We start from the raw sequence: 144,179 nt of genomic DNA, 5'->3' as shown, positions 1-144,179 counted from the left end.
CTCTAAATAATTATTTTGCCCACAGTGGCCACAATGAGGCCAGCATGTGGCGATGGTGAGCATGTGGTGTCTGTTTATGTTTTGGTTGTCACTTCTTCTCACTTGCTTTCGTCACCCCTCCCTCACCAGTCCACACCACCAGGGTTGTGCTGCTGTGCTCTTTTCTCTATGAGCCTGTGTCCATGACAATTGTCTGTCATTACATGTTGGATTTCTTAGCTCGTTAGCACACTATTACATTCTGTTTTATTTTTGTTTGTTTCAATAAACACTTCAGTTGGAGACTCACATTTGCTTCCGTTTTTTTATTCTGCATGTAATTACTTTTTTTAAAGGCATTAATTAATTAATTGATTAATTAATTTTTTTAAAGGCATTTTAAAAAATTGAATTATTTACCTATTAATTTATTTTAGACAGAAACTAGGAGTGAACTCATCTTTGGTCTACATGTAGTGTGATGTAACCTGGGTGCTTTTTACATTTGCTGCTTAACTAGTTTAAAATAGAAGATTAGAAGAATGCTGTGTTTAATTTTATTATGACAAAGCTGAGAACCCTTCCACAAAAGCAAAGCCGCTCACTGGCCTATTTTTAATACACATGTACTCTCACCGGACACTTCACGGCAGGGCTGTCTTCTAGGTATGTTTTATAGTTGTGCAATTTATTGCTGAATTGTTTGTAGGTACTCGATCAACACCACAGTGCCAGAGTACTGAGTATTGTACTAGTATTGCACTGGTATGAGAGTGAGAGGTACAGCTAGAATTTATTTTACATATGTGCTAATATGTGTACTTACAAACATCCTATTGAAAAAGGAAGCAATCACGCCAAGTCTCAGGGGAAAAGGAGGGTTTAATGTATAACGTGCACAAACCAAAAACCCGTGACGCAATCTGAATTAAGGATATAATAACCAGCAGTCAACTGGTACAAAGACAAGACATATATAGACAGACAAGCGACCATCAAGTGAGGCGGATCATAGGCCCTGCCCACCTGAGGGACGAACACAACGCAACAACAAGACAACTGCTGCTGTGAACGGAGGCGGCCAGTAGGGGGCTCGCCGTACCGTGACATCTATATTTCAAGTCTGATTTTCCATGCAATATGTACAAAAAACCTAACCAAACCTACTGCTAGGCCTGTGTGTTTATAGTGGCATCCGAACCTACTGCTAGACCTGTATATTTATAGTGGTATCCAAACCTACTGCTAGACCTGTAGACCTTACCACTATACCTGTGTTTATTGTGTTATCCAAACCTACAGCCAGGTCTTTGTGTTTATAGTGGTATCCAAAAAGCAGCAAATTAATGAAATCCAAGCATTAAATTAACCAAACCAATCTACTGAGCCCTGAAAGAACCAGTCTTCTAGGCAGAGATGCCTCACCTAGAGCTACACCAAATTTTTTGCTGTGAATCTCTCTTGACAGTTTGATTTCGATTAAGACTATATTCAATATTTGTCTTAGATTTAACTGGGCACACACACATCCCTAATTCTCTGTGGTCCTCTCCACTCACTGACATTTTTCAAACGATCATAGGAAGCAATACATCTAAAAGTAAAGCCTGTCTCTGTGTCTGTCTCCCTCTGGTACATCTAACAGCAAAGCCCATCTCTGTGTCTGTCTTCCTCTGGTACATCTAACAGTAAAGCCGGTCTCTGTGTCTGTCTCCCTCTGGTACATCTAACAGCAAAGCCCATCTCTGTGTCTGTCTTCCTCTGGTACATCTAACAGCAAAGCCCGTCTCTGTGTCTGTCTCCCTCTGGTACATCTAACAGCAAAGCCCATCTCTGTGTCTGTCTTCCTCTGGTACATCTAACAGCAAAGCTCATCTCTGTGTCTGTCTTCCTCTGGTACATCTAACAGCAAAGCCAGTCTCTGTCTGTCTCCCTCTGGTACATGTCACAGCAAAGCCAGTCTCTGTGTCTGTCTCCCTCTGGTACATCTAAAAGTAAAACCAGTCTCTGTGTCTGTCTCCCTCTGGTACAACTGGTACAAATGACTAAACACCAAAGCACATGGACCATTCTGCTCAAGTCACTTTTACTGTCACATTAACATGACACACTTTTGAAAATTTTCACTTGCACTATACTCATTGTTTACATGCACATTACACAACACTGTACTTATAGTTTTCAGTGTTTTAGTTCTTGTTTATGGTGTGTATATTTATTTATTTTATGTGATGAATAAAGATTCTTGATTCTTGTTCTAGAAGCAAAGCCAGTCTCTATGTGTCTGTCTCCCTCCTATAGTTTGCTCCTCTAGCCTGTAACACACACACACACACACACACACACACCTGTGTCATGAGCATCACTTCAGAGAACGTCAAGGTCTCATTTCACACACATGTCATTTGGAAAACTCTCTGTAAGCATAAAAGACAAAAGAAAGAATTTGCTCACGGGTTTCTAAAGAAATTTCGCTAATGAGGTCCACATGGGAGAAGGCTGCAGCGGTTCTGAGACGTCACCAGCACTCTCCTTCCTGCCAGGAAGTTAATGGATGGCTTCCCCACAAAGCCAGACAGGGTTGCTAAACCTGGAGAGTAAATATTATTCCTGTTGTGGAGGTCTGACTGAGATTTATGGAAGCAGTGCAACCCTGACGCATAGCTCCTCACAGTGGCCTGACGCATAACTCCTCACAGTGCCCACAGCTCCTCGTTCATCAGCCTTTAGGCCATAGGACAGAGGGCAGTGCTGATGCCCACTGCTCTTCAGGCAAGCTGACGATTGTTATCAGAGAGCGTGTGAAGGTTCAGCCATTTAACTCCATCAAGTTGACCAAAGGTCTCGCACGCTCTGCATCCTGGGCCGAGACAGGTGATCAATAAGCCCTGTCTACGAAAAAAAGGAACAGGAACAACTCGGAATCAATGTTCACATCCACGTCTGACTGAGGGCGTGCTCGGAGTAGACATTTTAAGCAGGCTCATCCCAATTCTAATATGGTCTAAGCTGTATTTTTAGAGGCTTAGATTTTGTGGGTGGGGCGGGGCAGGAGGACAGAGACACGAACATGGCACCTGGCTCCATCCTCTGGGACGCCGCCCTCATGTCAGTCTACAGACGCACTACATCTTAGCATTCCTAGTGACCAAGCCATTATGAAAGTGAATTAAACTAATGCATCTGTCTCGTCTCTGCCCTTTCCGTTTGCAGCACTACTAACTGCTATGATCTACATCCGTATCTCTTGCAATGTCAGACGGCCATCAGTCCTCCTGCCTGCTGTGTTCTCCCCTCTTCCTCCCAAGGTTACTTGAGGTTACAGAATTAAATGGATCAGCCAACAGTGTGTCCTTCACGTGACTGGAGTAACACTCCCACTGGGTGCCCCACATTCCTGCTCTGTGCAGCAGCATTTTGAAACAAAATTACCTTTTAGCTATAGCCATTATCGTTTCTTGTCAGCGTAAGAAGCACTGAGCCATCTTTGTGATTTACTGGTAGACCAGATGTATTCACTTCTCTGTAATCATGGAGAACAGGCCATACTCATGCAGCGTACAGCTCCACCTCCAGCCTGGCAGTCTGAGCTGTGATGCCCTCCGGGGCCCCCAGGACGCCTGGCCCCAGTTCCACTACTGCTCGCTGGACCGGTGACGAGGCTCGCTAGTCTGCCTCAACCAGCCTTGGGCATATGTGGCACTGCGGTGAGCAGAAGAAGAGGATATTGGAGAAGGAATCCGATTGGCTACAGGAGTTTTCTGTGTTGTTCAGTTGCAAGCACATGCACATGAGGTCAGTTTGTCATTGGCAGAGGTCAGTTTGTCATGAACAGAGGTCAGTCTGCATCAGCAGGTCATGCCCCTTGAGTCCTAGAGTGGCCGATGTCTGGAAAGTGTGCACTGAAAAACAATAACGATAACAGTAATAAAGTAGACAAAGAATATGGAAGCTTTTGCCTGTGGTTACGGAAGAGAATTCCTTATCAATAAAGTGCAGAGTACAGATATCTTTAGATTTTTCTAAAAGTCACATGTGACCTGGGGCAGGCCTGGGCCGAAGTAGTGCTGAGACGCGTGAGGAAAAGAAAAGGCAGTTCTGAAGCTCCTCGTTAGTCAGGTGCCATTCTTTAGCCTTTACACTTCAACTGCATGCTGTATGTACTGCAAAAACATGCTAAGCGCTAATAACATTCTCATTCTCAAGCAATATATCGTGTTTGCAGCACAAAGCGTGAAAGGTAACAGATCAGCAGACCTTAGAGGAACAAAGTGCAGAAACCAGATCCAGTGCAATTACCACAATGGATTAAGAATTTTAAACGAAAACATGAGAGACCCAGAGTGGCCCTTTGATCTTGGACAGTCAGAAATCTCATTACGGTCACTATTGCTGGTTCAGGAGGAGCATGGCTTGATGAATATCTGTTTGGACAGGTGCATAGCATAGTCCCTGCCACCGCCGCTGGTAGGAAGAGCTGTTAGGCTGTTTTCTTTGTTTGCAAACAGCCGCAAACAAAGCAGAATCAGAGTTAAACCTTCGTGCATCAGATGCCTGGAGCAAGGGCACAGAAGGTCCAAAAAAAAGGTAGGTTGAGAATCTGGGCAGGGAGTTGGCAGGGGAGGGTCTGAGTGCCCAGGAGTTCATCCACAAAAAGCCAGGAAAGCCGATGAATGTTGCATCTTCCTCTGCCCACTTTTGTTGATTCATGGCATCTGTTAGCATATTTCCCACATTCACAAACTGCAACACTGCTGAAATAGAGAAAAATAAATGACAGCTTGCGCTGAAATGAGAATGTTTCATGCACATATTTTTTATACCTGCACATGTACACAACTCACCAGTTCATTAAAACAAAGCGTATTCCACCTCCTCGAATTACCCGACAGTACCCAGATGCATGGAGTCCTAAGAGCTGCAGGCTGGTCTGGAGCGTGGTCAGATGGCGTAGCTAGGTGCTCGCACCATGTGCCTCCGCTGTGATGGCACTGCTGCAGCCGGCCCGGGGCCCTGGCAGGATCCGGGGTGCGGTACGGCCCATTCTATCCATCACTGCCTAGGCTAAGCTGGCAAGAGTCCACAGCCAACCCCTACAGAGTGTCCCCACTCATTTTGTTGTTGTTTTTTCTGAAGGACAACCGAGGCAAACAGTCAACTGTTCTGACGCATGTCAGAGATTCCGTAATGAATAGGCCCGCCCTCAACCCAACCCCCCCCACCCACCCCAAGTCCAGTGTTGCTGCCAAGACAGACCTCCTGTGATGAGGTGTTTTAGCTCTGATTGATCAGACTAGAACAGTCTCCCTCAGTTGCCATAATTCATAAACAGAAGCAGTTCTTTTGTCATTTTGATTTTTTAAGTTTTGCTGGTCCTAAAATCAAGGGGACAGACCCACATAAGACAGCAAAGCCACACAAATTCAAGCTTAAGTTATGTCAGAAGCTTAAAGTAGTTCCAAAGCAGACAGTCTAGAAACAACCAGTGACTACTGTGCTTAAGCAATGTCTGCATTATATATGTATGAATGCAGGAAACTTACATCATCCTATCCCCATTCTCTCTCTCTCTCTCTCTCTCTCTCTCTCTCTCTCTCTCTCTCTCTCTCTCTCTCTATCTCTCTCTCTCTCTCTATCTCTCTCTCTCTGTCTGTCTGTCTGTCTCTCTCTTCCAATCACTAGAGAAGAATTCTAAGAACTTCAACCCAGGAATACCACACCACCGTTAACACATTGATTTGCTTTTCATTGTCTCTGATTTATGAATAATTACAAATCTGAGACCCATTCAAAACTCTGCCCTGGATCGCCTAAATCAAACTGACAGCCTCATTATTGGCTATGGCCAGCAGAGGATATCAGGAAGGGGGTACCTTATTACAGAGGGAGTTTTGAAGACAATGCTGCTCTATCTAATTTGGGGGGCTGGAATCGCTAGGTATATTTCCCAGACACTTCTCTTCCAAGTCCTCTGGCCTCTGGCTCCAAAACCTCCAATCTCATACTCACACAATCTCGATTTTTTTTAAGACGTCGATAATGTACTCTAAAGAAACAATTTCCTTGTCATTCCATGCACAGGTGCGTATGTTAGCAAGTTGCACATATTAGTTCATTCCTCTTATCGTGAGTTCATGACCAGCAGATATACACGAGGGTATTTTAATCAAACTGCTGTGCTGAACATAAGTTGAGGGCTGTGTTTACAGAAGCTCATCACTGCCATTTTCATGTAAGTCGAGCGTTTCATTCGCAATCTGCTAATCTCTCCTCGGAGCAGCGTAGCTTTCAGCGGCGACCTTGGAGTGATCTGAGCTCTCCGCTGCCAGGGCTTCGCTGCAGAAATGCAGAGAACATTAGGATTCCAGCAGCATTCTTGTGGCAGTTCTCCAGCCTTTTTGAAAGCCCACATATAAAAGAGCACCAGCGGCATCAAAGCGTGCTGAACAATGCAGAGAGGCAGCGGCATCGCTACCATTTTAGCTGAGTAGCAGAGACTTTACTCAGGGTAAAGTCCTGGGTAAAGAAAAGCAGAGGGAACAAATAAAAAGAGAAGGCATGCTGGATGCCTCAGTAGTATTACGCATAATACTCTATAGTGTAGTGCCAAGTGCAAATGTTGAAGCATTGCTTACAGTGCTAATGTTGAATGCTAACGTCATAATGTCTTATTTTGCATTATAGTAAAGTCCCATTTAAAACACATGTCCAAATGAGGACAGACCATTCTGTTAATTTTCTAGAGGACAAACCCATGGGAGGTTTGCAGCTGGTAAGCCATGAAGGTTGCAGGTTCATGCAGGTACATTTAGCCCTGAATATTCATGACTGAGCTCCTGGACAGATTTACAGGAATCAACTTGACCTACCGCACCCCCAAAAAACAAATTCAGCTCCAATTGCATGTATAGTTCACCAATATTTGCATTATTCTTCATCCATTATCCACCATTATTCCACATGACACCTCTTAACAATGTGAAGTCAAGACAGTTTGCTTTCACTGACTTCTCAAGACTTCTCAATGAAATAACCAGTGTGCTCTTCAGCCTGTATGATCAACAGGTTCATCTCACGACCATCTCTTAAGATGCAGCTATGAGATTTCTTTGATAATCTTCATGCAGACATTTTGTCTGGGTTCACTCAAAGCCCTGAAAAGCCCCTCCATCCTACAGTTCAAAAAAGGCACCTCATTAAGGGTGTGGAGCAACAGATTTATGCAACAAATAATGCAGGACTGATTCCATGTCATGCAACGTGGTACATAGTGATAAGCATCTTCATTATGCATGGATAATACAACATTAGACATGTGAAATTCAAAGCAGGAGAGTCTGGCTACATGATTCACCCTAACAATCCTATTTTTATCATGTTACAGTTGTGATCAAATTTATTCAACCCCCACTGAAATAAAGTGTTTTGGCCAGTTTGACATTGATTTTGATCATTTCAGTCATCTTATTTACAATTATATCAAAGAGGCACTTATAAATTAGACAAACATAACATAATATTTATGATGGAATAACCACAAATGTCTTTACTGTGCTCACATCATTATCAGTTTTATTCAACCCCCTAGTGACATTATTTTTTAGTACTTAGTACAACATCCTTTTCCAGTTATGACAGCTTTCAAGCGTGAAGCATAGCTTGACACAAGTGTCTTGCAGCGACCTATGGGTATCTTAGCCCATTCTTCATGGGCAAAAGCCTCCAGTTCAGTCACATTCTTAGGCTTGCGCACTGTAACTGCCTTCTTTAGGTCCCACCAGAGGTTCTCAATTGGATTTAAGTCTGGTGATTGCGATGGCCACTCTAGAATGTTCCAGCCTTTCATGTTCAACCATGCTCTAGTGGACTTGGATGTGTGCTTCGGATCATTGTCCTGTTGGAAGGTCCAACGTCTCCCAAGCCGCAGGTTTGTGACTGACTCCATCACATTTTCCTCCAAGATCTCCTGGTACTGAAGGGAATTCATGGTACCCTGCACACGTTGAAGCTTTCCTGTACCATTAGAAGCAAAACAGCCCCAAAGCATAATTGACCCCCCGCCATGCTTCACAGTAGGCAAGGTGTTCTTTTGTTCATAAGCCTGGTTCTTCCTTCTCCAAACATAGCGCTGGTCCATTGTCCCAAACAGTTCTAATTTAGTTTCATCTGACCACAGTACACTGTCCCAAAACCTTTGTGGCTTGTCCACATGACTTTTGGCATACTGCAGTCGACTTTTCTTGTTCTTTGGAGTCAGCAAGGGGGTGCATCTGGGCGTTCTGGCATGGAGGTCTTCGTTATGCAGTGCGCGCCTTATTGTCTGAGCTGAAACTTCAGTGCCCACATCTGACAGGTCTTTTTTCAGTTCCTTAGCAGTCACGCGGGGATTTTTCTCCACATTACGCTTCAGGTAGCGCACAGCAGTCGCGGTCAGGATCTTCTTTCTGCCACGACCAGGTAACGTTTCCACTGTGCCCTTTAACTTGAACTTGCGAATGATACTTCCGATAGTGTCTCTTGGAATATTTAACAACTTCGCAATCTTTTTATATCCATTGCCATTCTTGTGAAGAGCAATAACCTCTTCTCTTGTCTTCTGGGACCATTCTCTTGCCTTCACCATGCTTGGAAACACACCAGTAGATGTCTAGAAGGAGCTGAGTATCACAGTCCTTTTAAATCTGCCTAATTGGTGCTTATCATGCTTGATTGCTGCTCGTTGACATCCACAGATGTTTTCAATACCTGATGGAAAACACTGGAATGAACCTCTGTTCTTAGGAGTGGTAGTCGTAAAGGGGTTGAATAATTGTGTCAATGAAGAAATCACAAAAAGGCCATTTAATACTTTATGACAAAAAAAATTGATGCTATCTTAGTTGCATTTAGTTCTTTAACAAGTCCTTGTAAGATTTCATTATGAACACAATTACAAATGTGCACTGAATTCCATAAAACCCTTCGCAGCATTGGGGGTTGAATAAATTTGATCACAACTGTAAATAAAGTAATAGATGGAAATGCACACAAAAATAAAAAAAAAGTAAAAGTCACTGTCTATCTGAGGCAATTGCATGAAAACCATCAGTTCACGTTGAACTGCAAAACATATGCCATCTTGCACAGGGAGTGGTGCTATCTGCGATACTAGGCTCTTGTGATGTTAGTGTGGATGTTAGAGGTGTGTAGAGCATTTTGAGGCAGGACGCCAGTGCAACGTTACTCCATATGACTCCATAGTCAATGTGAACATCAAGGCAAAACACAGATAAACAAAACAAAGACAAGAAACGTAACAAAACGACAAGGGTGGAAACACTAGAAATACACAAAGAACAATCATGCACACAAGATGACAGGAAAGTGGTGGAACGAAGACGAAAATGGTTCATTGTTTATTCTAGATATTGTGTAGATGGTATTATAAAGCATCCAAAGTGCTTGTCTACTGACTGTACAGTTGATGAACTCATACCATCTGACACACTACAAGCCTTTTCAGGTACAAAATGTCTCAGATGCAAGACCCCAGGAAATAGAGGTACCACACAGGACCATGAAAGTATGTACTGCAGAAGTCCACAAAAGTGCTCAAGCGAGTGCTATTCAACTTTACACCACAGGTATTTATACTAACTTTAAACAGTGCATACCTTAATAGAATAGTATTGTAATGCCGCCGGTGAGGTGTGAAAAGAGGGTGGATACAAATGCTGAGAGGAGTGATATTTAACTGGGGCAAATCTAGAGTCATAATCATGGGATCATAAAGCCGGGTAATTCCAAGACAGAGACACAACTAACATGAACTACAGGCATATTTGTTACAAAACAAACTAAACAAACAGACACAGACCAAACATACGACACAAGCAAACAGTGCTCACAAATAAGAACACTCACACAAAAGGCACACAGCTGAATATACAAACACATAAACCACACAACCACTAACTAGAGAACGACAGACTGTAAGTTGAACAACACAATATAACCAGAGCCTGCATACAAAAACAAAGACACACACAAAACACACAGGGCTTAAATACACTGAGATAACAAGTGGCCCAAACAAGAAACAGGTGACAATGATTAACAAGGAGCGAGGTCACGAATAGACAGATGGGACTAACCAAAATGACACGAGCACATGAGAAACATAAACAGAAGCACATGGAACAAGGAAACCAGGGAACAAGAGACATGGCTGACAGGTGGGGGCAGGGCTAGATCTGACAAGTATACACTATTTAACTTTACACCAGAGGTATTTATAATAATTTAAAACAGTGCATACCTTAATAGAATAGTATACACTACTAAACTTTACACCTGAAATATTCATGCTAACCTTAAACAGTGCATACCCTAATAGAATAGTATACACTACTGAAATTTACACCAGAAGTATTTATGCTAACTTTAAATAGTGCATACCTTGATAGTATATACACTACTGAAGTATATGCAAGAAGCAACACAACAAATGAAAGGATGAATCCAGTTCAACGCTCAAGCAACCTGCAATATGTAATACAAATATACTTTACAAATACAATTCAAAGCTGATCTTACACAGAAACATAGAAGCTCATGTTTCACATTTACAAGGAAATAAAATGAAATGGGAATGGGCATTTTGACAGCCAAAATATACAGAATAAAAAGAAAACTGAATTTACTTAATTACAAGCTCCTTGATACTGTAAAGAATCCTCCAAAAGCCACACAGTTTTTAATAAGAAGCAACCCGAATTTTGCTTTGAGGCACATCACTGAGGTCGAAACTTTATCTTAACTCTCGTTAGAGCTGTTTTGAAAAAATGTAACGGTTTTATCTCACAGCAGCTGTGAGGAAAAGATACCAGTGCTCATTGAAATTCCAAAAAGCTCAAAACACCTGCCATCATGCGTAAACTGTGGAACTACCACAGGGTGCTCGAAAAACTGACATGATTTTGAGTCCAGGGCTCTAAAAGATTCTCCTGGATAACTAAGTTGTAATTAAGTCTGGCATCTCAAGGAAACACATACTCAATGAGTCTCTTTATACAGGTTATTTAGGATTGTTTCTGTTTCTGTTTGTTTTATTGTGGTAACATCAGACATGAACATCACATACCCTTTCTGCATGGATATACCAATCAATCAATCAAATTTTATTTATATAGCGCTTTTTACAACAGTTGTTGTCACAAAGCAGCTTTACAAGTGCCGAGTCCTAGCCCCCAGTGAGCAAGCCAAAGGCGACAGTGGCAAGGAAAAACTCCCTAGTTTTTTGCATGAGGAAGAAACCTTGAGAGGAACCAAGACTCAGGGGGGGAACCCATCCTCCTCTGGCCGACACCGGTCACCATGACAACAACAACAATATAGACAGAATGTATACGTGCTGTTCTATAGCTTATTGGACTCTTCATGCCCTCTGAACTTGCGTTTGCAAGTTTAATACAAACATCACAGTAGTAGAAATGTTGTGTGCAGCAACAGACAGGTTGAAACAGTCGTACCAACTACAAAGCACTCTTGTAACTTTTTATTTAATAATTTCATGAACAACAAATTCAGAATAATTACACTGGGTAACAAAACTTTGATAATTATAGTTCTAATACCTTACGCTAGTGTATATGGTTATTACCAGCGACAGAACTGGCAACCTTTAACCCTTAATTGGGTAGAGTGAGCCTACTCAAATTTAAGTCTACATGGCACTTTCAGAGCAGTATGAAATAACATGCATGAGCTACATTTATGAAGGACCACTATACCTAATGTGGCTTGTAAAAGTGTATGGAAATGATCATGGTTCATTGTTTATCAAAGTGTAGATGGTACTACAAGCCCACATGTGCTTGTCTACTGCTTTTTCAGACTATATATTTTGGGTTGAGGTTTGGGTTAAGATTAGGATTAGGTTGTAGATTGATGATAAGGTTAGTTGGGTTGGTTTGAGGTCTAATTGCTCATCTCATCTGATTCATTGATGATAATGTAAAAATCTCTTTGTTGACCATTCAGAGTGCCACCTCTACAATTAAAGCAACATGGCAGAGTCAAGAACATTTTGAGTAAAACCTTTTCCCCACTCCTTTTCCTACACTGGTATCCTCGTTGACATTTTTAGGTAAAATATTCCTTTAAATGTCATTGCTTGCATGCCTGTGAAGGTGTTCTGACATCACTCATTCTGTTTCATCTGAGTCATGGCTCTTTACTGCATTTTACCGCAGTGGCACAGTTCATAAATCACTGATATATCGGGAACCACAGAAAATGTGGCTGGCGCCTTTCGGTCCAGCCGAGATCAGACGCCTCCTTGGACACGACTTCTCTCCATGTACGCTTTCGATTCACACCGTGACATGCCATGGCAAGCCACGGGCGAAAATAAATAAGTAATTAAAGTCCCAGCCAGTGACTGATGTTTGGAAGCCCAGAGAGGGGGCAGAACAATATTGGTGACTGGTGTGTAGCAGAAGTCGTAGCATCTGTGTATGTTCATTTCCCCAAGTTAACCTCAGCGTAAGAGGTGAAGGAGATGAAGCCAACGGCCCGTCTTTAATACAGCCGGGCCCAGTGACAGCGGCCGCACTCAAATCCAATCGCTGGGACTATGATTGCTTTGAAAGGCGGCCCTGAAGTCATCCACTCCCTTAGCGTCTTCAGTGATCACTGAGCTAGCAATAATCAAATCATATGAAGAGAATGTACTCAGGGAGCCAGTGAGATGCTGGCTGCACAGCAGGACAACGGAACAGGGTCATGCATGCCAGAAATGAAGAAAGAAGGAAAGAAAGAAAGAAAGAAAGAAAGAAAGAAAGAAAGAAAGAAAGAAAGAGAAAGAAAGAAGAAGGGAGAGGAAAAGCTTATGGCACCAGGCTTGGCCCTAAAGTCTGGGACGTTTTGTTGCATGTTGCCCCACTCTTCTTCAAACAATGCCTGCACGTGTTGCTGTGCAGTGAGCCAATCGCACAGCCAGGTGCTGTGTGCAAAAGCCTCTAAACAAAATGCCCCTGGCAGCATGTGCACAAAAGGGGTAAGGCTGCCCGTGGCATGGGGGCCACAAATGGGTTTATGCATTTTAGTCAATGACACACGTTTATGAAGGTAATTACTCCAGCTGAATTTAAACCAGAGATCATGCTTTGTGTTGTGACGTCACTAATTCTACTGTGCATTTAAAGCACACTTGAATTCCAATCAGATTTTCAACTTACATTTGAAATATTCAGCCTCCCCGAGGTGGATTTATGGTTTTTGCAGTCACATGATTTACTGCTAATTAAACCAGAAACCTGTTGCATTTGTGATGCTTCTTGATACTTATTTTGATGCTCTAGTTTGCATTGCACTGAAATAGTTTTTATTTTTTGGAATGAAAAGTGGCCTCACCATCTCCATCCATTTATTAAGCAATTCCCCCTAATGACCCATCTGTGAGCCGAGCTGCTGCTTAGTTCTTACACAACACACCATGCTTCCCTGCTATGAGTCACACCCCCTGCTAATAATCCCCACCCCGTTACCAATCCCGCCTCCTGCTACCAGTCCCACCCCCTGCTGATAATCCCACCCCGTTACCAATCCCGCCTCCTACTACCAGTCCCACCCCCTGCTAATAATCCCACCCCGTTACCAGTCCCGCCCCCTGCAGCCAGTCCCGCCTCCTGTTGTTTGTTGTGGGAGGATTCCACCTGTCCTTCTCCCACGCAACTTCCTTTGAATACAAATAAGAACAGTGACTATACATCACTGTAAGAAGCTTCTCACGCATAAAGGAAAGTGTGTGAATGCTCAGTTAAGAGATTCGCATGCTCTGTGTGACGGCAGATGAATAGGTAATAGGTATGGGCTGAAGATGACAATTCAACGTCCATGTTTTCAATGTGCGCTTTCCAAGGTCCAATGTGTGGACTTCCCATTTTTCTCTTTCATGGACAAAACCAGAGTGGCAAACAGAAAAATATGAAGAACCAATGGATCCATTTATGCAGAATAAACCATCTGTGATGATTGTATTTCATGTGGATTGAGTGTAGGGCAGATGTGAGGAAATGTGGTTTTGTGGACACGGTGAAGAGAGGAGACCTGAGTGGACGCTCCTGGTTTTGATGTCTACACCTCTGCTCTTCACAGTGTGAAAAGCCTTTCAGAAGTCATCGTTTCCCAGCATGCTCCTCTCAGCTCTCCCAATCCCAGACCTCGTACTGCCTTTTCAGCACATGCCTTCAGACACCAAAAGACATCCTCCAAAACTAGAAGAGGAGTTCACTCAGGAGGAGTCCACTCACTGCAAACACTTCACCAATGATGAATTATACATTTACACTCAGTGGAGATGACCGAGAAAGAGAAGAAAGGCATTGTGGATTTTGTCAGTTGTTTAAATGCAGCCGAAACACAACTGCTGAGGCATCAGCTAGCTCAGGACACAGCATGGCTATCGTAATAAATTCCAAGGCTAAGCTACACACCAGAGAAGAGCAGGAATCCCATGTTCTTTAGCGTGATTAACACCCTCAATCCTGTAATTGCTGGTCCCATGCTGATGCCCTAAACAGGTATATCAGTCCACAGTCCCAGGGTTTGTTTGACCTATTTTAACTTTAAGGTCCTGCAATTTACACCTCGATGGTGTCAGTCAAACATTGCATGAAGGAGAGATAATACATAACATTTCCTATACTGTAGCCTCGTCATGTTTGGGACTTGAACTGCAGTGGAAGGTATTTCCATTATAATATGTATGGACCTCACTAATTGCAGGTTTTAAGGCGGCATCTAAAAGTCCTGAAAATTACAAGCATCCACAAATCACTTTAGAGACTTAACAACACCAGCCTCTAACCACAGATACAGATTAAATTAACTATGTATATTAAAACTGCAGAATTGTGGTGGTCGTGCCTGTGAAGGTTGAATAAATATACATGCTCTGATATGAGCTGAAAAAGGTGTGGGGGGATATTGCTTTTGGAATTCCATTTAAGGCAGTGATACAGTGATGTCTGGTCTAGTATATGGATTTGGACTGGACCACTCCTATGAAAGTCGACACTGTTTGATATATGGTGCAGGTTATTTGATTCCAAGGACATTACGCTGAACCATCTCCAGAAATATAAATGGATATAGTCACACAATCATATTTCTCCTGAGGAGAAGCATTCATTGCTGTATATGAGTTTGGTGTGTCAGTAAGAGACTTGTCTGCAGAGGTTGGTCCAGAGATCTCTATGGCCACCGATCTTCTGTGGTCATGGCATCATTTTCTAATCCATTGTAATCACCTTCACCTTTTTCCTATAATATTTTATTCATAAATAAATCTGCATTTACTGCATTTATGAACCATTTCCGAACATTTTAGTGACCCAGTGGTGCGGTTTGCTCATACGGCAGACCAGTGTTTAAAAAGGAGGAACCAAATATTGTCTAATTACCACATTATCACTCTGCCTCATTGTTATAGTCTGTGAACATAAATACAGGCCGATTAGTCACAAGTACTAATACAACCACTTATGATGTGCTACAGTGCTCTGAACCACAGCCTGGTTACATACAGTCCTTGGCAGTTACTAGCGGTTTTAGTACCGAAAAGTAAACTAGAAGCTGCTTCAAAAAAGTGCAAACAGCTTTCGCGTGCCCATTACATGATAAGGTACAAAGGTCAAATTACAGGTCAAATAAGGTACAAAGGTTGCAAGAGAGCGAGCACTGGATCACTCACAGCAGCTGTCTGAACAGGCCGTTCCATGTCAGAACAGGCATCGGGTCATTTCTGCCAGTTCTTGTTTTAACTGAGACCAAAATATCACGAACCACATAGCTCTTCGGGAAAAAAAAAACTATTTCTTACTGTGACTGTCCACTTTACAATTCCCTTTACGTTCCAGTGTGCATTTGTCGACTCAGTATTGTGCAGCATGGTTAGAGTATCTAGTGCTCTTGGCACTGTAACAAGTCAGAAACAGGCCCAGGCTTGTGGATGTGAATAGACATGGCTTTACTGTTACTGGGCAGAAGTCACAAGCAGAAAAAAACACCATGAGAGGTACAACAGAGCAAACCCAAAAAAATAGTGTGGACAGAACAAGGTTAAAAAATATTACCAGAAACTCACATAGGAGAAATTTTGAAAGTGCAGGTGGTTAAATTGGTTGAGAACATGCTTAAATACATGAATAAGTAATGATAACGTGGTAACAAATACATTTACATTTACATTTATGGCATTTGGCAGACGCCCTTATCCAGAGCGACTTACATTTTTTATCTAATTTTTACACAAGTGAGCAATTGAGGGTTAAGGGCCTTGCTCAGGGGCACCTCAGTCATGGCCCCAGATCTGGGAATAGAAGTTTGGGGATGATGATCAGAGCAGCCTTTTGGTAGAAACAGGCCATGTTTACTTTAATTGTCCACAAACAGGGATCATGGGAAATGGAGTTCTGAGATACAGGGTTGGGAGGAAGCATGATGCCAATATCTGACCCACCAATAGTCAGGGTTCAAGTTTTTCCATGAATCTGGCAATCGTATGTTCCATGTATGCAATATCTCACACTGGCAAGGTGATAGTGGGATGATCAGCATAGCTGGGTGGTTTAACATGTGAAAAGCTGCTTTAAATTGTTTGTATCCAAATTGAGATCTTTCTACAAACATGAAGAAAATGCAGATTTTTTTTATTGCAAAAGCCACATGCAGATTGATTAATAAAGCTATTTAATAAAAAACATTACAGAAAAGATTATCCTGCTCGATACATTGTGCATTCATATTACAGAGAGGTTTGCTAGATATGACTGATGTGTTGTTCTGAACAAAGCTGGTGAGGTAATGGCTGAGATACACAGACTGTAAGACAGCAAACTTAGAATTTAATTTGAGAAATATTTTGTAAATGCACTTTCACTCATTTATTTATGTTAGAGAAAAACAAATTGTCCCCAGACCCTTTAGTTCCATATGTGAGCACTTTATAGATCAGAGTGGAACACAGTTGCGACAATCTGTCTGGACTGTCATCTTCCTGTTTTGCTGCTTAATAAAAAGAATCTCAGTGAACCAAGTTGTAAGTCGTGGTTTATATCTACGCCCTGGGAGAAGGTGAGAAATCCCCTCCACACTAACTTCAAAATGATTGCAGTTACAGACTGTAAGTTAACAGTGACATCCGTAGGCTGTAGCCCAATTGTGCCATCTTCATGATCTCAACAGTTTGATCAGTCATGAGAAAAAGAGAGTGGATCCACTGGGAGTTTTTCTCTCATAAAATGACCAGTTCAGTTTCTCTGCACAGCTTCTAAGAAAATTTGCCAAAATTGAACAATGCCTTATTTTGCCTATTTCATCTGATAATTTGTACATTTGGGCCATGTAGAGGCTCATTGAGAAGTCAAACACCATGCTGTTTCAGACACATGTATAAGTAATCCGCTCTGCATGAACCAAATGAATTCATCAGGCAGGTCTCTGACACTCATTCCCACTGCACAATGGCAAATTCACTATATGAGTAGCAGAAAGGTAGAGGTTGTCATTAGATTACCTGACACTGGCCATTAATATTAAGGCTCTAGCTGCTAGGCTGAACGTATGATTATGTAGTAATCCTATATGGAAGAATTCATAGTCATGTTGAAAGTCTGTGGGAGAAAGAGGATTCCAGTCACTCAGCATGTGTGCATATGTGTATATGGAAAGACATACAGCATCGAACAGAAGTCTTAGGTCAAGTCAGGGAAGTGATGTTGAAAGCCATCTGGGTGTGAGGGTCCATAATTCATTCTTCTCTGCTTCCGCTTTGGAATTTGACTGCTTGTTCCTTTGTCTGACCATGGTGTGGGAACTGGATCAAGACGGAGTTAGACACATCATTGACCACATGGAGTCAAGCTTTGAGGAGATATTGAGGAACAAGACTTGTGTTCTTCAAGGCATCTCAGTATATATCAATAACCTAATGGAAAACATACACACAAACTTTTTTTTTATCATATTTATATGCATTACCGATTTATTGTGTTGGTGATTTTTAATGTGTTCTGTGGAGTTATACATGGAAATAAACACTATACAGATCATTTTCATGTTTGGAGTGTCTACAACTTTTGAACAATATTGGATATGTGGACAGAAGTTTTGTGTGAAAATTGTGTATGAAGCGTCTGCCCTGCAGTACACGTTAGCTTACACAATAAAACCCTAATGAATTAAATTACACCTAGTGAAGTCATAAGTGAAATTAAATTAGAATTTCAGTGTCATAGTCTAATAGTGAGCAATTTCCCTAATCCCCCATGTATTATGAAACTTACTAATCATAATGAATATAGACAATTACACAGTCAATTTCTAAACATATTTACCTGATTCATGTTATTTAAATATATATTTAAATATTGATGTTTTTATATATTAAAAATATTTTTAAATAATTATAAATTACATCAATGCAAAAAAAATGTACAGTGCTGACTATGAATACATTCACTCGGATGATTGTGAGTTATCTAGCTATAGTTTACTGCAATCTTTATGTTTCTCAGAGAATATGCCTTCAGTTGTTCTGACCTTAATCCAATAATCAGACTGAAGAATATTTATATGCTGATGTGTCCCAATAAACAGGTTTTATTTAGATGCCATCCCTCATTCACTTTCTAAACCATATACTGGACTCAGGAGGTAGGAATTTACATTCATTTACATGGACCAATGGTTAAAATCTCTTGTTGCTGTTGTTTTGAACACACCTTTTCAAAAGTCTTCTCACCACCTTTTCCCTCATTAAAATACATGTTTTCTTAAAAAAATAGCTACGAAAACAAAATAAGCAAACAACTAGACTGTGATGGTAAGATCGCCCATGTGTCATTTGCAGAGCCTCCTTCTCCCATCTAATGGGCTCAGGTTCAGGAATTATTCATTTATGAACTATTGGCAGGCAGAGAGAGTCACGGGTTCCCTGCTTGTGCATGAACGATGGTTTCGGCTGCAGCCAGCGGAACTACCTAGGCCAGCGCCCACGAAAGGGGGCGGGGTTAGCGCCACTGATCTGACAGCAGGGATAGAGAGGCTATGGGTTTGATTGGCAGGAGGAAGACCCAAGTTACCCACGGAGCCCACAGGTGAGGGCCAGGGGGAATTGTCATGCGGGTCAGGCAGCCTGCTTCATTTCCTCGCCTGTCAGCATGGACAAGCAGCAACAGCACACTTCTGACATCGCCATCTCCACCCGCCCCCCCTCCAGGCTGCTTGACGTGCTGAATAGGAAATCAGACGTAGGGTGGAGCCGCTGCCGTTAGGGCCCTGAGCCAGTCTTCCTTAGCTCCCTGTTATTTCTGAGACAAATAGTTAAAGAAACATGCCAGGTTTCCTTATTACTCAGAGCGTGAACAACGTCTCACGCTGGGCTCTGTTTGTCAGCGATCTAACCACTGCTAGTTTACTTCTCCAATTTGATGTCGCTCTTTCCGGACTTTGACCAAAGGCTGAACTCAATCTCAAAACCTAATCACCTTCCCCTGTTGTGATTTGGTGCAGGTGTCAGTGAACATGTGACGAGAAACCAGAAGAGCCGTGAAGATCTTCTCCAAGGTCGTTCAGCGCCAGGCTCAGCTGGATTCCCCGTAGTTCTCCTTGGACTTCTCTTGGCTATGAGCTCCATGCTGTGCTGGTGCTGTGACCTGCTGTACTCCATGAGTCCCTGCTGGAGGCATTAACTCTAATGAGCAAGTCACTCACCAGCGCCCCCGCTGGCAGGGGAGGGCAGATGAAGAAGATGATAAAAAGGAAGATAGTGTGCCTGGAATCCACAGAGCCAGATGCTTTCTGTATGGAGCTCACTGCATCTGACAGGTACAATAATGTTAGACAACTTCACTATACAGTAGCCAGAATGTCTGTTGAGAGCACAATATAGAAATCAAGACCAGCTGTACAAAGAAAGATTTAGAGCTATTTAATCCATTTAATACTCAGAAGTCATTAAAGGAGGTTTAAAACTGAAAAAGTTCTAAACTTTTAGATATTGCATCACTTATCTACAGAAGCCTAAAACGTCTTTTCCTAAAATGTTGCCATCTGTTTTAAAAACAGTATATTATTTTTTCCTGCCTTAAGCAGTAAAGTAGAATGTGTTAAGACCAAAATGAAACTTGCCTTACATAAAAACCCACTGTCACTCAGAACATGTCTTTAGGCATTACTGCTCCTTATTCAAATATGAAATCCAATCAAACGGTAAATCTTGATTTTACTGAGAATTTATTGTGGAGAAGTTATACCCTGACTCAAAATAGTCTCTTTCTCTCAATCTCTCATCCTGAAAATGTAAACAATGATTCACATATCCAGTTCTTTGCTCTTTTTTGGAAAGCATTGCTTGTGACTCAATAACAGATGCATTCTTTAAACTGAGAGCTTCAAACCAGCTGAGAAATTCCTACAGAATTCAATATGACACCAAAGAGCCACCATTGATGTCACCTCCCCTGTCACACTGCTGAAATCCCTTCAACAGAAACCTAGAGCACTTCCCAGGATAGTGGGTTAGTGGAGAGTGTCTTGAGAGAGCGTTTATGCCCAGGTCTACTGCTGGGACTGGTTCAGATATGTTGTTCACTCTCAGTCAGAACCATGGCATCTTTGGAGAAGCTTTTTCTATGGGAAATGGAGTTGAAACAAACATGCAGTATCACTGGGCCTGTCAGACAAAGTGTCATTTCTTTGCATAGGAATCTCCCAACTTTCTGCAGTGCCAGCACAGATAAAAGCATTAAATCAGAAGAGTATCAGCATTTCAGTACATTTTGCAACTGGATGGTGTGGAATATATATATGTAACTACCAGTCAGAATTTGCTCAAAGCTACTCTACATGTGTAGACGTGGCATGGGTCTGCTGACGGAGAGCAGTCGTCAGGGGTGAAGAACATGCAGGATTAAAGGACGAACGCAACGCAAGTGTCCAGCTACAAAGTTTAATGAAACCAGCTGAAGCAGAATTACGCAGAACTAAAGAAAGCCACGAAAGTGCTCACACAAACCAAAAGAACTTTAGAAGGAAAGAATACCATAATACACAGCGGAACTGAGACTCCGGTGAGATATCCACCACCTGGGGAAAGAAACCAAAACAGCCACTTGCTCTGTAACAGAAACAGCCACTTGCTCTGGGGTCCCATCGCAGTCATCCTGTTGTCATTATATATTTAGTGTTGTTTTTCATTATAGTTGTCTTTACACTTGACTGGAAGGCACCTGGAATTTCCTTGCAGGTATGCAGCATCGCAGGCAATAAAAAAGTATCATAGTATCGCACTATAGTGGGAAAACTGCTCAAATGTCAAATGTCCTGATCAAAATTCGTCCAAGCACCAAGCATTTGTCTCTCTAATAGACACTTGACCTTTATGTTAATGTAACTCTCAAATTCTTGATGTGCTGTCAAGAGCACCCTGGGTCAGCAAAGGTCAACCTGATTGTTTTTAACCCCATATGTCTATATAGCGTAGCTGAAACTCAGTAGATTATATCATCTAATTTTTCAAGGTGTTATTAGTTACCAATTTACACTGTGCAGTAGGGGTGTGATGAGATCTCGTGTCACAAGATCTCACGAGATGTAACTCAGCGAGATTTGTGATCCAGCAAGCAGCCAGAATGATGTCGGAAAATACAGGTATTACTATTGAAGATGCCTCCGCCACTTTCAAATCGTTTGTTTGGCAGCATTTTGGGTACCCGGCAGAAATGATAAATGGCAAGAGAGTGACTGATAAGACACAGACCATATGCAAACATTGGTTAACAACGGACCAGAGTTACGACCGACTTTTTTTTTTTCTGCGCGGTGCGTGGAGGAGCAGTGGCAGCACAGTGGAGTGGTGTGGAGTGTTGTGTACGATAAGCTGAGGCAGCGCAGCCCATCTAAGCAACAGGATCGCTCTTTCTCATGCTGTACGCACGAGAACATTGTTAATTTTTGTCTTTACTATATTTACAATTTAGCGTATCTAAATCTAGGGTCACGCTTAACGACGGTTCAGTCTCTAACCCCGTCTTAAGTGGGGACTCACTGTAATATTGTTTGCAATTGAAAAAAGGAGAAATATTTCATTTTATTTATTTTATTTTAACTTTTATGACATTTTATTTTAATTTCAATTTGTAGAGGAAGAAGTTTATTAAAAGTTCATGCTTACATCATGCATGTTAAGAGTTATAATAAAACATTTCAAAATGCACATGTAACTCAGTTTAAAAAAGTCTGTTCAGTCATATAATTTGTAGTGGTGGGACTTTAACGCGTTAATTTCGATTAATTAATTACAGGGAAATTAACGCACTAAAAAAATGAACGCATTTTAACGCATTTAATGCATGAGACACTTTCGCACCGTGGAATGTTTCTCAGTGCACAAGTTCCAGACACACAGATTACATGGACGCACAATAAGATCATGATGGAGATGACTGAAGAGGCTACGCTGGTGGATTGTTACGAATTGACCAGGCAGAGAGGGATCCAAATGCGGAAGAACACCGCTTTTATTGAAATGAGACGCTGGCACAGAAACAGGCAGGTGAATCACGAGTACTAGGATAAGTAACAGCGTGTTCTTGGCGTGGTCAGGACGGTCCAGGGTCATACCGGGGGAGCAGAAGTCAGGAGGGACTAGGCAGGAGACAAGGTCGGGGACGTAAGCGAGGGTCAGAACACAGGAGAGCAGACAGCTAATAGAACGGCTTGGTACGCGGCATGAGTCGGCAATACTTCGCGACTGAGACGTGCTGGGGAAGGTGTATATGTGTGACTGAAAGGGGGCGTGGTAATGAGGGGCAGGTGAGGCTGGTTAGGGAAGATCAGGTGGCATTCCTTACATGGATGGGAAATTTAAATATAAGAAACTTCCAGATGGAAGTACAAACACAAATAGTGTTATTTGCACTTTATGTAGGAAGGAGTTCGCTTATCACAGGAGCACTTCCACCCTTCGTTACCACCTCAACGCAAAACATGTTGGGGCTAATGCGCAGGTCAGTAATGATAACTTAGCTGATAAATGTTACTATATGGTCACCCTATTGTACTATATTATTAGTACAATAGGGTGACCAATCGACCATATTTCCCGGGACATGTCTGTATTTCACATCCTGTCCCGGGCGTCCCGGGTTTTTTTTAAAGTGAGGAAATGTCCTGGTTTTTTAATTACCTCCATTAAGACTGGATTAAACTTTCGCGAGTGGCCGTAGCGCGACTCCGCACGTGTTTATACATGACGCGTCACATTATTTGCAGTGTTGTTCGCTCTCTGTGGTCGAAGATAAAGGCTAATAAGCGCTGCACATTGCGTCAACTGATGCAAGTTACGAATTACCTTTCAGAAAGACAATGTCGAAGAAAATCCAGCAGCTGTATGACAAGGAAAGGGAAGCAAAGTAAAACAGGTTATTGTGAAGAGCGCCGCAAATGTGGCTCTGACTGGGGATCACTGGACCTCTGTTAGCAACAAGAATTATCTTGGTGTGACAGCTCATATTATAGATCAGGAGTGGCCAACCCACGGCATGCGGCTCTTTGCCTAGTTTCATGTGGCTCCCCAGCCGGTCCGCGGGCTCACCTGCACAAACGGGGCGACACACTGCTACATTTTCGTGGTGCACGGTTAGTTTACAAGCCTAGCGAGCCGCTAATACTTTTAAAACCGGCGTAGTGGAAAACACGCACTTGACTGTCTTCACAGCTAATAATTTATACTAGCCACCCCGCTCAACAAATTACATTTAGTCATGAATTTAGTTTTTTGGATTGAGTCAATGAAAAAAAATTCAGCCTTTCTCCACAGCCTCTCTGCACAGTCTCTCTCCACAGCCTCTCTGCACAGCCTCTCTACACAGCCTCTCTACACAACCTCTCTCCACACAGCCTCTCTACACAACCTCTCTCCACACAGCCTCTCTCCACAGCCTCTCTCCACAGCCTCTCTCCACACAGCCTCTCTCCACAGCCTGTCTACACAGCCTCTCTCCACACAGCCTCTCTCCACAGGCTGTCTACACAGCCTCTCTCCACACAGCCTCTCTCCACAGCCTCTCTGGACCGCCTCTCTCCACAGCCTCTCTCCTGTGTTGACTCTCTCCTCCTCCTTCTACTGTGAAGTCCTATATTCCTATTTCTTTTCATCCCACAAACTACAACAGCCAGAGATTTTAGTAATTTGTTATGCTGAATTCGAACCTGTTTTTGTTAATATATTTATATTTGTCATAGATTTTAATTGACATAGGACGTAAATTGGACTATAAGTAGATGTTACTTATTTACAAGAATGGCTGCTGTCACAAGTGAACAACATGCCGAAAACAGGAGAGAAACACACCGAGTCTCCAACTGCATTGTTTCACGAAAGTAACAAAAACAAATTCAAACATGAAAGTGCACCAACTACAATAAATGTTCTTCAGGAGTGTGAGAACATCTCCTACAAAACACAGTGCATGTTTTGGCAAAATAAGGAGTTGAATGAAGATACGCAAAAATGTGCAATGTATTAAAGCACTTTTACAATGTAATGGGAGAATGTATACAGTATGTAAAGAAGTCAAAGTACATTATTTTCCTCACCAGCCTTCTTGGATATGACTATAAAGTGGCTTCTTTTCAAGCAACTCATAAAAGCAAAAGTTACTTTAGTAATGTAATGGAGAAAAGGTAGTGAGTTATCACCCAGCTTTGGTTCCAGTCTACAGATAACTGGCCTCTGCTCTCTCCAGGAGGGCAGGCGGGAGCCTCACCGGGGAACAACTCATTCATCAAACAAGGCTAGCAGCTACCTAGCACATGCTATACCCTTTATCTTTGTTCAAAAAGTCAAAAAGCTAAAAGAATGGGCTACATATATATGTAGCCCATTCTTCAAACCTTTTGACTTTTTGAACAAAGACAAAAGGGTATAGCATTCATAGCATTTGCTAGATAGCTCTATATATATATATATATATATATATATATATATATATATATATATATATATATATACATATATATACATATATATATATATATATATATATATATATATATATATATGTCAGGTTTGTGCTATCAATTCCATTTACTTGGGAATTGTGTGAGGTGCCTGCAGACTACATGAGACATGAAATCAGAGCATGTGCAAAAGTAAATGAACCACAGCTGCGTTGGTAAAGTCAATTAGGTTAAAGACTCATGTGAAACACATGTGAGTGCTCAAGCAATCAATTAAGCAGACAAATCAAATGAGACATCCTTGGGAAAAGATTTGAGTCACACTGATTAAAAGGAAGAGGAAACCAACCAAATCACGGTCGTACCAAAATGTAAAGCACACAGATCAACAATGCAGAGACATCCAAGGACATCAGAAAGAAGGTTGTGACCATCCATCAGTATGGGGAAAGCTACAAGACCATCTCCCAAAGCTTCCAGCTCCATCCACCCACTGAAAGACAAATCATTTACAAATAGAGAGCATCACCGCAACTCTGCCCAGAAGTGGACGGCCATCAAAACATAGACCAAGAAGCACTAGAAATATAATAATCCAGGTAAAGGCCAACCCACACATCACGTCCAGAGAGCAGCAGACCTCTCTGGCAGCATCTAGGATAAATGTACATAAATCTACAATCAATAGACATGGCAATCATGGGAGAGTTGATAGAAAAAAGCCTCTGCTCTCAAAAAATAACAAAGTTGCTCATTTAAACTTTGCCAGAGAGCACTTGGACAAACCTGAGGCTTTCTGGATGTCCCTTCTCTGGACAGATGAGTCCAAATTGAACAATTTGGCCACAGGCACCATGTTTGGAGAAAAGTCAACACTGCATATAAAGAGAAGAGTTTCCTCCCAGCAGTGAAGCACTGTGGTGGCAGTGTGAGGTTTTGGACCTGCTTTTCTGCCTCCGGACCTGGACGACTCCATATTATCAAGTGAACCATTGATTCCCAGGCCTATCAATGAATTCTTGATCAATCTCCTGCCATCAGTCAGGGAGTTGAGGCTGGGACAGAAATTGATTATTCAACAATCCAGAGCAATCCAGCAAACTACCAAGGAATGGTGAGAAAACGGATTTGTACTCGGGATTGGCTCGGGCTGGACCTCAATATATTACATATATATTAAAATTGTAGTTAAGTACAGTTTCCAGATAAATCAAGTTTTGGACAGAGGTCGTTCATCAATTGTGCAAGTAAAAAGGTCTTCTGAAACATCTATATTTCTAGATATCCTACACTGCAGCTTCTTATATTATCTTCTTCAATTTTTTTACATTTGCCTGGAACTACAGGAATGTAAGATGTTATTCTATGACCATATTAAAGACAGTGTTAGCAATGTGAATTCTTCTCAATGCAAATTCCTCTCAAGACAGATGAGTCATCCAAGCAGACTAACACACAAAGACAGAGATCAAGAGTAATGGTGTTTTCGAATGTAACAACCCTAGCTGTGTAAAATTCAAGTCACGACCAAATTAGCAGAGATCCTTCGAGTCCCTGCAGGCCTTCTGCAGGTTTTGTGGCACCAGTGAAGAGATTTCAGCGATGCCACCGTCCATATGGGAGAACTGAAGCTGCTGAGAGGTTCAAAATAAACCAATCAGAATGCAATTAGCCTGCTGTCTTGGAGTTTTTCCCAGCAATCTGACAAAGCAGGAAACAGGCGCATTCAGCAGGAGCAACGGCAAGAATAACACAGGCAGCGCACGTGCACACGGGCAGCACACGTGCACCACAGTCAGTGCATGTGCATGCAAGCAAGTAAACAAAACAACAACAACAAAACACTAGGAGTGAGTTCCATTTGAATGGGGTGTATCTTTTACTGGACAAATTTGGGTTAGAGAATTCCAGAAGTTCAGACTTAGAGCTGTATTTCCAGCACCACCTTGCTTTTTAACTTGTTACTGTGTGATTCATTAAAGATCAATGCCTTTCTTTACCTGAGAAACATTTATCTTGGAGCTATTTTAACAGCATGGATTTTTGTCAAATACAATTTTCCTCCCAAGTTCTCTATAGATTTATATGTGCTTTTTCCAGATAATTTCTTTGGCGTGATGCTGGTGATTGAACACAAAGAGAGACCGCAGCTGGTCTGCTAATGGCAGCATGGGATGTCTCAGAGCATTACCAAGATGTCTGCAGGACATAGAAGTTCCCTTAAAAGCACTGAGAGCCTGCAGCACGCCCAAAAAGCCAGACGGACAGTAATCACCCCTCATCCGATGGTCTCGGCCCTCTCCCCATAGAACGGCCGTCCTCCTGAGGCAGCTCACACAGCAACGGACACCCAAGTTCAAGCTAGAGGAGAACACACACACACACACACACTAGGTGAAGATCAAGACATACTGTCACAGCCAGTCACAGCGGGAGTGGAGCTCTAACAGACCTGCTGATGCAGCCAGCCAGAAGGAGGGTGGGGGACGGACTCTAAAAGACTCTCCGCCCCAGCAACCTTTTTGGCTCTCAGGATGCTTCAGCATGATCTGTACGTGAAATTCAATTTGGAGGGCTGCATCTGGAATGGAAGCCCTGTGACACGCCAGGCTGAACACACCAGGCTGAACACGCCAGGTGGAACGCGACGGGCTGAACGCGACGGGCTGAACACGGCCGGGTTGTGAAGCTCTGGAACAGAGAAGAGCGTCTCCGTTCAGCCTCACACCATCTGGTGTGCAGCCTTCTCGCCTCCTCAAGCTCTCAGTCAGGAGGCCCACAAAGCCATTAGGCCAAAGTGAAGCCCTCCTCCTACATTCTGGGTGCAGGACAGTAGCGTGCACAGTGTTAGTCACACACCGCGTGTCATGTCGCACATATCGTGGATGTAACAATACTCAGAGAAGCCTAAATCTGGCCATGTAACATAAAGGTTTGTTTGCAAAAATATCCTCTGCATGCTCAATTATATTTGAACACAGTGCATCTGCAGGACTTCATGTCACATAGGATAATAGTTAATAGATAAAAGGAGAAAGCATATTTGAAAGGGGCCATCACTCCTGCTAGTGTGACCCAGTGCCCGAGCAAGGAGTGAGTCTCAGCCTCAGAGACGCTTGCGTCTCCTTGATTAAATTGTTTCCCATACGTCGCAGATCTGACCTGCCAGCTGATCTACACTCTCTCACTCACCAATAAAGCACCGAGCGTGTCAGTCGAGTGCCGTGCACCGAGCATGCCGTAATCTCGGAGGCACTACCAGGCCGCTGTAGAACCACACTCATCCCCTTCCCCATCCCCATGTCAAAACTCAGATTTATTTCACTCGGGCTTTGTTCCAGATCTCTGCATGAACCACAAACCAGCAACACCTGGGCAAGATTAAAGGTACTGTGCAGGGAACAGAGAATAGAGACAGACAGTGAAGGCATCTGCAAGGGCGTTATCTATAGCATTCCGCACACAGTTAACACATATTGCAACTACAAACCCATGAGAATTCCGCTTTTTCTGAATCCCTCATTCGCTTTCTGACTAATGAGAAATATGTCAGTGAGCAACCGCGTAATGTGTACTGGCAAGCGTGTTGCACTCCAACATTATTAGACGCTATTTTCCATGCTAATGTCTTCAGACATGTAGGTAATTTAAGAGCCCATTATGATGCCTAATGACAACTGCAAATTCGAAAGACAATTTAACGACTGGACAGCAGCAACACGTTGTGTGGGCTGATCGAAAGGAAACTCAATAGATGCCAGATTATGATGTTATCAAGGCTGCACATACCAGGTCTTATCTGATTAAAGGGATTTGACTAATAGCCCCTGGCAGCAAAGTTTGCTAAGGTGCCTTGGGCAGGGCACGATCCATTATTTTCCCATAATCCCTAAAGCCTGGACGGCAGGAGAAAAGGGTCATTAGACAGTTGTAGTAATAGCCTTATTCGCATTTGGTGGATTGCCACATGAGGTCCTTTTAATTGTGGATAAGCTTCACTGGTCTACACTCCTCTTCATATACTTCACATTCAAATAATGTAATTTTGCATTTAAATGCAATCTTTTCTTGTTCATGGCAAAAACAGCAAACAATTTAAATTGTAAAAGAAGTCAATAACAACCAATGGAACTATTTTCTCTGTCATCAGGGGTTAGAGGGTAATGAGACCTTCATAAACAGCAGATGGATTCTCACTCTCTCACTCTCTCAATCCTGCCATCGCTGGGAGAAGTTCTGGCATTTCTTAGAAATGTTACATAATCTGTTATTATTAAAGCAATGATCAGTTCTTCTGTTATGAGTTGCAAATCTTGCCCAACCTCCAACAAACAAGATTTTTTTAGACGCTCCATTAGTGATCTACAGATAATTCTGAACACATGCACTTCAGCCCACCCAATATGCTAAACTGGCTCTAGATTTTCTGCTGCTAAATAATATTACAAAATATTATACTATTGACAATATGACTGATGAGGCGTATTGCAATAGGGTAACATTCTTTTAATTCTGATTATCATTATTATGATGAGTATAAACATAAATATCGTTCGTTCTCTACGAGTGGCTCATCTTCTTCTGTGCCGTTCTTCTGATCTAGAGGTTCTTTATGTGATTGGGTCTAGACCACAGGGTCGTCCTGGCAAAGAAGGCAGTCACATGAACCGGACTTCCCTATTAACATGTTCATTTTCATTAGCTATATGTGTGCCCACAATAAAAAACATTTACAGATTCACTGATAGTGATTAACGAATGATCGCTGGTTTTCAAGGTCCACAGATGTACTGTGAACACATTGCTACACTACAGCATTATATTTCATTGTGAGTCTTTATTGGTTATGAGGGTTATTGAAATTTTGGCAACAGCAGAGAATTTCAAGAGTACTTATGAACATATCTTCAATCAGTCATCGCAACAGAAAAAGATTCCACATATAATAGCCTTCCCTTCTGTGTCAGAGGCCACTAATATGTGCATGATTGTCGGCAGCAAGCGGGGATTTAATCGGTGCTTAAGTTGTGTCTTTCTTTAGCTGTTTTGCAAAGAAAGCCCTGGAAACCATGTCACAATAAGACCCACTTCTAGACACACACAGCCCGGGGTTCAGTAAACCCCTCCGCATGAGTCGGAGACGAAATAGATTCAAGAGCAGTGAAGCAGACCGCAGTGATTGAGGCTCCAGTCATAACACAATTGTTCAATTTCAGAGAAAGACAGAGGGAGAAATGGAGAGGTACAGAAAAGGAGAGTGAGGGTGAGAGAAAGAAAGACAACATTCATATTTGTAGCAACTAAAGGCCTTGTTTTAAATGTAATGCCTGTCATCGTGTTTTTAGTGTCTGTCATGTTAGTGCCTGTCATGTAATGAAATCTAAATTGAGGTTTCATAAAGAAAATCAAGAAATACTCACATTTGTTTTAAAAGTTATGCCTCTAGCCAGGCAGTAAACAGAACTTATGTTCTGTGGCAAAAAGCTATACATAATTCACATTTTTTTTAAAAGTAAAACCATGTTGCTTAGAATTCGGCTTTGTGAGGGGCAGTAAAAAAAAGTGAAACAATTTCTGTTAAACATGAAGATTGATCTTTTAGCCATGGGTTGGTTCTCAGTAGACGAACATGAGCCACATGGTTAATGCACATGACAACTCCCTCCAGTGAGGGAGGATTTGGGAAGTTTGTCTCCTCTCATCAACCCAACGCTTAATATCTGACTGCACTACCTCTCTGGTTTTGCCCCATTGCTCCTCAGGATAGCTGAATTTCACAGAGGGAAACAAATATGGAATGAAGAAGAGGACTGAAGGTTTGCTGTGATTTCTGAACGTATGCGTGTCCCTGAAGTCCTCCTCCCAAAAACAACTGGAGGGTCAACAATGGGGCGACAGCCATTAACTGATTTTCAGCTAAAACCACAAACAGACAGATGCTCCACACTGACTCACCGTCATTAGCCTAATATGACACATTAGCATGAATTATGTGCCTGGTTTCCAGTCGTAACTAAGGCAGCCTTCATTAAAAGGAGCAAGGAGGTACCAAGCTACAAATTTTCATGTGTTTTTGGCAGGGGGGTGCAAGGTCATTTAATTAAGCGCATGATACCTCAGAAACTACGCTCCTCAAAACTGCTTCTGACAACACTTCTCCATCATTGAACACAGCGCAAACACACCTTGGCAGCCACACAGTGGTGTAAGCTACAGGTACAGGTACTTACCAGGTCTCAAAGTGACCTGCAACCATGCATGTAGTGTAGGGACTGTACTGTAGGGACTGTAGTGTAGGGACTTTAGTGTAGGGTCTGTAGTGTAGGGACTGTAATGTAGGGACTGTAATGTAGGGACTTTAGTGTAGGGACTGCTGTGTAGGGACTGTAATGTAGGGACTGTAGTGTAGGGGCTGTAATGTAGGGACTGTAATGTAGGGACTGTAGTGTAGGGACTGTAATGTAGGGACTGTTGTGTAGGGATTTTAGTGTAGGGACTGTTGTGTAGGGATTTTAGTGTAGGGACTGTAATTTAGGGACTGTAATGTAGGGACTGTCATGTAGGGACTGTAATGTAGGGACTGTAGTGTAGGGACTGTAATGTAGGGTCTGTTGTGTAGGGACTGCTGTGTAGGGACGTTAGTGTAGGGAGTGTAGTGTAGGGACTGTAATTTAGGGACTGTAATGTAGGGACTGTCATGTAGGGACTGTAATGTAGGGACTGTAGTGTAGGGACTGTAATGTAGGGTCTGTTGTGTAGGGACTGTTGTGTAGGGACGTTAGTGTAGGGACTGTAATGTAGGGACTGTAGTGTAGGGAATGTCATGTAGGGACTGCTGAGCAAATCATTCATGCAGCACAAACACGATTCATCATCCTCACGTTTGTTTTCCCATGTTGTCATATCTGGGAGCTGGGTTTAAAGGCACTACAGCCAATCAAGTGCCCAGACTGTCCATTTAATTACTGACAATTAGAAACTCCAAGATCGAATTCTTTGGTGCGATGCACCTCTGCAGTCCAAGGGAAAGTGACACTAATGGTAGACACTAGGACCCAGCAGCCAGAACACACTCAGGTCTTATCAGCATGAACAAAGAATCGCCTCCTGTTTGACTGTAAGATACGATCAGGCAGATACAGACTTTATCGAAATTAATTATTTATGGTGCAGATGTGCAGTGCGATGTAGTGATGAATATTGTTAATAATGTGATATCACCCTTAAGCTGTAATATCATGTACACACCATTTACATTAGTTTAAACACGCAGCTCGTTCCACTCTATCTGTTAAGCTTCGTCAAAATATAAGAAATGATAATGCTAATGCACTGAAGCCAGAAGCTTATGCCTACATTTATCAAACCTCTCAACGTAAGAGCAATGATCTCAAATCAACCCCCATCCACATAAGTCTATTCGGATGGACTCCTTGTAACACGCTGAGGCCTTTAATATATGGGCTATGGAAGAAGACCCGGGTCCAACGTGACTGAGCTCCAGAGAGAAGAACAGCGTAAACTCGGAGTACAGCACCTCCTCTCAGCTGCGACAGTGACCCAACATCACTAAAACTCACAAAGCATGAGGTTTTCCTTTCTCCACGCCATTGTCACCATGTAAAAACATGGACGTCTTCCGCTGACGCCACACCGTCACGACTTCCTGTCTCGCGTCGCTCTATGGTTCTGTCTCTATGGAGACGCCTTCCTGCGGTGTTGTTCTGGTTTCAGTTTTGCTCCTAGTCTCTCCTCTTGTTTGTGTCCTCCCTGTCCTTAGGTTGTTGCGTTTGTCTTTCGTTTCCCCTGATTTTCCCTTCTGCATTTCTCATAATCCTGCTCCGTGCTGGGCTTTGTTTCAATTTGGCTTTCTCATAGAGTCCAGTTGGGTTTCCACATGCGACTGTACTGGCTTCTTGACCTCAAACCGTGACGACAGTTCTGGATTCGCTCTGCTAAGCGTTTACATCCTTCTTCCCATCAGTCATTGCTACAGGGGAGCCATGACGACACAAGGGCAGGAAAACGTGTGTAAATGCTAAAAATTTCTGTTTGGTTACTGAGGTTAATGTTAATGTTAGAGTTAAGATTAGGCTTAGAAAAATAATATGATATATACAGGCCTATGTGACTCTATGCCCTGACAAGGTGTGTGTGTGTGTGTGTGTGTGTGTGTGTGTGTGTGTGTGTGTGTGTGTGTGTGTGTGTGTGTGTGTGTGTGTGTGTGTGTGTGTGTGTGTGTGTGTGTGTTTGTGTTCGTTTGGGGGGATTGGGGAGAGAGATAGGGAGAGCAAAAAAGAGAGACAGACAGAGAGAGAGCAGGAGAGGGTGAGATAGAGAATTGGTGTTAAACAGGAAAGAGGGTCAGAAAGGAAAGATGTGGGTCAGTGAACATGTTCCACTCCAAGTCTCATTAAAACCAGCCAGGTGCAATCCTGATTAGACATGGCTGCACTCCCCAACTTACACTGATCATGTTTTAACTGATGAACAGACACAATATGAGTACAAGTACGATAAGAGATTCACTAAGTGAAATAAGCAGAAAGTGAGACCTTACAAAAAAAAAACACTGATAGTGCAAACTGAAACATTAATAACCATGTTGACATGATTCGTCGCATGGTTGTGTCATGACCCAAGTCTCTGAAGGCTGCCTGTGACTCTATGAATCTGGTAACACATCTGTAGAGGATAAATGTCTGCTGTCACTAAATCACACACCTGTACATAACACTGTTCCACATGGCTGTAAAGTCTGATGGGGAACAGGTGACCTGAATGTACACAAAATCAGAGAATATTCAGGAATTATAAACATCTTTATCACACTGAAACTGTTGGTGACGTTTATAGTCAGACATATTGCCATACTTCCACTCTTCCTCTTGTAGCATACCATCTGAAGCCACAGTGACATGTCATGGCAGCCTCACTATAGCATCATTTCATCATTCTCTGGGAACATCATCTCTCTTCATCCCAGAATGTCATTTGCATTTATTAATTCACTCATTCCTTCATTCATTCATTGGTCTGTGTGGTCTGTAACCTGCTGAAAAAAAATTATTACAGGTTGTCATATTTGTAAATGACCTTTATGAAGCCTGTGATACAATTTGTGATTTCCAAAAGACATCGATATGTCATCAAATAAAAATCAAAGAGTCCAAAGACCAGTTCTGTTAGTGCCTCACATTATCATTAATGCCATGCTCCTCCCCTCGAAGGTCCTGATCCCAAACCAGCCGTCAAACTCACCAAACTACAGTTCTGTTATTGTCATCATTTTGTGCTTTTGTGAGTGAAGAATGGATAGAAGCATCACAGCATTTCACTCTATAATCGTGCAACGTTTTTCAGGCAGGCTGCGTCACAGTATCCACGGCAACCCCTTCCGACTGATCCATCTCTGACAGGTTTTAATGAGGTCGCTGGGCCTGCCTCGGCATGCAAAACATTGCTCGTTTTCGATTCGCTGGGCTCCACCATGCAGCCAGGAAAATCACATCCTGACTCCCGAGTACGACTCCATAAATTACGACTCCATATACTTGTCCCATTACTGGCATCAGTGGTCAGGGAGGATGATGGTGGATTATCCAGTAGAGGGCTTCCTGAAGAGGGTCCTCTCATCGAACTGCCCCTGCCTGACTTCCACATGAAAGAAATGAATCGATTAATCAGTCCCGAAGCAGACCTGTGCAAATTAGGTCTCGGCCAGCGTCTCCGTCCCACACAGGGAAGACGGTTTAATCAACACCCGCCAAAAGGCCTCCCAGCACAGCTTCCCCCAAGCACCTGCCTGCTTATTTTCTTCTATGACTTTCTGTTGTATATTTATCACCAGACTAAAGCCCGATGTTCATGGTATTCCCTCTGGGCAAAGGGCAACAGAACAGACCCAAGACAAGAACTCTGCACTTCTTTTCTTAATAAGCATAAAAAATAGGATCATGTAGTGATGCACGTGGACCAGGATGCTGGAGGATTTGAAGGTCCATACATCCTTGTGGCCTACGAGCAGAAGCTCGTCTACGGAGGCCTTACACTTCCCAGCCCCCTTGGCCTTCAGTCGGTGGTATTGGCTCTTTAACCTGCGGCCGCAATGGCAGTCGCCCTGTCAAAATGAGAACGTGAGTGGACGTCACGGCTCTTCTGCTTGAAGCTAACAAGAGTGAACCACAAACACCAACACCAAACACTAATACCAAACACAGATACCAATCACCAAACACCAATACCAAACACAGATACCAATCACCAAACACCAATACCAAACACAGATACCAAACACAGATACCAATCACCAAACACAAATACCAAACAGCAATCACCAATACCAAACACTAATCACCAATACCAAACACCAGCACCAAACACCAATAACAAACTCCAATACTAATACCAGGTACCAATACCAAACATCAATACATCTGGCTGGAAATAACAGGAAAGGCTCAACTGCACCACTGGAAACAGAACCTCAGGCAAAAAGCAGTACTGAAGATGTGTTATGAAGATGTTTCAACATTATTTTCATTTGTTATGAAATTTAGGGCAGTGTTCATGGCTGTATAACCCAAACCATCATTATCTAAGAGAGTCTCTGAGTAACTGCACATAACTACCGTGTGTGTGTAGAACCCTGTGGACTTGATCATCCAGCACGTGATTCAAAAACGTAATTGTGCCGCCATGTGAAAATGTCACTATACCACCAACTACAGTGTAATATACAAAGTAACAATATGTAACAACATATTGATACTCGATACCTACATAATAAAAAACCAGTGCATACAGATGGCAAAGAATTTGTGCAACGTTGCACATTAGTATCCAATATTTTACACTGTAATAAGTGAGTCACACCATAACCGTGGAGATGTAATGGAAAGAGTTACCAAGTACATTATATTGAAATGCATTGAAAATCTTCTGCTATTTTATATACTGTGTAATGTGCAGCAACGTGGTAATGTAGAGCCATCAAGGTGGTAGGTGATTAATTATTGGTGGCTTCTAGTAAATACTGATTTAGGTTCTACAACTTTAAGCTTTCTCTTTTGCAATGATGTCCTCATGCTGCAAGATCAGTAGAGGTTTGCACACAGAGAAAGGGAGTCTGATTAAGTGAACCTGAGTTTCATTAAGGGCACTGAACTCCTTCGTTCAGTCCCTTTGTGTGAGAAGCAGACACTTTAAAGCCACGAGGGCACTGGAGGAGAAGAAAGAAAGAGAGACAGTGAAGACCTTCCGACACAGCTCAATGGAAAATGGCTTGAATGAGTGCTGCACAATGTGTTGTTAGATTTTTTGGAGGTGGGGTGGGGTGGCATTGTGTCTTTAACTTGATGAATGTCCCTGTATGTTTTTTTCTGGATCAACACATTAATGTGATCCACCAAACCCAAATATTTGGGGTCAGAATAACACAGTCCAGTCTTCAACCAGGTAACACTGGGATTATCGAAGTTTAATATATTGCAAGGTGATGTGTAGCAGTCTAATCACAGTAAGACATGTCTGTACTGCTTCTACAGACAGAGAGTGTTCTGACTAATAACAGTCATAGTCTGCCTCTGATCCCCTGCAGAACACAATCCAAAGCAGTTTTGTACACACACACACACACACCCAAGTGGGTTGCCGTACTCTACAGGAGCCTTGCGCCTGAGAAAGGCCAGGGTCATGGGGTCAGAGCTGGGCCGCGGTCTAACCGTCTCAAAGCAGGAGCACAGACACAGCAGCGTGCGAGTGGAGTCACATCCATCCTCTGTGCTCAGCGCACACATCCTCCAGCCAGTTTTAGCAACATCAAATTTACACTATACGCCTTCACCAGACATTTTTCACATTGCAAACAAAAACACCAGTTTTAATCTGTGGGCTATAAGCTTTGCAGTTATAAACAAATCAGTGAATAAAATCAGTTAACGGTTTATGATCTTTGCACTCAGAGCTCGAAGTTCGTTATTTCTTTGTGGTTTTACAAAATGCATTTCTGTGTCTGCCACGATGCTGTTCTCATCCCCTAATAGCTTACACAGTAAATATGAGCACAGAGTCCAGAACATCACAGTGAAGCAAAGCACAATTAATAACACATGTGCTTATTTGAAATACCACACAGTATGTATGTGCGGCCATGTTGACAAGAATAATATTCCCAGAAAAAACACAAAGGCCACACTTAAATAATGAGGCAATTACAGAGAAATGGCACTCTTTAAAAAAATGTACTGATCCAATTATCTCCAGCACACAGGCTTGCAGCGTAATGGTCAGTAGGAACTCTGACATGGCTTCAGTAGCTTCCTGTAGCCACAGGATTCACTTAACCTTTTCTGGGCAGCATAATGTGTGAAATCAATTTGTCTACAGCAACGGCAAAAGCTCTGACGTGAAATTAGACTTGGAAGATATGTTCCTGAATTGTTGGAATGATGGAGGAATAAACAAATTCACCTCTGCATCTCACTGCCAGAGAGCCCCGTACCTCACCAGCAGGATCTGACCACTTGTCACACAGGACTGACTCGAGACTGCAGGAGGAATATAAATACAGTATTTTAAAAAGCTTGTATATATGAAAACATTAAAAAATATACAAGCCTTGTTTTTCCATTTTCTGCTAACATCTTTCTCTTCCAGCATAATTATTTTGAATCTCTTCCACCACGTAGGACTGAGTTGTCTTGTACTGTGTGAAGCTCCCATTGTCTCCCACCTGTGCCGTTCAGGGTCTGGAGTGACTGTGATCTGCTTTGACCAAATATAATGCTGAGAACTTGCAGGAAGTCTATTAATGTCGGCCTAATGGCGAACCCATTACAATGATATTAAAGTCTTCACTGTGAAATCCATTGCTGAAGGGGGGAAAGGAAAAAGGTCTATGGAAAATGTGCTGTTTCTCCATTAGCTAAGTGAATATGAATGGCTTCCGCATGTGTGTGTGTGTGTGGGGGGGGGGGGGGGTGTATTTGCTCACTTTGCTTTTATCAGCTGTTTCTACAAAGAGACAAAAGAGTCTATTTAGAACTCAGAAATACATATAGAGGTGCTCAAGTGGCAAATAAACACCTATACATCCCAGCGTGGGCCATCTGCTGTGTTTACGTGTGTTTAATGTGTGCTGCAGTGGGCATGTAGGCTGTGTACCTTAAGTAGAAAATTTCAGTTTTTAACAGTTAGGGTTAGGGTGAAAACACACACACACACACACACACACACACACACACACACACACACTCACACAAACACAGAGAAAAAGGCATCAGTGCTGCCACTGTAGTTTCTCTATTATTATTAACAGGCTGGACTGCAAGAGCACAATAAAAGATTGATGACCCTTAATTTTCACTGTCTCTCCTCAAGCTTTGGTAGGTTCCATAAGAACGGTCAGAGAGTGGCCATCCATAGAACACAACCATACTATTCAGGATCCAGCCCAAATAGGCAGGTGAAGGTGTCAAGGGGCTAGGGGCAGTCTCCTAGGGGCTAGGGGGAGTCTCCTAGGGGCTAGGGGTGTCACCTAGGGGCTATGGGCTGGCCACGTCCGTGCAGAACAGCTGTAGTGGCTCAAAAAGTCAAAGTGCACTTCTCCTACAAAATGAGGAAGAAACAGCATTTTATTTATTGTGTAAAATTGAAAAAATATTAAGCAGAACCTTTCAGCCATTATGTACAAATATTTACGGGTTTGTACCAAGAAGGAACTCTTCTACCTGGTTCCAAAGCCCTTCCTAAAGCCAGACCCAAATACAGCAACCTTCTCTATCTACCCATTTACACAATTTATGAAATATAAAGAGAATGAATCATTTCATTCAGGACCAGCAGTGATGTGGCCCAGGACGATGCTCTGCACCTGTGATGGACCCACACCTGTGCTGCGTGCAATCCAAGGGACCGAACACAAAAAGGGTTGGTGGACGCATGATGTAATTAGGAAGGCGGAGTCGTTAATTAGCATCTCCTCAGCCAATCGATTTGCTTGTCAAATACTTTTAAATGGCTGCATTAAAAGTAAAGACTAAACACCGAAACACAGCAGAAGCACAGCAGCACCAAAAACATTTCACACAGTACAAAATAGGGGTGTCGCAAGCCCAAGAAACGGTCGGGGACTGTGCTAACGTTTTTCAATTCACATTTTTCTTACATTGTTGGAGTTGGGGACAAACATTTCCAGAGCACAGAGGACCTTCATCCTCTAGAAGGTGTAGAAGGTCCTAGTTTTAGGCCTGTCCTTGAAAATACATGTTTGATCCTTAGAACATCTTTGATTCTTAATGAAATAGGAGCAACTTGCTGGACACTGCCACGTTCACATGGATCTTCCATTTCTTTGCGCCAGTCCTTCCGTACTTGTGTGCTGCACAGCAAAATGCACTTTGTGTGGACATGGAAATACCTGCACTTATAATGCGTCACCAATCTTTGTGCAGCCTAGAATGGTGTTGAAGCCCATACTGAAACCCATTAGAAAACTTTGCAGGCCATACAAGATTGTGCTGTGCTATTGTATTGCATTGTAACTACATGGTTGCTATTACAGGAAAACATGGGATCAGCAAAAACACTTCACAACACACTGTGAAACCCTAAGGTGCACTGTGTTTATTTATTGTAGTTTATTGTACTTCCTATAAACCATATAGAAGTCAAATATATCATATTAAGGCAAATAACCATTCAGTACTGTAAAAGGTGTGAGTTATATTACATAACATCATAACATAAGATATTTTGATAACTTATTTCTTGTCATATTATGATACGAAATCATTATACCACAATGTTAAAAAGTGGGCCATTAAATTTTTTTTTATATTATATGTGGCTGCTTTAAATAAAATTCATAGTAGCCTCAGGAAATCTTCTGGGCCAAAACATAATTAATTTCTTCTCCATAGAACGCCTAGCCAAATAAAATACAGTAAGTGAAACAGAGTCTGCTCCACTGTTAACCTGAAGTCATTAAACCATCGACTCTTTGCTTGGTTTCACTGACCATCTGCCACGGCTGGAAGAAGCAGTCGAAAAGATGCATTCTGCTTCCGGGTCATTGCTACAGCACCATGTCTGGGAGCTTAGCTGTCTGTCACGGTGGGAAAACTCCACCGAACCACAACACAATGTGCCCTGCTTACGAACGCCGGTCCACACCCCCGCATTATGACTCCATAATGAAGAGTGTGACCCACACCAAGCTTAAACCCGCCCCCGCGAAGGGGAAGAGGCCAATTAGAGCGCCACCCTTCGCGTTGCCTGACACAGGTCGAAAGAGAGGGTGAGGCAAACACAGGCCAATTACACAGCAGCAACGCCATCAACCCCAGTACTGATGTGGGTGATACTTAAAAGATGTGACTGTTGTGACCAGATCCTCTGTGTATACATGGAGCTTCAAACGTCAGCGTCTGCATGAGCCCTAACAGAGCCCACGACTTGATAAACACCTGCTCACCGACAGATGTCCATTAGTAAGCTAAGTAAGCTAGTTTATCACACCTAAAAGGTATAGACTACGCTATGCATTTTGGCATAAGGACGACGTATAACTTTCTAACAGTAGTGCATTAGCTCAGGGTATAATACGCAGACGCTATGTTCTCAGCACCCCCTCTCATTAGAAGCACCTCTTCTGTAGGTATAATATGCAGACGCACTCTGCAGATATAATATGCAGACGCACTCTGCAGGTGTATCTTCTTGGACTCAACAGCTCCTCGTTTTTTTATCCACAAAATTTATGATGGCCATCCTCCACCTCATTATAAATGGTAAGCTGTTAGCTGGATATGTTGGTGTGACGGATCACACTAACCCATGCAGTGTGTGTGCTTGAAAACCCACCAACACTGCTGTGTCAGTTCAACAACCACTACCACGTCAGAGATAGTGCTGTGTAGGGGCTGTTCTGTCCCCATAAAGATATTTAATAATGGTCCAGGGGTCAGAAGGTGACCAATGTTTAAGGGGCAGGGGGTGGACGCCTAAGAGATGTGCCACAATTGTATGCAAAAGAACTGCACCTATGAGATAGGGGGAGCTACTAAAGTTGTTGTAAAGGGAGTGGGGGTGCAGAGGACACGGCATCCAAATAAAAGGAGCTGAAGAGTATTGCCTCCATCTCAGGCATCCCGAGGCCCCGCCACACCCCTACACACTCCGGCACACCCATACACACCCATACACACCCCTACACACTCCGGCACACCCATACACACCCATACACACCCCTACACACCCCGCCACACCCCTACACACTCCGGCACACCCATACACACCCATACACACCCCTACACACTCCGGCACACCCCGCCACACCCCTACACACCCATACACACCCCTACACACTCCGGCACACCCATACACACCCATACACACCCCTACACACTCCGGCACACCCATACACACCCATACACACCCCTACACACTCCGGCACACCCCGCCACACCCCTACACACCCATACACACCCCTACACACTCCGGCACACCCCGCCACACCCATACACACCCATACACACCCCTACACACTCCGCCACACCCCTACACACCCCGCCACACCCATACACACCCCTACACACTCCGGCACACCCATACACACCCATACACAGCCCTACACACTCCGGCACACCCCTACACACTCCGGCACACCCATACACACCCATACACACCCCTACACACTCCGGCACACCCATACACACCCCTACACACTCCGGCACACCCATACACACCCCTACACACTCCGGCACACCCCTACACACTCCGGCACACCCATAAACACCCATACACACCCCTACACACTCCGGCACACCCATACACACCCATACACACCCCTACACACTCCGGCACACCCATACACACCCATACACACCCCTACACACTCCGGCACACCCATACACACCCATACACACCCCTACACACTCCGGCACACCCATACACACCCATACACACCCCTACACACTCCGGCACACCCATACACACCCATACACACCCCTACACACTCCGGCACACCCCGCCACACCCCTACACACCCATACACACCCCTACACACTCCGGCACACCCCGCCACACCCATACACACCCATACACACCCCTACACACTCCGCCACACCCCTACACACCCCGCCACACCCATACACACCCCTACACACTCCGGCACACCCATACACACCCATACACAGCCCTACACACTCCGGCACACCCCTACACACTCCGGCACACCCATACACACCCATACACACCCCTACACACTCCGGCACACCCATACACACCCCTACACACTCCGGCACACCCATACACACCCCTACACACTCCGGCACACCCCTACACACTCCGGCACACCCATAAACACCCATACACACCCCTACACACTCCGGCACACCCATACACACCCATACACACCCCTACACACTCCGGCACACCCATACACACCCATACACACCCCTACACACTCCGGCACACCCATACACACCCATACACACCCCTACACACTCCGGCACACCCATACACACCCATACACACTCCGGCACACCCATACACACCCATACACACCCCTACACACTCCGGCACACCCATACACACCCATACACACCCCTACACACTCCGGCACACCCATACACACCCATACACACCCCTACACACTCCGGCACACCCATACACACCCATACACACTCCGGCACACCCATACACACCCATACACACCCCTACACACTCCGGCACACCCCTACACACTCCGGCACACCCATACACACCCATACACACCCCTACACACTCCGGCACACCCCGCCACACCCCTACACACTCCGGCACACCCATACACACCCATACACACCCCTACACACTGCGGCACACCCATATACACCCCTACACACTCCGGCACACCCCGCCACACCCCTACACACTCCGGCACACCCCGGCACACCCCTACACACCCCTACATGTTTATTCAATTTGGAGCCGTACTCCAACAAAGGCCTGCGGAGCTTGTGGCTCATCTTTCATTGAGCGTGTGTCTGCTCTCTTGAAGCACGGTCTAATGTGTCTTCAGGGCCAGATCACCCCATGCTGAGGTCCCACATTAAAGAGTGAAGCTTGTCTCTTCACCTTGCAGATGCCTTTTATTGATTTTCCCATCTGCGTGAACGGCATGAGGTTCAGGTGGGCTGTCATTATCGTTTTGGGGGATTTACGCCATAATTTCAGTGCACTGGAGAGTGAAGCCCACTACACACACAGACGTGCATGCACACACACACACACACACACACACACACACACACACACACACACACCTGCTGATTCATACTCTCTTCAGAAGCTATCCAAGATGGCCCATAACCCGTTTCTATTGCTTTGTCAATATCTGTTTGGGCAATGTCATTGTTTGCTTGAGTTTGTTCGATGTCATTGTTTGTTTGGAATATTCTTGCTTCATGGATCTTTGAAACCCTATCTTCTAACCAGACAGAAAATTTGGTCATTAAACCAGCCCAAAGTGATCTTTCCATATGACCTCGTTTAAAAGCAGATATTTGTATGCTGCATGTTAGACAAAACTTTAGAAAATACATATGCTGAAACCATGTCATCCATATCATCATCAACTACTTTTCATGCAAGGATTATTCACCACTGCATAATGCATAGCTATGTGCACCATTATATTTTATTTTATTGTGTCGCGCACACACACACACACACACACACACACACACACACACATATACATATATATATATATATATATATATATATATATATATATATATATATATATATATATATATATATATATATATATAACACACACACACACACACACACACACACACACACACAACGCAATATCCTTTAAAGTATATGCTGTGAGCCTGACTCCAAACGCAGTGAAGTAGTGGCCCCTATGGGTTAGCCTCTGTAAATCAATGTCGCAAGGTTTCTTTGATTTTATTTGGAATTGCATAAATACGTGTACGATAAGTTTAAACCACAGTCCCATCCATCTCGATACTTTTACGCTATTTCTGTCATTTTGATCATTGCCATTGCTAGTGTTTGGCTGTTTTGAAAAGGAGGTGAGAGCCCTTCAAAGTTAATTTTTTGAAGATAAATGCTTAGATAAATCGTGTAAAAGTTGAAGTATACGTGGAAGGTCCGATGAATATCACAGTGCCCTGTTGCGTGGGTTGGCAATGTCGCAGACATGAGAGGAGAGATATTAAGATTCTCCACTGTCAGTCTACGTCGTTAGACTGCCGAGTGGACAGCGACAGTTCTGAAGCTAGCACTGTCCCTGGTTCTGAATTTACAGACACGAAGAGGAGAGATGAAACACTCCAGTGTTCGGATCTGATCTGCTCTTCTTTCTTCCCGCGCCATAGTCCGTAACACCCTAACTTATTAGCGCCGTGTCTGACGTTGGTCTTTTCTCTTCTTTGACTGAGCACCGGAGTGTGTGCGACGCCGAACATCTTCAGTGCACGTAAACTTATTCTTGCATAAGGGGAAACGCAATGACTTTGAATCCGTTGTCGCTTAATTTTGTAGTTTATGTGTTCGGAATCTTTACTCTGAATTCCCAGATTGTTGGATATGAAACCTAATGGCGTTTCTCATACACCTGCAGTATTTGGAACTTGATTGAAATTCCACTCAACGCCACGCGCGGATGACTAGGTAATCAGGCAATACCAGAAGGAAGTATCGTTTTTACACCTATTTTGGATATTTTCCCTTTTTGCACATAGCAAAACGAGCGGTCACTCAACTCCGATGACCGGGAAAGGATAAATATGTTCACGTATAATATATCTTTCTGGATATCTCATCGCCCAAGTCAATTTCAAAACCCTGGGGCAGGAGCATGACCGGTAATCTTTTTACATTTTAAATTCAAGATACTCGGATTATTTCGCCTTTGGAGTAAGAGAAATTTTCGACCAAGTTCTGCTGGAATTGTGATTTTTGTATTCACCATCACAAAGGTGCTCTGGGCTCGCTCGCTTCCGATTCCAACAAAGTGGAACCAGACATTTCAACGCGGTGAGTTGAAAGGTTCGGTGTTCCGTGCGTTGTCTATCATTTACGAATACAGCTAATGTATATGCATGCAAAAGTTATTTGCATGCCACCTTCCGCTCTAAATTGACTATTGTTCAAGTAAATCTATGACTCAATATCATTTGTTGTGTGTACATGTTTGTTATAAACGTTTATTGCTCAGTAGGACGGAGCCGAGACATTTCAGGTTATATACTGCAGCGTTTGCTTCGCGTGCCGTGAATCATCGTCGTGTAGCTTTTGCCTTTTGAGGTTCAGGGTTTTGAAGTCACTCCACGGTCGCGTGCCATTTCATGCTTAATCTCACGAACCCTCACGAGGGAAGAAGCATTTGGATCAGATCCCACTGTGCTCTCCTTAATGACTCAGAAAATATGGCAATTCCTCGAGGCCATCGGAGTTACTGAAGTTCATAGGGTGACGATGCCCACATAAATCCATTGCACCCCTAGTTACGTTGCGTTGGGGAATTAGCAGCAAACTGAGGGGCAACATGTTGCGTACATCAGTGATGTGTATTCCTGGAAGACATATCCTTCCGCCGTTAACACCTGCTCATTTTCAGTTTCAACTGTTCTGGTCAATTGTATGTTCTATACTTGTGCTAGTATGAGTCTTATCAAAAGCAAACGCAAGCTATTACCGGTCTTAATAGCTCAACCCCCACCCAACAAAAAACCCACCTCTCTCTCTCTCTCTCTCTCTCTCTCTCTCTCTCTCTCGACCACCTCTCAGTCCAGGGAGATATATCCATTTGCCATCACTTTATCAGTAGCTTCCCTTTTATTTCCCCATAAATTAAATGCTTACTGATGTTGTTGGGCTGATGCGATAGGCTAAAACGCGACCATTAATCCACAAAAGTTGCTTTACTATGTCGTGCTTGTTTCAAGCTTATGTGAAAAATAAAGCAATCGTATACAAAGAGCTTAATGTCGTTTTCAGTAAGAGCAGAATTAGATTCCTTCACGTCTGTGGAATTAATAACCCACGCGGACATCAGTCATGAATGTGATCGTGATGGATTCGACACTCGTCAAGTAAAATGAGCTATTAGCAGTACGATCACCTTATGTCTGTAAAGAAAGTATTACACTCTGCTTCAAATGCAACAGGACCGCCGCGGCGAAGGATGGGCCTCCTCTTCCCAGTGACCTGCGTCGTACTGCTCGCCCTCAACGCCGCTGTCTTACCAGCCTCTGTCAGTCCCGAGGACTACCCCGCGGACGAGGCCGAGCGAACGGCCAGCAATGACATCATTTTTGACGACTATCGGGGCAAAGGCTGCGTGGATGACACTGGCTTCGTGTACAAACTCGGGGAGCGTTTTTTCCCCGGTCATTCGAACTGCCCGTGCGTCTGCACAGAGGATGGCCCGGTGTGTGATCAACCCGAATGTCCAAAAATCCACCCGAAGTGCGCAAAGGTGGAACACAATGGATGTTGCCCAGAGTGCAAAGAGGTCAAGAACTTTTGTGACTACAGAGGAAAGACATACAAGATACTGGAGGAATTCAAGGTAAGATGCTTTAAATTCTTTACAGTCTTTACATTCTTTACATTGCATCAAGATGGGCAGCTGTAATGTGGTGATGCTATCAGACATTAAACTAATGTCAGTGCTATTTCAGTGCTAATTTCAAAGATTTCAGGTGTGCATTCAATGAAATTCCAATGCTGCCTAAATCACAAACAGGGATACATATGGTTTATAATAAACCTATTAAGGTAGCTGACGTGAATAACTCTGAACTTGACAGACCCCCTACCAATGACAACAGTGCTGTATACCAAATATATCAGATTTTAGTCCTACTGCAGTACCACACATTTATTTTTGCCTCAATGTACTGTATATATGTGCATCCTAAAGGGGTGTGAAAATAGTGATCAAAACAATTACTATGAAATTACAATCCATAAACAGGGTTTTGAGCAATGGCATACATAAATCTCCACATATATATTAAGCAAGCAATTTTCTGAATGCTGATAAAAGCCAGCTGTGGCCTTTTAAATGGAAACTTCAATTAACATTGCATATGATCTTCAAATGCCTTCCTAAAACTGTACACAGAGTACAGCCTATGAGATTAGGTGGAATGAATGTGACAACTTGGGTATTGAAGCTCAAGATCAAACACATATAGGATAAAAACACCAATCAAATAGAAAATTGATGTGTGTGTGTGTGTGTGTGTGTGTGTCTGTGTGTGACAAGTGTGTGTTAACTTTGAAGCCACTGGCTGCACCAAACTTATTACAGAATGTCGAATGTGTTTCAAGAGATCATGACGTCCATAACATTTGACACACATGCACACAGTATATCTTCCCATGGGAGAGTTATCACACTAAAACAGAAATCCATCACCACAGAAAAGCAGTTCTGTCATGCCTATGTCTACCTGACAAAGCAATCCATTTGATTCCTGTGTGCACCAGTGAGCATTTCTCTCCGTGCTTTAAATTTGGGATATTTATATTGATCGCTGAGACAGGCCAATCAATCATGCAAGGGGAGCACCAAAAGACCAGACCAAAAGAATATCTAAAAAGATCTGTCAGTCTAAAACAAATACACCAGCACTCAGTACCTCTGCTTCATCAACTGTTTCCTCACCTGCTAGACTCTTCACAAGCCCAAGTTTACTCACTAATGCCAATTTATGGACTGCCAGAACTGCAAAAAAAACAACTGAGGCACCGAGTTGGCTGGTTTGAGCAGGCCAGCTCTGGCGAATTAGTGAAGCAAATTTAAGGAAGGTGCAGCCCTAATTGTTGGGCTTGAAAACGAATGCACCAAGCTCAACCTTGCTCGTGTTTAACCGTGTGGTGCTAGCACAGTACGCCACCAAGTTTGAGTTCTGAGGTTATTTGCAGAGAAAAAAAAAACATACGTTACCCGGTTATGCAGATTATTCAGTGAAGTTCTTGTATTCTGTTGTATCATCACAAAACTGAACTGCTTGTAAAAGTGCCTCCAGATGAATTTCTCATGGGAAACGTATCATGGCATACATACAGAGTTATGGAAACTAGTCGAGGTACATGTTGAGTACTGCATTATTGGCTATGGTGGATGTTCCTCCCAGTCTGTCATCCAGAAGCATTCTAAGGCCCCTTGGTAGTCACAGACACTGGAGCACAGGTCTCCTCTCTGAAGAAGTTGGGCTTGCATCGGTTCCTTCAAGCTTGAATGTAATTGTCAATTATGTAACCACGTAGGTGTGGAAAATGAATGATTCATTCAGATGTTGGAAGGAACAAGGGGTAATCTGTACTATAAGTGGGATCCTACTGTATGAATACATCTCAACACATGTAAACACTCATCAGTACAGCGGAGTCTTTGTAGCCCCATACAGCGCCTCAAAGACGGGATGCCAGATCCTTCACATCACCCATAAATGTGTAGTATTGATTTTACCTTCACGATGTACTTTTGGGTTTTATTTGTCATGATATGAAAAATAAAATCAATTCACTAAAGAGCCATTCACCAAGGCCAGGTAGGCATTTGTCTTCTAAAGCAACTTTAATACATACTCTGACTCCAGAACCAAGGCTGGAGGGCAATGAATCCTATGATATCAGTAACATAAATGTCAGGTTTTTTTTTAGTTTTTTTTTAGTTTGTTTGGTTTTATATTGTTTTCCCCACCACAGAACGGCACAAAAGCTCACTGGTAAACAAACAGGAGAGTCAGATAATCACAAACAGGTTATAGTGCAGGACAGGCACCTCAAGAGTCATCCCTGGGAACTTCAGAATTCTCAAATTTTGCCTTATCTACATCTATGACCAGAATCTGGAGAAGTCCCTGTTTAAGGGTTGTGGGATTTAGCCTTGTCTCAATATATGAGCAGAACTTGAAGATTACCACACATTCTTTATTAATTCTGTCTTCATATACAAGTCTAAGTAATTTAGATCAGCACACTCTGCCTGCCGTGTGATTATGTTTGATGTGCATACATGTAGAAGGAACACAGACATTGGACCTTTCGTGCAAGAAATGTGCAAGATATGGTCTGATATGATATCAGATTAGAAAACGTCTTGCCAAAGTCTGAACAAGGGGACGTAAGATGAGAAGATACATGTCATGATAACTGCACACAGGACAATGACTTTGAGTGTCAAGATCATGAACATAACATTGACATAACTGAATTCTTATTGAAGGTTAGTTAGTCACTGTATATAAAACCAAATGGCATTATCATAGCAGCCTAACGCAGATAAGATGAATGTCACGATTTACACTGCTGAGAAAGAAGGGCAGAGTAAAACATGTATTCCAATGTCAAACCAAAAGATCGCAACATGATTATTCAGGAAGTTTCATTTTGGATTGAAACTCAAATTTCATTCAGCTGATGAAAATTATTAACTAATGTTCTTACAATCCAGATGTACAACCTTGCTTCATCTCTGGAATAGCTGCGTTTCACTTGTGGTCTGAACCAGACTGCGCATGTTTAGTTATTTGGCACCTTTCATACACAGTGGCTGTTAAAGTGAAATTCAGTAGCTCAGATTCTACATTCAGGGGTGAATGCACCAAGTCCTCTCAGATTGCCGTATCTATCGAAACGCCAGTTTAAGAATGAATTTGAGGTTTTACCTGAGGACAAAAATAATTGCTAGGGCATTACACAGGCACCTATGTATTATGAAGCAAGCCACACACTACACACTTTACTACCGTCAGACAGTTTAACAGCCCACAGAAATGTTGAATGAATATTTCATACTGCACTATTGTTGTACGAGTGCCTGATTTTTTTCTGTTGCTTTAATAGATTGTGGGATGTTGGATTTGAATCTACATCTCTGTCTAGAAGAAAAAAAGTAATGTATTTGTCTCTTTATACATACTGTAAAATTACCAAAGTTTAATACTTAGTACCCTCAAAAAGTAGACAATATCACAGAGCTGTACATTTGGCGCAGTGTTCTCAAGTCTCACGCATTGAGCGTGTGACACACGCATTTGACCGTCTTCACACGCCACACTTCCGATTTCTCACGCCGAAAAAAATGCTGTTTAGTTTATTTACCTCTGATCCATATCTATATCGCCCTCCACTGGCGATTGATCGCGATATACAACATACGTTCGCCTCATCTTCAGCCATTAGGGCTTTGCCCAACCCAAGGTCCTCATATTCAGCCATTAGGGCTTTGCCCAACCCAAGGTCCACATATTCAGCTATTAGGGCTTTGCCCAACCCAAGGTCCTCATATCCAGCTATTAGGGCTTTGCCCAACCCAAGGTCCTCATATCAAGCCATTAGGGCTTTGCCCAACCCAAGGTCCTCATATCCAGCTATTAGGGCTTTGCCCAACCCAAGGTCCTCAGATCAAGCCATTAGGGCTTTGCCCAACCCAAGGTCCTCATATCCAGCTAATTAGGGCTTTGCCCAACCCAAGGTCCTCATATTCATGCTGCTCCTCCACCATTCTACTGAGTGTGCGATGTCTACCAGATTACTATTTGTCAGCCTTAAATGTTACTAAATTCACCAAAGCACAAACCATTCCTTGGCTGATCAGCAACTTGGCAATCACTGACAAGATAGAACTTCTGCACTCCTTCAAGCATTTTTCTGTCATGCTAAATTATGTCCCAGCAATTTTTGCTTCTTTTAAAAGTAGCTCTGGCTTGCATCCTATAACTATAAGGTGCAGGCACAACTATAATGTTTCACTCCAGTTTTGAAAGACATTAGTGACCGAGGGGCAAAGGTCGCGAGGATTACTGCTTTACCGTTTTACCACGTAATCCTCAGAGATGTTTAATCAAGTCGAATAACTGAAAATCAAGTGGGTCTTCTTGGCTCATGTTTCTGTGTAACAGTCTCAGATTAGAAAGCATGGACCAAAGACTGATGCAGTGCGACACACATACAGATGACAAATCAAGCGCTCCATTTAGCCCAACATTTAACAAGGCCTTTAGCTGTCTGACATGAAGACTGCATTAGATGATTAGCACTGGAGGAAAGCGGCTAAGTTAAGCATCGTATTGCTAATTAGGGGCGCTGGGATCAACTCCTTTAATCTTATATTTAATCCCTCTCAGGTAGAGAATGGCTGGTGTGTGACATTAAACTGATTAGCTACGTGTTTAGATGTATGGACTTTTTTTTTTCAGCAGCTGTGTTTACTCATGTAAATGTTACAATCTCTCAAGCCCCCCCCCCCCAACCTTCGGTCCCAAGACAGGGACAATTCCCATCATCCTCGACACCATTCTTCTTGTATTATTGATTTCCCTCCAAAAGAAAAAAAAACAAGACGTAGTATCGAAAAATCTCACGTGCAAAGGGGACAGGGGCAATTAGCAGAACACGTGCGGCAGACGTGCATTTTTCATTCGTCTGTCAGGCAAGCTTGTTCATGGCATTAAAGAGGTAAGGTGTATCACGTCAGTGCTTGTGTCCGGAGAGGATTTCAATCGGTCCCTTTGAATTACAGAGAGCACGTTGAAGTCCAGCTGCGAGCAAGGAGTAAAGGGGCCGTCACGGCTCTAATTAAGGGAAGGTGACAGGGTAACCTTTGGTGCGGGCCACTCTGCCATTTCCCTAGGCGTGGGCACGGTGCTCTTTGCGTTTACTTGCCACTGCTGCCACGGTGATGCCCCGCAGAGATGTGACTCTTGCGGGTCCACGGAGGGCTCTCTTCTGAGGGAAAAACAGGACTCCAGGCTTTTGATATGTCAGTAATTGCAGCATATTACTGTAGCAAAGTGAAAATTCAATATAAAACCCAAAGTGTAATGTCGATGAGTCACATATGAATGTCTTTCTAACAGTTACATGCATGCATGGGCCAAGAGATTCAGTATTACATAAAGAAGAATATGCTATATCAATTTCCGTTTCAAACTGTGACAGAGGTTTGACCAGTATACCATTTGTCCTGACATAATAACAAGTGATTGCAAGAATGAGTGAAGTTTTGGGGTTCATGGGTCTAGCACTTGTAGTGATGGGTGATGGTTCCTTTTCTGTTGTTGGACAGTATTCTTCCGTGCCGTTCACCATGTCTAGGTGTTTCACCTCCAGGGCTCCAGCCAATCTGTGGCTCTTGCTCCTGTCCAGCAGCGAGCGAGTGGACTACAGATCCCAGAAAGCCGAGCGAGGGCCAGGACATAGACTCCCAACAATCCTGACCATGCCCCTGAGATCAGGGCAATATCGGAGGGAGAGAGGGGAGGGGTGAAAAGGGAGGGCATGGTTATGAAAAAATACACCATGGGGGTTGCAGGAGATTTGTATTTCATAGTGCAAAGATGCCCAGAAAATTAGATATGATCTTTTATAGAGCCACAGCTCAAGGGACGTTTGTGAGAATTCATTCTACCAAATCTTCCAATGTCTGAAGAAAACAATGCATTTTCAATCCCTGAAGTTCTTGTAGGAGGGGTGTTGCCCTATTTTCTAGTAAGCATAGGTAGCGTTATTTTGATGGATGATTTTTCAATCAAGGTGTGTCTGCATAAACATAGTCAGAACAATACAGCACCCATCACTGTCAAGGGACTGCAACTTCAGAAAAATCAATTTAGTCCTTAGAGCTGACAGAATTATACCGTACTAAAGTGACAGATTAATCATTTCTAAGTGAAGTGATAGATGAGTCTCTGCTTTGTGCAAATGTCAGTGTGGTCCACTCAGAAAAAGCATGCATAATCCGACACATAAACACCTACACCTCATGCCCCCCCCCCCACACACACACACACACACACATACAAACTCCTCCCTCTTTCTCTGTTGCTTGGACATGCTCACACATGCACACACAGCCTCCTCACACACGAGAGCAGAGAGTCACTAATTACTGCTCAGACACCTTCAAGACAAAAGGACTATAAAAAGTATCTGAAATTAATCACTCAAAATGATGTTCCAGTCCACTTGCCTGAAGAAATATAGCTATAGTTTTCATTTAAAACACTGATGAAAAGCAAACAAGTAGGCCAGCAAAATCTGGAGCTGTGAACTGGTTTGAAAAAGCTAAATCCCCAGTTACCTTTATGTATGAATGCATAAACGTCATAGACTAAATTAAATTATAAATGAGTTTATAAAGTTTTTCTCTCGAGTTTTTCTCACCTTCATAGGTTGTATTTCTTGTGTCTGGTAATGTGTCCAACTCTGCAGTGTTTTGCTGCCAGCCCCTTTATAGTCTTTATTAGTAGTGTTACACATGCCCCTGCACACTCTATATCTCTTTTGGACACTCTCACCACGTATTTTGGTTAATCTTGGAATGCCATCTGTCACATTCTTGCAATCTTATCTCAAACCTGGGTTACTGGAAATTGATTTTGAAATTGTATCTATTGATACATTTTTATTTTGTTTATTATTTTTTTCTTATATATCCAAAATTCTGTTGTACACTGTGCAAGCCTAAATGCAACGAAATTTCGTTCTGCGTACACCCATGTACAATGAATGACAATAAAGACTGTCTAAGTCTAAGTTGCCCACATGCCATGTGACTACATTACCCAAAAGGCTTTGCAATTTGTTCAATAAATATGAGATGTGCACACCTTAATAAAGCGATGAGATGTGCACTCCCTTATTTTACGCCGCAAGTGCAACGTGTGCCACATCTAAACATTTGTTGCTAGGGTGACCGCCATCCTCCGCCTAGCATCCACACTCACCACGTCTGGTGGACGGAGGTGCTCCACCTCTGCATTTCAGCTGCTTCATCCCTCCATCCCCACATCCTTTCACCTACGTAGAGTCAAACAGGCCATATGAACCCCAGCTGTTCCGCCCCAGGGTGCTGTCCGTTTTCCAGCAACGGATGAAGAGAGAAAAACGTGTGGACCTCAGTAATGGGGAATTAACCCACACTCACTTAAATAAGCTGTGTGGTGAGTTCCCAGCGTGACTGGTTTCCATCACAGGCACCGTAAGGTGTATTGTGACTGGTTCCATAACAGGCAACGTCATATGCATGGTGGCTGGTTTCCACCACAGGCACCGTCAGGTTTATGATCGTGTTGCCAGCACTTACCTGATGGCCACACGTGTGTCCAGATTCATGGAGGTAGCTCTCACACAGGGGGCAGAGTCAGGCACGTCATCACCTTATTACCCCCTTCAGGAATACATTATTTTGCATTATTAAGTCCTGCAGAGAGCACATCTGAGCCAGGTAATCAAGGGCTCGATGATTACTTGACAAATTGAGCCGGGACTGGCCAGCATAACAGCTCTAAGGGCAGGAGGGCTTGGCTATAAGCTGCTTTCCTCAGGATTTGAATGGAGCCAAAATTACTCACTGCTCAAAGACATGTAACGAGGTTTGGTGGTAACTCTGGCTTTTGCAATTATGATATTAAAACATTGATTACTCTGTTGATTTGCTGATTGCTTTCAGCTGGACAAGAGTATTTACATGAGCCATATAGTGTATTGTAAAAACACCCTTAAGAGATCTTAATGGTCACTAGTGATTAGTTCCATAGAAATGCTTGCTAAAGCATCGGCTCTGTGTGTCGATCAATGCCATATAGTAAAACTTCCATTAGTGTGAGCACGTTAAATATCAAGGTCTTCGTGTGGTTGCTGAACATACTTTCTTACTAAACGAATCTCAAACCTACTATTGGTGCTAAGCAGATGAATCACTATTTACTCGTGTGCAGGTCCTGACGTTACAGCACACTGCAGAACTGGCACATGCCCAACACTGACTCACCGACAGGGAAACTGTTGCTAGCAGCTTTGGGGCTTTGGATGCTGATATGAGATATGAGATCAGGCTGGGCTTTCAAAACCCAAATCACAGAAATTTCCTTTTTGTTAAATTAGACTGCAACAACGTTTGCTGTGTGAGTCACATCACACGGAGTAATTACCCTCTGCATGAAAAAATAATCTTGGTTCTCGTTGTGGCTAAACAACTGGGTGCATATTCATCTGGGAGTCTAGGCTAAACATCCAAGATTGTGAAGACTTTGGCACTCAGAACCCTCGCCAGATCAAGCTCAGTTGCTCATGAAACAGCAGGACACATGCCGCAAATCTGAATGGGAATAATGTTTATTAATCTTTTAATGAACTAAAGCATGACGTGCATAACAAATATGTAAGTACACAAGGGCCAGTCACAACAGGATTATAATTACACTGCATCTGAGAAATAGAGTTATGACAGCAAGACCCCTCCCTTAACAGTTTACTTGCTGGATCATGACTCTTAATGTACAAAATCATATTTAAGCCTTTTTCTTTTATAGATATTGAGCCGAGAGCTGTTAAGCTGTTAAAATATGCTAATAAAAATAAATAAATAAATAAAAACTGAGCTGTTAAAAAATGTTGAATATTAAACAAACTTTATTGTCTCCTGTCTTCAATGCTCAAAAATGACCCTTTCATCTGATTTACCAAATAATATAATAGGGACCAAATATTGTAGGGAAAATATTACCGACTAGGGAGAAGTAGACCTTGATCCAAAATGGCCTACAGGCTTCCTGGTAGCAGGTCATGTTCACATCTCTGCCTGTCGGGATGGACTGTCTTCCTGCCAGGGGGACGCTTTTACTGACTGATTATCAGGATTACAGTGTCCAACTGTCTGGCACTCTGGGTCTTGTGGAATTGCCCGTTGGACAATGCTTCATTCTGGTGACCTTTCACAAAGTGGTCTGTTTTACGTCTTTATTCTGTTTTTTATAGAGTGGAACTCTTTTTTTTTTGTTATCAAATGTTTTTTATTTTCCAAGAAATTATGTACAATACAGTGTTAACGAGAATCAGAGTTAAAGACAGGCAATAAAAGAATAAAGAATCCCATTAGCAATACTCGTACACTAACAATTTGTCCCTCTCCCACCCACCCCCATGGCGACCCCCACCCAACCCACTCAGGATCTCAGAGTAAAATAAAAACAATAAAAATAAATGGGAACTATTATTTGACAACATAGATTATCATATTGATACATTATGGCTGGTTGTCCTGCACTTTTCCTTTTACGAGAGAGTATGCTGCATCCCATGAATGAATTGTTCTTTTGCTGGCTCCGTGCATCCGGGCCACTGATCTCTCCATCATTACAATGTCCAGAAAAGTGTTTGCCCATTGCCGCCATGGCAAAGTATGAGGTGGCTGCCATCTCAGTGCCAGCATTTTCTTAGCTGCTGTAAGTCCTGCCCATAGTATGCGCCTTTGTTGCAAAGAAAAGGTAAAGGTGGAGTCATCATTGAGCAGGAGTAAAGATGGTGAACATGGGATGTCAGTCTCGAGCATATCGCTCAAGGTGGAAGAAATTAGTCTCCAGAATTCAGAGACCCTGGGGCACTCCCAATACATATGTAAAAAAGTCCCAACAGCATTCAAAGTACAAAAATCACAATCAGGAGAAGCGATAATTTTCATTGCATGCCGTTTCCTGGGAGTTAAATACATCCTATGGGTAAATTTAAAGTGTATGAGCTGGTGGTCAGGATTCTTGGAGGTGTTGTGTATATTTTCCCATACTGTGTCCCAACAAATGTCTTCCTCTACCATAGGAGTGAGGTCTCTAGCCCATAGAGTGGAACTCTTAAGAGTTCAAAGAATCATTTTGTGTGGAGAAGGGAGTAAAAAAAAAAGCAGTTCCTTGTTCCATTTCATCTGGGACGCATTTCAGTCAAATTTTCCATAGCGTTGATTTGTCTCTTCTCCATGAAAGTTGATTTCCATGGGCAAGTTCACGTGACCACATCCTGCTTCTGCCCCACTGGTCTGGTTGCCCTTATCGACGCCGGACAGAAGATTAGTAGCACTTGGCTTTCTCGCAGTGCCAATTACAGAGTGGGCCGAGAATAAAGGCCATGGCCACAGAGAGTAGAAGCTGCCAAAATCCCAGTCCGGTCCAGCCCGGTCCAGCCCAGTCCAGGCCTGTGACCTTCAAAACCCTTCTTCTGCTAACGGAGAGCTGCCCGGGCCTCCGAGCGTAAGCGTGGAGCCGCGTCCCGTTTGGGATAATTGGCTCGGCACGGGCGCGTCCAGAAGCGCGTCCAGAAGTGCGTCCAGAAGCGCGCTCCAACTTGGAAAGGTCAGACGATAGCGGCAGCATTTAACCTGAAAGAGTTCGCATGCTGTGATGTTCCCCCACAGAGAAGAGGACTTTATATATGAGCATGCTTAAGAGTCTAGGGGTGAGCTCAGCGTTCATGGCCAAAGCTGCACTGCACCCATCACACAATAATCCAGCAGTGTACAAGAGGCCCCCCCTGCCTGCCAAAAACCTTTCGATTCCTTGGGGGGGGGGGGGGGGGGGGGGGGGGGGGGGTTGTCCTGCGTTTGCATTAGTAATTATCTCTTAGATGCAGGCAAGTCAGTGGCCCTGTGAAGTGTAGTGTGAAAAAGTGTTTTACACCAGAGTATTACACACTGCATGTCAATAAACAACACGCCCTGTAAAACTGCACAGTGTGCAGATTTCACAGTGTTGCAGTTTGTGTAGGTACATGTTTACATCAATCAGTGGACAAGGGAAATCTGAAGAGTCCTGGAGTTTTATGAAGGCAATAAGAAAACAAATGCTGTGATGCTCCAGAGGAACGTGTCTGTGGAGGCCACTGAAGGCCCCACACCATCCCTCCTGAAGGCCTCACACCATCCCTCCTGAAGGCCCCACACCATCCCTACTGAAGGCCCCACACCATCCCTCCTGAAGGCCTCACACCATCCCCCCTGAAGGCCCCACACTATCCCCCCTGAAGGCCCCACACCATCCCTCCTGAAGGCCCCACACCATCCCCCCTGAAGGCCTCACACCATCCCTCCTGAAGGCCCCACACCATCCCTACTGAAGGCCCCACACCATCCCCCCTGAAGGCCTCACACCATCCCCCCTGAAGGCCCCACACCATCCCCCCTGAAGGCCCCACACTATCCCTCCTGAAGGCCTCACACCATCCCCCCTGAAGGCCTCACACCATCCCCCCTGAAGGCCCCACACCATCCCTCCTGCACAACTTTGTTTTGGCGCATGTCTTTCAGATGCTATAAAAATACTGATGTTGAAGTACACATTCACAATAGAAATTCACAAAATATCTTCATGTATTGTGCTACTTCCATTTCATAGTAGGACAATACAGTCATGTGCAGGTTTACTGATAAGCACTGAATTAGCATCATGTCAGACATTGTGAATCTTATTCATTGTTCTCCCAAAACTCCCAAAATGTATCACAATGCACTTAATGGGAATTTCTGTGATTTGTTATAGACCTAATTTGCACAGTGCATTACCCTGCAGACTAAACATAACTATTGAAAGTAATGGCAAGGAAAGGAAGTCTTTACGATCCATTACTTCCTAAAGCTCTTCAAGTTCATAATCCAGAGGCAATTTGGCTCTTCTTTTGTCTCTGATCAAGGCGAGTGTAGTGAATGTGCTTGACTCTGCTGGCACGTTCTCTGCAGTCAACCTGCGTGTGCAGCCACTGTCTCACGTGACTGTGTTTGTCTCTCTTCATCCCTCACCCTGCGTGTGCTGTCACTGCCTCACGTGACTATGTTTGTCTCTCTGCAGCCTTCACCCTGTGAATGGTGCCGCTGTGAGCCCAGCAGTGAGGTGCACTGCGTGGTGGCTGACTGTGCCGTCCCAGAGTGTGTCAATCCGGTGTATGAACCTGAGCAGTGCTGTCCCATATGTAAAAACGGTAAGGCCTCCTTTTATAGCCGACACACACACACACACACGCACACACACACACACACACACACACGCACACAATCACAAAAATGCTGCAGATACAAAATAGTGTGACTTGGATTCAGAGTATTCCCAAATACCTCATGAAATACTATACTGTATCACCATGCACTGAACCACCTGTGCAAACGTGTGTGGTTCAGTCCATGTTGATCAAATTCATGATCAAACTATTTTGGGGCGATAAAACCAATACAGTCCAGGTGGGGTAGTTTGGGGTAGGATGGCATAATGTGAATTTAGCTGTAGAAACTGCATAGGCTGCAATCAGCATGTAGGCCATTAGAGCTGATGAGAGTGCCCTCATTAGATTACTCGCAAACACATGCAAACAAGGACAGAGCACTGAAAGTCCAGTGTGTTCCCTGTCCTATTACTCTCTACATAGCGGTAGGTATTCCATTGTGTCAGATGAGCCTGTTTGGTATATTACATATGCACTCAGGATAACTAATTTGTCAGGTGTGTTACTTTCCATTTACCTTCCATTTAAATCTTGATTTGGATTCTGATCTGTATACATCTTCAATCATATTCAAATGTACCATAAATAAATCTACAAATGGCCACAATCGAATCTTTGTGCAGAGGTGTTGACAGCTGAAAAGTTGGAGGGTAATTAGCAACATGGCTTTGAACAGAGCAGATGTCACGTAAATTCACACTGCTGAACTCATGCCAGTGGAACAGATGTAGTTAATTCAGTCTAAACTTAATATATGTTGAATTATGGCAAGAATCATTGCTGCATTGATTGAGGTCATTCTGAGTGGGATTAATTAGTCTGTGGGGAGTGCTCCAGCTCTGATGTCCTTGTCAGCAAGACCCAAACACCAAAATTAGAATTATAGGATTCCAATGCATGGCATCATAGCAGAGACAGCAGCCCGGCGTGAGTCAGCCAAACGCAAGGGTCACGTGTCCATCAGGACAGGTCACATGTCCCGTACTTCAGGTCACGTGTCCCTCAGCTAAAGTACATTATCTGTGGCCTTGGACAGTGCAGTCAACTACACGGAAACTGGGTTACCCCAAGACAATGGGGGTAAAATCATACTCATCTGAGTGTGGGTAGCAAGCAGGCACAGTACCATCTGAGTTTTGCACACTGCAAAATGAAACGTTACGCTACAGTCCTCGAATGAAGCTAAAGAAACCCTCCATTTAAAATTATCCTGTTAATTAAGAATGAAAGCTGGTAAGCAATCTCCATGGCATTGACATGCCGCTAACCACATTAGCGGGGTTTGGATGAGTTTTTTTAAAGGTTGTAAAATTGTTACTTCTTTAAAGATTACTTGAACCCCTACAGATGACCCACTGAAGTCTGAAGGCCTCCCTGGTTCTGGAATATGAAATAAAGAAGTAAATTTTAAAAAAAGGACTGGGAAAAAATATTGTATGTCATCAGACCTTCAAAGCTTTTGACAGAGCCATTTAATTTCCAAGGCTACATTATGGTAAAATGTCTTTCATACAAAAATACCACTGTAATTAAATAAGTGCATTTTGTAAATATATAGTAAGATATCTCCAAGATATCTTCATTGGAATTTGAGCCTAAATAAAAAGCAAAATAACTTTTAAGTAAGCACAAGTGCTTGACTCAGAGGATAATGGGCATAACCCATGCCAATTAAAATTCTCCATTTTCTTGAAAACGGAGCATGGCATCTTGGATGGAGAGGAGACCACAGCAGGTTTCTGTCTTCAGTCCTGTTTTTGCTTCCTATTTCTAAAGAAATGCTGTTAAGTCGTATGATGGCCCCAGGAGATGTGTTGAAAATAGATGTCTGAGGAACCATCCTATTCCAGCTCTAATTGTAACTTTGAGATTTGTCAGGTTTCACCCTCAAGCTCACGCTGACCTACATTCAAGTTGTGCCTTAGTCATACATGTTGAGGTGTAGAAGATAAACAAAACCTTTGCCTGCACACGCAGGCACAGGAGCATACGCATACGCGGACGCACACGCAGACAGGCCCGCACGCACAGACACACCCATGTGTAAGGGCAGGGGCAGGCAGGCATTAGAGAGCAGCAGGTTCATGATGGGGGCATTTGAGGGAGACTGCAGTGGAGTGTGTGTCCTGGGCAGGCGGCCCGGCCCGCTCCACACATCCGCCCACCGCGCAGGACAGGCGGAGGGGAAAGCTAAACGCTGAAGTTCCTGTAACGGATAAGTTAGGGGGACTTTAGGTCTGACTACATTTTTACTTTTCAGCTAATTAATTTAAGATACAAAGCTACATGACATCGAAGAGAAACATTTTTAAAAGGTTCTAGGAAAAAAGCAACACCAGCCACTTCCTCTGTGGAGGAACTCTGACACAGGAAATGCTTGGACTCAGTCAAGGATTCAGACATGCCAGCATCTTCCCACTGTGTATCACCCTCTGCCTCAGACACAGACACACACGTGTGCATGCTTTCACACGCTCACATCCTCACACACTCACCCATACACACACCAAAAATCTGATTTCAGAGGGCAAGTGATAACCTTTCCTAGAGGACTGCACAGGAAAAGTAGTGGTTTAGAAAACAGCACTGTTAAACCGTTGATCGCTGTGAACGGAGCCCTCATTTCACCTCAAGACCTCAAGCTGCTGACGGAACAAGTGGTGAAAGTGTGCTGATGAAATATCAGTCAGGGTCACTCAAGCACAGGGCTTCTGCGCCCGTAAGCATGACACACACTGTTAACATTGAGCACTCGGTCTCTGTCCACCAGCCGAGCTGACGGGCGGTGAAAGCGCCGTCCTTGCCTCGGCGACAGTAGCGCTCGCCGAGCGGTGAGTAATCGTCCTCGGTGTCGGCAGCGGCGACAGGTCCCCACTTCCATCGTCTCCTGGCTTTGTGCCAAAAGTTGTTGCTAAAAAACATTTCCATGTACTTACGAATGGGAAAAGGACTCGTCATCTGGGAGCTGGATTCTGTTGATGTTACCCAAGTGCCCGTCAGTGTGTCTGACAGTTATCTGTGATTGGGAATGTTGTGGGATGGGATCTGTGAACGGGAATGCTGTGGGATGGGATCTGTGAACGGGAATGCCGTGGGATGGGATCTGTGAACGGGAATGCCTTGGGATGGGATCTGTGAACGGGAATGCTGTGGGATTGGATCTGTGAACATGAATGCTGTGGGATGGGATCTGTGAACAGGAATGCCTTGGGATTGGATCTGTGAACGGGAATGCTGTGGGATGGGATCTGTAAACAGGAATGCCGTGGGATGGGATCTGTGAACGGGAATGCCTTGGGATGGGATCTGTGAACGGGAATGCTGTGGGATTGGATCTGTGAACATGAATGCTGTGGGATGGGATCTGTGAACAGGAATGCCTTGGGATTGGATCTGTGAACGGGAATGCTGTGGGATGGGATCTGTGAACAGGAATGCCTTGGGATGGGATCTGTGAACGGGAATGCCTTGGGATTGGATCTGTGAACGGGAATGCTGTGGGATGGGATCTGTGAACAGGAATGCCTTGGGATGGGATCTGTGAACGGGAATGCCTTGGGATTGGATCTGTGAACGGGAATGCTGTGGGATGGGATCTGTGAACAGGAATGCCTTGGGATGGGATCTGTGAACGGGAATGCCTTGGGATGGGATCTGTGAACGGGAATGCCTTGGGATGGGATCTGTGATCGGGAATGCCTTGGGATGGGATCTGTGATCGGGAATGCCATGGATGTGTAGCTTCTGCAGAACACATTTGCTGCCAAAAAATGACTTTTGCAAGCCCAGACTAAAGAATGATCAGCTTTGTCCTGGAGTGCTGCTCTAAATGTTCTATTCAATTTGAATGCCACAAATATTAGGCTTTTCTGAATGTTCACTGACCTCTGTAATTTCACCACCTCAAACAGTGCATCCATGAGCAGATGAGGGTGAGAAAGAATATTATTCATTACATCTTCCTAAATTACACGGCAATCCAGTAGCATTGTGAGAAACGTTTACTAAGAAACCAACATTAAAAACCTGCAGTACGAACACTTGTTTAAGGGTTTAAAGGACATTTGCGCCACTAATTTACTACTCGAGCCACAGCAGCTGGGTACAGTGCACAGAGCACCATACAATAAAATATGCATATAAATAAAAGAAGGTCAGAATATGCATGGGCACTTAACCATTAATAAATTACCTGCAAATACCTCAGAAAGGAAAATCAAATCTCTGCAACCTAATTAACGTAATATGTTCTATTGATACAATGCTGAATCTTTTAAAAAGAAAAGGTATTCTTCCATCAAGTTATACTGGACCGTTAAACCACTGGGTGTTAGTTATGTGCGTTTTCATAGGGGTTTATTCGTTCATGGTAGCACAGATTGACTGCACTAATCCGATTTTCAGCAGGTTGCAGCTGTATTGCAGAGAACAGGCCTCCACACGTTTGCCTCTAAATGTGAACGCATATGACTCTCAGGCAGCTGAGGCCGCTATGCACACAAACACAGCACTGTTAGGTCACGCCTGGCTAACTCGGAACTTCCCAACTGTGGTCCTGGTGTGGCTCCGAGCCCAGAAGAATTTGGTTAGCTCCCTGCTCAAATACACCTGTTTCCACTCCTCACTTAATTATCACTCTTTTATTAGGATTTTATGTTAATTTGGCATAAACACACCCATTTAGATTTTGACACGCCATCACTAGCGCCCCCTATTGGTTAATGTCTTTGCCATCACGTGTTATCATATTGCTATGAGAATGTGACAGGCCATTATGTGCAATTACGTATTTTGTTTGACATTTGCTTCCCCTAATTGGATTTGTATTCTGTTTTGACAATATCCAGACAAACTGCAAAATCAGATCATATCTGACCATTTAACACAACCTTAATCCCTGAGGACACTACAGGATTGAAGCACTTCCTGACATGACTGACCATTATTTTGGGATCAACACTAACTCAAGCAGACCAGACCTGCAAAGTTAAATAACCTTGTTGAATTGATATTCCTTAAGCTACAGAGTGTCGCTGATTTATTTAAATAAGATTTATGTCAGGCAGACCACACGTTTCAACAGGGCCAGGCCTTTTTCTCCATAAATGAGCAATAATGAATTAGATTGTGCTTGCTTCAGATGACAGGCCTTGAATACAAGAGTGCTACTTAAAGACTGATTTATTAGAGCTCTCACTCATAACTGGTTAACCACACAACAGCGTGATGGTATAAATCGTATACCCCAAAAATCACAAAAAGTCATATTTTTCCAGATGGTAAAAATGTCTGTTAGTATACTGAAATATACTACTACTAATAATAATAACATCAATAATAAAAATATAAGAATAATAAGAATAAGAATGTAATAAGTCTATAACAGATAATTTGCAGATTATTTTAGTCTGGAGCCTAAGGACTTTGCAGCAGCAGCCATGAAACCTGTGCGAGCATGTGGGAAGAGACAGGAGGACAATTCTGAGTGAAGGTGGGAAAAAAAGACAAGTACAGCTTCAGTGTAGGGAAAGGGCCCACTGAGACAGAGTGGAGACAGAGTGGAGACTGTGGAGACAAAGTGGAGACAGTGGAGATGGAGTGAGACAGAGTGGAGACAGTGGAGATAGAGTGGATACAGTAGAGATGGAGTGGAGACAGAGTGGAGACAGTGGAGATAGAGTGGATACAGTAGAGATGGAGTGGAGACAGAGTGGAGACAGTGGAGATAGAGTGGATACAGTAGAGATGGAGTGGAGACAGAGTGGAGACAGTGGAGATAGAGTGGATACAGTAGAGATGGAGTGGAGACAGAGTGGAGACTGTGGAGATAGAGTGGAGACAGTGGAGATGGAGTGAGACAGAGTGGAGACAGTGGAGATAGAGTGGATACAGTAGAGATGGAGTGGAGACAGAGTGGAGACAATGGAGATAGAGTGGAGACAGTGGAGATGAAGTGAGACAGAGTGGAGACAGTGGAGATAGAGTGGATACAGTAGAGATGGAGTGGAGACAGAGTGGAGACAGTGCTCCGACCCTGTGAGCATGCAAACTCCAAAGCTTCAGACACATTAGAATGCAAAGGGTATTCACTGGAGGGAGAGTGAGAGAGAAATAGAATGAGAGTGAGAGAGGGTGTGACACAGTGAGTGAGAGATTAAGAGTAAGAGAGCGAGAGAGTGAGAGCGAGTGAGAGAGACAGGGTGCTGGTGGAGCTCAGCTAAAGATCTTCACTGTTCCATACACAAGCCCAACTGAGCGTGCCCAGAGATCTGTGTGTGTGTGTGTGTGTGTGTGTGTCGCCCTCTCATTACTGTGTCTCTCTGACCCCACCCCTCCATAACCCCACCCCTCTTCCCCCATCCGTCTCACACCGCAGGACCAAACTGCTACGCCGGAACCACGATCATCCCAGCCGGCATCGAAGTGAAGGTGGACGACTGCACCATCTGCCGTTGCCATAGCGGCGACTGGTGGAAGCCCGCACAGTGCCTGCGGCGGGAGTGCCTCGGCGGCCAGCCGTCGTCATAGAAACCCCTTCAGAGAGGAGAGGAGGGGCACACGTGAGTGACAGCGCTGTCCAGCAGAGGGACCGCCCACCTCTGGACACTGAAGGAGTAACTGGCAGGAGCACAATAAGGCTGGCAAACGGAGGCAGAGACAGAGACACGCAAACACACTTCATACCCCGGCTGCGCCCGCAGGCACCACTGGAGACGCTGCCTGTTAGTTTGTTTGTTTGTTTGTTTGTTTGCCTTTCTGAAATGGTTTCATCCCACGTTTATTTCTTGCCTGTGCTGCTTCAACACTAAGTTTCTATATTTCATGACTCATTGAGAGCTGATAGTTATTTGTTTGTCAAAGACAATATATCTTGTGCATTGTTACAACCACGTTTGAAACCAGGTTGCACCTCGGTTCTGATTTCATCTGTTATTCCTTCATACATGGCATGTAGGGATGAGTGTCAGTGTGCTTAGCTCCTAGAGCAGAACAGCTCAAACAGGGCCACCCACCTCCCAAACACTCCTGGAGGTGTGTACCTCCCAAACACTCCTGGAGGTGTGTACCTCCCAAACGGTCCTGGAGGTGTGTACCTCCCAAACACTCCTGGAGGTGTGTACCTCCCAAACACTCCTGGAGGTGTGTACCTCCCAAACACTCCTGGAGGTGTGTACCTCCCAAACACTCCTGGAGGTGTGTACCTCCCAAACACTCCTGGAGGTCTGTACCTCCCAAACGGTCCTGGAGGTGTGTACCTCCCAAACGGTCCTGGAGGTGTGTACCTCCCAGGTCCTGGAGGTGTGTACCTCCCAAACGGTCCTGGAGGTGTGTACCTCCCAGGTCCTGGAGGTTTGCTCCACTGGGTGTCTGCATAACCATCTTTCCGAGGAGCTCTTTAACCATGAACAAGGTTTCCAGACGCGTGGGCAACTTTTTTGTAAAACTAAATATTGCTGATTAATGATATGTTGCATTTTTTGGTGGAAGGAAGATCAAGGTTATATCAGTGGAAAAGAGAGAGTGCAGAGGACAGAGTGGACAGAGGAAGAGGAGGAAGAGGAAGCCAAAGACTGTCCATGTAAATGAGACACTGCTGCTGTTACATCACACCATTTGACTGTTAGGCCGTGTAAATCACACCAGGCTGTGAAGGTGGAACGTTTCATGATGTCTAAGTGTGCCACCTTAGACAGGAAGACAAACACTGTTCTGATTCCTGCTCATTACAGTAATTCTGATTACTACTACTACTGTTCCCCCCTCTAGCACAAAAACAAAAAACCAGAAGCAAATTAAAAAAAAAAAAGTTATCTAAGTAATTAAGTTTGATTTCCTTTATTCGGGCAATATTGGGTGATAAATTACCCGGGTTGGCTCTAAGTAGCTCAGCCTGCCAGACATGCAGGGCTGCTTTTCGGTCCCTATGTGCTGATTATACTGAACTACGTTAAGCATACGCACCAGTTCCAGAAGCCCTGAGCTACACCCGAGGCTAGTAGGCTGACTTTTCTGTGTTGCGATGCTTATGAATATCTGCACAGAGGTCTTCAGCGTAGTTATCCAAGCTAGTGTATTGCTTATAGATTCTCAGGTTCAGCTCCAGCTGACAGACCAACCGGATCAGAGCCAGGGCTTTCTCACCTTCTCTTCAGAGATGATGAATACCAGTCATTAATACAAATAATGCAAATTCCACCGAGCCCATGCGATCTATCACAGGTATTTCCTTCCCAGCAAGAATTCATCCCAGTTAACCTTTTCGACCCTGTTGCTCAACACTGATGGATGAACTCCCTAATCAAAGATCTATGGGCTTGGTAATGAGATGAAAACGAATGCAACAGCACGGCCCCTAGAATCACCCATGCCGAGGGTTTCATGCCATATTTGCCAGGGTGTCATGTGACTTTGACTCGAGGTCATGCTCCATGTCTTCCTGCATTTCTCTCCTTTGATTTGACAAGAGTTAACTGTGTCACTGGTAAAGCAGCGGTTGCCATGTGATATAGTTTTCTTAAATATTAGCTTTTGATGCCTCATCCTTCCAGTAGAAATGACAAGAAATTGCTTTTGTTATGCAACATTTACAGTGGATGGAAATATTCATCCATTCGTATTCTAACCTGTTTAATCCAATGCAGGGTCATGGAAGGGTGGAGCATATCCCAACAGCACAGGAACCTAGACAGGACACCAATCCATCACAACACACACACACACACACACACACACACACACACACACCACAGGAACCTAGACAGGACACCAATCCATCACAACACACACACACACACACACACACACACACACACACACACACACACACACACACACACCACAGGAACCTAGACAGGACACCAATCCATCACAACACACACACACACACACACACACACACACACACACACACACACACACACACCACAGGAACCTAGACAGGACACCAATCCATCACAAGACATGCACACACACACACACACACACACACACACACACACACACACCACAGGAACCTAGACAGGACACCAATCCATCACAAGACATGCACACACACACACACACACACACACACACCCCACAGAAACCAGCTCTGGACAGGACACACACACACACACACCACAGGAACCAGCACTAGACAGGACACTCACACATAACATAGGAACCAGCTCTGGACAGGACACACACACAACACAGGAAACAGCTCTGGACAGGAAACCAGTCCATCATAACACATGCACGCACAAGCACACTTTGCCAATTTAGAAATGCCAACTGACCTGACGTGCATATCTTTATGGCAGGAAACTGAAGTATCTGGAAACATCCCAGACAGACAGAGAGAAGGTGCCAACTCCACAGAGGTAGCAGCAGGGCTGAGAGTGGAACCCAGGTGACCCCAGCTGTGGAGCAGCAGTGCTAACCACTGTGTCCCCATGCCACCCTACAATGAAACAATTTAAACTCATCACCACTCATATGTCTCTTCCACAAACAAACTCGGCCCATGGCTGGTAGCTCTCAGACACGCGGATGGACTTCTGGGTTCCTGAGAACGCCCTTTCTACGGACACACAGCATAGACATGACAGCTTGGCAGGGTGTCAGTTGCAGTGTTCTGGGCCGATTCATCCAGTGTGTGGCCTTTGGAAAGTAATGCCAAGTCCCCATGTCCTCTAGGTTCATATGTAAGAGTCTTCAGAGCTCTGTGAGGGGACTTTGGTTTTGGAACTTCCTCAAATGTAGCCTGTGACCATCCCTGGCTGTCCAGCTGTGATCTCCTGACGCATCTCCCTTTGCTAAACACACACGGTCTCTACTGGTGCTCAAAGCCTCACACATCCATTGCACTGGAGTGTTTATTAGTTTATTCATTTTGTTTGACATTTGTGAAAATGCAGTACTGACTGTTTCCTTATTACTCCATCTTCAGTGGCATTACGCAGATGACATTCTTGGAATAATGTGTTGGTTTACACTGAGACCTGTGTGCGTGGAGGCCCAAGTGTTCATAAAATTGTGTTGATCGGTATCTTATATTACCTGTAATACAGGCACGACTCTTCATCTGTGCGCTTTCCGAAGAACCGTCTGTCGTCTGCTCTTTTTTGACAATCACGAAAGAAAAAGAGCGGGAAACAACGCTGAACTTATTTTGTTGTTTTCGAACTTTCGCCCCTGCTTTTCAACGAGCGACACGGAAAGACCGTCACCCACTGGAAGTGTCTGCGGAAACTATCCGAGAAACTGTGTGTAGAGACGTCGTGCTCACGGTGTCTGTGTCCAGCCCTCCCTCCTGCACGGTCAGTTCTGTAGAAATGAACCACGCCCATTTTTGAGACACTGACTAACTGTAGTAACGGAAGCTATAAACGATTGTGCTCTTTTTTTCTAAACAAAACTGTTATCTGAATTTGTGCCTGAAAACAAATTGTATCTATTATTAAACATACTGTTAAACAATCAGCTTTTATTACATATGGGCACTAAGGGTTAAGCAAACTAAGTTAGAATTTCTCATATAAATCGTTAAACATATATTAATGTTTATTGTTCCAGGAAAATATTATAATATTTAAATTCAGAACCAGATGAATCTCTAAGTATAACTAAAGATGAAGATCACAAAATCTTTTGCTGCGGAATAGCAGCAGAGCAAATGCTGATCTATTTCAGTGATATTCAAAGAAAACCTGTGATTTTCATCCAGATAAAACCAACCCAAGGTGCCCTTCATCATGTACAAATGTGTAAATATCTCCAGACATAGTGTGTATTCTGAATTCACAGGTTAAAAGTTGGGGGGAGGGGAGAAATGTGTATTATTTATGAAGACAAAAACTATTTTGTTAAATAGACTGAAAGTGTTATACAGCAAAAAAAAAGTGTGTGTGGATTTATTCTGAGAGCAAGGCGTGACGTGGTTAAGTCTTTGGGTACTGCTGCAGCCCGTGGGGACGGAGGTTCTGAGTACGGACACTACAAAGGCATATCTCTCCACTGGTGACAGCACCACACCATATGGGCCCAGGACACCAGGCCCCTTGTGCACAAGGTGGGAAAATAAAAGCGAGAGAGAGACACACACACAGACAGAACAACTCAAAGCCAGCTTGGAACCTTCATTTATTCTTGTCTGAGAGAACAAGAATACCACTGGGGTCAGTAGTTCTACAGTCTGCAGACAGGGAGCTGGGGTCAGTGGTTCTACAGTCTGGAGACAGGGAGCTGGGGTCAGTGGTTCTACAGTCTGGAGACAGGGAGCTGGGGTCAGTAGTTCTACAGTCTGCAGACAGGGAGCTGGGGTCAGTAGTTCTACAGTCTGCAGACAGGGAGCTGGGGTCAGTGGTTCTACAGTCTGCAGACAGGGAGCTGGGGTCAGTAGTTCTACAGTCTGCAGACAGGGAGCTGGGGTCAGTGGTTCTACAGTCTGCAGACAGGGAGCTGGGGTCAGTAGTTCTACAGTCTGCAGACAGGGAGCTGGGGTCAGTGGTTCTACAGTCTGCAGACAGGGAGCTGGGGTCAGTAGTTCTACAGTCTGCAGACAGGGAGCTGGGGTCAGTGGTTCTACAGTCTGCAGACAGGGAGCTGGGGTCAGTAGTTCTACAGTCTGCAGACAGGGAGCTGGGGTCAGTGGTTCTACAGTCTGCAGACAGGGAGCTGGGGTCAGTGGTTCTACAGTCTGCAGACAGGGAGCTGGGGTCAGTGGTTCTACAGTCTGGAGACAGGGAGCTGGGGTCAGTGGTTCTACAGTCTGGAGACAGGGAGCTGGGGTCAGTGGTTCTACAGTCTGCAGACAGGGAGCTGGGGTCAGTGGTTCTACAGTCAGCAGACAGGGAGCTGGGGTCAGTGGTTCTACAGTCAGCAGACAGGGAGCTGGGGTCAGTGGTTCTACAGTCTGCAGACAGGGAGCTGGGGTCAGTGGTTCTACAGTCTGCAGACAGGGAGCTGGGGTCAGTGGTTCTACAGTCTGCAGACAGGGAGCTGGGGTCAGTTGCCTTCATAACCACACAATTAGCAAATCAGATATTCCTGAATCACAGCATCAACTGAGTAATACCACAAAGTAACTGCACTGCCTTTAATGTGAAGGCAATTCATAAAAACCTAAATATATTTGATAGTAAACCAAATCATAAGTAGAGGCCTGCAGCAGATGTAGCGCACCGGCACAAAAACAACAATGACATTACAGCATCACCATTACAATGTTAGTTACAGAACTATAAATAGTGAGACACTTCAAAAGTCTAACACACTGAAATCAAACATTTGTCCAGAATGATGAAAACAGTATGTAAACATATGAAGCAGAATAGTACATCAGTGTGATGGCACCACCGTTATTAGTGTTTAAGATGAAATACTAGTGTAATATCACAACAGAAGCGCTGTGAAGCGGTAAAGTGCTCGTGCGGCGATATGAATATGTATAATGCAACTGCATGAAACAAAGCCTCACTGAGCCAAACAGCATAATCACAAATGCTGGCTTGTTTGAAAAGCTCAATGGAGCACGGGCCAAATCTCCAGAACCAGTTAAACAAAATTATGCAGCGAATTATAAAGGACGATGGCCTTGAAAACCCAAGACCGTATACTAGGAGGCTTGCCCAGCCTGCCCCTTCCCGAGCTCTTAGTGTAAAGTTTGTTGGGTGAGATGTCGTGGGTTGGGTGTACGACTGCCTCCATCAGCCCACAGGCTGGTCCCTGCTCACCTATTAATCAGGCTTCTGAAACCCTGTCCGCACCACTAATTGCCTCCTCCACCTCCTCGCTAGACGAGGGCAATTTAATGCAGCTCACAGCAATCAATAGCAATTAGGCATGTCCCAGAGTAATCCCACTGAAAGCTGCATTTTGGGACATGGCCAAAGAGGCCCTTCAGGATGGAGGGTCAGAAACTCCTCCCCCACATCCAGATACAGCGTAACCTTCTCCAAAGTGAAGGGCAAAAAACACACCGCCATCTTGGGTTGTGCCTTGCAGTGTGTGTTTCCTAAAGGAGCGGAGGCTGCATCATCTCTAGACATGGCCTCAAGGCTTACAGGAGTCTTATTTTTTGCATTTGATAAAGAAATGTGCTCACAGACCATCAGAAAAAAAAATTGAGGCTTAAATGTTTTAGCAACAGGGTTGTTTATTTTACAGTGACATTGCCAAGGTCTACTCTGGGTTTTATACAACTTGTATATTAAACATACAACACCACAACACACACTCCAAGACACAAGAGGTCTTCCTTTAAGATGCATCTTTTCAAATAGCAATAGAATTTGTCCACAAAAATGCGGACACAATAGCCTCTCCCAAAATCTTATTTAAAATAAAAAATTTAAAACAAACTTTCATTTCACCAGACAGAAACAATTAACACCTTTCGGTTGGTCTTTATTATTATTTAAGAAACTAGGTTCTTCCTCCACTAGTCGGGATAACATTGGGGTAAATATCCACAGAAGTAGTCACATTAACCAAAAGTCTTTCTGAGCTGGTGACATAAAAGGCACACATCACTGGCCAATGCTAATGCTCTTATTTGAAATTATTGTACAAAGCTCTTCTCAAACTTCTGCTGAGTCACTCAGGTGTGTCAGTCCTTGAGACCCTGTGTCCTGGTACATAAACACAGACATTTCTATGTTCTGTGAAATACTGCAGTCATAAGAGAACATTTATTTCTCCTTTTTAGACGAGGTTTGGTTTCCATAGTTATCAACGTCATGTCTTGCAAACAGCTTATGCACGGAGCAGATAGCTCTGCAGCCGAAGCTGAAGACGGCCATCACGGTCACCATGTCACACAGATTAGGGCTTAGACCTCACAGTCGTACACTTCAGGCTTTATCATGCAACTGTCAGGTTCATTAAGAAACCACTGTGATAACAGTATATATATTTTTCTGTCACACAAAGATGGCTTTCAAAGCTTGGAAGCGTTTATCACTACCCCAACAACACGATGCGCAGGACAAAGCCAACCTGGCTTACACGGACTCGTCCTAAGCCGTGGGACAAACCTCCTCCTGCCGTGACGGGTGTAGGAAACCGGTAGCCGGTTAGATCTCTGGCACGGGCAGGAGACTGAAGGCCAGGATGCATTCCAGCAGCCACGACGAGGGAGCGGACCACACCTTGCCCAGACGTACGCGGCCGGGCCGGTAGGTGCCCTGCGGGTCGTAGAGGATGTATTGCGTGCAGAGCGCCTGGTCCGAGCCCGGCTGGGCATGGTACGCCGCGGCACTCACGGTCTGGGTGACGTCGCTGTCCGGTTTGGGCTGCCTGGTGAGAGGCCGTCCCCCTCCCGTCTTCACCAGCTGCAGCAGCTCATCTTTAGGAGGCTTCCGGAAGGTTCCCAGGAGGTAGAAGAAGCATCCGTCAAACAGCTGTGGCAGCTAGCGAGAGGACGTGAGGAGGGGAGTAAACAAATACAAGAGATCATCTGCGGACGCCATTTAACGTTGGGCATTTTCTGTAATTATTTGAGGACAACGGTTGGTAACAGAATGGAATAGAGGAAGCATTTTAATCACCATCACTTCACTCCAAGTGCTACGGCTTCTCAGCGCATCTCCCTCGCTAGTCATGACTCGCCACCCTCCCCTAGCGGTTCCCATCCCGCGTCCTGCCACACCGCAGGGCCCTTAACTCTCCTCTCCAGCGGAGGGCACCATCTTGGCACTCCTGCATTCCCTCATTTTCACACGTGAAGACACGTTCCTCTCTGCGACTCCCTCTCCCGCACCACCTTCCCAACCACACTGTGAACCAAGGATCTCGTTAACGCCAAAAGTTTGTTCCTAAATTGCCCCGATGGGTCGCAGATCCTGTATGAACGATCAAGGACAACGAAGATGACGACTTCCAGCTCAAAAATGCAGCCTCCAACATGAGACACCCTACTTACACCGAGAGGAAACCTGCACGTGAAGCAAATCTGAAAATGCTAATCCTATTATAAATAAATAAAGCTGCAGACGCGTGTCTACAAAAATGCCAAAAGAGAATACCAGACAAGACAGCAACCGTCATAAACAAGCACACACTGGGATTTAACGGTTGGAACTGAAGGGTGCTGTCAATCAAAGAAGGGAGGTGGGGTCAGAGGGTTGGGAGGACCCAAAAAAGGTGAGATCCTATAAGATCCAAGCCGGAATCTACCCAAGTACAGTCACACTGCGTGTGTGTACATGTGTGTGTGTACAACGACTGCTCACACTCCAAGAGGTGCCGAGATGCTGCAGTTCAGTTCAATGAGCTTAGTCATCACAGCCTCAACAAAGCCAAGACAACTCACAACACCCACATGGTGTACAGCCACTTTGGACCCTTTTAGTGGGTTTTATGCTTAAAAGGTTAATGTTATCTTTGACCATAAGTGGGCTTTATACTGCTGTAAAAATGTAGTAGCAGTTAACTAGCACACCATGGCCCCTACACTAAACATCACATATGCCCCCCACACCCGCATCACAGTCGAGATTGGTAAAAGATGCATTAGCTGCTTACACCGTGTTGCTTCTCCACAGACGCTAAACAGCCGCTCTGCGCGGGAGTTCAGTGGGTGTGTCGATGACCTAAATTGCTCTGCAGCGCGAGCGGTCCTCTCGAGATCCGTGAAGGTTCAGCTCCTCAGCCTCCCCTACAGTCTTCCTTCCCCGGGGACGAGTGAAGCTTTCTAAATGAGCCTCCGTCAGTGCGACAGGCGGTAATAAAACCCCAGAAGGCAGCATGACCCACACCACACCAGGCACCATTCAGAACAGGAAACACAGGGCAGCAATCTTTGGCACTGGAAGTCTCTGCAGGCCACAGGCTAGCCAAGAGCAGTTTGCTGTCGCCAGCAGTTATCGGCTATATTAGCTTCACCATCACTCACCAGACTGTGTCTGTTGGCCCGGGCCCGCCGTGGACCCTCGCCGGCCTCGAACGCCTCCTCGTCCTCCCAGGCACCATGCTGGAGGCTGCGGGCCAGCCCTGTCAAACAGAAGGGGAGGGGGTATTCAGATGAATCTTCACTGCACCACAAATCAGGAGGTTAAATCTAAACAGCGTTCCGAGCAAACTGGTGTTCAGAAGATGCTGTGTTTGCATCCCGGTAGCGAGGCGAGGTTCTTGGCACAAAGACACACGACAGCAAAAACGAGGACGTCCAGATTCTTTTCGAACAAGGACAAAGGAGCCTCCCGCCCCCCATATCCCCGTCCCTTTCCCCCACCCCTCCCCTACCTACCCCCCCCCCCCGCCTGTCCTCTTTCATCCGCCCTGCTCACGTGCCTCATGGGTCACCCTCCATGGCTTCACCATTCTTCCCTTTTCTAATAGAGCACAATCTTTTTGTTGTTTCTGAAACCCACTAGTGACCCCTGTGACCATCGTCTATTGTTCTATTGTGCGTAGAGGCAGATAAAGGAGGAGAGGAACCAACGTGTCTGTGGTAAAGTCCTCTTCTAAAGGGACGCAGCGCTGTCAAGCCAGAGGTAGAGCGAAGCTGTTAGCTTAATCCCCGATTACACACCGGAGAGAAGCACTTTCTCTTCGCCTTTCAGCTGCCGTCCAACGGAGCCACGAGTGCAAATGGGCTTCAAATGAAAATCAAATCGGCAGGGTAACCAAGCCAGGCTGCCCACGTCTACCCACCATCTCTTTACCTAATGAGAAAACCCACTTTAGATTAGAGTCCTGCACGCTGCTGTGGATGCGACACTCAGCCATTAGTGAGAAAGCGCTGCTCGCATCCTTGTGGTCACAAGTGCTAGCTCCATCTGCGCTGCGGCCTGACACACCCATACACAAACGTAAGGCAACAGGACAAGTACACGTATACACTTCTATCCCACACTTTCGGGCACGCGCGCGCGCGCGCACACACACACACACACACACACACACACACACACACACACACACACACACACACACACACACACACCTCTACAATAATCATCAGCTGTAATTGCATTTCCTCTAGCTCTTTAATTACAGCTCTCATTTCCAGAAGCTGTATCGGGCCGGTGGCACCAGTACCAGATCCCGGGGTTAATCCGGCTCTCTCTCCGGACCAAAAGGCCGTCTCGTTAGCCCAGCAGCAAGGACCAATTACCATATCTGCTAATTTGATTCACGAAAATAAGCATTCAGTGTTTATGTATGTGTATGCACACGTGTGTGTGTGTGTGTGTGTGTGTGTGTGTGAGAGAGAGAGAGAGAGAGAGAGAGAGAGCGCAGTGGCTCAGGAGATCGAGGTTCACAGTGCAACTGATGCATCCATAGCAGCGAATCGAGACACTCACAGAAGACAAGAACAGCATCATATAGTAATGCAGACAGGTGTGCAACTGAAATACAGCATACTGGTAACACACAGCTGAAATATCCTTTCGCCACAATATTTTTTTTGCCAGATTTTGCCAATATTCCGTATTTGATCTCCTATCTTCAAAGAGCACAAATGTCTGGTCTGATAATAGCCTGTAGCATGATGTCATTGCATTAAAAGGGAATTTCAAAATCTATTGAATAAACTATTAACATACACCTATATTAAACCTATTCAATTACACACCAGGACTTTTTACAAGTTACTAGTCTGCAGTCCATCTGTTTGCATGCACAATAAGTTTACAACTCTCTGCCCCATTTAAGTGGGTCGCTTTCCAAACACAGAACCGCACCCGACCCGGTGGTGTTATATGGCAGAAACAGAGCAGGGTGTCTTAAGCCAGCACAAGTTTATGAGGAGCAGTGATTTCTAGCGCTTCGGGGTCACTGCCTGGGTGAGAGAAGCCTGCCGCCCCCAAGGACGTTCCCGAGGTCCAAAACGCACAATGGACGTCATCTGTGACGTTCAGTATTGAAACTGGTCTAGGTAAAGCAGTCAGGGAGGGGAGCTACAGGAAGGGATTATGGGACAGTATAACCATGTACTAAATGGAATTAAAAACAAAAAAAAAACAAATTTCAAAAAGAAAAATAATCAAGATTTGACGTGAGAAGCTTGCTGCTAAACACCGTGTCCAAACCACTGGGCATCAGAAGGAGATGAAGCGTACGCTGGAGCAGTCTGCACCGCACGTGTTCACCGTCTCGGGTCGAGGAGACCTTGCGTATCAGAACCCTTTTGCTACGCCCAGCCAACAGGGGTGCTGCACCAACTCGGGAGGGACCGATACAACAGAGTACACAGCTTACGATTATTACAGAGAAACCTTTCATGTACGGTACAGGGACGGTACAGGGTGTCTGGGCCCATGCTGTGCTGAATGCACCAAAGATCCCACCTCTGGAGGGCTGGGCTAGGATCAGATTTTTCTTTATCCATATAAATCAGGTCATGAAGACATGAAAGGCTCAGACAGATCTTGGATCAGGTCTGAGGGTTAATCCCTCACTGCCTTCATCAAAGTGAGAGTTGTTGACACCTGCCTTGTGTACAAGCAGTTAAAATGGCAACCAGTTAAATTGCACAGGGTTTTATATATATATTCATGTCTGGAGTCTGGGTTCAAAGGCCAGGACTAGTGGAGGTCTTCCAGGTTTGAGGTGTGAGGCGGAGAGAGTGGGGGACTCACAGCTGAAGCGCACCACCCAGCAGCCTCCAAGAATGCCCTGGAGCACGGTGAGGGTGGAGGGAACTCCATCCTCTGGCACTACCACATGGGTGACTGTAGAAAGAAGAGACAGAAAGGTGTAGGAAAGAAATATAACGTCAATACTTCACATATGAAGGTAGAACCTTCCTCACGTCTCATGTGCCACCAGGGTCATGTGTAGAGGTGTAAGAAGTTAGTGAAATCCACTTGGCGAAACAAAACCTTCTACAGGACATCGTCAGTTTGGATCTACAGGCTGAACGTGGAACATTCTGCTCCCATGACCTGATGGCTTTGCTAAATGGGAGTGGCATAACTAAATGGGAGTTAAACAATGATCTCTGTATCTATAAAATTGAGTGATATCAAGTGACATCCATCAGCTAGTGGAAAAACGTGAGAAACCCAAAGGTCATCGACGTAACATAAATAGAAGGGATCAATTTAATGTCACCTGCCAATGTAAGCAAACGCTGCGTGCTGACTGTGCCTGTCGAACTGAAAGCAGAGAGGAGCGGTCCTTCCTGGAGTGACAGCGCTTCATTAGAAATCAAATAATTATTCATGGCTTCATAAGTAACAAAAGCTTTCAGCTCAATAATTACTGAAAGCTCTTAATTATTTCTCAAAGCACAAACGTGTGGTGAGAGACAGTGTTTTTTCTCCTTCATATAAGCCTATTTAATTTAAAGAACTCCAGAAACAAATGGAGATGCCTAAAAGGAATTAACATAAGGCCGTTAAAAAAGCCTTTTGTAAAAGTTCCTGGCACACTGCGTTACTAGCGCCCGTTTGTTTCTGGAAAATATCGGATCCCGTTCCCATTCTCTGGAATAGCTGCGCCGTGACACACGGCCTCCGAGATTGTCAATCCGCCTCATTCTGACAGCATCCGCAACCAGCTTTCAGGGTGACAGACTGAACTGCTGGTTTCTCTAGTACTGTGATTTTCAGGGCTGTGTGAAGTCTCTTGAGTGGAACTTTTGCTGCAGTAAGTCATAATATCCATCTACAGTATAAAGGGGATTTTCACAATTATCCTTTTTATGCTGAAGGTGGATGGTTTGCAGGCTTTAATCAAAACTGTGCCAGTTACAGGAGAAGGCAAAGGCACTTTGTTCCACGCACGACATACGTCTCCTTTAGTGAACTAAAGTGTGCTTCAAGATGGCAAGAATCCTGCTGGCAGAAGCTGATGCAAACACACAGCTCTGTTACATTAGCTACATCAAAGTTTTTAAACATACTTCAAAGAAATAATAATAGTAATTTCTTATTGCTGGGCAATGCAGAATTTCCAAAAAAAAAAAATATATATATATATATATATATATATATATATATATATATATATATATATATATATATATATATATAAAAAATAATAATTCACAGCATCTATCACAGTATCTATCAGACAAACTCCGCTCCTGCCGGTAAAGTTCACTCACGAGGTGTCCAGAGGTGTGACCAGAGGTGACGGCGACACCGGTACCTGCACTGGAGAACGTCTGCAGTCGCCTTCCACCCAGCAGCTGTGCTGCTTTATTGAGCTGGTTCTGCTGAGACTGCGTCAGTTTGGTACCAATCAGAGTGACCTGGGCGTCTTTCCTCAGTATGCCTGGAGACTACAGAAACTCATGCTAGAAAGATCTCCCCAAGAAAGTTTTTAGGTGTGCGTCACGCACTGAAGTGTGGAGGTTCGGGGGTACCTTGGAGAGGCTGGCTGGGGAGCTCAGCGGTGTGGAGATGGGAGAGCGTGCTGTTCTCAGGACCTCACGCATTTCCTCCGTCTCTGCATAGTCAATAGGTTGGAGTCCAAATATATTCCTGCCGTGCACAAATTATGGTCATTAGCAGTGCCAGGGTTCATCGCTCCTCAACACATTTAGTAATACACACGCGCAGGCAACACAAACCATTACTGCAAGGCACCATACTGCTGGTAACCATACTGGCTACAGTATATTGATAACACCTATCGATGCATTATATCCACGTCTGCTTCCACATAAAGCATCCAAAGATGACATTTCAGCCAGAGCTACTTCGCTTGCGCATGCGATCAACTAACAAGTGCACAGGTTCACGTCGAGCACAAGAGGTCTTACGGCCCCCTAAGCCGGGCAGGACGACCGCCAGAAGACTCACCCCTGCAGAGAGGTAAGGAGATGAAAAACTGTTGCGCAGAGAGTTTGCTCAGATCCAACGTTAATATGGAGATACCACCTAGGGGACAATTAATAGGTCCACTGGTCCATAAAATATTTCATTTGGATTCATGAGCTACCAGACTGCCTTTCCTAAGAGCACACGTGCACAAAGACACAACCGCACACATATGCGCGTGCGCACACACACACCTGCATGCTATTAATGCACAATCTGGGCGGCAGAGACAATAGGAAACAACTAAAAAGGTTAGAAATAAAGTCATTTCTTCAATACTAATGAAGCAAAACTTGTGTTTTCATGGCCTCAGGTGCAGAAGCAAGCATGCCTGTTCACGCAATAGCTCTAGAATATCAGGAACCACAGCCTCCTGGGAAAAACACCGGCTTCTTAGCTGACAAAGCAGACGCAGATGCCAACAGTAATGGTGCCCAATGAATCACAGATCGATAGAGCTGTGAAAATCAGAAGCTCCCCGAGATGAACCAGATGTTTTTATTCATGCAACTGGAAAACTGTAACAATCGAGTGAGGCTGGAGACTCAGCCTGCAGCCCGGCACGGCAGATCGATGGATGACAGAAGTCTCCTTCACACACGCATGCGTTCCCTCTCACACACACACACACACACACCTGAATATTCCACACCCTCTCTACCCCTCATACTCACACTACTCTCCCCTCCAATTTACACACAAACATACCATACTGAAGCATCTCCCATCTACATTCGCCTCCTTGAAGCATCACATGAGCGCGCGCGCACACACACACACACACACACACACTAATCAATCCATTTCGGGGCTCAAGGCTGTTGCTTGCGTGAGCAGCCTGTTCTGCTGTCAGTGCAGAGAGAGACAAAGAGACGTAGAGACGGTGACAGGACAGCCTCGCTCTAGTGGGCCTGCGGGACACGTCTGCGTTTCATCTGCCCCTGGGGCAGGACAGCCTCGCTCTAGTGGGCCTGTATCACGGGACACGTCTGCGTTTCATCTGCCCCTGGGGCAGGACGGCCACATTTTGCTGATGCCCAAACATTGGCAATCGATATCCAAATGAGGCAGGCCAAGAAACGGGCCGCAAAGGAAGCAGTAGCGCTGGGTGGAGTAACCCACTCACCACACACACACACACACACACACACACACACACACACACCGCCCACCCCCAGATACACAACGCCGTTAACGCAACAAGCTTCAACATGAGGGAAAAAACCTCTTAATGGTTGAGAAACAGAAGTTAGAGAAAATAACCTAAACCAGCTTTGGGTTTATGGTGTAATAAGGTAGACCTGTCAAAAAATAAATAAATAGTGCATGTATTATTCACGCTTAGCTCTGGATGAAGAGCCTCCGTATTGCACTGTTTATGCTTCACAAACTGGTAGCAAAATCTCCATAGCAACAACACGGCAAGTAAGGCTGCTCGATATATCGCTTGTTAATCGCTGATGAAATATTTGACTTTGCAATATTGATATGCCTAATAACAAATAGTCCAGATAAGTGTTTTGCTTTTTTCAAGAATCAGGCCATTCGGCCATACCTGCAACTGCAATGTCCAACATAAATGCAGCACAATCATTTGTCTATTTTCTGAAACTCTAATGCCACATCAAGCCAATGAGTTTGAGGCTACATGGGAGGAAAAAAAACAAACAAAAAAAAAAAAAAACAAGCAACATTCTAGCATACGAGCAATTCCTGTCACACTGCCAGCCACTCGTCCGATATTAAACAACGTCCGCAAGCTCCATGCACATTCAGCCAGACACAGGGCCCTGTTCACATCTTCAAACTGTCAAGCAGGCCAACACAAGCCTCCAACATTAGAAATTAACATGTCCCTGTGTGTGCACGCGCGCATGTGTGTGTGTGTGTGTGTGTGTGTGTATGGGTTACGTGGGTGTAGCTTACAGGACACTGGCGGAGGCGCCGTGCTCCAGAAGCCGCCGGGCCACGTCCACGTGGCCGTTCCGCACCGCGTCGTGCAGCGGAGAGTGGTTCTCATAGCCGGGTGTGTTCAGCAGCACCCCCTGCTGGAGCAGCACCTCCACCACACCCAAGTGACCAAGGTTACATGCTTCGTGCTGTCAAGAAAAAAAAAATGCATTTTTAATGCACACCATACATGACAGGAAATAAAGCGGCTACAAAGGGTTACAGTAGCAATTTAAAGGACGTTTCTGGGAAACACACACACACACAGTCTGATATTAAAGTCATCTTAAATGCATCATTTACACTAACCCCCTGGGCAAAATCCATAGTGAAATACTAAGCAATGTCATGGGTCTATTACAGCTGCTTTCACAAAGCCAAAGTGGTAAAATGAACCCTGAACTGTAAAACAGTTTATTCTTCTACTGCATAATTCAATCCATGAAAACTAAGTTTTGTTTATTTGGCATGAAATGAGAAGACAAAAAAAAACTTGAAAGTGGAGATGGAGAAATAGTTAAACTCAACAAAATTAAATCCATAGATTCAGTAATAATCTCTTTTACAACCCGCATATGTACACGACAGCTACATAAACCACTCCAACGGTTCAATATTCGATATTGAATGAAGACTCCTGAGAAGTTCTAGCCAACGCCTTCAGGCAACTCCCTCACACACAAACGTGAGGCTTTATGAAGGTGATGTTACAAAATCACGTCTTACAGCACAGTAGAGAAGGAACATCGGGATGAAAGAGAGGAAGAGTGTGACAGAAGGGGAAGAAGAGGGGGTGCCCTGACCAGAGGCGTCCAGCCAGCGTGGTCCTTCAGGTTGGGGTCGGCTCCTTGGGTCAGGAGCTGTGTCGTCAACGCCACATCACCCTGCACAAGCAACAGAGGTCATCAGGGTCGAGGCGGTAAAGACAATTCTCTGCACGTCCCACGTGTATTTACACACACACACACACACACACACACACACACACACACACACACACACACACACACACACACACACACACACACACACACATACACGACAAAAAAGAAAGAAGGAATGTCACAAAGGGCCAGTTTTCCACACACAGATTAAATGTTGCCCAGGAAAATGGATTTTTTTCAGCAGACAGCCCTGACTGAGATTTGCATTTAGCTCAAGGCTTATCCTTAACCTGCAGCGAAAAAACGCATTTAAAAATAAAACCCATAAAGAATCAATGAAGCGGCCACCCTGTTTGCAGACCTTGATGGCAGCCAGATGCAGAGGTGTCTCTCCCCTCTGGTTCCTCTTCACGTAGGCAGGACTGCCGGAGCCGTGCCGGGGGCCTCCTCGCCCTTTCGCAGGAGTGGCGGGAGAACGCTTCGTGTCGACCTGTGAGCTTCCTGAGATTCCTTTCTGCCTCTCCTCTGTGGATCGTCCTGGCACCTCGGAGAGTCTGGAGCTATCTGGAGGAGGTGTGGAAGGTGCGGCAATCTTACCCAGGGTCGACCTCCTCCTCCCGCGAGCCACAGACGGCCCGGGCCTCTTCGGGGTGCTGCGGGGGCTGCCCCCCACCTCCTCCAGCCTGGCTCTTTTGACGCTTCTGCAGGGAGACAGCTGAGCAGGTACCCTGCAGTCGAGAGCCGGGTCTGGCTCCGGAAGCAGAGCAGGCAGCTGCTCTGGAGGAGGCACCAAGACATTCGGCTCCTCGTTAGACTGCTGAGCCTCCTTCGCCGTACCCTCCTTCAGAATGCTCCTCCTGGGACTGAGGATCTGAGCGCCTCCTTGGGGAAGGTCATCCCGGGGCGCCTCCTCGGGCTGGCTTTCCGGATACTGGAAGGACACCTTCTTGGTGGGTCTCCCCTCAACATCCCCAGGACGTGTCCCCCGCTCCTGCTCCTCAGCCTGGACTTCCACGGCTGCACCGCTCCCAAAGCCCCACTGCTGGTTCACCACCTCCAGCCTGACCTGCCTCTTCTTCACCGCGTTCTGCCTCCTGGTGCGGGGCTCGGCCCCGGCGCTGGCCGGCTTTCCAACAGACGCCCCGCCCCTTTTCCTTTTCTTCTTTCTCTCAACCTCCTTCGCCTTCCGAGTAGGGGAGGAGCCAGAATCTTGGGAGGAGGAGGTGAAGTTGAAGACCGACAGGAGCTCGGAGGCTGGCGGCCCAGGTGGCGGTTCGGCCACGTTTCTGCCCGACACCCTAGCGGGTTTCTCCACGCGGCAGCGCACCTTCCGGCTCCTTGGACTGAACCAGATCTTGACCTTCTTCTGTGGAAGAGCAGGACTTGGACTGGCCGTCTGGGCTGGGTCACCACCAGCAGCTAAAAGGAAATAGACACATCACACACACTTCAGCACACACACAATTCTGACAGATCATCTACATTCTTACCCTGCTGGTAAACGTCCCCTTAAGGCTAACATGTATACTTTCACGACGAGGTTGGTCAGACGCTCGCGGGCAGGGAGCAAACACAACCCGGCGTCTTCTCTCCGCCCTATCTCCAGGAGAGACGCCCCTCAGCGCGCGCCGCGTTATCTCTGATCCTGCAGCGGTGTCTCCGCGAGTCGGCCCTGGCACCACCGCACCCACCAAACAAGATCTCACAAGATCAAACAAGTGGGGCGACCACTGAACGCACGACGACCCCGAGGGCATCTGCTCCTCAAACCACATCCTCCCGAGCAGTCTACCCAGTTCTAGCTTCAGACAAGCTACTACGAGTTCAAATACACCATGGCTAACTGCAGAACATAATTATAGTCATTTCAGGATCAGAGTGTGAAGCTCAGTCAGTCATTTACATACATGTGTATATACCAGGGGTGTGACTCTACTTCATATCATACTGTACTGCATACAAGTAATAAGAAACAACTTTAGCCTGTCAGCGAGGCTACACATTAGAAGGGTGCAAGAAAAAAATATAGCTTATAAAATCCTATAGGAGCTATAGAAGTTCTTCCTCCAGCATCCATTTCGTCCTATTTGACAGTTGTTACATTAACTCTTATTATATATTATAAAACATTATTATACATTATAAAACTCTGCTCTGCTTTGTGCAGTGGGAAATACTGTGAAAGGATCACACTCTACTCTTTCATTCCAATGACTCAAATATGGGGCTTTTAGAATGTTGAATGTTTTAATAAAATCTAAGTGTACAGCAGATTCTCATGTACTGATTGGTTAGCATTAAAAGGCATTAAATTATGTGAACATATTAAATGCAAACCTTAATTTTTCTCCACACACATGCACACACCCCCCATTTAATGAGAAACCTTTTTTTATTAGAAACTATTTGTAGACATATTTGTTCACAATTTGTATGAGCAATACTGCAGCTCCTTGTCAATGGTCACTTTCTGGCCAGTCGTCAGGTCTGATGGCAGCATCACTGACATGACAGATGTGACAGACTGTCAGCATCACTGACATTACAAACACATCCAACTCTTGTCAGACTGTTGTTTGTGTCCAAAGCCTCCATGTTACCTTTTCACAAAGCTTCTCTAGGAAACGTGTTGAACGCGTGTTGGTTTGGCAACACAAGCTTCAGAAGGAGGTGTGCATGGCTTCTAAAATCACTGCTTGTGAACTTCCATCCGTTTTCACTATATGATTTCACTATTACTGTTCATATATTGTTCCTGGAGCTATTCTTGCAGGAAAGCAGCACTAAAAAAAATCGTTCATCCTGCACATTACCTTTTTAAACGTCTTCCTTCTGGTAAAAGTTTTGAGAGCATTTTATCTAGAACATCTCGCTTTCATGACAGCTTCCTACCCTTATGCAATCACACTGTTAAACTCCACTCTATAATTTTACATTTACATAGCGATCTTGTTTTTCTATGGCTTTAGCAAAGTTGCAAAGTGACCGGTTGTTAGAGGTCTGGATGTTTGAGCACTTGCGGTACCTTCAGCGGGCTGCAGCAATGCCTCCAGGTTGCGGAACAGGTCTGCGATGTTGTTGAGCTGTCTGTTAATGTGGATGTCCTTCACCCAGGCGGGACTGCGGCACACGCTGCACCCGTCCCCGGCGTGCGGGCCCGCACACGACCTGCGGGGCACAACCCACACCTGTACACTCACTCAGACCACGAGCACAGCTCCAGCATGCAAACGACGAGTCACACGAGTCTGCGTTACCTGCACAGTAAGTGTTCGCACAGGCCCAGACACACCGGTTCCGTCAGGACCCGGGAACTGCGACACAGGAAACCAACAATATCGCAACGAGGAAGCGAAACGCCGCCGTTAAGACTAACAGCCGCTGACGTTAGTCTGAACTCACCATTTAGAGCACAGCAGTAGCTGTCGGAACCGCGCTACTGCCTCTCGGGTTCTTGCCCACGTCCCACCCGGTACCTCCGCAGCCGTGTCAGGATCCATTTCTGTGAGATGGCGACTTCGCTGTTGTTCGTTCGGCCACTAGATGTTCGCGCGTCCCGCCAGTGGAAGTGCAGGAAGGGGAGGAGCTTAAAACAACCGAGCTTATTGGTTGACACGAGTGTCATCAAGTACACTGCTCCGTCCTTGTATACATACATATACAGTGTGTGTGTGTGTGTGTGTGTGTGTGTGTGTATATATGTATGTATGTGTATGTATGTATATATATATATATATATATATATATATATATATATATATATATATACAGCCCCGTCGACAGGGGGGGACAACCGGGTCTGTTGTCCCGGGCCCTAGGGCCAGGGGGGCCCCATCAAAGAGCCCAGCAATTTATTTTTTATTTAAAGTCTATAATTTTTAAATAATCTTTAAATCTTTCATTAATATAACATTATGTACTCATAATAAGCTCAATAGCTCAAATATATATGTTTTTTACCTATCTGCATATTTTCCATTAAGTGCATACACCCCCGCCTCCCACTGGAAAATGGTTTGATCCAGCACCGACTGTAGCCGGCCGGTATCGGCCCAACAGCGGGAAATACAGTGGTGGATAGTTAAAGTAAATACAGAAATCTGGAGCGCAGAAAAGAAAGGAAAAACATTTACCTGACGAATTTTAAAGTTGCATTGTGTTCCAGGTTTGAAAAGTGCTGGAATTTAGGGTAAAGTACTTGAAAATGCTTGAAATTGTAACTACTTCGTTTCACAACAAATAGCTGTCTGACTGAACAGTTCTTGTGAAGACGTTAAGATTGGGCGTTTTGAAAATAAACAACCATTAAATAATGTGATAAAAAGCGAGTTATTTCGAATCATTTCGAGTATATGTATAAATATTTAACTTAATTAAGTTTAACGTGCTGGAAAATATTGAAATGGACCTTTAAAGTGACGTACACGTGCTTTAATTCCACCTTATAAAGGTGTATGAACCCTGCAAACATGACTTTGTTCATTGCGCTGAAGCGCGGCGCGCGCGAAGTTACAAAATTCGAGAGGTGTACGACCTCGCGAAACGACAGCGCGAGGCCCTCGCGCACGGGCGGAGCCACTGCGATTACGTCATTTTCGCGCGAACCCTCGCGGGGGGGGGGGGGGGGGGGGGGGGGGGGGTACATGAATCTTTCTTGTCCCGGGCCCCAGCAAGACTGTCAACGGGCCTGTATATATATATATATATATATATATATAGGGGAACAGGGGGGAAGATGGTAGTAAACCAATGCCTCCAGCAGATCCTGGGAATAGCATGTGAGATGGCAGAATCCCAGTGAGTCCTCACACTCCTGTAGCACAGCCACCTGAAGGTGTGACATGCACATTCCAAAATGCTTTTCTCTTCTCTGTGGTTGTCTTCTCTGACCTCTCCTTTAACAAGGCTTTGTACCAGTAGAACTGCCACTCACTCGAACACTTGTGTTTTGCACACTTCTGTAAACTCTAGAGACTGCTGTGTGTGAAAATCCCAGAAGATAAGCAGTTTCTGACATACTCAAAGCTGCCTATCTGTCACCAAAAACTATTCCATGGTAACAGTGGCTTGGGTCTGTTGAGCCATGTCTTCACAGCTGTATGCTGCCACACGATTGGCTGATTCACAAAAATAAAAGAGTATATTGGTGTTTCTAATAAATCTCTCATGTGTCTATTTTGATTTCCTCTACATCTAGAAGAATAACTGATGGCAATTTGAAGACATATGGTGGCCATACCAAATATTGATTTTATCTCTCTTTTGTTCATTCACGTTGAAGTAAGCTGTATATAAACGGTATACACAACACACACACACACACACACACACACACACACACACACACACACTCGTATTATCCTGGTCATTACCTGTTTGAATGTATGCCCGAGGGCTTACATTACAGGTCCATTAAAACACACCCACTTTAAGACATAAAAATAACATTTTTATCCTAAAGCCATTATCACATTGAGCTCTGCCTTAAAATCACACACACTATAACTACGAGTTTGCTAAGTGTATTTCTGATGTAGGCAGGTGTTCTACTGGCTACTTACTTCTCATAATAGTTTATTATAAAACCTTTTATAACCTTTTATGAGTGCAATATCTGAAACATACATTTGGAATGTCTAAATTATGTGTATATGAATATACAGTATATATTTAAATTATATATAATGGTGTATATATTTAAATTATATATAATGGTGAAGCTGTTGTCATTTGGAGAAATGACCTTTACTAGAAAGAAACAATCATGCAGGTTCCTGATTGTCACACTTTCATGCCTATTTACGTGTCACTGATACTAGTTTTATAGGCATATAGCTCTGACATCACAGTTACAGTCCTCCAGTCAGACCTCTATTAATCATGCCGTTTCAACAGGTCACCTTCACCAACACCACACGGACTCCTAATGTAGACCGTTCTTGCTGAGGAGATTTCTATATTCCTAGTCCTAGATGTATTCATGTATGTTCTGCTCAACAGAAATTCTATCCCAGTTTCTGGGTGATATTTTCATCCAAATGTTCAAAGCTCTCCATATTCTCTATAAATCCTCAAACACTGGACAGAACAAATACTACCTGTTCTTCTCAAAAGACATTAAAAATGTATACATGATCATCCTGTCCTGAGAAGAATCCTCCCACAGACTTTCTCTCCAGAATGAACTTGTACTTGTACTAAACTGCTTCACCTTTGACTCCATATATACTTTGTGTGTATGTGTGTGTGTGTGTGTGTGTGTGTGTGTGTGTGTGTGTGTGTAAAAACACTATATTGACTTATATTAATTATGAAAAGTTTTATTTTAAGTTATATTACTGGTTTAGATAATACTTTAAAAACACAGGTTACATTCATACATTCCTAATGGTGACTAACTGTGTGTCTCAACAGGGTGAGTATAGTTCAGAAGCTGAGGTTTCCTGGTCGCACACACAATAATACAAGCTCTTAACATCTGCATCTAAAACAGAGTTTTTAATGTAAAAATAAGTTTGGTACATTTTTAAAAAGAGGAACTGTGCCTTGAAGGAAAGAGCTGATGAAATATTCAGCAGAAGAAAGATGTGCCTTTAGAGGAAATATTAATGAGACTGAAGACGTGGAGACATTGAAGAATCATTTATGTCCTGCAGCCAGAATGGCCTTTGTGATTTATACCAATCCAAGAAGTAACGCTGCACCAGTGCTGCCAGCCATGTGAGCGCGTGAGGTTCTCCTAGTTCTCCATACATATTTAATGCAGTATTGAGTAACCAAAGTGTGGCTCCATGTTTACTTTGTTTTTTGTTTTGATCTTGAAACAAGCGTCACAACAAACAATAGAACCAGCAAAAAAGTTTTTTTAAGAAAGTGAGACCTTCTGCAGTCATTGATTTAAATAAGATTTAGAACAGAATGGTGCAAATATTCTGTCATCTTGTCCCACTGAGAAGAAGCTGACACTTCACATTGTCATAACATGAACAAATTACATTTGCATTGAAGAGTACAAGAACTAGAGTGAATTACAGATGTTTAACTGTGCTAAGGAAAGATGTGGCAAATATGTTGTCACAAACATTCATATATTATTTGCTGATATAAGTATTTAAACAGTACTTCTGACCAGAGAAGTTTACATTAATGTCCCCTAGACACACATAAAAGAACCCAAGAAACAGGTTTTTTCTTTATACTTAATTATTTGAATAAACAAACACAATCAAATAAAATAACTGTATGATTTCAATATTTCGTCAATCACGTTAGCACTAACTGAATCAGCCAAGACATTGCAGGTCAAAGTTTGACATCCTGGGAGTCTTCATCAGCGTTTTCCGAAGCAAAGTTAATGAACACCTAGGGAGGTAAGACAGACGTTTCTCTGTAAGTTTTTTTTCTATTTTCTACTTGCTTTGTTTCCCCCATTATCATGTAAGGATATTTTAATCTGCACAGAAACCGAAGTTTCGCACTGCATTCCTCGGCTCTCACCTCGTCCAGGGTGGTCTGACACACGGAGAAGTGTTTGATTTGCAGGGCTGCTTTGTTAGACTCCAGATGGTCAAATATGTCAGCCACGCCACCAGGAGCAACAGGAACGTGGTACTCCACCATAGCCAAATGATGATCCTGTACAGACACAGAAAAGACACACAGTGATATAACCCAACAGCAATGTATACAGCACCTTGAATTATCCAGTAGTCTGTCCACTAAACCAGTCCTATCCGGTTCCAGCAGTGGGGAAGACCTTGAGTGCCGTACATTTCTGTGTGTCTACTGCAACGCCCTCACATTGCTCAGGTAATTACTAAGGATTTCAGGGGTTGTGTCAGCTGTGTTGGAGCAGGGAACACACAACGCACGAAACTTACGGAGGAGCCCCAGGACTGGACTGAGAACACATGTTCTAACCTCCACCTTCCTCATAACCCTTACACAGCTAGAGTTTAAGTAGAGAGAGAACAGGTCAGCTACAGCCTGCAGCGTCCAGCACCTGCCACAGAAAGACCCAGCAGAGCTCCTGTACAGAGGCTGCTGAGCTCGTTCACGGAGGACCGTCGTTTGTAAGAAGACTGGTATGAACTCGACGGCTCTTTCCCTGTTAAGTGACTTCACCTTAAGGTATGTGCTGGGGAACCGCTGCTCCATGAATCTGGAGATGGCGTCCACGTCGCAGGAGGCACCGGCCAGGTACATCTTCACAGTGAATCCTCGGCCAAACCTGTTGGGTTTACACAGGTTACTTATGTCTCTATCAAAACGGACCGCTGTCAGCAAGTGGTTTAGGTCTGTCGCACACAGCTCGAGGTAATGAGGGGGACAGGGAAGGACAGGCAGACGGGCAGTGCCGACTAATGTGCTGGCGGACGCAGGGGTGAGGGGCCGCTGACCTGTTCTTGATGTGTTGTAAGGAGCCCAGACACCTGAAGCGACCTTGTACCATTATAGCCAGGCGAGAACACAGGGCCTCACATTCCTCCATGCTGAAATGGGCGAACACAACAAACTGCGTTAGCTTTCTCTGTCAACATTTTAAATAAGAACAAGAAGAAAGATCAGTGTCAGAGCTTTAATCCTGATTTATTCCTGTCAGCAGATTCCCAGAAAGTGTAAAGCTATTCCATCAGATATACATTGCAATGCTCTCAGTGATACGTTGATGTATATGTACCTGTGGGATGTCAGAACCACAGCACACTTTCCCATCACCTCCTCAGCAATGATCTTCCAGAGGTAGCGTTTGGAACGGGGGTCCATCCCTGAACTAGGCTCGTCCTGGGCGAGGAGACCAGGCAGAGGAAATAGGTCAGTGTTTGGACTGTCCAAAGCACAGGCAACAAATAGATAAAAAAAAAAAACTCCTCTATAGCAAAGCGTATCAATGTCATGTAAGTTTAAGGTTAACTATAACACACTGCACCATGCAGTACAAAAAACTGTGGTCATTTACAGCGTCCAATGAATCTTCCAGAAAACAATTCTTTTTAAAGCACCAGTGGGTGGAACTGCTGACAGATGAGCAAGAATGAACTGACTGAAGAACCGAGGAGAGGCGCGGGATGGAGAAACTGCTATTATAAACTGTGAAGTGCATTATCGAATGGGGAGGAGGTTTGTACCAGCAGCAGGATTTGTGGCTGTCCAATCAGAGCTATCGCAGTAGACAGTTTCCGCCGGGTTCCGCAACTATAGTGCTCACTGGTGATGTGTCTGTGGTAGTTAAGCTCAAGTTTCTTCAGAAGATAGTTCACAACCTGCAGAGCACACATACAAAGCATTTTTTATATTCAAAGATAAAGTGAGTTGACTTTCAGGTGAACTTTTCCTAGTTAAACTAAATAATGTGTTTTTTGTTATTTTCACACTTTTTCCATCAGCTACAGGCTGTTTCCTTTGTCGGTTTATTGAAACAGTAATTGCCCACAGAAAGGTTTCTCAAGTTGTACTAACACATTGCTCACCTGACCTCTACACCATAATGAGTTACTCTAAACAGTTTTCGTTAGATGCCTGTAAAAATCTGAGCCACCACAAACACAGATTACTCTTACTGCACCCATTGAATCAACTGGACTCCTGTATGTAGAGAGCTAAGCTAAACCTCTCGGAAGTTAAACAGAGTCAGCCTATCCCAGACCTGTGAGAAACCTGTGAGACATTGGTGAGACATCTGTGAGAAACCTGTGAGACATCTGTGAAAAGTGCTTTGATTTTCCACAGGTTTGCCTTCCTCCTCAGGCTCTGCTGTTAGGAAGGGAGAGGGTATTTCCCTCAGGTCATCAGGATTTCGAACATGATTCTTCTCAATCTTTCTCTAATCGTAGCTAATGGGCCAAACCACAGAGGCACTGAGGTAGTAACTATAGCAATAGATGACTGATATAGCTTACAAATCGTTCACTTCTTCCAAAAGCTTTAAATGACAGAATAATATCTTCATTAAGGTCTTAGGACGTCCTTTTCTATGACAGTTGACCTCATTCTCCTTGCTATTGTGCAAAATAACGGCTAACACAACTATAGCACTACATCTCACTTTGGTTTCAAGTGATTCTTATGAATTTCTTTGACTCATATTTCTGCAAATGACTCACCTTATCAAGATTTCTGAAAATATTCACTGTTTCTATTCACCTTAGCATTGAAATGGTAGAAGCCGGCACTCTGTTTCAGCTGTTAGACGATGTAACCACATGATAAAAACTATACCAGAGTCTCAGGGTCTCTTAATTCACATGATAAGCACACACTCCACATGACCGTCATAATAATTTTTTATCAGTCCTTGATCATGATGAAAAGCCTCAGGATCAAAGGAGCACTGTGTGGGGAGGCAGAACACCTTAATGACAAACGATCTTCACACTGGCCAACACGTATGTAACCATAACTTCAGTGACAAATCTCTCAGAATCCCTCCAAAACTCAAATCTCACCTTAACTCAGTCATACCTTTTTTGATGTGATTCCAAATGAGCTGTCATTATAAAATGACATTCTTAATAAATCCCATTTCTCCTGGTTGTTTAAGGCTAAAGAAGATTTTTCTACTGTAGCCTGAGGCAGATTTTCCAGAAGTGCCCATTCCCAATAATGCAGCAGGAATGGAAGATTAATTAACTTCCTTTCTAATCAATATGGAGAAGCACCAGCCTTTCAATATTCTGCCCAAGCTTTGCTGCTTGTGTTCTTCTGCTGAGCAGAAGGGCAATACCCCAGTGAATCCAGACCAGCTCTGCCTTATATTTAGAACCATGTGGAAAGAAGTCATTGACCTGCAAGTTGCTGACAAAGAAAACCCAGTCTCAAAAACCTGAGAGGAGAGGTGTTTTCAAATTCCCCTGGAGGCTCCGTACGTACTGCTGCAAGTATGAAGCAACAGACAAGGACTGGTGTGTGTATGGGACAGAAATGACATCTAATTTAGATGCCCTCTGTGCTCTTTTTCTCAATAGCACGATCTATGTTCATGGTTCAGCTTCTGGTGCCTCACCACACCGCAAATCTCACTCCCCTGGTGCCTGATCACACATCTCACTCCCCTGGTGCCTCACCACACCGCAAATCTCACTCCCCTGGTGCCTGATCACACATCTCACTCCCCTGGTGCCTGATCACACATCTCACTCCCCTGGTGCCTGATCACACATCTCACTCCCCTGGTGCCTGATCACAAATCTCACTCCCCTGGTGCCTGATCACACATCTCACTCCCCTGGTGCCTGATCACACATCTCAGTCCCCTGGTGCCTGATCACACATCTCAGTCCCCTGGTGCCTCACTGCTTTGCATATCTCACTTCCCTGGTACCTCAGCACTCCATACACTTCATCTCCTGCACTGACGATGTGGATCAGATGTGCTGAACGGTGGAAACAGGGCAGTGATCCACCAGGACTGGGACTGCAGGCATCGGTTTGCTGACTGAGACAAGGCGGTGGTCTCACCTGGTCCGTGTCTCTCTTGCCGATGCCCCTAATGCGGGTGTAGAAGTAGAGATGCTCCTCTCCCGTCATCAGGTCATCCAGAGCATCCACCTGTGGGCAGTAGCCGATGTTGATACCCTCTGCCCTGCAATCCATGATGTCCACCATTCTCCTGGAAGCATGAAATGTATTATTGCTGAAATCCCAATACCAATGGTTGCTTCTCCAGTGAATCGAGTTATGTGCCTGAGAATACAGTGGTATGTAGCCATAAATATCGACAATGGAGGCAAACAAAGGTGTTGTGGGCAGTGCATTTACCCGTCCCAGTTGCGGACTTGCGCAGAGCCATGTGACGGGCTGATGTCTCCAGTGAGCATTTTGAACGTGGTAGTCTTGCCCGCTCCATTTACTCCCAAAAGTCCAAAACACTAGAACGACCACGACACTGTCAGGTTTTCCTACGACGGCTAGCACACAACGTTTTCTCTACCATAGCTATTAGAGACGGTTCTACCGTCACGTTTACCATCAACCAGAATATTATCGTTATGTAATGCAGAAACGTGGTCAGCTTTTCAGGACGTTTGATGATTGTAGAGATGTTGATAATACTCAAGACCGTTACAAAATGGTCAGCATATAGAAAAATTAACAAATACAAATAAAGAAATAAACAGTTGTAATGATTGAAGGTCGATCTATACAGCCCTTCTGAATGCATGACTGACCTCTCCTGCTGGGATGGCGAATGACAGCTCCTTGACAGCCCGTACTTTCCGGTTCAGATGTTGGTAGACCTTCATTAGCTGGCTGACCTGCAGCAGATCAGAAGCAGCTGCACCGCTGTCCACGCGCTGGCGTTCTGCCAGGACATCCTCATCCTCTTTCCAGACGCTTGGCACATGTACCCACTTAATCCAGCAGAAAAGCCTCCTTGTCAGGGACAAAAATGTGAGAAGTGAGCGTGAGATTTAAGACGGAAATGGACCATAAAACGTTTCAATTTGACTGGACTGTTTGGAAATAGCTAAAATAATCCAATTGAAATGCATCCTTCTGCAGTACAAAATTGGTATTCGGATTATATTACGGAGGAGCAGTACAGACGCAGTACAGACGCAGTACAGACGGTGGGGCCTCACCGGACTCTCTGAAGAAGACTCCTGTTGAGCAGCAGACGCAAAGCGAAACACAGAGAGCCTTGCAGGAAGAGGGAGGTGAGCATCCATCCCAGCACGTCCATGCCAAAGGGGTTCTTGTAGGCGTCCACACCGAACGCACTCAGGACCTGCCGCTGCAGGTCCACCCGGGCCAGTTCCATCAGCCCGTTGCCGAAGCTGAACTGGGGGAAGACCAGGAACGCGGAGCTCATGGTGCGGTACACCGCGAAGACGTTCTGCCATGGGAGAGGAAGGGTAAACCGAGAGGATGGTCAGATCATTGGTCAGATCAGATTATCTTCTCCTTTATGTAGCTATAATGTCCAGCGTAAGGGTACCGCAACCTGTTCTGTTCCTTGTCATTTATTGGTGTGCAACATACATTTAATTATATGCTATAACACTGTGCTTTGATATACTGTATATCAAACTATGGGCATATGTTATATAAATGGGGTATGATATTTTCTGCATTATATGTTGTCTTATATGTTTTATATTGACATAGTTAATGTGCTGATTTGTCAAATTCATATGGTCTAAACAATGAAAGTGTCATTTTTGATGCAGTGTCTCCGTTAATCTGGTCCTAATGGCCTTTCCATACCTCATCAGTGTGGATCAGCTGCCCTAGGAAGTAGACAATGGCAGTGGAAATGATGGTGTTCAAACTGATGAAGAGGTTGATGCACACGTAGCTGATGAAGGCCATCTCCGCATCCTTAAACAGGGACGACAAGAGGTACATCCAGGGGAAGCTCGCAAACCTGTAAAAGAGACACAAAATTAGAACAGGCAGGCGAGGTTTAGAAAACAGCTGCAGAGCGAAATTACGCAGGAGGAATGCCTACTTGAACAGTAACTAAAGGAGGAGTGTACAAAAAAAGAAGGAAAATGTTCCCAAGCTGAGCTGAGAGAGTGGAAGATAAATGACTTCATCTGCTCTCTGACGGTGAGGCTTTTCTGCACTACAAAATGATCTGCTTTTTTATTCATTACTCTCGGTGATTGGGGTGGAGGGGGGTCAAGGAAGAGGATGTGCTTAAACAGGGAGGAGAGGGAGTTGTGTGTGTGTGTGTGTGTGTGTGTGTGTGTGTTTATCCGCGTGTGAGTGAGCGAGACCGTGTGATTGTGTGTGTGTGTGTGTGTGTGTGCGTGTGGGGAGGGGGGGGGGGGTTTCCATCCGACGCTCGGATGCCACACAAAGGCAATTAAGCGGCTCAGGGTGAGAGCGCACATGGCAACAGCGTCGCCAGGGGGTTATTTATGGGCTGGCGGGCTGAAGGCACGGGATCTGCGGTGCTCCCACAGCGCACTGGGCCTCCCACGCCACCCCAGGGGCGCACGGGCGGGTCACTGCTGCACTGACCCCAGCGCCTGGGGTGGTTAGCTGGGCAGCCGAGTGGGGAAACAGCTTCCAGAGACCCCACGCAGGTCCCCCGCATACGTCTTGACATTCACAAGCAAAAGGAGTTCCCACAAACCCCACAGCAGGAGAATCCTCCTTAACATTTAACGTGCTAATGTTACAACACGCTTGTTTCTATTCCTGTAGCATCTGAACAACAAACAATTGTCATATCTCTCCTGATTGCCATGTCCAGGCCTTAAATGCATTTTTTTTCTTTAAATACGAACCCAAAGAGCACCAGCAGCAGTGTAACTGCTCCTAGATTCTGCCTGTCGGTGAAGGCGGGTACTTGGAAGGCAGCAATCACAATCACAGAGAGCAGCACAGGAACCATGTACAGAGCCTAGCAAACATACAGCAAACAGAGAGAGAGACAGACAGATACACTTAAAGATCTTCTCACACATTATATCTATTTTTACCCTATTCAGTTATTATAAACATTATTATTTATATATGACAACAATCAAGAACAATCCTGCAACTAAATTGAAGATCTTAAGATTGTGTTGTAAAGCAAAGTGAATCCATTCAAATGAACTTTTACAAACAGCCCATGAGGACATGGTTTGCTAAAAGAAAAAGACAAGTTCAGAAGCTTTCGCTGTGAAGTGAATTCAGTACCATGTCGTAGAAGAAGTTGACAGTCCAGTAGAAAACCTCACTGATGCCAGAGATATGTTGGAGTCTCTTGGAGCCGGTGTGATGCTCCTGCACCTCGTAGATGACAAAGCTGGCCGTCATGATGGAGTAGCCGGTGAGAATGCACAGTGCGACCATGATGCTGACCAGACCTCGGACCCTGAGGGACGCATGGGCAGAGGTTACTCAGAGGAAGTGCTTCAACCTCTAAACAGCGAGAATGGGGACTCTACCCTCAAGCAGTTTTCTCCCCTCAGTTAAGAAGTCCAGATGTCTCGCAGTATGATTCGGACCATGAGTCTCACAGTATGGTCCTCTGCTCTCTCACACTGATCAGCAGAGCCGGTTTACGGGTCCATCTCACACACCGTGAATAGAACAGAGTTCTTGCGGGCTTGTTTGTGGAGAAGCACGAGAGAGTTCTGGAGAGTTCTGTTTTAGCATGACATAAGCTCTCAGAATTGACCCGCTGGGCAGGTACTTTAAATCCCGCCTACTTGCCTAGCTCCTCCCCCCTCCTCATCTCTCAGCACTCCTCCTTCATGTAGGTGTGGCCCAAGGCCAGGAAGAGTGAGAACACACAACAAATCAGAAAATGGATCTGAAAGATCAGAACCATGGTCCACGCAGGGGAACTTCTCACACTTCACTGACAGTTCCCTCCAAGTTATAACAAATGGAGCAGAATCAGGCCAGAAAACAAACCATGTCCTGAGACCTCACTTATGAAGTATGACTCATATCCATCCTGTTTGTGAAGGGCACAGCTGACTTCTCCTAAGTAATGTGAAAAACCTGATTAGTTTCACTCTGCCAACAGCCTCTGCACACAAATAATTGAATGAAAGACCAACTGAAAGTGATTGTTCGACTGAACTGGGCAGCATGGAGAGTAGAACACAGAGAAGAAGAGGAGACAGACACACACACAAACACTTAATCAACACAAACCTCGGCAGAACAGTAAACAGCAGCACAACACAGATGTGAGATATCCGTCACCAAAATACTGATGACATATTTCATTACAAACCACCTGCTCCTCATTTCCAATGTCTTTGATGTCATCTATTTTTTGAATATCAGTCATTTTAATAGCATAAATAGGGTTTATATTTTAAAAGCCATGATGGTTTTTCAGTATTTTTATTTATATGATTATAAATAACTCATTAATAATTACTTTTTATATTAGTATGTTAGTATGGATCTGCAATCTGATAAACTACAATATTGTAAATGTTATTTTCCACACTGTCTGTCCACAGGTGCAGGGGAATAAACATCCCATGAATCTGTGTGTCGAGCTGACTGAAGCCAGTGCCAACGCTGTGAGTCAGCAGAGGTGAGACAACTACATAGAAGATGCTTCCTACCCTCACCCTTACACTGGTGCACAGAGAAGAACATTCGTTTAGATTTAATATTAGATACACTAAATGATCAATCTACAGAATCAAGGACCCATTTCACTTGCTGGTTTTGTGTGCATAATACAGCATAAAGGTATGAATACGAATACTGATTACTCTTTGCACATCCCGTCTTTGTCATTATTAATGAAATCAATTGCGTGTGCCTACAGATGACCCTGGGTCAGCCGTGGTTCTCTGTCCTGCTGTGCAGATATGGATCTTCCAAGTGCCCAGGCACAAAAAGATGACAGAGCGAACTTCACTTTAAACTAAAGATATAAAGATGTGTGATAAAGTTGAAAAAAGGTTGAAAACAGTGTATTGAAATGTAAAACTGTATGATACTCCCCTCTGTCTCTACGACACTTTCTCCTATGCTGTATAAGGTTTTATATGAGGTACTCCGGGTTTTTTTTAAGTAATGCTTTGCACAAGGCATGATTCACTGCAGTATTTAACTCGAAATACAAATTTGTATCTTTCTGGGTCATACCAGTTTGTGTGGTAATGTAATTGGACCTCTGTAGAATATTTGTTCTTTAACACATAAAATATTGAAAATATCGAACCTCAGTCTCAAACATGATATGTTTTTGGAAACTAAATTATACATATGAGAATTTAAGCTGTATTTACCATGAAAGGCTTCATATGCATCTTATACCTGTTATCACTATGACTTTATCTTTCATGCTCTGTCTCTCATTCTCTCTTTCTCCTACTCTCTCTCTCATTATGTCTCTGCAACTCTCTCTCTCTCTCTCTCTCACTCACACACACACACACACACACACACACACACACACACACACACACACACACACACACACACACCATTCTTTACCTAATTCACCTCTCTCCTTATCTCCAGGCTCCTAGACTGTCAGGGTCTGCTCCTGCTTCATCAGAATCGTGCGAGTGAAATAACTGTCCTCACAATACTGAGCTTGCTTTGCAAATTAAGCACAGCGGCACTATTTAAAACACAATCACCAAGTGAGTCCGGACACTGGTGCTGAATCCATTAACCTCTGGACCACCTTGGGGACACTCACATATTATATGGGCTCAGGAGTCAATAGCCCAGGCTCTACTGGAAATCTATTTAAACCAATCAAATAAGAGTAAATACAGCAGTGAAACTGCATTGCTGTGAACCCTTCCCAAGAATAGAAATGGAAACACACTGTTTGCGTGTTCTATTTAAAGCCCGGGCGTCTCTCCGCCTCCCGATCACGGGTGTGGCGACCTGGGCTTGGCGACCCCGTGGGCCTGTGGCCTCTGCGGGGCATCTTCATGAGCCCAGTGTGATGAAGAGCAGTGACTCTGAGGAAGGCTCTTACATGGTATCCTCGTCCTCCACCTCGCCGGGGTAGGGATGGCTGGTCAGCGAGATTGCTGGGGGGAAGAAAAGGAGACGGGATTTAACAACTCGTGTTCACACGCAACACCGGCCGGCCGTCTCCTCCACCGCTCCGTCACGGGCGTGCGGGTCGGTCGCTTTGATGAACCTCCGGTGGATTTATGCAGTGCTTGTTTGGCCGGGCAAGTTCGACGGCTACGTTTGAATTATTGCATCTCCTGTTTCCCTTATTGACCACTGGGCCTGCATTAATCTTGCCCAGAGGCAGCCAGTGAATCTCAGCCACTGGGCCCAGTCTGGCAGCACCTGGAGAAAGACAGCTGGAGTCTCCGTCCTGCTTTATCCACTCACTCCAGCTCTGTCCTACCAATTACAATTCCTGTTGCTGTGCAGCATGGTGGCGGAAAGAAGGGGAACACTGCCCCCTGCCATAGGATTGTGGAACTGCAACAATTGTCATACAACAATCCAGGAGCCATCAATGAAGGCAGAGGCAGGGTTATGGACAATTTCTAAACAAAGCATGGAATAATAGGCAGTTCTCATTGATTTCCGCTGACAGGCTCTAAAACTGCATTTGAGCACCTGTGTTTTTATAGCAACATTACTACCTCAAATAACCTGCTCTTTCACGCCAATTAACTTGTCTTGTATTCATGAATAATAAGAGCGTCTGGACACATTTAACAGATCCAGGATCAGTGAGAACGTCACAATACTGGTTTTTTGTGCTAAAGTCTCTCTGCTAAGCAAAATTCAAAATCGAGACTTTGATCATTTGGCCCATGCTAAAAAACGGATTTGTTTAAGTGGTGAATAAGAAGTGGATGGGTCTGCAAAGTCCTTTGTTATGTCTATTTTTGTAAACTCATTCACTTAAGCACTGAACACAGGCCAGCAAAGATGTCATCACTGGAAGACTGAAAGCGATTTTTCACAGGAGCAAAATCAGTTCTGTTGATCTCATTTCAATTCAATTTGCCATCATTGTTTTAATTCTTCATCACCAAAAAGTTGGAAATTAGTCTAGCTTGCTTTGCTGTGGTGTGTGCAACCTGGACACAGAATTTTAATTTTTTTTATAAGATACTGACCATACTGCTGGGCCTGTTTGTCTGCAGGCAGGTTGGCACGCAGGATGAAGTTGTTAAGGCTGTTGAGGAACGCCGGCATGGTGTGGTGGCCTTCTGGGTTATACCACACCTGCACAGATACACACAGGGTCTCGCACATGGTGTTTGTAAGAAGTAAAAAAAAACCCCAACAACAGCACAGAAATAGGTGAGGTGTATTTTGAGCAGATAGTCGAGAGCAGGGTCACTATATTCTCCAATAAAACTGCAGAATTGAGAACCAAAGTGGCGGATAATCAGTGAGTTACTCCAGCAGATGTTGGCAACCTTCACTGGTTACCAAATGCTACCAAACACATCCCTCTCCTTTAAACTAATTATTAACTAATTCACTGCCACTGTGGTTATCCAAAAAAATTTATATGAATTAATAAAATGTCTTAGGGGTCAACTCTGGTACTTAATGGCTGAGAATCTGAACTCGTTCTGTGTACCTTGGTTAGAGTCCTGTTCTTGGGAACTTCCAAGATGTCCATCTGAAGATCAGAGGGAAGGCTTCCCCCAAAAGACCAGCCTCCGTACCTGAGACACACCGAGGGATCAGCCAGCCGGTTCATTTCAGAATAACACATTAAGTAGGTTGGTTCACTACAATCACATTCACGCCCATATTCATTTATCGTTAATTACAAGCTTTGATTATCGGTGCGTTCTTCTCCTGCCCTCATGATGCACTTGTGATTTATTGCTGTTATTTCCCCTGCAGCCTCGAGAAGGCTGCACGTTTTATGGCACATGAATAATGCATTATTCGCTCTAACTACTTTATGCATAACAAAGTATCTCCATGTTTGCTGTATGCTCAACTGTAGCCTGCTGCTTCTGTAGCGTAGGAAATGCCAAAGGGTCACAGAGCAGACAGCACAGGGCTGGAATCTCCCCAGCACTTCCTCCGCTGGGATTCACCGTCCGCCTAATAATTCATTATTCTCTGAAAGGGAGGAACCTTTCTAACCTCGCTAACAATGAATGAGATGCAGAACAAGCTGTCATTTATTCTTGGCCGTGTACGGTAACACTTATCATCACTTTTCCTTAACAGAACTTTTTTTGTTTAATGATCATCCTTTCTGCGTGGAGGAGTGCATTTTTAATCCATTCTGTTTCGTATATTTGTCTACCTATGCACGCAGCCATGAGCTCACCTGACTCTGGTGAAGTCGTTAGCTGTGGACAGGAGGTAGTTTTCAACGTTGATGTTGGTCAAGTTGTAAATGATCTGGGATGAGGGGTTGGTCTTATGAGGGGGGTCGTACTTCTGTTTTGGGCAGGTCTGAAATAAGCAGAGGGTGGGAGGGCGGGGGGGGGGGGGGGGGGGGGGGGTTTAAGGTAGATGTTTAGGACAGCAGGCCCAGGATGTATCTGCCCCTGGGGCTGGTGTTGACCTCCTTTCACATATTTTCACTTTTCACATATTTTAATTATTTGTCAAATTTATTTGCATAGTGTGCCTTTTAAACAGAATTGAAAACAAATTATTATAATCACAACAAGCACCTGTCAAAACAATTATGAAAAGCAATACGACGAGGAGCCTTTGCTGAAGGGGAGGAGGTGATTATAGTGTCGCTCCAGCCTGTCGACGCAGCGATGCTCTACCTGTACACACACGTGTGACTCACCTGGGAGAAGTCACTACATGTACAGCTCTCAAGCCCAGCTGTGCTATTGCCACTGTACGTCCACTCATCAGACACTGGACTGGCCCTCTTCTGACACACCCTGAAAGCAAGACAGGTTTCCAGAAAATGTCTAAAAAGCATATAGAGGGACTTCATTGTGCAAATATAGTAACTGAGATCTGTATTCTAGCTACAGCATAACAGTCAGCATTTGTTTATTTATTCATTTATTTATTTATTTATTTATTGGCAGATGGTTTTAAAGCTGCTCCGAGGTCTAGTTGATACGTTCAAACACTGATTTAAGTTCATGTACTAGTAGATGTATCCAAGCAAGTGTTCATGGAATACAAACAGTGTGCATGCAGCAGTCCTGTCATTGGCTTGTGGCCAGTGATCATGTAAGAGAGAGAGAGAGAAAGAGAGAGAGAGAGAGAGAGAGAAAGCTAAAAGGAACATGTGACCGAAAGAAACAAAGGACTCAGGGAATGGTAACACCGACTGCACACTTGTCCTGGATCAAATTTTTACAAAAGGACGAAGAACGGGAAAAGGAATTCTGTACACAATGCAACAACGACTGTAGCAATACAAGCTGCCTGCAGAAACCGGTGTGGATGAAAGCCACCTCAGCTGGGTTGTGTCAGCACCTGAGCATGCAGGCTCTGTACTAGCCTCACAAAGGATCTGAATCATCTCACAGATGTTGCATCAAAGCCATCCAACAGTTCTGAACAGCAGGCATATAACTGGATTTCACAGGATTGACTGTTCTCACCAGCATAGAAATGTCAGTCAAATTTAAGGCTTTGCATCAAGACAAGACAATGTGGATTCATGATATAGCAATAGCAGTGATTGACGCAGGCCCAATAAACTTGTAACCGACCGACATTACACAAATATAGCAATATAAGTCTAGATTAGACTTTGATTTGGCTGGTCATCCAGGGAATGGGTTGGATTATAGATCATGGAAGCCAAGATTATGCAGACCACACACCTCAGACTGCCGATTATTGACAGCAAACGGGACACAGGCGTCTACTTACATGCTGTCGGGGTTTTCTGTGCAGTAGCTGTCTATGCCTGGATTTGACATCAAAGTATTGATCAGGTAGCTGGAGTTGGGATTCTGGTTACTGCAGAGGGATTAAGGATCATGTCATTGTCAGTCCTACACAGACGTGTCTTACCACGGCCTGGATGTGAACAGCTCGGCACGTGTAAGCGAAATAATAGACAAAAGCAATGGAAATTCATTCATTTTTAAATTTGTCGACTCGCGAGTGCATTGCCCCTGTACCTGAAGAAAGTGTACTGCTGGCCGATGTCGTAGAGGGCAGGTGAGAGCTGCATCTCAGGGAAGTTCTGCAGGTTGCTCTTGATGGAGCCCAGACCCATAGCGCCGACGACAAAGAAGACAGGAAGCAGAACCTGGGAGAGAAGGCCCTTCCAGTTGCGGCGGGAGTGATGGAAACGCTTGACCAGCATGGCCATGACCTGTTGCATTAGCAGCGCTAAGCCCGTCACCATGGAGGAACCCGTCAGACCTGCGCAAAGGAACATGCAGCATGCCAGTCACAGCCGGTTGGGAGGCTGGATCCATCAGGTGCTCTTCACAGTTTACCAGTTACACACAGCATTCCATCAGTTAGGCACGGACGCTGATCAGTTCATTTGTCTTATCATGACACCCCTTCTGAGTATTGTTTTTTTTTTACAAAGCAGTCCTGCAGTAATTTCCAGGAAAAAAAGCACCTCCTGAAACAGCAAGGGAGGATTTCCAATATGTCCAATAGAGGAAAAGCACTCACTGGTCTTCTCTCCACAGTACATGGGGCCACCCAGGTCGTCGGACAGGTTGTCTGGGGACGCCACCGTGTCCGGGACAGACTCGGACACAGTGCACAGTGTCTTGTCCCCTGCAGGTTTCAAATCGTCCCGTGTAAGCTGCAGGAACACCTGGAGGAACAGGACTGAAGCTCAGACATTCATACACCTGTGGGCATATTTGTGTGTGTGTGTGTGTGTGTGTGTGTGTGTGTGTGTGTGTGTGTGTGTGTGTGTGGTAAGAACCAGAGAACCAGAGAAAACCTTTTCAAGGCCAGCAAAATGGTTCTGACATAAGCTAAAGTGAAAACGCAAACATGTTTCCTTTTGGTTAGAGAGGTTAAGGGAAGATTAGACTTGGAACTTTCTTATTATATGTAGGGCCAGGTGCCCAGACATGGATTAAGCCTAATCTTGGACTAAATTGCTGTGCCAGTGAATCACCACTGAAAAAACTATCCAAGGCTAGACTTAATCAAGGCTAGGGCTTGCAATGTAGCTCATATGTAGCTACATATATATCATATTTATCCATTAGAGCACGTCCTATAGTCCAAAATATGAAAAACAAACGTGTGTTTATGTGTGTGTGTGTGTGTGTGTGTGTGTGTGTGTGTGTGTGTGTGTGTGTGTGTGTGTGTGTGTGTATGAGTGTGTGTGTGTGTGTGTGTGTGTGTGTGTGTGTGTGTGTGTGTGTGTGTGTGTGTGTGTGTCTGTGGGCCACATATCTATTCTTCACCTCTTCTAGGGTGGTATCCGAGATGCCATAGCAGCCAAGCTGTAGAGCATCCAGGTTCTTGTCCAGGCCAGTGAGCAGTGAGCGATAGGCTTCGGCATTCTGGGAGTTGTAGGCAGGAAGCGAGTAGACGACATCGCCCACCCCTCTTTCCTTCAGTTGAGCCTCAGGCAGATGTGAGTGGATAAAAGCTTTCACCTTGTCAATGTTAAACTTCTCCTCTGAGCCAGAACTCTGCACCTGAGGAAAACAGATTGTTAGCAATACTTGTCAGTTTCTTTTTTTGCTATGAAAAGGTGAAACATACATTTTTCATGTAAAGGCTCTCAGATCTTCTAGTCTGCAGCTCCAATGTGAAGCCTTGGACAGGCTCTTTCTCACTGGATAAGAATTCATGGTAGCAGGTAAGAGAAGACAGCGATCTAAATATGTGAAAAATGTGAACCGAGCTCCTTGGAGTTATGGGTATTAGCATTCCTGCCATTCCATTGGCTGCGATCCACCTGCACTGGAACAAGGTGCTATGGGAGTAATACCGTAATACTGCAACACTGATTCTCATTGGAATGAGGCCAGCACCTTCTCTGTGAGGGTGAGGTTGTAGCCACAGGACAGCTTGTCCTTCAGATAAAACGGAGAACCGCAGCACTTCAGGCCTCCGCGCTCCAGGAAAGCAATGCGGTCACTGAGAACCTCGGCTTCATCCAGGTGGTGGGTGGACATTATGATAGTGCGCTCTAGAAAGATGAATGCACACACACACACATACACACAAAGCCACACAGCCACATCTAATCAGATTTTCCAGATACATAGAGATGTAACAATCACAAGGGAGACGTTCAAATGTGAAAGGGCTAAGCTTTAAATTCTGATCAGATACGAACTCTCTTTGTCTCAGATGAGCATAAACAAGACAGACATGAGCAGAGAGATCAGGACGGATAACAGCCACTCATTACATCTGCTCAGGGGCTGTTCCCCCTTCTTGTATCCACCGCTCACCTTGAGAAATCCATTTGCGCTTAATTAAATCCTGAGACAGAATGTCAGACATCAGAACAGGAGCCCTCCAGGGTCCACCGCAGGTATGAGCCGTGGGTTCCCTCACACCTGGAGGTCTTATTCACTCTCTTCTCCACCTTTCTCTCTCCCTCCACCTCTCTCTGCTTCTCTCTCATTGCCCCTTTTACCCCCCCCCCCCCCCCATTCTGAACAACAGAAGTTTAATTACCCTGCTTGTGCTGGAGGATGATGTCCCAGATGCTCCGACGGGAGCAGGGGTCCACACCCGTGGTGGGCTCGTCCAGAACCACCAGCCGAGAGCCACCAATAAACGCAATGGAGATGGACAGCTTCCTCTTCATGCCGCCCGACAGCGTCCCCACGCGCTTGTGGCGGTGAGAATACATCCCGGTCTCCTCCAGAATCCTGCAAATTGCAAGAGATTACAAAGATAAACACAACAACATTGTTTGTTAGGTTTTAGAACACACTGTAAGCATTGTATGCATTAATGAATGAGTTATGGGTTGGAAAGGTGAATACATTGAATTAGCTGATTAAATTGTTTCCATTAGAGCACGTCCTGTAGTCCAAGCGTTATTTTGCCCGACTCAAAAGACCGAACCCAGAGTTCTGTTTACTGATACGTACTTGCGCACTTGTTGGTGCAATTCCTGCTTTGTCCAGTGGGGGGCTTTGATCTGCCCATACAGCTGCAGGTGCTCCTCAACAGTCAGGTGGTCGAAGTGCACATCATACTGCATGCACACGCCCAACTCCTTACGCACATCATCGATAGAGGCCTGCATGTCTTTCCCATAGACCTCAATAGAGCCAGAGGTGGGTGCGAACAGCCCTGTGAGCAGTGACCTGGGGCAGAACACACGAGCACGCTCAGTCTACACTTGGGCTGCAGTAGCAGGGTCTTTATCCACTAACCACGCTTAAAGCTTTTGCCGATACGCACAAATGAGACCAATTTCAAGGCAGATGTGAACTACAGTCTGTGAGATGCCCTTGAGAGGCACTGCCCATGATTTCAGTCTGACATGACTGGGTCAGACACTAAGTCTACATGTTGTCCTTTCAGATCAGCAGTAAACATCAGAACCCAATCAGGTTTATTTGAACACAACCAGTCATAATATCATGATAATAATTTGTAACACTGCACAATGGTGTTGCGCTCTGTCTGATCTTACATGGTGGTTGTTTTTCCGGCCCCGTTGTGTCCGAGCAGTGAGGTGACGTGGCTCTCGTAGAACGAGAGATTCAGGTTCTCTATGGCGCTCCTGCTGCCGTATGTCTTAGTCAGGCCGTGGAGGGAGACCCCTACTGGCAGCTCAGAGAAGTCCTCCTCGCCTCCAGGATGAAAGTGACCCTTACCTGCATGGTAAGAGAGAGAAACAGAGAGAGAGAGAGAGAGAGAGAGAGAGAGAGAGACAGACAGAGAGAAAGAGTGAGAGGCAAGCAGGGCTGCTGGTCTCTTCAGGAAAGGCCGTGGCCGACTCACAAGTACCTCCAGATTTGCTTTTGTCTTTGCCCTCATGTTGGGTGTCGTGCATCATGTTGGAGAACAGCAGGCCTCTGCCCACCTTCCTGGGCCCGCGGGGGCAGCATCCCAGCTGGTCGGCCCAGAAGGACGGCAGCACGGGGAAGTACCACGGCGCAGGGACGCCATACCTCCCTGACCAGACAAGAGAAGCGAAATTCAAAGCCAAACAATGACACCCAACCCACACTCAAACCACAAACGTGTGGTAACAATGCATGGCGCGTACCAGGGAAGACCATGCGGATGTAGGCGCCCAAGAGGAAATAGATCACAGAGTCCATCAAGAGCAGCCAGGACAGCAAGCCAAACGAAGAGGTGTCGTTGGCCACGGGGGAGACATACATGTTTCCCCACTGGAGACCTGAAACAAACCCAGACGAAGAGGACCCATTAGCCCGAGGACACGGCCTGCTCACCTGGACGGGACCCCATGGAGGGCCCACAAGCGTGGGGATCTCAGTCCTGCCGTTCCAGTGGCCCTTACCTTCTTCTTGTTTCTCGTAGCGTGTGATGTACTGACTGGCATAGCTGAAGCACGTTGGAGAAAACAGGCTCTGTGAGAAGAGAGAGGAGTTAGGGAGCGTCCATCTCCAGCAAGACATGTTACTGTGCTGCTTTGCTTATGGAGGTTTCAGACATTCCCTTCATTAAGGTTTAAGGATTAAAATGCCTTCATTACAATTATTCGCATATCAGTAACTAAAGCAGCAAGCAGCAATCAACTGAGCTTGATGAATATTTATCACACAAAAATGTGAATATTCATAAGCCCCCAAATATAAATATTCATCAGTCACAAAAAAAAGAATATTGTGAAAAATTGAATTATTCATAAATCACAAAAATATTGTGAAAATGTGAATATTTAACAGTCACAAAACACTTGGTGCTGCAGTTTTGGAAAAGGAGGACTCCTTCCTGTACCAGCATGCTCTTGATGGAGAAGGAGAGGCTCTCCTCCAGACACATGACCACGATGAAGGGAAAGAAACAGATGACGTAGATGAGGCTGCCACTCAGGCCGGCCACGTTGGTCTTGTCGAAGAAGGTGCTGACGAGGAAGCTGAAGGCCAGAACGCTCAGTCCGTAGTTGCAAAGGTAGAGGAAGAGCAGAATGCTGTCGGTCTTTGGGAGCACCGCGCCAGCCTTCAGGATGATGGTGAGGATGATGACGGTGAGCAGGATGAAAACGCTGCTCTCGATGAACCAGGCGAGGAAGTGGCTGAAGGGTGTCACGCCCATCATTTTCATGTACTGTGGTGGTAAGAAGTGCAGAACGGCTTTTTAGTGTGATTCAGGGCGACCTTTGGCATCAACAGATAACAGGGAACCACACACACAACAAACACTCAGCACGGCTTCCCACACGCGAACAGACACGCTATCTCAACAAGCATTGGAATAAAGACACGAGCAAGGATGAGGAGGAGGAGAATTTTGGGATCAGACCCTCAGGTCGATGGGTGAGTACCTGGTGCAGTCGTAGTTCTCGCTCGTGGACCAGGTTCTTCACGAAGTTGGCGACGAACAGCATCCAGGCCATCATGAGCACCAGCGGGAAAGCGAAGGCGATGCTGTTGAGATACCTGCGAGGCAGAGGGAGCCCAGGGTCAGAAGAGAGAGCACAAAGCAGCCTTCCAACCTGCTCAAGCACATCCTCAATCATCTGACAGAACAGCAGGGGGCAGCGGTGACACCTGCCACCAGGCAAGGTAGGCACATGGCTGCTTGTGGCCCCAGGCCACTAGGGGAGCCCTCGGGGGCTTGCAAACTTTAAACTAAAGCAGTGGCAGTGTGCAAGGTTTGCAATGACAGTATGAAACCTGAATTCCCTAAGGGGCCCCATGGATTTTTGCTTAGGGCCCCACACACTCTAGAATTGCCACAGTCAGGGCAAGAAGATCCCGTATGAGGTGAATGACTGGACTGTGGACAGGTTCCACAAGGGGCCGTTCAGCATTACAGCAAGAGTCATAGCAATCTTTATTACACCAATATTTATATTTCACAGTGATAGTGCAGGCGCATTAGCCTGTGATAAATCAAAATGGTGCACGATGCAAGGATCATAAGCTATCGCAGGAGCGAAACAAGGACATCTTAGCCGCTGTAACTAAACATGGAGAAGCCTGTGTCTGGAAAAGGCATGATGGCCATGATGATTTATTGCACACTGTGCTGGTTCTGCTTTTGCTTGGTTTATTTAGAAGTTGTATGAATGGTGATTTCCTAACATGTGTCAGTGACATATCAAAACATTTACTCCATAAATCAAATAGATGATATCTAAACGAGGCTTGTAGACATGCGTGTTTGTATGTGCAAGTCTGCACTTTTGTAGGTGTGTGTGCATGCACCTGAGTGTACAAGTGTACGTGTGTGTTTGTGTGGGGTGTGTGTGTGTGTGTGTGTGTGTGTGTGTGTGTGTGTGTGTGTTTGTGTGTATGTGGTGTGTGTGTGTGTATGTGGTGTGCATGTGTATGTGGTGTGTGTGTGTGTGCATGTGTGTGTGGTGTGTGTGTGTGTGTGTGTGTGTGTGTGTGTGGTGTGTATGTGTGTGTGTGTGTGTGTGTATGTGGTGTGTATGTGTGTGTGTGTGTGTGTGTGTGTGTGTGTGTGTATGTGGTGCGTGTGTGTGTGTGTGTGTATGTAGTGCGTGTGTGTGTATGTGGTGCGTGTGTGTGTGTGTGTGTGTGTGTGTGTGTGTGTGTGTGTGTGTGTGAGACAGCATTAGCGTGCACTCACTCGTCCTTGTAGAAGCAGGGGTATGGGAAGGCCTGCACCTGCACGGCGGGTTCCTGCACCTGTCTCCCCGTCTGCATGGAGATGATGGCCCTCTCTATGCTCTCCTGCAGGTACGCGAAGCCGCGGTTGTAGCGCTGGGTCTTCAGGGGCGACATGTACGCTGCCTTCACCCAGTACGGGTTTCGAACGCGGTCCGTGCGCATGGAGTTGTCGATGTGCATGCGGATGGTGTAGTCCACTTTGGGAGGCAGGCTGCTGGACTCATCCTGGGGCACCTTGAAGAGGATACCTGACAGAGAACAGACCGAGCAGCACTGAACAACCCTGCCGTCTGTCTGCACTACACTCTACACACTACACTATTACTGCAGGTTTCACTTCCCTTCAGTGCAGTGCTTTGCATATGCAATGTTTGGGAAGACAGACAATGTGCAATGTGTTTAAATATGAAAGTTTCTCTCTACATTTTTTCAGTTTCTTTTTATAGACTTGCTGGTGCAAAGTTAAAGTGTACTCAAACAGCCCTGAATGACCTGAGAAATGTCTAGGTGATTCATTTCATATGCTGGTGATGCTTCATATGCTGGCACTGCAGTCTGCCGTCAGCTCAGTAAGAAAATCACTTACCTGACAAGTGTAGCAGTTATGAGAGAGGGCACGTGTGTGTGAACAGGTGTATTGGATGTGTGTGTGAGCTGGACTTACTAGCATAGAGCTCGCGGTTTTGCGCCAGCATTTCTGCTTTCTTGTCGAGCTCTGCTGTGGAATTGTAGCCACGGTAGCGGTTGAAGTTGACGCAGGACGAGAGGTTGACCATCAGGTCTGAGAGGGTGCTGATCTGCTGCACGATGAATTTGTTCTTCTCCAGCAGCTCGGTGACGTTTGCTGTGGAGTGCAAGATTGTGGAAGGAGTCCAGAGTCACAGAGGAGTGTGCATTACTCTCAAACAGACTGTAAAAAGAGTCAGATTCAATGATCTCCTGAAATGAGGACAGCGTAAGGAGCACCACAGGAAATGAAAGAATCTTTCTCTGCGACGCTGCCGTTGCTGCATAAAAGTGAATGATGATTTGTGGTAAAACCAGAGCGCCAAGTGTTTCTAATTGCTTAGCCTCAAAGGCGGACATTAAAAGCCACCCAGAACGATATCTGTAATATACTCTAGGCATGTCATAATGATTCAGACTGAAATGAGTAATCACATAGTGGCAGCCAAACCAAACAAAATATGTTGCACTTACAGAAAACGTTGAGAGTTTCTTGCATCTTTGTGACATCAATATTGGTCTGCTTCTTTATGAAGTTTTGGATGAAAGGATTGCTTAAAGAGTTCTGCAAAGAAGCCCAACAGAAAGGGGAAGGTGAGACTCCCAGCGTGGGAGTTGGAGAGTCGTTGGCAGACAGACTCGTTTATGCACACTTCCATACCATAAGCATGGGCATGGTCTTCTTCAGGGCTTGTGCGGACTGAATGAGATACGTGGAGGACTGCAACCATTCTTCCGCATACCCGCGCAGGTCGCCAAACTGCTGCAGCGTGGAATTCGACTGCAAGGCACCGACGTGAGACACGTTACCAAAACTCGAACAAACCCGACCTATCTGCACAGTGTGTGTGCATATGAACATGCCCATTAAGATCCAGTGGGACAGAGCCGAGTGCCAGTACCTTACTGATGATGTCCCGGGTCAGCGGTGTGTCTGGGTAGTAAAGAACCTGTCCCAGTAGCATTGGCTTTAGGAAAGCCCACGCTATAGCGCCCCCTGTGGTGCTCACCATGTCCAGGTAGAAACTGGTGCAGAACGGAGCTGAACAAAAACACACAGCGTTATGTTTTGTTTTTTTTACCTCGCACTTAATTTGTTGATATTTATTTTAGTTGTTTTAGTTTTTGCCGGTTTTTGTGGCCACCAGTCAAAGTGAAAACTTTAGGGAAAGGTTATTACTAGTCTTGTCCTAAAGGACGCACTATTGTTCACAGAATTATTTAAGTGCACTTTGTACTGGGTCTTCTTAGATGGATTTTGTGCGTGAGTGCTGATGTGCCTGTTTCTGGGATGCCCACAAACAAGGCAATTGCAAGAACGGTTTGCAACCTTGAACTGCATACTTTCATTTTCATGCAAAAATAAAATGCATTAAAAATGAGTCACTGCACACAACAGTAAGAGACCAATCTGGCAGATCACAGACTGGAACACCACGCAGACCTCCTGCATATGTGTGTCACAAAAGATTTGTTTTCATACTGGCATCTCGTGGGATTTTGAACTTGGTGATGAGATCGTCCATCGTTTGCTGTTCCTGGAGAGATGGGGCAGATTTGAACGTGGGCAGGTTGCTGATTCCGAAGAGCGACAGCATGCCTCCGGTGCACATGGCCTGGGAAATGGTGAGAAAGGTGGCTCCACTGGACATGGTGGACCGCTTCCCTCTCACAAGCTACAAGCGGAGAGATGGAGGGAGACTATTACAGCCATCCGGTAAATCAGTATCACAGCCTCACAGCAATGCCAGTAAAATGTAAACATCTTATTGTTGCATTAAATAATCATAAACGGGCTCAGCTAGATAACTTATCAAATAATTCAAATCTTTCAAATATATGAAGCTGTGAAAACAACATAAGGGTATTGTAGGTGTCTTCGTTAGGACACTCACGTGGCGGAACTCAGGATTTGCCATCAAGTTCAAGTCTTCAAAGCTGGTGAGATAGTCCTGCAGGTGGTTCAGAGCAGGAGACAGCTTCTGCATAATATCCGTGAAGAACTTCAGCATCTGCATCATGATTCCCACCAGACCCTGGATTTCACTGGAAAGCATCAGCTGAAAGGGGAATTAGAGACGGGTTAGAGACAAGTGCAGGCTGAGCAAGAATCATACAGTGAAAAACAGCCACACAGAGGAAAGAGAAAACGCATTGTTTGCTATCTTATATTTCTCGTTAAAAGCATATTCAAGCTTAAAGTGGGAGTGTTTCTATCAAAGCCATGTGCAGTTGTATTCATCGGTACTTCCAAAACAGTTACATGGTGGTAATCTGAGAGTCCTAATATAAGGTCTCTTCAGCCAACACACGGGGCTGATGTGATGCCAGTCTTTACCTGGTACACGACGTTCTCCAAGTTCACGTGCTGAGTCAGAAGCACAGCTCCTCTGTACCAGTCCTGAGGTGACAGGGAGCAGAAGGTCTTGAAGATCATCTCCTCCGTGGTGTTCAAGGACGAGGGCTCATGGCAGTGGTAAAGCTTAGCTGCCCAGGCCAGGATCTAAAGTGAGCAGACACAAATAAGTCTCAGAAAGATGGAGACTGTCTCCTTTTGCCATTATATCATTTACAAAGCAACTTAGTGCAAGATTTAGTAATAGTGGTATTATTATGTGCCTTATGTATGAGGCTGTAGCTTAACTTTGCGCTAATTCACATTGTAGATGTAAATGGTTTTTGTGCCTGTACATATCTGTTTGTATGTGTAAGCATCTGTATGTATGACTGCATGGGTGTGCATGTGCTCGTGTTTGTGCAGTCGTGCGCAGGTGTGTTTGTGCGTGTGTGTGCATGCGCTGTGGACAGGTAAGGGCTGATGCACCTGCAGGTTGCTGCTGGGTAGAGGGTACAGCAGTATTGTGTCTAAGACGTCTGGGGGTATGCTGGTGTACTGCATGACGTCCTTAACAAACAGGGTCTTGTTCTTCAGCAAGTCAGACAGCTTCAGTTCTGTCACATAACAACATGAACCACACTTTTGTTTTTCATCCACAGCACATAATCCTGACGTGTTTCTCAGAGAAACACTGCAGGACATAATGGCTACTTGGAAGTGCCATCAACCGCAAAATCAGTTTAGTCATGGTTTTCCTTATGCAGATAATGATGCTGCCTCCTTACCTGAAGATGAGGTCATGTTGACTTGAGTGATTCCAAAAGCATCGACACTGATACCAAGAACATTTGAGAGGGCAGTGTTCCTAAAGCAAACGGGCACGCGGTTAAAACAAACATGGTGGATTTACGTTCTGGACACAGTTAAGCACATAAGTAACACCAAAATAAACTAAAGGCGAGACGTTGCATGGTATTACCAGTCAATGTTGGTGTTATAAGTGGTAAAGTCTCCAAAAAAGTCCTGAAGGAGTTGCTCGTAGAGACTGGAGCTCTTGTTCAGCATGTTGATGGCGATGTCGTGGAGCGCTCGGGTGGTGGGCAGTACCAAGTGGCAGAGCAGGCCCGGGCTAAAGAACAGAGCCTGACTCAGGTGCTGTACAGACTCTATCCCCTCCAGACGGCACACCTGCAAAAGCAGCACGTCGCACACAAGGAAAGGTCAAGGGTCTGGTGCCGCATGCACTGCAGACACCAGAATGGGTCAACACACAGCTTTAAACCACTGTGTACCAATGCAATAATTCATGTTTGTTGATTGTTGCATTCAAGATGTTTAGGTTTTTTTTAGTGTTGTGATTGTTTTCTCCATTTTCATTTGATTGTTCTGCTGTTAGTTTTTGCTGGTGGCCACATCCCACAGTCCCTGCAAAGTGCTTTTCTAGTTCTGAACAGCCCTAAAAATATATCAAATGTTCCATCAGTGAATGATGAATGCTGAAAATTCTTCGTTTTGTGGGTGCAAATTACTACAAAACATACACAGATCACTTTACGTCCAAATCCCCTTAGTCCAGCTACTTTAGTGCAGTCCATTACCTCTGCGTCACCTGTCTCAGTCGAGCGACGCTCTTGCACAGTATGATGTTTGAACACGCCTTGTTGATAATTAGCTGCCATTTTGAATGAGGTGCAATTTGAGTGAGGAGAACATTACACCATGCACTTCATGGGGTGTGAATGGCCGTGGGGACAGTTCATTTAAAACAGTATTGTAAAGATGTGGCGTAAAAACACCTGTAGTATTATTACAGTGACCATGGCCAAAATCAGACACTGCAGGCCCATTGGGAACAGCAGACTTTCCAACAATAGCAACAACACCAACCGCCAAAATGGAGAAGACATCCAAGCACAGGTTCTCAGGCATTAATTTTTTGTCTAAACTGCTTCAAAATTACAAGAGGGAATGTGTTAAATATTTAGGTAAATAATTAAGAATGGGAATAATATCATTATATTTCGTATGTAGTTCAATAGGTTTTAGAGCTTCTACCCGGCACCCACAGGTACATTGTTCAGGCTGACCTGGATCTGCATTTTCTCAAGTATAAAACTGAAGCTGTCATTGGTCCAGCTGGTTGAGAGAAGTTCAAAGGCTGTGCCTATTGTCTGAAGCAGTTGATTCAGATTTTCTGTGGAAACAGAAAAAGAATCACTGTTGACAATGTAAACCACACTCCCAGCACGCTACATTACTAGCACCTAGCCTAACTTTGAAGGCACCTTCCCAGTGCTGTAAGCACTAGATAACATGCTAAAGGAAACTTGCAAAGGAACAGACAACCAGGGAGTCCTGACAGTTCCTGTGCACACAGAACATAGAGCAATGACACTTGGAAAGAAATTAAATCTCAGGGATATTAAACTGAGAATCAGGGAATGAGAAATAAATAAATAAATAAATAGGGATGAGTGATGGAGATCAGAGGGGGGAGGGACTGAGAGGCAGAGAGAGAGAGAGAGAGAGAGAGAGAAACATTATGGCATTCAACGGAGGTAATGAGGTTTAATAAGGATTCTGCTTTCTCTCTCTTTCAGAAGTACTCTTGGTTTACCAGACAGTATTTTAAAAAGGTGGTGTTAAACCGTTTATGGTTACAGTGTATGCCACAATGGCTAGACAAATTCAAATTATGAAAAGAAATATTATACTGAAAGAGAAACTAAATGTAACTGACAAAATTGGTCCTGAGCCATTATGACATAATTAAGTTTGCTAAATGAAAGTGCCGATACTGAGAGTGAGCTACACATTCAATACTGTGAATTCAGATTTCACAGATTGAGCACAGAAAAGTGTGCTAAATGTGAAAAGAAACACATTTAAACAGATATATAATTTATACCTTGGGACTCGTTTGCCAAACCTCTGATGATTGTTTTATTGAGGGGACCAAATTGAAAGTCATCTGGGAGGTTGTCAGCTAGGTTTGTCAGCACCAGTGGCAGTCTAAAGGAACAAAAACGAAGACTTCTATTAACTTAGCAAAACCTTGTTTCAGCATTTTGACTGGGTTCAACTCAATCATAATGCTCTACAGTTCTTATTATGTTCTAAAAGTGAGTCAAGCCAGGATCGATTATGCTGATGTATTCCATTAACCCAAATGAGTTCTTTCTTCACTCATGGATCTTTGTTGCTTTTAAAAGATGTAAGCAGTAAATGTCGGGGGCAAATGCCAGGCATGCAGAAAAATCGAGAGGAGATTAATAATCCAGAATGATACCCCATCTTGTTAAAACCTCATAACCAGTATCAGTGAAGCATGACTTTTAAAAACTCACTTGTCAGCCCAGTTAGTGTCATTCGTCGCCAGCAAGGACCCCGCGTTCATCCCAGCAGCTTCCAGTATTGTCCTGACTAGGTCCAGCTCTGAGCTGTCATTGAGCTCGGTGAGAATGTTCTGGAAGGTGAGTAATATCTGCTCGGTTATGTCAGTGCTTTGAACTACCGAGACTTGGTCAGACATCAGGAGCATCTTAACGATGCGTTGCAGGTCACCAACAATGCTGCCTGACCTGCCTGTGTCGATGTTTGGCATGGCAGCCAAGAGGCTTTGGAAAGAGTTGGAAATTATGGTCACTGTATGTCCTTCATCCCCTTTATTTCTGGTATGGTTCAGGGCAAAGCTCATGTTCTCAATGAACAAAAGAGAGGCACTGATGTATCGCTTTTCTTCTGTGGGTAGTATTGAAGAGGAAGACAGCATGACTTCTCTCAGATAGCTGAGAACGTCTGGCAGCTGGACAGAGGGTAAATTTGCCAGTAGTCTTTCGTAGATGGCCTCCGACACTTGATTTGACACAGTGAACAGGACTTGAGCCAAGTTGCCTGAAGTTGAACCCACGGCAATGGGATTTCCACTTACATTTAGGGATGACAGTATATACATGGAAACTTCTTTGGAGATTTCAAAGAAGGCAGGTCTGATTTGGCTTGTACTTGTGACATTAGACAGGGCAAACATGAGAGCTAACTTCAGATGTTGGAGGTCCACATGTGCTTCTACTGGCAGAGTGGAAGTCATCTGATCAATCACTTGTTTCAAAACAATGCCTCTCTCCAGATCACCACTGAAGGTATAGTTAGACACTGAGAGATTAAACAAGACTTCCGTGGCTAAGGCATTGCTTAGGATTAAAGGATATGTGATATTCTGAACATACTGTCCATTTGGAAGAGTGGTTATCCCAGAGAGGGTCAAGATGCGATTCAGGGAATCAGCAATCTCCTTAGTTGAAATCAGCATTTCACCCATATCTCTTGGATTTGACACAAGCTGTGTAAGACCTTTCATCATCTGTGCTGAGATGTTGATGTACGCAGCTTCTTGAATAGGTAAAAAGGAGGCAAGGGCTCCAATGGTCTGATCTATAGTCAATGTGTATTGTGCTAGCTGAATCTTTGACCCTGACGCAGGCATGGAGGCGATTATGTTTTGAAGTATAGACTCGACTTGAAAGCTCACATTGTTCATCTGCTGTATATTTTTTGACATAATTTCATTGATAGCTGTGAGGATGGCAATACTGCTATCATTAGTTTGGTGGGAGGTGACATTGGATGCTGCAGAACTAAGTTCTTTGACCACTTCTTCAAGCCATTGAGCTGCACTCAGCGGCGACTGCTTGGAAAGGTTAATCGACATACTGGCCATTCTGCCAACAATTTGTGACAACTGCCCTATACTGTTCAGATCACCCAGACCTGATCCTCCACTGCCAATCTGCATGAACATCCCCATTAAGTTATGTGTGTTGTATGGAAGGGTGAGGTCAGATAGTATGTTCAGGGCTGTGTCGACAGTTTCATTTACACGTGAGCTTCCTGCCATGTTTCCGTTCACGCCTTTGAGAAAGACAGCGAGGTCGGGGTTTGAAAAGAACATGTGCATGGTCTCCAAAAGTTCCACAGGGCTGAGAGGAACAGACAGGATCTGAGATAACATTTGGTAGTCTACATCAAGGAGGTCAAGGAAGTCATCCACAGGCTCTCTTCTCACACCCGATCTGGAGTTTTTAGCCTTTGACATGAGATCCACGAGATTTTGTCCTTGAGTAAGTTTCATTCGGAGTGGACTGATGTATTTGTCCATGGGGGCAAAGAAGTTACTGGTGCTACTGAATTGGCTCAGCATCTGTAAGAAATTGCCCACGAGGTTGATGAAGATATCAGAGTAGCACGGCAAAGGAGCAGTCACCTGACTGGCAGCTGGCAGTACAGCCTTTACCATCCCATACAACCTAGGCAAGACGTCCATGGCAAAATTCGCTCCTGTCTTGTCATTAGTGCTATACCAGTTAACCAGTTCAAAGACTGCATCAAATATAAGACTTGTGTTCTTAACATATAACAATTGTTCCAGCAACCCATAAGCCTCAGACCAATTTCCCAGAAGTCTCAGGTCAATGATCTTCCCGACCACCTCTTTCATGAGCGTGTCGGGTGAGAGTTCATTAGGTTTAGAGAAGATATCGCTACTCAGGAAACGTTGTATGTTGTCACTGCTGATGTTTGCGGCAGTGAGGCTGACATCCAGGGCCTGCATGAGGATCTGGAGGTTTGCTGTTGCATTCTGATGAAGGTAAGCATTCTGCAAGGTGTAGTCCAGGGTCTTCTGCAGTGCCAGGACGTATGGCCTCAAGGTGACATTACTAGATGGTACCTGCTGTTCTAGATTCTCCAAGGCCATTTCAAGAAGAGAGGTGCTGGTCAATAGAGGGGGAAAAAAGAGCCTTACAAATTCATGCGCAAAACAGAAAGGGCAGTTATGGACTGTGCTAGCATTATATCATGTAATATTTAGTCACTGAGAAGATTATGCATAAATAGATTACACAATCTGTAGATTACATAATTTGATGTACACTGTTTTCTACAAGGAAACTCTGCCACTATATAATGTCAATTGTTATTAGCTTTCATTGTGCTATTATGTGCAAATATTGTAAAACACATGGAAAATTAATGCTGACTCATAGATATAAATGTTCTGTGAGTCAGACAAGTCCATTGCCAGATATGCAAATTTAATTTAAGAGTAGGTAACAGAATAATAACAATCTTTTTATGTAATTATTCCACAGACCAATGTTTAGTTGTATTATATCAAGTTGTATAGTTATATCTAGTTGGATTTATAAATCCAGATCTCTCAGTGAATTGTTATATTGCATTTTCCATAACCTAATTCTATACATTACAACAGTGCTGATCTAAATAGACATATACTGTTTCTGTGTGTGTGTGTGTGTGTGTGTGTGTGTGTGTGTGTGTGTGTGTGTGTGTGTGTGTGTGTGTGTGCACCCCCCTGTGAGTCAGTATGAAATTCCACTTTGAATTGTTGCAGACATCTCCTCTGAGTATTTGCAGTCCGTTACCTTACGGCCCTCTGATCCTGAAGGAACAGGACACTCCAGTCAGCCGTGAGTCCCCCCGAAGATGGTGACATGTTAAAGTGTCCGCTAGCATCCTCCATAAGGACTTGTGAAAAACGCTGCATTGCAAGGGACTGATTAAGACTGGCCGAGTAGAGAGACTCCAGGGAGAGGACAATCTCTGCTAAAGTGGCGTTCACCCACTGAGGCCCCTTATCCTGTATACAACAGTAAGACAATGGAAGACAGTGATGGAAAATATTGGAGTGAAGGTGGATCTAACTTAAGTACACAGTGCAATCTAGTGGTCAACATCTGCCATCACAGTTGGCAAAAAAAACATGGCCTTTTCACAATGATAGTCAAAGCAGTCAAACTTTGTAATAGCAAAAGAAACACAGTGTGACGATAAAGTGTAGAAATGCCAGTTATTCATCAGTCAGTGTGCATAAGTCTAACCGTCATGTTCTGGGTCACTGGCTGGTAGTGTGAGATGGCGTATGCGTCCAGGAACGGGAGTATATTCTCGTTACACCAGTCTTTGAAGAGTGTGCTGTTCAGCCCAGCTGATTGGCTGATGGGGTCCCAGAGCTTCTGCACCACACTGCAATTGAGCCCACTGCCACGCGCTCTGGCCTGAGGGGGAGAACCACACGAAGACCGTCAGGGGCAGAGATAATGTGCATTTGGTAATGTACAATTTATACAGGTCAAAATCCCTGCAAAACCAAACGGAGGACACAGACAGCAGTAGTCGTTGTACATTAGACTTCCCTGAAAGAACCATACAGTATCCATGACATTGTCACTGTGAATGAGAATTAGTGAAAAAGCTTGTAGAAAGTGGACTAGCAGGCTTTATTCCCATTCAGATTAAAGTCATTGTACTGAGAGGTAACTGTATACTGTCTGGGAAACTGGGAAAGGAACAGACACAAAAGGTGAAAAAACAGGTTATGTGTGCTGAGTCACTAGTTAACTCCACCTACTTATTGTCCATTAGCCAAATGTATGTGTAGAACGGTCTGATGTTTATACTAAATTCACAGAACACTAACTAATCCAGTTCAGTCACTGTTCATCATGTTTTCGACACACAAAACTCATTGTAATAGCATTTCTGACTCTAAGTGCTAGTGTATTGCAAAAGCTTTCCTCTGTCACACTGATTCACTCAGTTCTCCAATATATAGTGAATCATAATAATAATAATAATAATAATAACATTTTATTTGCAAAGCGCCTTTCTGGACACTCAAGGACACTGTACAACACAAGAAAAATAAGATACAATTAAAAATACAGATAAATATGCATAAAGATACAGAATAATATTTGTGAGTTATTAGTTCCCCATTCCACTTCAAGGTCACTGAGATCTACAGACAAAGGGCTTCTGATGGTGCCGAGAACAAAACTCAAGCAAAAGGGTGACCGTGCATTTGCCGTGTATGCACCTAAACTCTGGAATAGTCTTCCTGTAAACATCAGATTTGCAGATTCCATATCATCTTTTAAAAAACTGTTGAAAACCCATTTTTATTCCCAAGCCTTTGAAACAGTCCACAATTAAACTTTGAGCCTGGAGGTTTTGCTTAGTTGTACTTAATTTGTGTTACATACCTATTTTAAGTCCTTTTATGTTTTTATATGTTATGCATTTTATGTACGATTTTCATGTTTTTATTGACATTTTTCATTTTTGTATTTTATTTTAGAGTTGTAAAGCACTTTGGAGCAAAGGCTCAAAAAAGTGCTATATAAATAAATAAATAAAAACTAAGCTAAACTGAACTTAACTTGAAGTTAATTAAATTAATTCATGAAATTAAATGAATTTGTGGTAATGGCAAGTTGGCTCAGAAAACTCTCATTTTTCAATGCATCTCAGTAGTATTTTCAAAACATCTCAATAGTATTTTCTAGGTGTGCAGGAAAAGCTGAACAGCAACTTTCATTTTACATCACCATGGTGATAATCTGCCACTATGTCATGAAAGAGCAGCATTGCTGCGTGTGGGTGCAGGTCCTGCTGATAACGGGACAGACAGAACAGGACAGTGTACTGTAGAACAAAGTGAACACTGCAAAACGTATACACACAGGATATTTATACTTCAAAAAGTGCTTTCTAACATGGCTTGTTTAGATACTTCCATGTAAACCTCCATGGTTAATGTCACATGGGAGGAATGAGGATCTAACCTGTAGCACCGCTGCTATGGTAGACTGCACAACCCCTGGCAGCACACCGATGATGGCGGACACATTTGTGGGCTTTAGACCAGTGTAAACATCTGTCAAAAGCTTCGTCACACTGTTGATGAGATCTGAAGGGGAAAAATATATAAATTTTGTTATTTTCTGTTCATACACTGTCACTACTGGAGCAGTTTGCTTAAGCCCAAAGCTGTGTTGTGAAGCATGTCAACTGTACAATATTATAAATTAATACTACATAAAATTACATAGGACCACACAGGAAATCCATAGTAAATAACTTGCATAGTTAATGCATAATACATTTCATTTAATACAAAGATTATAGGTACATCGTTTCAGCCTAATTGTGGTGTGCTGTTGTTGTATGTCACTTCTCTTACTGGTTTGTGCCTGTGCGTTTTGGACCATGGCTGTGGTGACATCTCTGCCTATGGCTAAAGTGGACAGCAGAGAGGCCCATGAAGGCGTGCCCTGGAGGCTTGGGAGGAGAGCCGTGACAGTGTCTTCCAGCCTGTTGGAGTAACACAGCATTGACAATTATGTCATGAACACACAGACAAAGTTCACGAGAGACAAGGAGCACAAGTCATTTAAGGAGTGTCTTAAAAATCAGCTGATGTTGGACGTGATATGGTGATAAAACTAAATACTAAAGCAAATAGAACAAAATTAAAAGCAAGAGATGTAAACTCCATGACAAATATGAACTAATAAGAAAACATGATGGTCAGTGTTTATTTGGGGGAGGTGGATTATTTACCTGTGAAAGGTGAGTTGGTCAGCCCTCCCAGAGAGGATCTGGATAAGTTCTGGGAGTGGCTTCACGATGGCCTGGGCAAACAGAGGCGGCAAACCCAGTGCCTGTCCATCTAATAGCACCAGATCCATGACCTCACCAAGCTGTAGCCCCAAACCGTGAATATTATTAAGATTGCATGACATTGTAATGACAAAATATCACTATGTGAGTAAATGCTATTGCAAATACTTTTCACAGTAACAATATTTATTAACAGAAAATAACAATTTTCTTGGATGATGATTGTGATTATTCATAAAATGGTGATTTAATGGTCCACATTTATTTTTCCCTACAGCCCAGAGTTAGGGGTTAGGGGTTTGGACTAATCCTAATCCTAGTGATGCTATTAATATTAAAAAAAATTTAATTCATTACATTTTCCATCTATTCAAAGTATTCTGTTATTTAATGAACAAAATGGCATTGTCCCATGTAATTACTGAATTGCCTTTACAGTTTGGAGATGTAAAACCAGACATGTAAAACCTTGTTACTTTTGTACAAAGAATATGCAGGAAAAAAGTCTCCAACTGAAGCATTTAATAAAATGAACCAAAGCAAACCCAGAAATCGCTAACAAAAGAAGTCAATGTAGCATGCAATGACTGGAAATATCCTAACAACAAAAGGCTTATGAACAGAACAACATAATGACATAACCACCTGAGGGGGACGTGGTGAAAGCAAACAATGAGACATGAACCAAAACATAAACAAAAGCCAAATGCTTAATCGCTGCCGCATGCTAGCGACTACCGGGAGGGGGAGGGCTCCATGACAAGGGTGAGACAATGTTAAATCACTGCCTACACAAACCAGGACCACATGGATTTGCGCTACTGAAATAGGATCCGTTTCAATTGAATAATAGTACCAACTCACCTCTTTGGTAATGTTGTCAAGGTTGCTAAGGTTCATGTTTCCCAAGTTTGCCCACAGGTTCAAACCGCCTGTAAAAATTAATTGAAAATCAGTGAATGGTATCCAGAAACACAATGAACTGTAACACAGATTTAACTAACGTGACTGAATAAAACAATTTTTCCTTGTGAGTTTTTAAATGTGAGCTCAGTAAACAAGATTGACAAGATTATGCGTGCCTTGATTGGAACTGAGAGTGAAGTTGATCATTTTCAGTACTGTAGAAATGTACGGCTCAGCTGTGTTATTGGAAGGCAGAGGCGCCTGGAGTCCTTCAATTAGAATCATGATACTAAAAAAGAAACATGCATATCAAATCATGCTATTGATAACTGTTTATCCATATTATGTTCACATCATTCTTATAGTTTTAAAATGCATTTGGCTTTAATCATTTGGAAAAACAGACTTCAGATAATCTTTCCTGACAGTTCACCATATAATATACAGTACATTTTCTTGATAAAACATAACAGGTTTTATGTTTTGCTATATAACTACAGAAAGTTTATTTTTTTGTTAAGGATTTGAACTGTACAATAAAACCACAGACAAATACAGCAGATGACTCACACTTCAATCGACTTGTCCACTGGTCCACTGGCCTGAAGGATGGTGTTTATGTACGTCATAATGTTATCAATCACAGCAATGCTGAATTTAGCTGAATTTGGGGCCAGTACACTGATTAGGTTTTCTGCTCTAAGTGCAGCTTGTTCCATGAGATCCTGAACTTGAGAAGAGCTCATGTTTGTATTAAGAAGGAGCTGAAGAAAAACATGGAGAGCTCCTGCAAGATCATCAACAGCTGTCTGATTCATTGGATCGGTCCCATTGAAGGTGCTCTCCAAGAACAACCTGAAGGAATTCACAATGGCTCCTGTGAAGTTCTTGCTCTGCAGGTCCCCATTGTTACCCAGCTGCATGGCATAGTCCAAACCCTGAAAGACCTGTCTGACTACATCAAAACTGGCCCGGTTCTCAGCAGGAAGCAGTGGGGTCAAGGCTTCTATCAGCTGTTCAAAGTCCATAACATCGGTAGTGGTGTTAACATTATTGTTGTTCCACTGAAGTATTTTGGCAAGGGTCTTTGTGAACTGTGGGTCTTGTGTAAGGTTGAGATAATTCAAAACCCGAGCTTCAATGTCAGTATATATGCTCATATTCACTTGGAAACCCGCTGATTCATAGTATGCCAGCTCAGTCTTGGTCAGATCCATCTGACCCTGCAGTATGGTTGCTAATGCTGCGTAGATTATGTTTAGATCTGTCTCATTTATGGGAGGTTTCACATTAACCATCAAGTCTTGAATCAGGTTAGATACTATGGAGGAGAAATCTGACTGACCAATGTTGACTAAAATCTGCACTTTTGCCAGGCGAATGTATGGGTCGAGATACTCTCTGGTCACACTTCCACTGATGGCATAATCAAGCTTATCTAAATACCACAGTACAATCTCATTATACTCCCTCAGAGCATATGCACTCTGAGACATCAGTGTAGAGTTGATGCTAAACGGGTACTGCTCATTGAAGGCCATATGTAATATCCCCTCCAGTATTTGAATTTCATTGACGATAGAGGTCACATTCTCCACATGAGCGTCCTGAAGGATCCATTTTATATCTGCAAGCATTGAAGTCAAAACCCCCTCTGTCACAACTGAAGGTTCAGTAGACACTGGGCTAGAATACACAAACAACATTTGAAGGTATGCTGAAAGAATTTCCTGAGAACTGTTAGACATGGGTATGGCCTGAAGAAAGCCAGTCGCTGCCTCAATCAATTTCAAAACACATTTTGTCTTATTGGAACTTAGAGCAGATGTGTTCTGGAGCTGCTGGTTGAGACACTGGGAAATGTTGCTGGCCTTCATAATGTCTGAGAATAGTAGAGGCAATGAAGAAGACCACTTAAGTTGTTCAAATTGTTCCAGGTCAAAAATAGTGAGATTGAAGAGTTGGAGTGCTTCCTGAACACTGGTGACATTGACACTCAGAGTAGCAGACAATTTCTTAAGGAGGCCGAGAACATTACTGACAGTGTCCACTGTGGATGACATGTTCCTTGCAAAGAGTAGGTTAAAAATATGACCAGTGACAGGCAGAGTCATGTTGTCCTGAAAAGGTGTTATTGTAATATTGACATCTGCTCCTTCTTTTATAATTCTTACAAGTAGAGACAGTGTCTGGAAAACCTGAGGAACTTCAGTCAGGCAGTTCTGACCAGCAGGTGAACAGAGGGTTATATCTGTCATCAGGGCATGTGTGTAATTTAGAAGACCTTCTAATTGGATATGTTGCTCGGGAGGCCAGAGCACTTTAAGTTCACGCAAGAGAGCTTCCAGCACTGCAAACGGCCCTTCACTGCTAAGCACATTGAGAGACTCTTGGCTCAAGAGTTGCAGAGCATTTATAACTACTGAACTGAGGTTAGTGGTCTGGGAAGACCCTGACCATTGTGAAGTCAACTGTCCAAGATTAAATGCTTGTAAAATGCCTGTGAAGGGTGTAATCAAGAGTTGGCTGTTAATCTGATCAATGGATGTGATGTTGGACAGCATAGTGGTTCTGTCCACTATAGTCAAGAGGCTTAACAAGAGGTTCCCTGGCAATGTATTATGAAGCCAGTTCTCAGAGGCACCGCTCAGCTGGAGTATTCCCACAATGGCTGTTGTAATCTGTGGATTTTTGGTCCAATCTTGTGTCAAGGTGAGGTAGGTCATGACTTGAGCTTCAATGTCATCTGCAATACTCATGTTCATGGGGTAACCCAAAGAATCATAGTACACCTGCACAATCTTAATCACTTGCAACTGCCCCTGCAGTACAGTCATTACTGCATTCCTGATTAATTTCAAGTCTGTTTCGTCTATGGGAGGTTTCACATGGTCCATCAAATACTGGAACTGGCTGGATACTAGTGCAGAGAAATTGAACTGGGCAGTATTAATTGCCACTTGTATTTCTGCCAAGTGAATGAATTGGTACAGAAACTCTCTGAATGTGCTTCCACTGGTTGCATTGCCTAGCTTCTGTAAATACCACAGTGCAATCTCACCATATAGCTTTTGAGCATAAAAAGGCTGTGATATCAGTGTAGAGTTGATCGTGTGATATGGATATAGCTGCAGCAAAGTTACATTTAAAAGCCCCTCCAATATACTAAGCTCGTTTGTGATAAAGGTCGCATTTTCCATAGTGAGGTTTTCAAGGTTCTCTCTGATGATTTCCAAAGCTTCAGTCAAGACCTTCTCTGTCACTATGAGAGGGTCAGACTCTGTGATAGACATGTTCCAGAATCTCATTACATTCTCATATACCTGATCAAGACAGGATGATAGAACTGATTGAAATCCTTGAGGGAGAGGTAGGATCTGCAGCAAATCTACTGCTCTCTTAATAAACACCAGTGTACACTGTGCTTCACCAGAACCAGTGTGATTCATGGGAGATGTTGTGTTCTGAGGCTGTGGGTTCAAACACTGTGGCATGTTAAGCGTTTCCAAGAGCTGGGACATTAGAGGGGACGTAGACACATTCGCAACTTGTTCCAGATCAAAAACAGACAGATTTAAGTCTTGAAGAGCTTCCTGTATATTGAGGACACTTACATTTGGAAACATAGACAAAGGCATGAGGAGTTGGAGAACATTGCATATGGTGTCCTCTGTTAATGACATGTTGGATGGTGCAAGAAGTTTAATAATAAAACAGGTCAGAGGCAGAGTCATGTTGTTCTGAAAGGGAGTCAATGTGACGTTGGTATCTGCTCCATCTCTCATCATTCCAGCAAGGACTGGCAAGGTATGCAACACCAATGGAACTTCATCCAGGCAGGCCTGACCAGTACTCGAACAGGCTTCCAAATTTCTAAACAAAGCAAGTGTGGTATTCTGAAGATCTTCTAACTGGACATGTAGCTGTGGAGACAAAATATCACGCAGCCCCAGGAAGAAGGCATCCAATACTGCAAATGGGTTTTCATTGTTAATGGTCTGGTTGGAGTCTGGGTTCAAGAGCTGGACCATGTTCATGATCAGAGTATTGAGGTCATTGTTCTGGGTAGATTCTGACCATTGCTCATCCAGCTCGCGCATTCCAAAGGATTCCACCAAATCATTTAGCGTGTTCATCAAGATGTCATCAAACTGGACTGTAAACTGGTCATTGGATGTGATGTTCATGAGGGCTTGAATGTTATGGTCCAACAAATGAGTGAGGTTCAAAAACAGGTCCTGTTGTAACTCAGCATTTGAAGGCTGCCCAGAACCTTTAAGGAACTCATGCAGGAGATCCATGAAGTTGTCTCTGTAGAGGCATTGCAGCAGAGCCTGGGCTCCTTCAATAGGTCTAAAGGAAGGGCAAAAGGGTTTTTTAATGACCTTCTGGTACAACATTGCAAATTCTAGTATTACATAGTTCTATTAGTTCTACCGCAAATATCTTGATAAAGCTGAAATTTTAGAACATTTGAAATTGTTATGTAAAAGAGACATAATGCAGCTAATTTACCTTAGTAGAGCAGCTGGATTTATGCTGACTTCCATAAGCAGAGACTGAACCAGCGGAATGAAATTCTCCCATGTAAATCCGGTCAGATAAAAAGTGCCATTTGAAGCAAGAGAGCCTGGACACAGAGATATATATATATAAGAAAGAAATGTTTGAGACATGAACTGCCTCTATACAAGAGCTGTTTATGATATAGAAGATGAATTTAAGCTACCCAATTATTGGTTAATGAGCTTTTGTGCTTCATCAATTATATGAGTGTATGTACAGTGGATTTTATGTGTCAATGCTTTGCTCACAGTTTGATGGTGCGGTGGCATTAGGTCGATAGGTTAAGATCCAGTAGGCCATTTGGAGGTGTGGCTCCATGGAGACCCACTGGGAACTGTTCTGGAGTACTGGTCCCATCTCTCCAAATGCCTCCAAACCCCTGAGTAGCAATGATATTGTCAATATGCAAGAAATACTGTGCTTGTCTAAGCTAAGTTTCATAGTATCGTTTCAGCTTGTTGGTTTATTCATTTGTAATCATGCAATGTTGTAAAGTTTGTGCAACAACAGAGTATTTCTTTCTACAGAACATGTCTGACCGGGTTAGAAGGATCTTGAACCAGTAAAGCGGTGTGTTGTATGACATCCATTCTGAGAGAAAAGCCTGGTTTATCTCACTAAAAAGACTCTGGTAGGATGCACCATACTGCAGTGATGTATTGTACAGCCTGTGCCATTCAGTCAGAATCATGGAGGGTGTGACATTGTACACCAACGTGCCCTCAATCACACTTGTTAACTGATTAACCTGTGCATATTAATAAAAAATAAAGAGAGAGAGAGAGAGAGATGGTCAAGTACAGAAAATGTCACTAAAATGCCATTTTCGTAGCTCAGCGAGAGAAAACTACAGCTGATGTAGATTCTACAACTGACATCTTTATGTACCTTCACTTCCAGAGCAGACACATCCCCCAAATGAGAGCTGTTGCCAGGACACAACAATATAGCATATAACTCAGGATTCATGGAGCTAAAAGCTGACATCCAGTTCAAGGGAGCAGTTGGGTCAGGGCAATCAGTATTCCCCATCAGAGCCTAGATTACAAAATAAAAGAAATTTAAAGTAATTTTCACTATGGGGAATCCCCGTAGCCCACTTCTCGCAGTCTTTTAGTTTTTTCAGTTTTCGGCTCAGCCACCTTGATCACAGTCTGCACTGCCGAGTCCATGGGACCATTGACCCATACATCTACTTCCGTCTGATTGGGCCTGAGTGTCTGGAGGTTCTCCGCCTTCTGCAACATGGGCACTATGTAGGCTGTGAAACAGAACACAAGCAAAACATAAGAAGACTAACAAAAGATGAAAACAAGAATAAGAATTTTTTTTTGCCATAAATCCATAAATCTTATTTCCTGTTCTGAACATGTGCTTAAATACCTAGCTGTGACTCCATGGCTGCTCTAGCAATCTGCATGGAGGAATGTGCTTTCATCAGGAATGAATTAAGGTACTCCCAGCCAGGCATGTCCTGGAACATGTCTTGCACAACATTGGCGACACTTAAGAATCTGGAGAGAGAGCATAATGCATGTCAAGAGGAAAGAAACTAGAGCATGGTGAAAGGTTAAGTGTTTTTTCCTGATGCTACATCCCTGGCTATATGTAAGTGAAATGAAAGATGTATAGATGGGGACTAATGAGAGGTGAGCCTTGTGACCCAGGTTAAAAGTGCATACAGTTGTTCTTGCAAGGTCTCAGGTTGGCTGGCACTGCTGCCGTTAATGTAGGCGAGGACATCGGGGGCGGCAGACAAGACCTGTGGGTACAAAATGACTGCTAGTCACACTGGCATATTTCCTGTTTGAACTTGAACATGAACTGACCTTTGTCCCAGATTTTGCACCCTTAATCCATATACACCTAATAATTTGAACAACCTAAAGCAAAAATGTGGTTGAGCCGGTGGTTTTGAGGGACAATAGGTGGGCGGGAGCAGAGGCGTGGCGTAGCTTCTTAAGAACTAAGGAAGTGCTAAAAAGAGTTATTATAAAGTTATCATCTCTTGGTGTAGGTTGTACCTGCATGATAACCTTCTCTTGGCTTATGAATCCGTATATCAGCTCGGACCGCCGTGTATTACAGTCAGGGATGGTGTTGTTCATACACAAAAAGTTATAGAATGCTTCTTTGTTCATCAGTACAAACAGCTGTCAGAAAAGGGATGTCAGTTAAAAAAAGAGTCAAGAATCTATTATCTTTGATTCGAATATACAAACAATCTTTTTTGTGAAATGCGACTGTACCTGGTCGAGGGGGATCTTTAGTTGTTCGATATGTTTGGCCATCTCTGGGCTAATCTGAGACATGTTAAATGGCATGAGCACATTGCTGAGGGAGACACTCGCATCTGGATGGGATTGGGAAAGAAATCCAGGCTGACGTCACACACAAGCCCTGTATGCAGTGCTAGCATGAGAGGGCTGATAAAGAAGTAGGGAAGTTGATATCCCCCCTGGCTAATGTAGTCTCACTTCGTGTTGTTCCTAATAGACAATAGCTCACTGAAGCCCTAGATGTAATTTTAGATCCTATTAATCAGCAGTGGGGATCTTTTGTGTTCTGGTGTGGGAGGGCTCATTCGCAAGAAACTGAAGTGGCTTACCTGTGCAAAACCCAACACACTTTATACTAATGTGGCCTAATGCTATGTGAGTCAGTTCTTAAAGTCCTGCTGTGAGTCACCAGCTTGGACAGGGGGACAGGAGGTGTTGGACATGGTCCACTGCACGTACCTCTGCCCCGCCAGCTGCGCAAGACACCGAGGAGATCAACGCTTTCGTCAATAAACGGACTGAGCACATCTACAGAAGAGTTAGCCTGTGGGAATCTGCTCACAACTGAAGCCAAAGCCCTGTAGGCGCGCGCGCGCACACACACACACACACACACACACACACACACACACACACACACACACACACACACACACACAAGAAAACTCACAATTCCTTGACTGCATATGTTAAAATTTATGTTTAACTTATTCGGTAAAACTAAAATGATCCACATGCGTATACATTTATAGGTCTATGAACATTATTTGATTACTAATACATCGTGTACAGGATAATATGTAATGCATCGTCTCCCATACTAAAAAAGTAATTCAAAAGTGTATTTAATTAAAATCTTCATTGGGATGTATTTGTTATGGTCCATTCACTGTAAAAACGTGCTTCCAGTCACTCACTGTTTCAGCAGCACCAGTCTCTCAGCTCCGTTTGTGATGGCCTCCTCATAAGTGGGCATCAGAAAGAGGTCAGGCAAGCCCAGTAGGAGGTCCCACAGCGAGGTGTCCTGCTGTAGCTGCTCCAGTGCCACCACAGCCGTCTCGATAGACCCAATCACGGCTGACGGATTTTGCAGCATCAACTCCACCATAACCTGCCGACATCCACAGATACACAAACGGGAAAGCACACATTTCATGTGGCAAATACATTTTGAGTTGATTTTGCTTATTTTGATTAGATTTGAGTTGTGAAGTCATGTGACTGGTTTGTGACCATCCCACTGTTTTTATCTTATATAACTTTCTTTAGAGTTATTTACGCATTGTACTATATGTACGTCAAAGTATCGATGTGAATAAGGTCTATTGTTAAATGAATGCATAGTGTTTGCCTTAAAGGGTGTGCTTGTGGGAGACACAAAAGCACAAAGGAAATTAGTCCGATGGTTTTCAGTCAGGCATGGACAGCCAGGTAAAAGGCCGTGATCAGGGAGACGAAGACAGGGGTGTTTTGATGTCTTTCATTCAGAGTAATTGAAACTTTAAAAAGAGAAGCTAACCATAGCTTTCACCACATCAGAGACCCCTACTGTACAAGCTACAATCAGATCATCGCTATTCACTTATTCCACAATGATTTGGTTAACATGTATGAGAGTGAGTAATTATTTAGTAATTATTTCCGTGATAATGGCAGGGAGGGTGTAGGACACGAGTACGGGAAAGAGGTGTCTTCATTTTTCAGAGGAGAGGAAGTGACAAAGAGGACAATAAAAATAGATAATCACAGGCATGAAGCCTCAGGGCAAAGATCTGTTGAACGCAAGACGCAAGCAGTGTGTGTGTGTGTGTGTGTGTGTGTGTGTGTGTGTGTGTGTGTGTGTGTGTGTGTGTGTGTATAAATCTGAAGAAGATTCCGGGTAAAATCGGGAGACTTTGCTAAATTATCTCCCCACATTTTGTTAATATGCTGTATAGTTTTTTATGTTTGCTCATTATGTTATTTTATTTCTGAAGGGTACTACTATAATGGCCTTCCAACATGAATAAATGAACCTCTAGATAGTCTTTTAGAAGCAACTGATTTCTGAGCCACTGGGCATGAAAGGCGTAGCCCCACCTGGTGGAAGGCAGAGAGCAAGACTTCCGGTGCGGTGTTATTGGAGCTGCAGAACCTGACCAGCACATAGGCAAGTGAATCGGACTGGGATAATGTTGATGAGTTGATGGCAGTCATGGAGAAATTACAGAAGGACCCTTTCAAGATGCCCACAGACTCTAAGATGACACTCAGTGTGACCTAAAGAACCAAAACGAGAAGAGAAGTATGAGAATCTAGTCTTAGGGGCTAGGGAGAGGTGAACCAAAATATCACTATTTTAAAAAATCCAATTATCCAGGAATCACTATTAAAAAATCCAATTATCCAGTTATCACTGTAATAAAATTACACAAAGTTCCAAGTGTTTTACTATGTTTGGACTGACAGCAGCACAATGAATCGCCTTCTCATTAAATTGCACAATGCCAAATGTCAAAGAGCAAAAAAAAAGTGAACCCGAGTAATCTTAGTTCTACTGTACAACGGCATAATGGTTGCAGAAATCTGAAAAGCTATTTACAAAACAAATGACAAACCGAATGTGTTTTTAAAAATAAATCTCTTAAATGGCCTAGGATGATTAATAACTGAGATCCTTGTTGTAAATACTAAAGTTATATAAATGAATCGAAACAATACTCAAGTAATCACGGACATTACAGCATTTTATTACCTGTGAGAGAGAAAGTGCCCACGTGCACAGCTGATAGTAAGTAAGAGTAGAGAATCAGCATGACTGCGTCACTAACCTCATCAGCCAACATGGTGGTGTTAAAAACATCCAGGGTGGAGAAGCTTAGGTTTGATGCATTGATGGGATGCAGTGTTGAATCTTAAAAATAAATGTACATATAAATCGTATTTTAGCCACATCAGAATTGTTTTTATTCACACTAGTGTGGCTGGAGTCTTTGTACTGTTTATATTAATATTGTGCTAATTGTCTGTGTTGAAATTAATGTAACATGTAAGCATATGTGTATTTTGTCTTGTTTGGTTTTTAATAGGTCTGAACCTATTTCTCCATTATTTCTCATATTTTTGCCCAGAGTAGGAGTTTTCGTTAGTTTTCTCTGTTCCAATATTCCCAGCTCAGTTTATTATTGTCATGATTCTGATGCATTGGAAATGGAAAATCCCTTAAATATCTAATGCTATAACTCTCCAGGACTGTGATGTGAAAAACCTTGGGCCCATGGGAATAACGTGCGGTGATTGACAGACAGAGAAAGTCTAGAAGCAGTACACACTGAGCAACGTATCCCATAGTTCCAGCATCTGTGACTGGTTAAATGTGTCTCTCTTCAGGATAAGATGACTCAGACCTCCCCTCTCCAGTGGTAGGTGTAGTGGTAGTGATGAGCTATGAAACAGAGAGAGAGATGTTTGGTCTTGCAGTGAGATCTTATGTAAGTCACATCTTTTGGCAAAAAATATTTCAGTTACATTAGAGTATACAATAGAGGTAATAATGTGCACATTGTGCATTAATCAGCATTTCAACAAAGGAATTTCTGTTATTCATGTAAGCTATTTCACAAACATATATACTACTTATATATATATATATATATATATATATATATATATATATATATATATATATATATATATATATATATAAGCTGGTGGGGCAGAGGTATGTGCATATATATATATATATATATATATATATATATATATATATATATACAGTTGTGATCAAATTTATTCAACCCCCAATGCTGCGAAGGGTTTTATGGAATTCAGTGTACATTTGTAATTGTGTTCATAATGAAATCTTACAAGGACTTGTTAAAGAACTAAATGCAACTAAGATAGCATCAATTTTTTTTGTCATAAAGTATTAAATGGCCTTTTTGTGATTTCTTCATTGACACAATTATTCAACCCCTTTACGACTACCACTCCTAAGAACAGAGGTTCATTCCAGTGTTTTCCATCAGGTATTGAAAACATCTGTGGATGTCAACGAGCAGCAATCAAGCATGATAAGCACCAATTAGGCAGATTTAAAAGGACTGTGATACTCAGCTCCTTCTAGACATCTACTGGTGTGTTTCCAAGCATGGTGAAGGCAAGAGAATGGTCCCAGAAGACAAGAGAAGAGGTTATTGCTCTTCACAAGAATGGCAATGGATATAAAAAGATTGCGAAGTTGTTAAATATTCCAAGAGACACTATCGGAAGTATCATTCGCAAGTTCAAGTTAAAGGGCACAGTGGAAACGTTACCTGGTCGTGGCAGAAAGAAGATCCTGACCGCGACTGCTGTGCGCTACCTGAAGCGTAATGTGGAGAAAAATCCCCGCGTGACTGCTAAGGAACTGAAAAAAGACCTGTCAGATGTGGGCACTGAAGTTTCAGCTCAGACAATAAGGCGCGCACTGCATAACGAAGACCTCCATGCCAGAACGCCCAGACGCACCCCCTTGCTGACTCCAAAGAACAAGAAAAGTCGACTGCAGTATGCCAAAAGTCATGTGGACAAGCCACAAAGGTTTTGGAACAGTGTACTGTGGTCAGATGAAACTAAATTAGAACTGTTTGGGACAATGGACCAGCGCTATGTTTGGAGAAGGAAGAACCAGGCTTATGAACAAAAGAACACCTTGCCTACTGTGAAGCATGGCGGGGGGTCAATTATGCTTTGGGGCTGTTTTGCTTCTAATGGTACAGGAAAGCTTCAACGTGTGCAGGGTACCATGAATTCCCTTCAGTACCAGGAGATCTTGGAGGAAAATGTGATGGAGTCAGTCACAAACCTGCGGCTTGGGAGACGTTGGACCTTCCAACAGGACAATGATCCGAAGCACACATCCAAGTCCACTAGAGCATGGTTGAACATGAAAGGCTGGAACATTCTAGAGTGGCCATCGCAATCACCAGACTTAAATCCAATTGAGAACCTCTGGTGGGACCTAAAGAAGGCAGTTGCAGTGCGCAAGCCTAAGAATGTGACTGAACTGGAGGCTTTTGCCCATGAAGAATGGGCTAAGATACCCATAGGTTGCTGCAAGACACTTGTGTCAAGCTATGCTTCACGCTTGAAAGCTGTCATAACTGGAAAAGGATGTTGTACTAAGTACTAAAAAATAATGTCACTAGGGGGTTGAATAAAACTGATAATGATGTGAGCACAGTAAAGACATTTGTGGTTATTCCATCATAAATATTATGTTATGTTTGTCTAATTTATAAGTGCCTCTTTGATATAATTGTAAATAAGATGACTGAAATGATCAAAATCAATGTCAAACTGGCCAAAACACTTTATTTCAGTGGGGGTTGAATAAATTTGATCACAACTGTATATATATATATATATATATATATATATATATATATATATATATATATATACAATTATAAAAAATTGTGACTATTGAAAAAAAATTACTATTATTACAGTATTATTTGCACTGACCTATGTCCTTTCTCATGCATGAATGAACTACAGGATCATTTCTGTAGTGTCTGGCCAGTAGTTATGTAATGTTGATACTTTTGTAAAGATAATGGATTGACAAGAGATTAACAGAAAGTATGTTTGGTAGTTGTAGGGTGTGGGGTCTGCTTTACACAGGCTCTGAACACATGCCTCTCAAAATTACAGTGCCTGACAGTGAAGACTCCTGTCCTACAGTAGTGTGATAATATTGATGACCAAAATATTAATCACCAGGCCTATGAAGCCACAGGTACATTTTTACCCTGATCATTCAGCAATGAAGGTTAACTGTAAACAATACCTTGGATTAATCACCATGACAACAAACTGATAACATTTCTCTTTTTTGTTGTTGTTTTTACTAAAGAATACCAGGGGTTACTGCAGGGCAGAAAATCACCGGAGTGGTATGAAAACTGGCTAGGACATCAGGGCGTGTCAATCCTTCCTTTGTGAGCATAACTAGTGAGACGTCTCTGCCATTAAACAATCTAAACAGACTGATCAGTTCACATAAAGAGAGATCAAAATTAATTCATTTGGAAAACAGTTTTCCTCGTGCTTTTCACCTGGTCTGTATTTTTGGTGAGACTCACCAAAAATACAGACCAGGTAAAAAGCACGAGGAAAACTGTTTTCCAATGGAACTACCTCATCAAAAAGCAGTTAGCGAAACATGAATTAAGTGTGCAGTTTTCAAAACCTGATGATATTAACTGATAACATTCCAGAGAGGTCAAAGTCTGTTGTAAGAAATGCAGCAGGAGGGAAAAAACCCATATATCATTCATGTGTGACAAGGCTGCCAACACTCTTGCACATACACAATAGGACCACAATGCGTTCAGCAAAAGTATGAATGCTCCGTTTTTAATCTCCTGGGCCCAAGAGGACTCTGATGCACTAAAGGTGACATTGACATTTTTACTGACATTCCCTGACATTTAGAACCTCTCTCTCTCTCTCTCTCTCTCTCTCTCTCTCTCACTCTCTCACTCTCTCTCTTTCTCCCTCTGTCCTGTCGTCCCAGCATGCTTCAGAACCTCAACGATTGTTCCTGTGCTCAAGTCCTCCAAAGTCTTATGTCAAAATGGTGGGTGCCTTGTGGCCCTGAGCAACATTGGTGCCAGTAGACCTGCCTCTCCCTCAGTGTGGCCAAGACAAAAGAGCTGTTAGTGGACTTCAAGAAGCAGCAGAGGAATCACATGCCCAGCACCATCAATCCTGTGGAAAGGCTCAATTCCTTTTATGTTTATAGGTGTATAGGTCTCAGGTAACGTCACAAAAAAAGGCTAAAGAGGTTCAACATGAGGCCCTGCATCCCAGTAACAATATATACCAATACTACTGACAGCAACATGCATCTCAATTTGATATGGGAACTACACCGCCCTGGACCTCAAAGACCGTGTGCTCCACCATGTGCGTCTCTAGCTAGCGGACAGAGTAGAATGTGACTGACTCTAGGTTTACATCAAATCAAATCAAATCAAATATATTTGTATAGCGCTTTTCACAACACATGTTGTCACAAAGCGCTTTACAGGATTTACAAGGATAACAATACTATGGGTCCAAATCCCTAATGAGCAAGCCAAAGGTGACAGTAGCAAGGAAAAACTCCCTAGATGGTGGGGAATAGAAAGAAACCTTGGGAGGACCAAGACTCAAAAGGGAACCCATCCTCCATTGGGCGGACCGTTAACACACAAATTACACAAAAACAAATCATACAGACGAATACACAAGTCACAAACAAATCACACAATCAGGCTAAGTATAAGGTAACTAGAATGAAAATTCTGGGTGTTGATATTGTCAATGTAAATGTTTACATGTTTGGAAGTTTCTAAAACAAAATGGAAGATTTCTCAGACACATTCTAAGTATTCTTTAAAATTACCTTTAGGGCAAGTGTATCTTGCGTAAGTTACACATATTGCATAGATGTCATTGAAGACACCACGTTCATTCAGACTTTAAAAGTTGCCATGTGTCAGTAAGTCGTAAAAGTAACAAAGAAACTCTTGGCTGAAGCAATTTGTAGTTCACCACAAGATTTGTGCTATTTGACTTCTAACTTTCAAGCATTCCATAACTATTATTATTCTAGTTACTTAATAACTATTATTATTCTAGTTACCATTGTATCAAGTAATAAATAATTTGCAAAACTAATTTCCACTGAAAAGTCTTACATGAGTTATATCATACACAACAGACTGAACCAGTCAGAAATCTTAAATATTTGAGAGTATCGTAACTAAGCAAAACAGATCTTGAGATTTTCTCGGTTACTGTAGATGTGACGCATTAATGCATCACTGTGTGTGTATATATATATTATACCTTAGGAAATTAATATCTTTAATGTCTTCATCACAACACAGACCTACAGATAATCACAGAGCTAAAGGTTGTCTAATTTTGAAGGTCATACCCAAGGTCATCCGTGTCCCTACGTCTCCGCTGGCTCCGGTTGGTAGCGTGGGATTGGAAGCCTGTGTCCGACAGGTAGGAACTGCTGGAGCAGTCGCTGTCTGTGCTGCACATGAGTGTCTGCAGGAAGGGGAAGAAACCTGCACTTGGGAGGTTGCGTGGGGCCACGTAGCCTGTGAAGAAGAGATATAATAGTTGCTGAGGCCTGAACGATGCCATGTGCTCGTAAAGATGTTTGGAGAGGCTCACAAGCTCGTACTGGACGCATGTTTCTTCACGCAGGCCAGGGTGTTCACCACATGGTCGAACTCCTGATTCCTACCACCTGAAGTCGTGCCTCATCATGGGAAGATGTGATATTTCGCTGCTACATTTTTCACATTTAAAAACAGCTTACAAAATCCTCCACACATCAGGAAATTGTCAGCACAGCTCAGACATGTGAGGAGTTGTGCACATGTCACAGCCATACACTGCTAGAATGACCATATTATCATATTATGCCAGGCTCTGAGATCACCTTGGAGGCTTCTCTCTAGTAACTTGTTATACTAGCCATACAACATTTCAGCATAGAATGAAAAGATTATCACACATACTTCTGTGCCATCGACATGGTCCTGGTATGTTGCAGAAAACACCCTTTATGCACCCATGTGAATAGTATGTTGTGTAACATTCTACAGGGTGAAAAAGTGCACACTCAATAAAGCACCTGTTTTTTGTTCACCTTCACTTCTACCTGACCTCTCACTTTTTTTAAGCTGATTTCATAAAACTTTTTCATTTTGGTTAATTTTGAAGTATTAAGCTGGTAAATAGTATACCAGCAAATAAAGATGTCAAATGAGTCATATGGTTTTTGTGCTGGTTGCCATGCCCTGTAAGAAACTTTTATATCCAGCTTCTGTGGAGGTGAGAAAGTAGGTGCTATTTTTCAATGCATACAGTTTTCTAGTGTGCTCAATCAGCACCAGGGCAGTAGAAGAGCAAATGTCACCCACACTTTTAGTCATTGTCCAGGCAGATGACGTGGCTTTAATTTATGCTGTGAGGAAGCACTAACTTACAATTCAGTTCCTCAAATATTTAAGCATTTGACAGTGTGGTTCCTGTCTAATAAGGTTCACTCTCATATTCTCAGGAATTAAAATCCTTTTTTTAAATTATTTGTATCAACCAGCACAGAGATCCAAAAATCATTGCCCGGGGCCTTTTTTGCTAAAGTCTTTCAAGTACAAAGGGAGACATTCCATGTAAGATGGTCTAGCACATAAACAGTAGCAAATGTGACTCGCCCTCATTAGGCAGTAGGTTAACCAGACGCCTGATCATCCACAGTTTAAACAGCTGCTGACAAACAGCAGTGCAGAAATTGAAGAAACCAAATGCCAGCAAAGCTTTCAGCAAAAGTCTCCAAAAGACACATTATACACTGTAGCACATTGGCTAACCATTAATTGTAGCCTTAGTTTCAGCCTTTGATTTCAACATGATTCACTGTTTCCAGGCTTATATAACAATAGATATATAAAAAGCTATTTAAACACCTATGCTTAGTTTTAAAAACCCATATATCTTCCATTCTCCCACATTAGCAAATATTGGTTTTTGCCAATACCTCTCAATACCACTCTGCACCTGTTTACTCCTGACATAGGCCTACACAGCTGATCTCTGATCAGCTAACTCTGAGATATCTTTTTACATGGATGTGTAATTGAAATTCGTCTTGGCAAGAGTAAAAGAAACCAACACAAAACACACTAATACCCCAAGAAAGAGTCATCAAGAGTCAGTGAGACTGCGAATAATGGTCCGGTGGACCTCTGTCCCAAGCAGCTACAGTCTAGCCCGCGTTTCATGGAAACCCAACCGAACTCTAGTTTTTTCCATTCTCTTACTGTATCTATACGAGCAATAAGTGGAAACAACCACCGCGCCATCTATGTATAGTCAATGCGAAACATCGTTACATGTCATTATATATTTCTTTTTCGGCGTAATTGCCGGACCTTCTGCTCATAAATGGGAGAAAAAAACCTTTTTAAACAAGATGTGATAATTCAAGTTGCCTTTTTCCTGCTGGTGTTCAGGACACAAAATCTATGTCTTTTGTCATAAGCAATATCAAATGATCTCTCCAGAGTTTAACGCTAAAAGACTCACAGTTTCGGATTACACCCAGGTCTCCCATTGTACTCAGCATACAGTATTGTGTTCATGAACAGTGCATGAGAAGTAGACTGTCATACACTGTGTATTTACAGGACACTTGTAAAGGATCAAAACCTTCACACCTGCACATTCAGGTAATGGTGTAATGGTAGCGGTACAATCAGTACTGCGGTGCTTAAACTCGTGAACAGATCAAAAGCTTCAGATAATGTTCACATCAAACTTCAGAAAACGAAAACATCTAGTGAAGGGCAGATGTTGTGTGCACTGTGCAGACACGCCATGTTAGCAAGATAGGTCAAAGGAGTTTGATCAAACTGATGTTAAACGTTCGCAGTGGTAATGATTTTGACATTAATAAAGAAGAAGAGGTTTCTTAGCAAGCCAGTAATATTAGCCATACTAATACTAGTAATACTATTCTAAAATGCCACAGCTAATAACAATGTTAACTAGCCTACCTCATGCTTCTCTTTAAATTTTAAATTTAAGGCTTATTTCCATGCTGAAAATACATCTGAAACTGTTTCTGTTACTATGACAATGAGTTCAGTGTACTTCAATGTACACTTAGTAATGTAATCATGTCAATGTGAACCAAAATCCCAAAGGAATGTTTTCAACACCATGTAAAAATCTATGGCATAAAGAACTGAAGCTGAGAAAGGGTGAATCCTACCCAGTATTAGTATGGTGTTTATAATAAAATGTATGACAATCTGGTGACTGTAGAGGCCATTAGAGTACAGAGTTGTGAACTCCTTGTCACCTTTGGGATTTGAGATGATTTCAGCTTCATGACATGATGAGTTATATTGACTGTATCCATCAAAACGTAGAGCATTTAGAGATGTTCTTCAGCATACTTTGGTAATAAGGTGGTTATTTGATTTATAGTTGCTTTCTAACAGCTCATACGTGTGGCCATTATCGTTTGACCTCCATCATCAACAAAGTATTTTTGCCCACAGTCACTCACTGGATGTTTTCTCTTTTTTGGACCATTCTCTACAAAATGGAAGAGATGGTTTTTGCATTCTCATTCTTTAAATACTTTTACCAGTCTGCCTAGCACCAACAACCATGCCCGTTTGAACTTCAGCAGGTCATCTTTACCATGTGTACATGGTAATGCATCCAGTTGCTGCCATGTGATTGGATAATCAAATGAGGACTGCTCCTTAATAAAGATGAAATGGCATCAGCCATCACAATTAAAATAATTAATGAAATCGCATCAGCCATCACAAGACACTGCTGGGACCACTTTTTGTAGACCGGAAACCCACAGTGCAGTGTGTGGAGTCCTCATGTTGTAAAGGGAAGTGACTGAAGAACTTACATGCGCCTTTGAGAACCGGGGGGAACTGTGAGCGTGTCACAGCTAAGATGATGAAGATGACGAGAGGCCAGATTAAAAGAATCACAGACCAGACCTGAGGAAAGATACACACATTATCTTCTGTTCAAATGACCCTTCATGCTTGTTAATGTTCACCTGCACCCACTGAACTAATCAAAAGTAAATTGAACACTATTCTGTAGAAATAGCAAAAAATAAAATAAAAAATTGGGATGGATTAACATGGTTTCTTTGAGTCTGGTGTCTATGGACTTGTGCTGTCAGATAACTCACCGGCTGTCTGATGACATTCAGGCCATTCTTCCAAAGAAGGAGCCGTAACTGCTGGAAGCGTCCTGCCATTGGTGTAGTAGTGCTGACACTACGACACATGAAAGATGGAGGTTTGGTATCATGGCATAATAACACACATTGTTTTGTTTGTTTGTTTACTTTATATTACAAAGTACTTTGGAAAGGTAAAAGAAGAGTGCACACCAACAAAATTTAAGATAAAGTTAAAATATAAAAACAATCATTAAAACATAACATAAAAACAGCAATAATAAAAAAGAATGATTGGTGGTTATAAATTATAACATTTCAATTTCATTATATTGTATTTACATTTGTTTCATCTAAACAATATTATCTGTTATATTTATGTTATAATAACAAATATAAATAAAAATATAAATAAAAAAAAACATACTACAAGAACTTTCCAGCAAATATCAAATCTTTAAAAAGCTATTTCAGAAACTGGTGTCAAAACAATTAAAGGCTAATTAAGAGTCAAAAGAAAAGAAAATGTAACCATTCATTTATTCAACTATAAACAAGATTTTTCTTTTAGAGTCCTTTAGGGGATTCTTTTGGTCTAGTTTTTAAATAAATAGTATATTAGAACCGTAACATTTACATTGAATTGTTATGTTCAGCATTATATATGTATGCCTTAAAATGGGCATACATTATGCTTTATTAAGCATGTATGTATTTATGAATAAAGACCAAATCTTTTTAGGAAGTTGCATACTGAAAAATAATCCTACTGTAAACATGAGAAAAGTTATTGTTGGTTTTGAACTTGCCTTCACAATTTAATTAATAGTGTTTCATCTATACGTTTTGTTATTTTGTTTGTCTAAAAACTATTGTCGAATATTTTAGTATATATGCTAGTGTACTCTCTTCTGTGATGTCGATATTAACTTGCCTGACTAATATGTTACAAAAAATCCTTGCGATTGATTTGCAGTAAGAATGTCCCCTTCAGTCAGATAACTGTTGTTTATGGCCGTAGAATCAGTGTTTATTAAGCTGCCACTCATGGCTATAGAGTCGGCTGTCACTTACAGCCACAATTAAGATTTAAAATGCAGATGGAACCAATCCGATATTATATGTCAGAAATACCAAATCTATTTAGGAAACCCAATACTGAAAAGTAAACTTACTATAGCGTTTCATCTATACATTTATTGTTATTTTGTTTTCTAAATACAGTATATTTTAGTATATTGTAATATATACTATAACTAATATAGTTTGTACAAATGTTTACACATCTGGTGAAGTCTGACCTACACTAATAACATGTTCTAAAACTAACATTTAATTTTCTACAAGTTTCTTTACAGCATAACTGATGTTCAGATCAAGGACTAGATTAAATCTCTGGTAACGGACAAGTCCATAAAGTACTGATATTGTGTGACCTCCCAACACCATCATCTCATGAAATACAGGTTTGTTGTAATTAACTGATTAAATAAATACTCTACCTTGTTTTCTGTAGGATTGATGTGTTATCGCAAGCAATATATGTGATGAATCAGGCACATTTTGCTAGCTAAAAAAGTCCAACCAGAATGAGCTTTTAAAGTGACAAAATCACCTGAATTCCAAACAACTACTAAAATATATA

At 43.7% G+C, this 144,179-nt stretch overlaps 3 protein-coding genes across 6 annotated transcripts; 1 reads left to right on the top strand and 2 right to left on the bottom strand.

Moving 5' to 3' along the window:
- Positions 1 to 44,265: 44,265 nt before the first annotated feature.
- vwc2l (von Willebrand factor C domain containing 2 like) lies at positions 44,266 to 69,644 on the top strand. Of its 2 annotated transcripts, XR_013125978.1 has the most exons (5): positions 44,266 to 45,045; positions 46,179 to 46,582; positions 58,641 to 58,770; positions 65,165 to 65,510; positions 68,091 to 69,644. XR_013125978.1 is itself a non-coding variant. In XM_076993766.1 (4 exons), the coding sequence occupies exons 2-4, from the start codon at positions 46,196 to 46,198 to the stop codon at positions 65,314 to 65,316; spliced, it is 669 nt and encodes a 222-aa protein (XP_076849881.1). In that variant the 5' UTR covers positions 44,266 to 45,045; positions 46,179 to 46,195; the 3' UTR covers positions 65,317 to 69,644. The 2 variants fall into 2 exon arrangements, 1 of the variants encoding a protein (XP_076849881.1); XM_076993766.1 differs by having other exon boundaries at positions 65,165 to 69,644.
- A 2,262-nt stretch (positions 69,645 to 71,906) lies between these two features.
- bard1 (BRCA1 associated RING domain 1) lies at positions 71,907 to 85,958 on the bottom strand. Of its 3 annotated transcripts, XR_013125972.1 has the most exons (12): positions 85,784 to 85,958; positions 85,639 to 85,695; positions 85,407 to 85,549; positions 82,743 to 83,800; positions 82,301 to 82,381; positions 81,474 to 81,646; positions 79,091 to 79,208; positions 78,874 to 79,006; positions 77,358 to 77,450; positions 74,666 to 74,763; positions 74,296 to 74,464; positions 73,047 to 73,181 (listed from the first exon to the last, which is right to left on the bottom strand). XR_013125972.1 is itself a non-coding variant. In XM_076993763.1 (11 exons), the coding sequence occupies exons 1-11, from the start codon at positions 85,879 to 85,881 to the stop codon at positions 72,846 to 72,848; spliced, it is 2,388 nt and encodes a 795-aa protein (XP_076849878.1). In that variant the 5' UTR covers positions 85,882 to 85,958; the 3' UTR covers positions 71,907 to 72,845. The 3 variants fall into 3 exon arrangements, 2 of the variants coding, with proteins under 2 accessions (XP_076849878.1, XP_076849879.1); XM_076993763.1 differs by lacking the exon at positions 74,296 to 74,464 and having other exon boundaries at positions 71,907 to 73,181; XM_076993764.1 differs by lacking the exons at positions 74,296 to 74,464; positions 85,639 to 85,695 and having other exon boundaries at positions 71,907 to 73,181.
- A 2,894-nt stretch (positions 85,959 to 88,852) lies between these two features.
- On the bottom strand, positions 88,853 to 142,634 carry abca12 (ATP-binding cassette, sub-family A (ABC1), member 12). The gene is made up of 70 exons (XM_076993760.1): positions 142,544 to 142,634; positions 142,250 to 142,343; positions 138,731 to 138,902; positions 134,091 to 134,203; positions 133,590 to 133,672; positions 132,859 to 133,038; positions 131,697 to 131,890; positions 131,239 to 131,357; positions 130,750 to 130,853; positions 130,525 to 130,653; positions 130,183 to 130,262; positions 129,884 to 130,014; positions 129,643 to 129,761; positions 129,389 to 129,538; positions 129,040 to 129,248; positions 128,749 to 128,879; positions 128,450 to 128,564; positions 124,505 to 128,287; positions 124,111 to 124,223; positions 123,893 to 123,960; positions 122,969 to 123,108; positions 122,589 to 122,719; positions 122,191 to 122,315; positions 120,445 to 120,621; positions 119,989 to 120,203; positions 116,893 to 119,316; positions 116,454 to 116,557; positions 115,633 to 115,739; positions 114,525 to 114,733; positions 114,331 to 114,410; positions 114,032 to 114,159; positions 113,546 to 113,710; positions 113,103 to 113,267; positions 112,691 to 112,883; positions 112,110 to 112,249; positions 111,869 to 111,988; positions 111,682 to 111,772; positions 111,146 to 111,325; positions 110,441 to 110,729; positions 109,167 to 109,281; positions 108,620 to 108,949; positions 108,180 to 108,249; positions 107,922 to 108,056; positions 107,660 to 107,827; positions 107,343 to 107,526; positions 106,792 to 107,010; positions 106,370 to 106,566; positions 105,715 to 105,872; positions 105,139 to 105,375; positions 104,384 to 104,531; positions 103,873 to 104,119; positions 103,619 to 103,708; positions 102,567 to 102,666; positions 102,090 to 102,217; positions 101,379 to 101,466; positions 100,906 to 101,014; positions 99,792 to 99,846; positions 97,016 to 97,193; positions 96,619 to 96,734; positions 95,588 to 95,747; positions 94,963 to 95,216; positions 94,549 to 94,753; positions 94,139 to 94,248; positions 93,839 to 93,989; positions 91,510 to 91,644; positions 91,062 to 91,165; positions 90,781 to 90,873; positions 90,506 to 90,611; positions 89,879 to 90,016; positions 88,853 to 89,743 (listed from the first exon to the last, which is right to left on the bottom strand). The coding sequence occupies exons 1-70, from the start codon at positions 142,610 to 142,612 to the stop codon at positions 89,684 to 89,686; spliced, it is 15,927 nt and encodes a 5,308-aa protein (XP_076849875.1). The 5' UTR covers positions 142,613 to 142,634; the 3' UTR covers positions 88,853 to 89,683.
- Positions 142,635 to 144,179: the final 1,545 nt, after the last annotated feature.

Source organism: Brachyhypopomus gauderio, unplaced genomic scaffold, assembly GCF_052324685.1.
Source record: "Brachyhypopomus gauderio isolate BG-103 unplaced genomic scaffold, BGAUD_0.2 sc121, whole genome shotgun sequence".
In the NCBI taxonomy this organism is placed as follows: Eukaryota; Metazoa; Chordata; class Actinopteri; order Gymnotiformes; family Hypopomidae; genus Brachyhypopomus; species Brachyhypopomus gauderio.
Note: the sequence above shows the minus strand (reverse complement) of the source record. Positions and strands in the feature narration are given on the sequence as shown.

What these genes read in the sequence shown, in the direction of transcription:
- vwc2l (XM_076993766.1), top strand. Translation starts at nt 46,196, where the DNA reads ATGGGCCTCCTCTTCCCAGTGACCTGCGTCGTACTGCTCGCCCTCAAC. An exon ending in AGATACTGGAGGAATTCAAG is followed by an intron (nt 46,583 to 58,640) that starts GTAAGATGCTTT and finishes GTCTCTCTGCAG; the next exon opens with CCTTCACCCTGTGAATGGTG. An exon ending in CTGTCCCATATGTAAAAACG is followed by an intron (nt 58,771 to 65,164) that starts GTAAGGCCTCCT and finishes CTCACACCGCAG; the next exon opens with GACCAAACTGCTACGCCGGA.
- bard1 (XM_076993763.1), bottom strand. Translation starts at nt 85,881, where the DNA reads ATGGATCCTGACACGGCTGCGGAGGTACCGGGTGGGACGTGGGCAAGA. An exon ending in CCCCAGCCAGCCTCTCCAAG is followed by an intron (nt 79,007 to 79,090) that starts GTACCCCCGAAC and finishes GAGTTTCTGTAG; the next exon opens with TCTCCAGGCATACTGAGGAA. An exon ending in GCAGACGTTCTCCAGTGCAG is followed by an intron (nt 77,451 to 78,873) that starts GTACCGGTGTCG and finishes TTCTTTCTACAG; the next exon opens with TCACCCATGTGGTAGTGCCA.
- abca12 (XM_076993760.1), bottom strand. Translation starts at nt 142,612, where the DNA reads ATGGCAGGACGCTTCCAGCAGTTACGGCTCCTTCTTTGGAAGAATGGC. An exon ending in CTACGAGAAACAAGAAGAAG is followed by an intron (nt 108,057 to 108,179) that starts GTAAGGGCCACT and finishes GGTTTGTTTCAG; the next exon opens with GTCTCCAGTGGGGAAACATG. An exon ending in TTACAACACATCAAGAACAG is followed by an intron (nt 90,612 to 90,780) that starts GTCAGCGGCCCC and finishes TAAACCCAACAG; the next exon opens with GTTTGGCCGAGGATTCACTG.